At 43.8% G+C, this 141330-nt stretch overlaps 5 protein-coding genes and 1 pseudogene across 6 annotated transcripts; 1 reads left to right on the top strand and 5 right to left on the bottom strand.

The window, feature by feature from the left end:
* The first annotated feature begins 20045 nt into the window (after nt 1–20045).
* Nucleotides 20046–23822, top strand: Pcsk1n (proprotein convertase subtilisin/kexin type 1 inhibitor). Its single transcript, XM_047536519.1, has 3 exons — nt 20046–20258; nt 22596–23068; nt 23475–23822. Exons 1-3 carry the CDS (start codon nt 20145–20147, stop codon nt 23671–23673), a joined length of 786 nt encoding a protein of 261 aa, XP_047392475.1. The 5' UTR covers nt 20046–20144; the 3' UTR covers nt 23674–23822.
* A 958-nt stretch (nt 23823–24780) lies between these two features.
* Nucleotides 24781–25613, bottom strand: Eras (ES cell expressed Ras). Its single transcript, XM_053743336.1, is given in 4 exon segments — nt 24781–24938; nt 24940–25058; nt 25061–25124; nt 25126–25613. Coding segments are annotated over 4 exon segments (684 nt in total). The 5' UTR covers nt 25570–25613; the 3' UTR covers nt 24781–24881.
* A 3633-nt stretch (nt 25614–29246) lies between these two features.
* Hdac6 (histone deacetylase 6) lies at nt 29247–48242 on the bottom strand. The gene is given in 34 exon segments (XM_047536803.1): nt 29247–29807; nt 30060–30188; nt 30283–30429; nt 30573–30692; nt 30769–30975; nt 30977–31278; nt 31399–31501; nt 31503–31526; nt 31528–31574; nt 33071; nt 33116–33265; nt 34582–34774; nt 34879–34947; nt 35519–35652; nt 35930–36098; nt 36293–36421; nt 36511–36676; nt 36900–36967; nt 37057–37087; nt 37090–37162; nt 37566–37655; nt 37731–37790; nt 37884–37949; nt 38054–38180; nt 42321–42389; nt 42510–42614; nt 43534–43631; nt 43778–43874; nt 44579–44619; nt 44717–44801; nt 47423–47511; nt 47643–47771; nt 47865–47987; nt 48229–48242. Coding segments are annotated over 33 exon segments (3480 nt in total). The 5' UTR covers nt 47958–47987; nt 48229–48242; the 3' UTR covers nt 29247–29738.
* An 11779-nt stretch (nt 48243–60021) lies between these two features.
* Nucleotides 60022–67977, bottom strand: Gata1 (GATA binding protein 1). 2 transcript variants are annotated; one of them, XM_047536853.1, is made up of 6 exons: nt 67897–67977; nt 63833–64071; nt 62952–63329; nt 62700–62845; nt 61493–61618; nt 60022–60534 (listed from the first exon to the last, which is right to left on the bottom strand). In XM_047536853.1, exons 2-6 carry the CDS (start codon nt 64050–64052, stop codon nt 60163–60165), a joined length of 1242 nt encoding a protein of 413 aa, XP_047392809.1. In that variant the 5' UTR covers nt 64053–64071; nt 67897–67977; the 3' UTR covers nt 60022–60162. The 2 variants fall into 2 exon arrangements, with proteins under 2 accessions (XP_047392809.1, XP_047392810.1); XM_047536854.1 differs by lacking the exon at nt 67897–67977 and adding an exon at nt 64494–64534.
* A 10091-nt stretch (nt 67978–78068) lies between these two features.
* On the bottom strand, nt 78069–89566 carry Glod5 (glyoxalase domain containing 5). The gene is made up of 4 exons (XM_047536926.1): nt 89468–89566; nt 85133–85270; nt 80229–80384; nt 78069–79060 (listed from the first exon to the last, which is right to left on the bottom strand). Exons 1-4 carry the CDS (start codon nt 89528–89530, stop codon nt 78935–78937), a joined length of 483 nt encoding a protein of 160 aa, XP_047392882.1. The 5' UTR covers nt 89531–89566; the 3' UTR covers nt 78069–78934.
* A 20587-nt stretch (nt 89567–110153) lies between these two features.
* On the bottom strand, nt 110154–110869 carry LOC124971446 (swi5-dependent recombination DNA repair protein 1 homolog; annotated as a pseudogene).
* Between the last annotated feature and the right edge of the window lie 30461 nt (nt 110870–141330).

Below are 141330 nucleotides of genomic sequence, written 5' to 3'. Positions count from 1 at the left end.
TAGACCTGGATTTGATCTCCAGTACTGCAAATAAGTAAATAAAATAAAAAGCAGGCTATATGAAACCGTGACTGTTAGAAATCAGGTAATTTGTTACACTTTGTTACACTGGAAGTTGGTGTAGGAGTGATGGAAGAGGCACAAGGAGCCAGGCAGGAAGGTGTCACACATCTGTAATACTGGCTACCAAGGGGAGGGAGTTGAGGCAGGAGAACCATAAGTTCAAGGTCATCCTGAACAACTTAGGAAGACCCGTCTCAAAATAATAAAAAAGTGTTGGGGGTGTAGGTCAGTGGTAAAGTGGTCTTGTGTTCAGTTCCCAGGAAAGAAAAAGAGGTAGGAAATAACGAACTAAAACAAAAAAGTCATATAAAAGAACCTGGTGGCTAGTTACATGTGTGTTCATTTTGCATTCATCAGATAGTACACTTTATGTATACTATACCTCACTGAAAAGTTAAATGTGAACTTGAGCTACATATAACAACCTAGATAACTCTCAAACCTGCCAAGTTGAAGACTTGTTACATAGAATATGATTGCTTTAAATTAAAAAATAATGCAAACAAGATATACAGTTTAGGGGGCTGGGGAGATAGCTCAGTCGGTAGAGTGCTTGCCTTGCAAGCACAAGGCCCTGGGTTCGATCCCCAGCACCCAAAAAAAAAAAAAAGATATACAGTTTATAGATCCCTAATTACATAGAAAAAGAATAAGAACATGCAAAGGAATGATCAACAAACCCCAGGATTGCCCGGATGTGGTGGCGAACACCTTGTAATCCCAGGAACTCTGGAAGCTGAGATAGGAGGATCTCGAGTTCAAAGCCAGCCTCAGCAAAATCGAGATGCTAAACAACTCAGATCCTGTCTCTAAATAAAATCTAAAATAGGGTTGGGGATGTGGCTCTGTGGTCAAGTCCCCCTGAGTTCAATCCCTGGTACCCCCCAAAAAACAAAACAAAACAAACTCCCCAGGATTGCACTTATCTCAGAAAAGAGAGGGAGGAGGATGGAATTGGGTTGGGGAAACTGGTAGGCTTCAGCTGGAACTGAAATACTTTGTTTCTCAAAGAACAACAACAAAAACGAGACAAATGAGATGTAGTGCAAGGGGGGCTCACAGGTGTTCCTTATTGATCTCTTCTACAAATTCCTAGTGGTATTAAATTGAATTTATAGATGAATTAGGAGACACATTGATCCAATGTTGATTCTTCTTGCCTGGAACATGATATGTCTTATTGATCCAGGTCAACTTTTCTTCTGTAAAAATGTATAGAGCCCATACTTTATTTTGCTCAGTTTCACAATAAGTTGATGGATATGGTTACCGTGAATGACAGTATCAATTTATCACATCTTCTACTTTTAGACTTTCTAAAGGAAGGCTATTCATTTTTGTATTTTGTATTTAGTCTGGTTTTTGGTCACCTCGCTCACTTATTAAGTCTAAGAGTTCTTTAGATGAATTCTTTTGGATTTTCTAAGAATAGTGGTCCCTCAGTATCTGTGAAGGATTGACTCCAGGACCCCCCATACCAAAATCCATGTTTACTCAAGTCCCATATATAAATGGTATAGTATTTCCATGTAACCTACATGCATCCTATGTACTTCATCTCTAGATTACTCATAAAATCTAATATATTGGAAATGCTATGTAAATAATTGTTAAGCTATATTGTTTAAGGAATCATAGCAAGAAAAATATATACATTTTCCATATAGACACAGATTTTTTTCAAATATTTTCAAGCTACACAGATGAGGAACCTATAGATTTGGAAGGCAGACTGAACAAAGGTTCCGATTTTTCCTCTTGCTCATTAACACTTGTCATCTCAGTATTTTGATACTAGCCATTCTGACAGGTATGAGATGATATCTCACTGTGGTTTTTTTGCTCATTGTGGTTTTTTGATTTACATTTTCTTGCTGATTGGTGATTTTGATCATCTTCCCGTTGAGCATTAGAATGTCCTTTTTGGAGAAATGTCTACTCAAGTCCTTTGTTCTTTTTTTTTTTCTTTCTTTCTTTCTTTTTGTACTGGGTATTGAACCCAGGGGCACTCAACCACCAAGCCACATCCCCAGCACCCCCCCTTTTTTGTTGTGCTGGGGATTGAGCCCAGGGCCTTATGTATGCTAGGCAAGCAATACCAACTAAGCTATATCCCCAGCTCCTCCCAGCCCTTTTTTTGTATTTTATTTAGAGACAGGGTCTTGTTAAGTTGCTTAGGGCCTTGCTAAGTTGTGGAGCCTGTCTTTGAACTCTGGATCCTCCTACCTCAGCCTTTGGAGCTGCTGGGTGTTTTTTGTTGTTGTTGTTGTTTTTTTTTTTTTTTTTTTTCGTAGTGCTGGGGATTGAACCCAGGGCCTTGTGCTTGCAAAGCAAGCACTCTACCAACTGAGCTATCTCCCCAGCCCAGGCAAGCACTCTTGAGCCACATCACAGCCCTGTCCATTTTTTAATCAGATTTTTTGGGGGGTGCAGTTCATTTTGTTTTGTTAATTGCTATTGAGTTTGAGTTCCTTATGTAATCTGGTATTTTTGTTTTTGGAGGATTTTGTTTTGTTTTGTTTTGTTGTTTTTTTTTTGTTGTTGTTGTTGTTTTGCGGTGCTGGGGATTGAACTCATGGCCTTGTGCTTGCAAGGCAAGCACTCTACCAACTGAGCTATATCCCCAGCCCTTGGAGGATTTTTGAGACAGGGTCTCACTATGTTGTCCATGCTGGTCTCAAATTCCTGGGCTCAAGTCATCTTCTGCCTCGTCTCCCAAGTAGATGGGACAACAGGTACAAACCATCAGACCTGGTTTATACTTTGGATTTTAAACCCTTATCAAACAAATGATTTTCAAAATTTTTTCTCCCAGTCTGTAGGTTGCTGTTGATGATTTCCTTTGCTGTATAGAAACTTTTTGGTTTAATGTTGTCCCATTTGTATATTATTGCTCTTGGTGTCATAGCCAAGAAACTGTTGCCAAGACCACTGTTGAGAAACTTTCCCCCTATGTTTTCTTCTAGTAGATTTATAGTTTAAGGTCTTAAAGTTTTTTATCCATTTTGAGTTGATATTGTTCAGTGTAAAACAGGGGTCCAATTTCATCCTTTTGCATGTAGATACCCAATTTTCCCAGAACCATTTGTTGAAGACTATCTTTTTCCTTTTGTCTTATCTTGGTGCCCTCATTGGTCATTTTTATGTCAGTCTGTTTTGTGCTGTTGTAACAAAATACCAAAAACTGGGTAATTTATCTGATGAGGGCCTTCGTTTTGCATCATATCATAGTGGGAAGAGAGAGTAAAAAGGGCACTAAAGTTCTCTCTCTCTCTCTGGTACTGGAGATTGAACCCAGAGGTACTCTTACCACTGAACTACATTGTAAGCCCTGTTATTATTAAGTTGCTTAGGGCCTTGCTAAGTTGCTGAGGCTGGCCTCAAAATTTTGGTCCTCCTGCCTCACCCTCCTCAACTGCTGAGATTACAAGTGAATACCACTGAACCTGGCTCAAAATTCTCCTTTTAGCTGGGCGTCGTGGCACCCACCTATAATCCCAGTAGCTCAGGAGGTCGAGGCAGGAGTATCTCGAGTTCAAATCCAGCCTCAGCAACTTATTGAGGCTCTAAGCAACTTTGTGAGACCCTGTCTCAAAAAAAAAAATTTAAAACACCTAGGGAAGTGTCTTAGTGGTTAAGCACCCCTGGGTTTAATCCCAAGTACCAGCACCCAAAATTCTCCTTGTATACTAAACCCACTCCTGTGATAATGGCAATAGTCCATTCACTCTGCCCTTTGGCCTAATCACCTCTCATTAGGCCCTCTTATTGTCCAAGGCTGTTGGATTGGGGATTAAGTTTCCAACGTAGTGCTTCTGGGGCATATGCAAACCGTAGCATTCTGCCTCTGACCCCCAAAGTTCTTCTAACATGCAAAATACATTTTCATATCTTAATGACCCTCAAAAAATTTTTTTTTGGTTTGCTAGTGGGGATGGAACCCAGGACCTCACACACATTAAGCAGGTGCTCTACCACCAAGCTACATCCACATTTTAGCTCCCCAAACTTTAAATCATTCCAACAGCAACTCAAGAGGCAAATTTCCCTTTAGCTATGAGCCTATGGATCGAAATGTTATCTGTTTCCATAGTAAAATGGTGGGGCAAGTATAGGATAGATATTCCCATTCCAAATGAGAGCAACAGGAAAGAAGAAAGGGGAAACAGGTCCCAAGGAAACCAACGTTAAATCTGAAGACTAGGGACTGGGATTGTGGCTCAGTGGCAGAGCGCTTGCCTAGCATGCGTTAGGCACTGGGTTCCATCCTCAGCACCACATAAAAATAAACAAAATAAAGGCATTGTGTCCATCTACAACTAAAACAAAAAAAATTAAAAAAAAAAAAACTGAAGACTACAGAATAGTGGGCCATTTGTGTCCCACACCTGTAATCCCAGTGACTTGGGAGGCTGAGGCAGGATGAACTTGAGTTCAAAGCCAGTTTCAGCAACTTAGAGAGACCTTAAGGAACTCAGTGAGACCCTGTCTCAAAATTAAAAAAAAAAAAAAAAAAACAACGGGCTGGGGATGTGGCTCAGTTTTTAAGTGCCCCTGGGTTCAATCCCCACCCCCCAACCAAAAACAACAACAACAAAAAGACTACAGAATAATTCTTTTTTTTTTTTGTACGGAGGGTCAAACCCAGGGGCACTTACCCACTGAGCCTCATCCCCAGCTCTTTTTTGTATTTTGTTTAGAGACAGGGTCTCATTGAGTTGCTTAGGGCCTTGCTAAGTTGCTGAAGCTGGCTTTAAACTCATGATCCTCCTGTCTCAGCCTTCTGAGCCTCTGGGATTACAGGTGTGTGCCACCATGCCTGGCTCTACAAAATAATCTTTGAGTCTATGTGCAGCCTTCTGGACACACTGGGGCAGCACTACTCCCGTGACATTTCTGGGCCCAGTATAGGTTTGGAGTCTTCATTTTTTTTTCTTATTGGCCATGCTGAGGATCAAACGTCACATATGCTAGGCAACATGCTACCACTGAGTTATATCCCCAGGCTAGGGTGGCAGTTTTAAACCTGCAACTCTCCAAGATTGGCATTGCACACTGATGACTTCAGTTTGGGGGTCTCAGCATAACACCACTGTCAACAACTTCACTAGGTCTAGTGGGGACTCTCAGTGTTAGCTCTGACCCCACAACTTTGTTGTTGTTGTTTTTTCTCAAGATTGCTTTGGCTATTCTGTGTCTTTTGTGGCCACATTTGAATTCTAGGACTGTTTTCTCTACATTTGTAAAAATAACATTGGGGGGCGCCAGTGGTGTGGTTTAGTGGTAAAGCACTTGCCAGTATGTGAGGCCCTGGGTTTGATCCCAGCTCAGGATTTTAATAGATATGGCATTGCAACATTGAAGCTATAGATCACTTTGGATGGTATGGACATTTTAACAATAAATTTTAAGTCTTTCAATCCATGAACTCAGGATGTCTCTATTTTTCTTTCTTTCTTTTCTTTCTTTCTTTCTTTCTTTCTTTCTTTCTTTCTTTCTTTCTTTCTTTCTTCCTTTCTTCCTTTCTTCCTTTCTTCCTTTCTTCCTTTCCCTTTCCTTTCCCTTTCCTTTCCCTTTCCTTTCCCTTTCCTTTCCCTTTCCTTTCCCTTTCCCTTTCCCTTTCCCTTTCCCTTTCCCTTTCCCTTTCTTTCATTCTTGTACTGCAATTGAACACAGGGGAACTTTACTCTGGAGCTACATCCCCAGCCATTTTCTATTTTATTTCGAGGTAGGATCTCAATAAGTTGCCCAGGCTGGCCTTGAATTTGTTATTCCCTACCCTCAGGCTCCTGAGTTGCTAGGATTACAGGTATGAGCCATCGTGCCTGATTCTTTAATTTCTCTCATTAATGTTTTATCCTCCACATTTTTATTGGTGCATTATAGTTGTAGATAATATTGGGTCATTAATGTTCTGCAGGTTTTGGCATACACATTTTTCATTTCCTTGGTTGAGTTTATTCCTAAGTATTTTATCCTTTCTGATGCTATTATATATAGGATTAATTTCATAATTTTCTTTTCAGATAATTTGTTGTTAGTGCATCAAAATGTAACTGATTTTTTATGTTGATTTCATAGGATTTTTAAGGGACTTTTGTTTTTTGCAATATGGGAATTAGAAGCCAGGCCTCAAACATCCTAGGCAAGTGCTATACACTGATCTACATCTTCAGCCCCATTTTGTAGGATCTTGAAGTGTTATCTGCATTCTCATGTTCATTGCAGCATTATTCATAATAATACATGGAGGGAGAAAAACTGATGGCCATCAAAAGATGCATGAATAAAGAAAATGTGGTGTATATATAAACACAATGGAATACTATTCAACCTTTAAAAAGAATAAAGTCCAGGGCTGGTGGTGGGTCACTCCTGGCATGTGCAAGGTCCTGGGTTCTATCACCAGCACTGCAGAAAAAAAAGGAAGAAAAAGAAGGAAACCTTACAATTTGGGACAACATGGATGATCCCCACCACTGCAAAAATAAATAAATAAGAGAGGTTTTATTTTGTCTCATGATTTTTTTTTTTTTTTTGCGGTGCTGGGGATTGAACCAGGGCCTTTTGCTTGTGAGGCAAGCACTCTACCAACTGAGCTATGTCCCCAGCCCATGATATTTTTTTTTAATTTCATTTTTTTAGCACTGAGGATTGAACCCAGGGATGCTCTATCACTGGGCTACATTCCTTGTTCTTTTCATTTTTAATTTTGAGACGGGGGTCTCACTAACTGCCAAAACTGGCCTCAAACTTGCAATCTTCCTGCCTTAGCCTCCATGTAGCTGGCATTACATGAGTGTACCACTGCACTTGACTTGTCTCATGGTTGTGGAGAGCTCGGTTCATGGTCATGGTTCTGCCATTTTGGACCTATGGCAAAACAGTGCATCATGGTGGGAGCACAGGGCAGAGGAAACTGCTCACTTCACTGGTGGCCAGGAAGCAGAGAGAGACAGGAAGGTGCTGGGGTCCCAGTATCCACTTTAAGGGCATGCCCCAATGACCTAACTTCCTTTCACTAGGCCCCCAGCTGGAGGGTTGTAGTTTTATTTGTCTCTAATGATTACCCTGAATAGACAGGATAAATTGGTGTGTATCAGGTAGCAACAATTATCCTAGTGGGGCATAGTCTTGGTTGATAGTATATGTCTTGGGGCTGGGATGTAGCTGGGTGCAGAGCACTTACCTAGTATGTGTGAGGCCCTGGATTTCATCTCCAGCACCCCCCCAAAAAAAACCTCATATGTATTATTTATTACATCATGAAAAAGCTATTTTGTATCCCTCATGGAGGGCAGATGTCTTAAGTGGAAATAAACAAGAGCGGCAAAACAGTCTGGAAGGTCTGAAGAGAACAAAGTGCCCCAACATTGCAGCCCATTCCCAATAGATAAGGTCTTGTTGATGGGGTTGCAAAGAACTCAGAAGAAGCAGTTTATGAGGCCAAGGTCCAGTTTTCAGAAGATCAAGTTTCGGTAGCAATAATTTTTTGAGGGAAATGGAAGTACCAGAAGGGACTTATGGGAAAAAAGTTACTGTCTAAGGTATTTTATTTATTTCAATATTAAGTTTTGAGACGAAGCCTCACTATGTTCCCCAGTTTGTTAGAACTCCTAACCTCAAGCAGTCCTTCTGCCTCAGCCTCCCAAGTAGCTGGGACTACAGGCACAGATCATTGTGCCCAACATTTGAGGTATTTAAAAGAACAGCTATTAAGCCAGATGCAGTGGCACATGCCTGTATTCCCAACAGCTCAGGAGGCTGAGGCAGGAGGATGGAGAGTTCTAAGCCAACCTCAGCAAAAGTGAGGCACTAAGCAACTCAGTGAGACCCTGTTTCTAAATGAAATACAAAATAGTGCTGGGGATGTTGCTCAGTGGTTGAGTGCCACTGGGTTCAGTCCCTAGTATCCGCCCCCTTGAAAAGAGAACAGCTATTGTTTTTGTCACTTTCAGGTGTGTGTGTGTGTGTGTGTGTGTGTGTGTGAGAGAGAGAGAGAGGGAGAGAGAGAGAGAGAGATCCACCAAATTCAGAGCAGCCATAGTTATGCAGCCATGGTATGAGAAAACACACAAGAGATTTTTTTCCCCTTAAATGACAGAAAGAGTCAAAAATAATAGGGTGCTTGCAACTCAGGAGGCCAAGGCAGGATTGCTAGTTCCAGGCTGCACTCAGCAACTTAGTGAGACCTTGTCTCAAAAAAATAAAAAATAAAAAGAACTGGGGATGTAGCTCAGTGGTAGAGTGCCCCTGAGTTCGATCTCCAGTGCCCCCCACCAAAACAAAACAAAACAAAACAAAACCCGTAATAGGTTGAAAACTGAGATATTTCAATTGGTTCCTAGAGGTTATCAGGGTAACTAATAGTCCAACTTCATAGTGCATTAAAAGGGGACTGAAGAACCAGAACATCAATCTCTTTCTGTTTTCTGGGTAGAATCTGCCCACCCCTGCAGTTACCAGCTTCTGGAGAATTTCTATGAATCCTGTTTGAAGAGCAGATTCTTTTCCCTTTGATTATGCAGGGTGTGTTTAGGCAGGGTATTTTGGAAATGCAACTTGAAACCTGGGAGGCTTTTGGGAACATCATATGAATCTCCAGGTAAGTGTTATGTCCCATTGGCTTGTAATACTGTAGAAGCTAGGATTCGAAGGGAAATTCCAAAACCCACCGGGCGGGGCAGGGGGTTGGTCAATTTTAACATAGAAGCAATTAACTAGGGGAGGTCCCTGGTAGGGTTAAATCCTACTGCCATCCAGGCTAAGGGCAATATTCTTTGTCTCTGGAAGTTAGCAGCTTTCTTTTCTCTCTCTCTCTTTCTTTCTTTCATTCTTTCTCTCTCTCTCTCTTTTTTTTTTTTCTTCCCCAGGGATTAGGGATTGAACCCAGGGGCACTCAACCACTGAGTCACATCCCCATCCTATATTGAAGTTGCTTAGGCTGGCCTGGAACTTGTCATCCTCCTGCCTCAGCCTACCAAATGCTAGGATTACAGGAGTGAACACCCATGCAGAGCAATTTTTAGTTTTACTTTCTCTATCATCCTTTAAAAAATTGTTTATTTAAAAATGTTAAAATATACATAACAAAATGTACCATTGAAACCATTCTGAGTACACAGAACAAAAACCAAACTTAGTTCCTCCTATACTATCACGGAAGACTTATGAACAAATGTGTGTGGGATTTTCCATACACACCAAGCAAGCAAGCAAGCAATTCTGCCAGAGACAGGTGGGTGTTCTGTAAATTCAATTCCATTCTCACACTCTCTCCCTGGAGATAGGATCAGATCCTACTGGTTGTGAGCTCAGCCCCACAAGACTGCTTCCCACTTCCTATGCCAATCACAAGGTCCTGACTGTTTTACCTGAGCTTCCTGTTTTTGTTTTTGTTTTAGGGGGAGAATGGAACCCCTAGGACCTTGTGCATGCCTGGCAAGCACTTTACCATTGACTGAGGGCTACTGGCCCTATAAATCAAGGAACCCAGGATCCCCTCCTCAGGTTCAATTAATGGGCTAGAGCAATTCAGAACTCAGGGAAATACTTTACTTACGCTTACCCTTTTATTATAAAGGATATTACAAAGCACACTAAGAGCAGATGAAGAGGACTGGGGTTGTGGCTCAGTGGTAGAGCGCTTGCCTAGCACATGTGAGGCACTGGATTTGATCCTCAGCATTGCATAAAAATAAATAAATAAAATAAAGATGTTGTCCACCTTCAACTAGGAAATAATATTTAAAAAAGAACAGATGAGGAGATGGGTAGAACAAGCACCGTGCCCCACCACAGAGCATCTCAGTTTCCATGCACTCTCCAGGAGCATTATTCTCAGAAACCTCCTCTGTTCAGCTACTCAGAACATCTCTGCATCCAGTCATTTTAGGTTTTTATGAAGGTTTCATTAGATGGCAATGATTTATTAAATTATTAGCCATTGATGACTAAGTTAACCTTCATCCCCCATCCCCTTCCCAGAGGTTGGGGGTAGGGCTGAAACTCCTAATTCTCTAATCCTGCCTTGGTGTTTCCTGTTACCAGCCCCCATCCTGAAGCTACTTAGGGGATGGCCAGCCAGCAGTCAGTCATTAGCATACAAAAAGATACCTATCATTTTGAATATTCCAGGGATTTTAGGAGTTGTATGTCAGGAGATGGGACAAAGACCAAATACCAATTTTGGAAAATCACAACCATTTTGCAGTATAGAGTTCAGTAGCATGGAGCACATTTACATTGTTAGGCAACCTACACCACCATCCATCTCCAGAACTCTTTTTTAAAAAAAATAATTAATTTATTTGTGGTGGTGCTTGGGGGCAGAACCCAGGGCCTGGTGCATGCTATGCAAGAGCTTTGCCGCTGAGTTGCACCCCCAGCTTCTCAGAACTCTTTTATTTTGCAAAACAAAATCCTCCATACCCATTAAACAACTCCCCATTCCCTCCTCCCCCAACCCCAGCAAGCACCACACTACTTTGTCTCTGTGAATCTGACTACCCTGAGGACCTCATTTTGAATGCAATCCCACAGTATTTGTTCTTTTGTCCCTGGCTTATTTTCATTTAGCTTAATGTCTTCAAGGATTGTCCGTGTTGTAGCATATGTGAGATTTTCCTTCCTTTTTAAGGCTGAATAATATCCCATGGTGTGAATATAAAACATTTTGCTTATTTGCTCATATCTCACATTGGACACAGATTCCTCTACATTTTGTAAATAATCATGCTATAAAAGGGACAAACAAGGGCTGGGGTTGCAGCTCAGTGGTAGAGCACTTACCTAGCACATGCAAGGCACTGGGTTCGATCCTCAGCGCCACATAAAAATAAATCAATAAATAAAGGTATTGTGTCCATCTACAACTAAAGATTTTTTTTAAAAGGGGCATACAAATAATCTCTTCAGGGAGCCTAGGGAAATAGCTCAGTGGTAGAAGGCTTGTCTAGTATGCACAAGATCCTGGGTTCCATACCTGGCCATTAAATAAATAAATAAATAAATAAATAGATGATTTCTATTTATATATTTACATTATACTATTTATGTATTTATATTTAAACATTTATATTTATATATAAATATATGTTTATGTAAATTATATATATTTACTCTTGGGACTCAGAAAACAATACCGCAAAGACCAGTGCTTGAACTGCTTGAACTGCTGGGGCCTTTAGAACCCGTCTTCCCATCCAGGTCCCTCTGACCTTTCCAGGTTTTTACTGGAAAGTTCTGCTCCCAGGGAAGAAATAGGCTTCCTGCAAATTTCCCTTGTCTGCTTAAAGTCTGGACCCCCAAGGAAGAAAACAATTAGCTCTGGTCCCATCCCTGAGCTTCCATTCACCGAACTCATTTCACAGGAAGAGACTGAAGTCTGTCAACACACCAGTTCAGACTTTTGTCACATGCCATTGTCCTTGATTTCGATCCTATAGAGAATCATTTCGATTCTATAGAGAATCATTTACAAACCATTGTCCCTCCTTGTGGGCCAAACAGACTTTGTCCCAGGCCATTGTACGTTCTGAAAACCCATTGAAATACCCTAAAAATCATTTACAGTTCCCCTGACATTCCCTATTCCCCCTTCCCCTATAAAAAAGGGCTATAGCCATCCAAATAATTTTGATCCCTCATGTAATCAGTCTTGTGATTTTCCCCCACGCTGTGATTTTTCTCCCTTTGTGTGTTAATAAATCTGCATGCCCTTTTCTCCTAGTTGATCTTTATTTCAGTGAACCTTCACATGGTAGAGGAAATTTTCCTTCACCTTGACAATACTCAGAAGTGGAATGATGGATCATATTAGTTTTTCTTTTATAATAGGAACTACCTATCACACAATTCAAACAAGGATAGTTGAGGGAGTCTCTGGCAGGTCTGTGAAGGGGTGGAGAGCTTGCTAACACAGGTAAGCAATCACAGCGCTCTTCATTCAGGTAATTCCAGCAGGGGCGGAGGGATGGTCAGAGTGTTGCAGCAACGTGGAATGATGTGTGAAGGAAATCCAACAATATTTCATATGCTGTGCTTGGATACAGGGTCTAACTGAAAACAACGCAATAAATCTCTGATGTTTCCAATGTGATTTAGTCCATTGAACTAATACTTGTTCAGACTTTAGAAAACAAGCACATTTCTGGAATGCTGGAAACAAATATTTTTGCAGACAGTTCTTCTAGCAATGTTTGTGTTTTTGTATTATGATCAAGCTTCTTTTGTTTATTTTATATATATATTTTTGGTTCTGGGGATTGAACTCAGGGGCACCTAACCACTGAGCCACATCCCCAGCCTTTTTTATTTTTTATGTAGAGATAGGGTCTCATAAGTTGCTTAAATCCTCACCAAGTTGCTGAGCCTGTTTTGAACATGTAAACCTCCTTCATCAGCCTCTGAGCTTCTGGGATTACAGGTGTGCACCATCATGCCTAACTGAGCGAGCTTCTTTTAACACAAAAAGTTCATAGTCATTAAAATATAATTATGAAGGCTGATTTTGCTGCTCGGTGGTAGAGTGGTAGAATGTGTAGCACTTGCCTAATGTGTAAGGGACCCTAGGTTCCATCCTCAGCAGCAGCAGGAGAAGGAGGAAGAGGAAGAAGAAAGTGGGGGAGGGGGAACGGTACTCATCCGGGAAGATAACAATTTAGTCATTTTGTAGTAAAAAGACCCAAATTCTTTACTCCATTGTACATTTATTTACATTATTTATCATAATAACTTCTAGTAGAGATTATTTTTTGCAGTGCTGAGAATTGAACCAGAGACTTGTGCATGCTGGGTAAGCACTCTACTCCAGTAGAAAATTTATTAACATAATTGCATATGTAGCTAGTGATACATATAAATATAAACATACACATAAGTAACCAATCTTAAGGTTTTGACTACACTTTCAAAACAGAGCCCAGTGTGGTGGTTCACATCTGTAATCCCAATGACTCCAGAGACTGAAGCCAGAGGATTACAAAATTGCCAACCCTGGGCAGATCAGTGAGACTTTGTCTTCAAAGAAAAAAATTAAAAAGGCCGTGGGGTGTAGTTCAGTGGTAGGGCACCTGGATTCCATCCCCGGTACCACACACAACAAGTCAAGAAATCCTTAAGGTTTAAAGAGTCTAGTTTCATGCTAAAAATCTTTTTGATCTTAGAATTAAGGACTTCTCTTTTTATTTCATCATGCTTATAATGGAGGATATTATTTTAATGAACATCTCAGTGTTCACAATTTTTAAAATAAACAGGCACACATACAAACTGGTAGTTCTTTCTTTCAGACATTTCCCTCCCCCTCCTTCCCTCCCTCCCTCTCTTCCTTCCAAGGGTCTCAGACTGCTAGGGCTCAAGGGGTCCTCCTCTAGGCACCTGCTACTGCACCTGCCACTGCACCTGCCTGCAGGTGTTTTTTTGTTTGTTTGTTTGCTCAGTGCTGTGGATCAAATCCAGGGCTTGAGGCATGTTAGGCAAGAGATCTATTACTGAGAAACACCCCCAGCCTAAAGAAATTAGATAATGTTTAAAGTTTCCCAGGACAGGGAGAGATGCAGAGAAAAGAAGGAGAAAGAGCTGGCTTCAAACAAACATGAAATTATTACCATTAAAGATGAGTTATAGGGCTGGGGAGATAGCTCAGTTGGTAGAGTGCTTGCCTTGCAAGCACAAGGCCCTGGGTTCAATCCCAAGCACCGCAAAAAAAAAAAAAGATGAGTTATAGCTGGGCATGTTGATGAACACCTGTAATCCCAGTGACTCAGGAGGCTGAGGCAGGAGGATAGAGAGTTCAAACCCAGCCTCAGCAATTTAGTGAGGCGCTAAGCAGACCTTGTCTCCAATGAAATATAAAAAAGGGTTGGAGATGTGGCTCAGTGATTGAGCTCCCCTGAGTTCAATCCCCTGGTACAAGAAAAAAGAAAGGTGAGTTATATTTCCTCTGGAAGGGGATGGGAGGAATTTTAGTTGCAGGAAACAAAATTTAACTAAAAATATACAAAAGGGTTCCCATGTTTTTCTTATTGATTTCTTAAAGCACAAATCTTTTTTTTTTTTTTTTTTTTGCGGTACTGGGAATCAAACTCAGGGCCTTGTGCTTGCAAGGCAAGCACTCTACCAGCTGAGCTATCTCCCCAGCCCCATGAATCTTTTATATTCTGTTTGTTTAACCTCTTGTTATTTCAGACATGAGCACATGTCATTTTCAAGCCTAGTATATCTGTGAACTTACTGCATGAGGTCTTTCATTAAATGGAAGTCGTATTTTCATATGTTTTGGTGCATAATAGGAACAACAAACAGAAGTCATAAATTTTTTTTGCAGTATTGGGAATTGAACTGAGGGTCCTCTTGCATGCTAGGTAAGCACACTATTATTGGGTTATATTCCCAGGCCAGAAATCATAATTTGTGTGTGTGTGTGTGTGTGTTTTGTTTTGCTGAGATTTTAATAGTTTATTTCTTTTCTTCTTTTTGGTCTTTGAGATTTCCCTATTCATCCCTATTATAACATTTTGTACAATCAAAACTTAAGCACTTATCCCCAGAGTAGCAGATCTAATTTACAATATGCATAGAAATTATCTAGGGAGTTTGTTAAAATCTCCCAGCCTCAACCACTCGCTAAACGCTTGATTCTCTAGCTCCACATGGGCCTAGAGGTCTGCAATTTAAGAGGTTCCAGGAGATAATTCGTTGCAGAAAGTCTGAGCACGTACTTTGAGAAATTTTACCTAAAGAATTTGAGAGGCACCTATTGTATACCTTTGGTATACATATTCTCATATTGTGTTCTGTAATTCCTATTTCATTTTTCTGTCCCTCAGTCAACAATCGTGATAAGTTCCTTAAGGGCAGAGACAAATCTGATGTACATATACATATATATATATATATATATATATAATTATATATATATATAATTATATATATATATATATATAATTTTTTTCCCTTGGGAGGGGAGAGGGTGCGTGCTGGGGATGGAACCAGGGCTTCATGCGTGCTAAGCACATGCTTTACCACGGAGGTACACCCCAGCCCTGATGCTCATATTCGAATTCTTGAATCCTTGCACAATTACTGGTTGTTGCCTGAATGCAAGAATAAAAATAGTTGAAGTGCCAGAGGATGAACATTAACACGTTGAAGCATTTTAAGTTAACACTATAATCAGGAAAAGAAACTATTTAACCAATAGAAATCCTGTATGTCACAAAATCCTAAAATGAAGGAGTTTTGACTGTACAATATATAAATGTATATATATTGTATATGTTTATAAATACACATATACACATTATATTGTGTACTGGGATTGAACCCAGGAGTGCTTTACCCCTGATCTACATCCCCAGCCCTTTTTTTCTTTTTTTTTTTTTTTTGAGCAGGTCTTGCTAAATTGCCCAGGCTGGCCTTGAACTTGGTATCCTTCTGCCTCAGCCTCCCCAGTAGCTGCTATTAAAGGCACATGCTGCTGCACCACAGCACCCAGTGATGGTACACACTTCAATACTCATAGTAATTCCCCATTTTCTACACTCACCATAGTCAGAAATCATAAATTTTGATGTGCACATTGTCACCCACATTCTTTTGTGGTTGCTGCTTTTAAAGTTTTGTTTGAACCAGACATGGTGCCATATGCCTGTAATCCCAGCAGCTACAGACAGAGTTTGAGGCAGGAGAATGCCAAGTTCAAAATGAGCTTTGGCAACGTAGCGAGACCCTGCCTCAAAATAAAATAAAATAAAACAATGTGGGGAATGTGTCTCCGTGGTTAAGTACCAAAACAAAATTTTTTTGTTTGAGAAGTCCTTTCCCATCCCTAGATTACATAGTGTATTTTATTCTATTGATTTGTGTTTTTGTCCTTTTACCTTAAGGTCTTCAATGGACCTTCAGTTATTGTTTGTATATTATGTGAGGTAGTTTATTTCCCTCTAGTTTTCCTAACATCTACCTTTTTGACCTTGTAACTTAAAGGCAAAAATCTACCTTTTTTACTTCTCTTTTTCAGAATTGATTTAGCTCTTCAAAGACCTTTATTTTTATGTATATACTTATGTATTTGTTGACATCTAAGTCATTTACTATAAAGTTCAACCTTGTTTTTTTGTGTGTGTGTACCAGAGATTGAACCCAGGAATGCTTAAACATGGAGGAACATTCCCAGTGCTTTTCAAATTTTTTTGTTTGAGACAGGATCTCTATATGTTGCTTAGTGCCTCCCTAAGTTGCTGAGGCTGACTTTGAACCTGTGTTCCTCCTGACTCAGCCTCCAGAGTCACTGGGATTACAGACGTGTGCTATCATGCCTCAGCTAAAGTTCAACATTTAAAAAAATTTAGTTGTAGGTGGACACAATGCCTTTATTTATTTTTTCTTTTTTTTTTTTTTTTCGGTACTGGGGATCGAACTCAGGGCCTTGTGCTTGCGAGGCAAGCACTCTACCAGCTGAGCTATCTCCCCAGCCCCCCTTTATTTTATTTTATGTGGTGCTGAGGATCGAACCCAGGGCCTCACATATGCTAGGTGAGTACGCTACCACTGAGCCACAACCCCAGCCCAAGCTGCAACCCCAGCCCTCAACATTTTTTAAATATTTGTTTTTCATTGCAGATGGATATAATACCTTTATTTTATTTATTTATTTTATGTGGTGCTGAGGATCAAACCCAGTGCTCACACATGCTAGGAAAGTGCTCTACCACTGAGTCAAAACTTTAGCATTCAACATTTAAAGTATGCAATTTATGGTTTTTAGTATATTTATGAAGTTATGAAGCCTCATCAGTATCTAACCAGAACATTTTCATCATCTCAAAACAAACCTTGTGCCCATTAGCAGTTATTCTTCATTCTATTTCCCTCTCTTACCAAACCCTGGCAACCACTAATCAAGTTTCTATCTCCATGGATTAGACTATTCTGGACATTTCACATAAATAGAATCAGGCCTTGTGTGACTTTTGTGTTTGGCTTCTTTAAGCACGTTTCCAAGGTTCCTCCACGTTGTAGCATGTATTAGTACTTTATTCCCTTTTATGACCAAGTGATATTCCATTATATGGATATACCTCACTTTGTTTTGTTTCTGTTTTTGTAATACTTGGAATTGAATTCAGGGTCTTATGCACACTAGGTAAGAAATGTACTACTGAGTTATATCCCCAACCCCTTTTGCTCTTTTATTTTGAGACAGTGTCTAAATTGCCAAGACTGTCCTGAACTTGTGATCCTCCTGCCTCAGGCTTCCAATTTCCTGGAATTATAGACACATGCCACTGTGCTCAGTCTCATTTTTTTTATCCGGTAATTAATTAATGGACATTTGGGTTGCTTCCACTTTTGGATATTATTATTATTATTATTATTTTTTGGGGGGTGCTGGGGATCGAACCCAGGGCCTTGTGCTTACAAGGCAAGCACTCTACCGACTGAGCTATCTCTCCAGCCCCTGGATATTATTCATAATGATGATTTCAACATTCATGTACAAATTTTTGTGTGGACTCATATACATTTGAAAATAATTTTTTTTGACCTTAAAATACTCAGCAAGAATTTAAATTGAGCATGTATCAAAATTAATATTTATTTAGAAATAATTTAAATCTTCACCATGTGGTCAGAAACAGTGGTGTATACCTGTAGTCTGGGCTACTTGGGAAGCTGAAATGAGGATTCTTTGAGTTTGGAGCCAGCCTGGATAGCATATCAAGATCCTGTCTCAAAAGCATTTTTTTTTTTTTTTGGTACTAGGGATTGACACAGGACTGCTTAACCCCTGAGCAACATCCCCAGTCATTTTTATTTTTCATTTGAAACAAGGTCTTGCTAAGTTGCTTAGGGTCTCATTAAGTTGCTGAGGTTGGCTTTGAACTTGCAATCCCCCTGTCTCAGCCTCTAGAGTTGCTGGGATAATAGCCATGTGCCAACACACCCAACCTCAAAAATTTTTTCATAATATTTAGTAGTCTCTTCAATATCATGAAATGTGCCTTCATTTATTCAAATCATGTTTTATACATTTCTTATGTTTTAAACTTTTCTTCATAAAGGATCATTTACTAGTTTTCTTTTGCTGTATGACAATATTAACACAAACCCTAAGCTTTAAAACTACATTCTGGGCCAGGATATGGCTCAGCAGTAGAGTACTAGCATGCTGGGTGCCCTGGGTTACATTCTCAGCACCACAAATAAGCAGACAATACATACAACAAACATCTCAGTTTTGTGGTCAGGAATCAGGTGTAGTTTAGCTGGGTTTTCTGCTTAGGGTCTCACAAGCTGAAATCCAGGTGCTAACTAGGGCTCCTGTGTCATCTGAGGCTTGACTGGGGAAGGATCCACTTCAAGCTCACTCAGTTTGTTGGCAGAATTCAGTTTCTTGCGGTAATAGAACTGAGAGCTTCAGTCTCTGTAGAATTGAGGACTTTAGTCTAGCTGGATATCAGCTGGAGGCCATCTCAGCACCTAGAGGTCAGCCCTCTAGTCTTTGCTACTTAAGGTTTCCTGAAGTAACCACTTGCTTTATCAAAGCCAGCAAGGAGTATAAGTCCCCTCACAAGATGATTCTTTCAACCTTATTTTTAAACCTAATCACCAACTTGCAAGCACATACATATAGTCAGTCATGATTGGTCATGAACACATTCAACAGCAAGGGATTATGCAAAGATATGATCACCAAAAGGTGGAGAGCATGGGAGCCACCATAAGTGTTTGTCCATTATATCATTCCTAGGTGTATTATCATCAGCTCCATAAGGGGATGTGAATAAGGATTTTCACTGTGTCTGTGTTTGTGATACTGAAGACATGAAGACAGAATCAATGGATTAGATAAATGTTCAACCACATGGGTGCATCTTTTTTTTTCTTCATTTATAATTTATGCCATGTCATCATATTTTGTCTTAATTCCAAAACAAAAATATATTTATTGTTTTATCTGATTCTAACATTCATTGTAACATTTTTTTCAGACAACAAAGTATAAAGGAGAAAGTGACAAATCATTGGTTATCTCCCCACCCAGAAATGACTACTGTCAATATTATTTTTTTCCTTATGGAATACACATACGTTTTATCAAAATCTTATTTCCTTTGATGTATCTTTTCTTTTTTATTTGGTGCTGGAGATTGAACCCAGAGCCTTGCGCATGCTAACTAAGCACATGCCCCAACACTGAGCTAAACCCTCAGCCCTGATGTATCGTTTTAAGTGGCTTGAAATTCTGGAACAATATAAGGATAAAATGTATGTATGTACCTGTTTATAGAAAAACAAGCATATACTGACAGTAAATTAAGACAGAGGCAGGAGGATGTTGGAGAGCTGAAGACAGAAAAATAGCCAGATAAGGAGAGACAGATGGGAAGAAGACATTGAAGGCAGCATAAGGACAGAAAAAATTCAGGGAGCCACGGAAAGATGAAGATACTGGCAAAGAGACAAGGAGAGGATGGAAAGGAGCATTTCTTGAGATCCTACTGAATATCATTCTTATTAAACCTTGAAAGTCAATCTAATATTGTGTTTATTAGAAACACCTTTAGTGCAGGTCAGGAGCTGAGCCTTAACATGGTGAACTGAGCTTGTCCATGGTCACTTCAGCTGCATGGAACCCATCTCTTTGTAAAGGCCTGGTCCACAGGACACAACCAATAGCTGTTTACCCAATAAACAAAGTCCATCTCCCCAAGGAGGCAGAGGTGGGGGCCAGCCCCCATTTGACTCCACTGAGTAAATTTTCCCTGTCTGTCTGCTAAGTCAACAGCAAGGTCTGTTGCCCTAGCAACTGCCCTCCAACTGCCATGGCAACCGCCAGCACAGGCTCCAGCTCTCCACCTTGCCCCTTGGGCATTTCCATGGCGATGCGCGGGATACAGAGGCTGCCAGAGCCCTCAGGATGCGCGTGCGTAGAGTGGCAGGACCGGGTGGGCAGGAGGGGGCCTGGCTCCTGGGCGTGCGCAGCCGCAGAGCACCGCAGCTGTGCCCGATAGCCCAGCACTGCGCACTTGCCAGCCTGTTCGCCCGTCCGGAGCCCGGCTCGCAGGGGCAGCATGGCGGGGTCGCCACTGCTCCGCGGGCCGCGGGCCGGGGGCGTCGGCCTTTTGGTGCTGCTGCTGCTGGGCCTTCTGCTGTTGCCCCCCGCGCTTTGCGCGCGGCCGGTAAAGGTGCGACCCCAGTCCGGAGCGGGGTGGGGGTGGGGAGAAGGATGCTGCGGGCGATGGTCGGTGCCACATCCTTGCTTGAGGCAGCTCTAGGGATGTGAGGAGATCGGCACGGGTGGTCTAGGCTTCAGCTGCTGGTACACGGGAAGGCCAGGCTGACACACCATAGACCCGATTGGGTCCCTGCGTGTGCGGGTGGCGTTTTCCTGGGCTCTGACAGCAGCCGCGCCCTGCCACCCCTCCGCATAACAGGCCAGGCCTTGTGTGGTCCCGCCCTCAGAATGTGGCACTGACCATGGCATTAGGGCAAATTTTGGCAGGGTGTGCAAGTATCAGTATGTGTGCGTGAGATGCGATGACAGTGATGTGGGGGTGTTGTTATTTTTAATCTGTGAATGTGTGTCCTTTGGTTTGACAGCTTCTGAGTGTCCTGTAAAGGTGTGAGTGTATAGCGTCTGTGATGCCAGGGTTGCTTCTGTGACTTGTGTGTGTGTGTGTGTACCCGATTGTTGCTTTCTCATTGACACCGCGTGTGTATTTGTGAATCCTTATGTGTGATGGCATGGCTTATGGGCGTGGCTTTCTGTGTTCTTGAGTGTGTCTGCATGATTTTGTTATTTCAGGAGTGGGCCCTGCCTCTCGGTGTGCACATTCCATCTTGGTTCTGCTGGACTGAGTGCCTGGGATTTTGTACTCATGTTCATGAACCTGTTTCTTTCTGCTTTGTGGAGCTGTGTCATCTCTGGGAGAGGAGCCATGATGTCTCTGCTGCATTGTGCCTTTAAGGGTGGTGCATGTCCTTGCACCTATGTGGCTTGGAGAGTGTAACCACATGAGCAAATGTGGATGTGAATGTGTGCTGTACTTTACATGTGGATGTAGCAGTGTTGGGTTGCATATGTGACATTTCAAGGGTTGTCATTTCATGAGAGAGGAGGGTGAGAGACAGAGAGGACTGTAATTACTGGGGAATAATTCCCCTGGGGCTGAGGGGTGGTGGGCACCAACCAGGAGCTCTTGGAGTTGCTTCATCCTCTAGCTTTTCACTGCTATCTGCATAAGGGTGGACGATTTTTTAAATCATTATCTATTTTTATATTTAACAATATAGCTAACATATGTAGAATTGTAAAGAATAATGATAAAATAACCCATTGTATACCTACTGCACAGCTTAAGAAATACAGTATGACCAGTAATAGAAGCCCCTGTGTGTCCCTCCCCTGGTATCTTTTCTCCCTCCATAATCATTATCCTGTATTTTTTGTCCATTGATTTCCTGTCCATTTTTATTTGTAGTGCATCACATATGTATATATCTCTAAACAATCTATTGTTTAGTTTTTCCTGCTTTTGTACATCATAAAAATGGAATAAGCTGGGCACCTGCCCCCTGGTAGTCACTAGGGGTCTCTAGAAAGTCCTTGTGTGCCTGGTATTCTCAGGCAGTCTGCAGTGGGATTCTGGAACTTGCCTTTATTTTTTCTTTCTTCTTTTTCGGTGCTAGGGGGTTGAACTCAAGCCCTTGCACGTGCTAGGCAAGTGCTCTACCACTGAGCTACACCCCCAGCCCAAACTTGCCTCTGCAAAAAAAACGTTGGCTCTACTTTGGTGGTGAGATTCATTCATATCGAGGGTGTGTGGTTATAATCCACTTAATTTTATTGCTGCATAATATTATGCCCTATCATGTTTCTATATGCATTCTCAATGTCAGTGGACCATTGGGTTGTTTCCAGTTCTTTTATTTCTCTTCTCCTTCCCCTCCCCCATCTGAGGATTAAGCCCAGGGGTGCTCCACCACTGAGCAACATACCCAGACCTTTTTTAAAATCTTTTTTTTTTATTCGTTCTAATATACCCAGCCCTTTTTAAAAAAATTGAAATAGATTCTAAGTTGCCTAGCCTCCACTTTTATGCTATTACAAAGTGCAGCTGTCATCTTTCACAAGCCTATGTCCAATAGTATATGTGCAAAATAGGTCATAGGATATGCACTTCCTTTTTGACCTTGCCTAACTGCTCTTCAAATTATTTTGCCAATTTAATTCCAACTAGGAAGTATGAGACCCGGTCTCCAGCCGCCCCCAAGGCAAGTTCTGGGAATCAGGAAGGCAGCACTAGGAAAGGGACAAGCGGTCTTTGGTGGTCTTAAGTGTGTCTGGAGATATTTGGTGGGTCCCTTGTGGCCTTGGAGGTGTTTGGATATTTGGGAGGACAGGTGGCTTGGTGAATATTTAAGGGTCCCCGAACCGCCCCCCCCCCCCCCGCCGCGCCAGGTGGAAGTCCCTGGCCTGATGGAGGCTGAACAAATCTTCTCCCCACCTCATCTTCCCGCAGGAGCCCCGCAGCCTGAGTGCAGCGTCGCCGCCCATGACTGAGGCTGGCACTCCCCGCCGCTTCCGTCGGTCAGTGCCCCGAGGAGAGGCGGCGGGTGCGGTGCAGGAGCTGGCGCGGGCGCTGGCGCACCTGCTGGAAGCGGAGCGGCAGGAGCGGGCGCGGGCCGAGGCTCAGGAGGCCGAGGATCAGCAGGCGCGCGTTTTGGCGCAGCTGCTGCGCGTCTGGGGCTCTCCCCGTGCCTCAGACCCGCAACTCGGCCTGGACGACGATCCCGATGCGCCCGCCGCGCAGCTCGCCCGCGCCTGCTTCGCGCTCGCCTTGACCCTGCAGCCCTCGCAGGCCCAGCTTGTTCCTGCGCCGGCACCTGCCGCTGCATTCCGACCCCGGCCTCCAGTCTATGATGACGGCCCCACTGGCCCAGATGCTGAGGACACTGGCGATGAGACGCCTGATGTGGACCCGGAGTTACTGAGGTGCTGGCAAGGGGAGGGTCGGGATGGGCGCCTGCCTGTAGGGAGAGCGAGGACTAGGGACTGTGGGGCCGCTTCATCCGTGAAGGCGAGAACATCTAAATCCTGGGGATGGGCAAGGGTCCTGGTGTCCTAGGAGGAGAACCCGGATCCTGAGTGTGGGGCGGAGATGCCTGGCTGGAGGGATAGTGTGGTAGGTTGACTTCTGGTCCTGGGCAGTTTCTGCCAGAAGAGGGAGGCGGGAGTCATAGTTTCTGGTATGGGAGGGGAGGCCTCTTGTCTCCTGAAAGCTCTGGGCCTGGGGACCCTTGGGTGAGGAGGGATGGGGCAGTCTGAGGTTACAGGGGTCCTGCGGCCACATTAGGGGACTTGCGGACACATCCTCATTGCATTCCTCTCGGTCTTTAAGGTACTTGCTGGGGCGGATCCTCACTGGAAGCCCAGAGCCTGAATCTGCGGCTGCTGCCCCGCGCCGCCTCCGCCGAGCTGCAGACCAGGATCTGGGCCCAGAAGTGCCGCCCGAAGGTGTTCTAGGGGCACTGCTGCGTGTGAAACGCCTGGAGAACCCCCAGCCCCAGGCGCCAGCGCGCCGTCTCCTGCCACCCTGAGCTCAGCCCACATCCTGTGTCCTGGAACCCAGAAGTGCCCCAGCCACCTGGACACAGGACTCACCCTGCCAGCACGTCGAGAACAGCTTACTCCTCCAACCCTGAGATCCCCTCCCCACCCCGCCCTATAATAAACAGGATCTGAAGCAGTTTCTGTGTGACTGGCAGTTGCTAGGGGCTACCCTAGACAGGGCAGAGGGACTCTTTTTTCCTGGGTTCTCCACTTTTAGACACACTGCCTACTGAGTCCGTGCTTCTATGTACTGAGTAGGGCAGTGTATATACTGCAGTATCCAATGGGATTCTGTGACCTGTGCAGCCCTGAGAGGCTTCAGTGGGCCTATGGAGATCCAAGCAGGCTGAGGGCCTGCACTAGTATCTCCTAGGGGTCGCTCTACTTGAGGGTCCAAAGGCAGTAGCTGGTTTGTGGTTACAGTCCTAGCACTGGCTATTTCCTCTTGCCCTGAAAATCAGCATTTTGTGTCCAAATATCACCTACTGCATAAGACCTCCTTGATCTCCCTGTCACTGGCTACCTTCACATATCTTTATAGCCTTCCACTACCTTGCCAGTGCCTTGTTTGCCTTTAAATCCCTTGTACCCAAAGCAGGGCCTGGCACACAGAGGGCTCCCCCAAATTTCTTTTTCCTTTTTTTTGGTACCAGGGATTGAACCCAGCAGTACTTAACCGGTGAGCCACATCCCCAGCCCCTTTTCTATTTCACTTAGAGACAGGGTCTCACTGAATTGCTTTATGGCCTCCCTACGTTGCTGAGGCTGGGTTTGAACTCACAATCCTCTTGTCTCGGCCTCCCAAGTTGCTGGGATAACAGGTGTGCACCACTGCACCCAGGCTGCCCCAAATTTCTTGAATGAAAGAATTCCCATAATTCAAATATCATTCTACCCAGTCTCACTCCCACCCACATAACTCTTGGCATGGAGGCAGCTTTGAAACCTGAGAACACTTTAATTTTGCACAAAAATCTCAATTTGACATAACATAGCCAACATTAGACACCCTCATGTTGCCAAAAAAAAAAAAAAAAAAAAAAAACCCTCACCAAATGCAAGTTAAAAGAAAAGTGTGGTCCATCTATGCCCATTACACCAACAGTGTCCATGATACTAGTTGCTAGGGGTGTCTCATATCAAGGGAATCATCACGCTGGCCTATGGGAGGAGCCATCTTTGTAGACCAATATTTTCAGGCCACAGAGCAGCCACAGCTGCACATGGCCTTCTGGTGCCGGGACCCTCTCCCCACTTGACACTGCCATGGCCTCCTGGACTCTCTGGATCTCTTGGATGAGCAGGGAAAAGGCTTCCTCCACACCTTGCCGTGTCTTGGCTGAGGTCTCCACAATGGGGCCCCCCAGCTTTGGGCCAGGGCGACAGCAGCAGCATGAGCATCTCCAGTGGTGGTCACAAGGTCACACTTGTTGCCCACCCAGGACCAGGGGCTGGGTGTGGCGAGGGCCCCGAGTGGCCCACATCTGCTGCAGCTGGGTCAGAGATGAAGGATCATCGAGAGCGAAGACACCTAGCACACCATCACCAACAGCCAAGCACTGGTCACGCAGGGCCCTGTGAGTTTCCTGCCCTGCAGTGTCTAGCACATTCAGAATATAGCCCCCACGGTCCAGGGCCACCTCCTTCCAGTAGGAATCTTGGATGGTGGGGTCGTGATCCTCCACAAAGCACTGGTGGGTCATCTGGATGGTCAATGCACTCTTGCCCACGCCACTTGCACCCACCACCACCGCCTTGTACCTCAGGCAGCCGCTTGCCAGCACCTTGCAGTGTGCCCAAGCCTCATGGTTCTGCTTTGAGGAGCTGGGACTCCATGTGCCCAGGCCCAGGTCAAGGACATCAGGCTTTTTTGGCAGCTCCATGCCCCCAAAACAGGTACCTCAGGCAAGAGAGAACAGTAGGCTCTGCCAAGTTGGAAGAGAAAAAGACAACAGGGGATTGGTCAGGGGAGAACATTATGGGGCAAGGGGACAGCTGGGTGTCACTGAATCAACATTTGTAGTGCCTACTATGTGCTGATTGCTTCCTAATATGCATACATTATTTATGTTGGTTCCCTCTTTTTCTCCTCACAGAGAAACTCTGTGAAGGGTTTTTCCTTTTCTTTTGGTGGTGCTCCGGCCCAAACTCATGGCTTCAGCTACAACTGGGTTAACTCCTCAGCTCCAAAGCAGAATTTTCCAAACAGCTGTACTGAGATAATCTACATCCTATGAAGTTCCCCCAGTAAAAATATACAATTCAATGGATTTATCATATTCACAGAGTTGTGTGAATTTTAGAACATTTTTGTTACCCAGAAAGAATTCCCATATCCATTAACAGTCCCTCCCATTGCAGAAGAAGGGCAGGATTTTGTTTATTTTGAGTACCACTGAACACCATCCTGGGTGCAGTGCCTGTCAGACAGTTGTCTGCTCTGAATATTCCCACCCTCAAGGGGTTTATGTTCTAAAAGGGCATTATTATCTAAAAGAGAATAAACCAAATAAATGAGGGAAACATGTAGTTCCGCTAACCATTTTCCTTAGAATTTAGTCTTTTTTAAAACATCTTTTAGATGTTTATTTTTACTCACTTATTCATATGCCGTGCTGAGACTCAAACCCAGTGCCTCAAACAAGTGCTCTACCACTGAGCCACAACCCCAGCCCCAGAATTTAGTCTTATTCTACGTTGCTGTGTATAATTTCACACTATTGTCTGGCAACCGACAATAAGATAAATAAGTAAAATATATTTGAGTAGTAGGCAGTCCCCAGGCTGAAGGTGCTTGGTTAATGTTAGGCATTTTTATTATTATTCAATCCCATTGACTAACTAAAGAATCTTCCTGTATGTGAGGCATTGTGAAAAAGCACAGAACAAAAACAACCTAACTCCCTGCCTTGGGAGCTTTAGACTCTGGCTGTGAGAGGTAATAAACATGATAAATAAGGAAACTGTCTTGCATATTAGAGGAGGATAGGCACACAGCAGGTGCTCAATTTGTGTTCGCTATTAATAGCAAATCACCATTAACTCATTCAATACACCTCCACTTCCGTTTGGGAAGCTCCCTCAATGAGTGCACCGTGATGGCTATTACCACAATTTTCTCTGAAAATCCGGGCAGGGTGGTAGTTTGGGGACAGATGCCTCCCACTTTTCCATGGGTGTTTCAGTGGAGATTGGGATTTGGAGGTTGGGATGGGGGAGGGATGCGGTGCGCAGGGAAAATGGTCGCTTGGAAATGCTTGCCAGAAAGGGAGGGGGAGCAGGATGAGAAAAACAAGCAGAAAACGGAACTTTGGGGGTTCACACTGGGAAAAGAAAGAGGGAGAAAACCTGTGAGGATAGACCAACGGGAGGGACGCGGACAGCAGCAGTGAGAAGGCCGGAGATGGTGCAGGTGGGGAGGAGAGGTCGGGTTTTGGTGCATTCTTGAGATGGACCTGACTTTCTTAAGAGATTAAAAGGCAGGGGATCAGGCAAGGGTGTCTCCCAAGATTAGGGCCTGAGAGGCTGGAAATCTGAGGGTGCCAAAACCAGAGGTAGGGGAAGGGTGAGAAGAGCTTCTTGGCGATAGAGCTGGCGGCTATGGTACTGACCCAAAGTGCAGCAGACACTCCCGAGAGCTCAAGAGGCAGGCTGAGCCCAGAAGCGTTCACACTCATCTAGTCTTTGCTACACCTGGGGAGGACGAGATTAGGGTCACTCTACCCGCCAAATCGATGAGTTACAGCAAGCTCTGAGAAGCGAAGGGACAGGGACTGACCCTAGGTCACACAGACCCAGAAGAGGTGCTACAGAAGGGGGTTTCAGCCTTCGGCTCAAGTAACAGAGCCCCTTGCTGGGGGGGAGTGCTATTGGAGTGTCTCCAAAGGGTCCTTGAGACGCTTGGGCCCCCCGCTTTGAGTGGCTTGGACCAGCCTCCTGGCCTCGCCTTGCTGCCCAAGGAGGGTGAGCGGAGGGGCTGCGCGTACATGGTGAGGGAGACTGCTGGGGTACCAGGACCCCCTTGCAGGATTAGCCTGGACTACTCGCCCAACCACGCACTTTCCTTGTCGGAATGAGGTGAGGCGCAATACCCTGAGCGGGAAGGGGTGACCCTAAAACTTTTTTCCTCCGCTTCTCGACTTTGGGTTCAGCTTGGACGGTGGCGCCCAGGTGCTCCTTTACTTCCCATCCAGAGAAGAGGCTCCGCTTCCCCTTGCAACGCCAGAACCTGCACCCAGCGCGGTGAGCAAGAGGCTCACTCCCCCAGGAAAAAGAACCGCGGACCGGGAAGAGTCCTCTTGAATCTGGCGATGGAAGACACCCCAGGCCTGAGAGAGGCTGTGGGCGGGGGGCAACGGACGGTCCACTCACCTGTGTCCTGGAGAAGCGGTGCGCACCGAAGCAGCGTGTGGCTCTGACAGGACGGTCTGGGGGATAGGCTCCCTGACCCCCTGCGGCGAAGGGGCGGGGGCAATGGGCATGCGCAGCCGCCCTCCCTTGCCCCCTCCCACCGGCCCGCAACCCCTGCGCCGCCCCCACCACCCGGCCACTGCCCGGGTCACGCTAGGGGCACCTGACACGTGGGCGCGAAGGCGGTTCTCTAGGGGTGCGCTGCGGGTGGCTGGGCCTCCCCGCGGTCCCCCCCCGCCCCCCGCATCCGCCGCGCCTCTCCCTGGTATAGCCTGCGTTTGGGACGAGTCTGCGTGTGCAGGGGAATACCGGGTTTGACCCGGAAGGCGAGATTTTGAGTACTTCTTTAGGGCTAGGGACCCTGTGCTGCAGCTTTTTGGTAGCTCTGGAGCAGGTTGGGTCCTTCCCCAGAGGGAAAGATTTGTAGGGAAGGGGTTATTCTGCTGTCTGGGCAGAAATAACCGGATTTGAAGTGGTGTGCAAGTTACAAATTTCCCAGACTCCCTTGCAGCTATGGCAATCATAAGACACCAGTTCTGAGCAATGACATTTATGGAGGGGTTTGGGGGTAGGGCATCCATTAATATCTTACAAGGGGGCCGGCCAAGTCGCTTGCCCTTGCCCTTGCCCTTTCCTCTTCTTTTTGAGTAGGTGGGCCTCTGGTGGTCATCTTGGGATCAGATGATGACCAAAACAATTCTCCCCTCAGGTCAATGACTACCATATCCAAGTTAAACATGAGCCCATCCCCACACCCACCAATTTAGGCCAGTGAGAGAGATGGGGAAATTGGGACCTGGTCAAGATACATCCTGAGTTTTCCTTTCTTCTCAAACGAACTTATGGCTGGGACTGGCTGTGAGGCCCCTATTTCTGAGGCAGGTGCCCATTTTCTCATGTATTCTACTATTTAATTTCCAGTGGAGCCAGTCAAGTGTTTATTTTTTGGGGGGGGCACTGGGGATTTAACCCAGGGGCACTTACCACTGAGCTACATCCCCAGAGGTTTTTTTAAATTTTGTCTTGTTTTGTTTGAGACAGGGTCTAAGTTGCTTAGGGCCTTGCTAATTTGCTGAGGCTGGCCTTGAACTTGCCATCCTCCTGTCTCAGCCTCTAGAGTCACTGGGATTACAGGTGTGCACCACAGCACCTGGTTATTTTAATAAGATTTTCTGGGGGCAATGAATGGGCAAGGGGTTGCCCTTATGAAGACTCACTCCCTCATTCCTTCATGACCATCAACCTTGCCGACTAGGGATGTGGAGTTCTCAACGTACTCAAAGTTAAAAGGCTTTCTCCAGATTTTGTAATAATTTGCACTTTATTAAATATGCAATCCTGCCATAATGCTGCTCCCCCCCAAATGTTATCCTTGTGATTTCAGCTCTCTTGGAGCTGCTGAGCTGCCCCTCCCTCCTTCTGGGTGTAGAGTAGTGGTGCCACCTCAAGCAGGCAGTGGGCAGGGGCAGGTCCATGACTGATCACAGTCCTCTTAAAAGTATTTAATACATTTAAATAAGCACCTTGGGCAACTGTCAAAGGATATTCAGGGGTGTGGCAGAGGGGAAGTCACCCTCCTGGACTGCAAAGAAACTAAGGCTTGGGCCTCAGAAGGTAGCGAAGAGGGAGCACATCTGGGATTTTATTGTGGGTGGGGCATGTTCTCCCCAAACCTTATATGATGGATGATGTTCTTCACATCTAGACGAGCCTGAGGAGGAGGCAAGAACAGGGTAGGTGAGAGGAGTGAGGACAGCTCTGCCTTAGCCAGGAGGTTGCCCCACTCCAGCCCTCAACCACCCCCACCCCAGACTATCTATCTCACAGCCCCCACATCACAATAAATAATCATGGGGCAGCCTTTGGTAGCATCTGCGTTCTCCCCTTACCCAATCACAGAAGGAGTATGTGGGTGGGTGGGGGGTGAGTGTTGGGGGCGGTAAAGGGTCTTCCCAGGGCCTACCTGGTGGTGGACATAGGCCTGACAGGGGTAACACCAGGCAGACAGGTCAGTGTAGCTGAGGACCAGTGGGTGTCCAGAGGCTTCATGGTGTTGGACCATATGAGCGTTGACAAAGCGGCTGCAGTAGACCTAAAGTTGGAGAGTAAGTGTCAGGTGGGGCTCAGCACCTACATGCAGTTTGCTCCAGGGTCAACCCACCCAATTCCCTTCCTCTGCTCCATACCTGATAGCAAGACAGACACACCCAGTTCTCCTCGAGTGTTCCACAGTTCTCACAAGGCTGGTTTATATTCAGGCCTGCTACAGGAGTGGGGCATACTGCCACCAAATGGGGACACCAGGACAGTGGTGTCACAGCATAATATATGGCCTAGGGTGAGTGGGTGAAATTGAGTAAGTTAGGGACCCCATCTCCCATTTTATGTTTCTATATAACATGCATGAATGTTATATAGACCAGGAGGCATGAACGGGCAAGAAGATGTCACAATCCCAGCCTCTGCCTGAAATTACCTGGTCCATATCAGTAAGATCCTCAGATCCCTGTGTCAGCTTTGAGTTATCCACATCATGACCTCCAGCCGCCTCTCCTAGTAGGCTCACCTCTTCTGCAGTCTGAGCTTCTGGAGTTTTCTGGACACACAGAAGGAAATAAATTTATCTGAGAGACCCAATTCTTACCCCTTCTCTTTGGGTTTGGTGACCTTACCTGAGCTTCAGGGCCTAGTTCCAAGGTTTTGAGATTCCCCATTAGCTGGTTTGAGGGCAGCTTTGCTATGGCTACCTGCACAGGTGAGCCTGATGGGGTCTTGTTTCTGCACACGAGGCTAGAAGATTTTGGATTGGCTTAGCTTCCTCCCTTGGCCTCTTTAGCAGTGGTCTGGTCCAGCGTGTCTTTCCCCACAGCTGCCTTTGAGGGTGGCCCAGTCCTTTGTGGCAGCCCCCACAGTCTCTTCTGAGGTGGCCTGGTCTGTTGTGGCTCCCCCAATGACTGTGTCTGAGGACTGGTCCTGAGTGAGAGCCACCTTAGCTGTCTCTGATTTAGTCTGGCTTGAAGTGGACTCTTCCACAGACAATGCTGCGGTAGCCTTCCTCTTGCTTTCTTCTAGAACTTTCCCTTCGGGGGCTGTCATTCCCTTAGCAGATCCAGAATTGGCTGGTTGGGGCATCTTCTTGGTAATAGACTTAGACTTGTAGGATCCCTCCTTTTCTTCTACCTCTGGAAACCATGGAATAAGATCCTTGAGTGTGGGGTGCTATCCCCTTCCTGCCACTAATTCCTGCCCCCTGCCCCTTCTTTCCCTGAGTTCCCTCCTTGTAATTCCCTGGGTTCACTCACTCATGACCCGCAAACTGCGCCAATATTTCTGATGGACTTGGATGGTTTCAGAGATGGAGGCCAGGGCTGCTGACTGTGGAGGCCGCGACAGGGTCAGAAGGGGCAGTGGGATCACCAAGGAGAGAGTGGGGTACAAGCAGCCATAGACTCTGAGATGGATGTCAGGTTGTAGCCACCTTTGTTAAGGTAAAGGGGAAAAAAAAGTACAGTGGGGGATCTTCAGGGGATTTGGAGGATTAGATGCCCTGCTTCCCCAATTCCTCTTCCTCTCCACTCCACGGCCCTGCAAGTCTGGAGTGGAGGGTGGTACCAGGAACAAATGTGAGTGTGAGTTACATCTGTAAGATGGGCAGCACTCACTATGAGGTGGTTGTTGTGGGAGGGTAAAAAATGCTGTCAATTGCAAGATAATAATAGTGATAACCAGCAATACTGATACTGATAATTGCAATAATAATAGCTGACATTTATTAAATGCATGCTGTGTGCACCACACCCTATTTTAAATATTTCATGCAGATTAACACACTTAATTCTCACAACCACAGGTGCTCAATCTACAGGGACCTGCCTTCATGTCATACAGAAATCTGTCTTTGCACTGTCCAGGAACCCCTGGTCCTCACACCATATAAACCTCTGACCTGACCTTTACAAGATGCCTGCCTGTTGTGAACCCATATAAAAAGGCCTGTCCTGACATACTTTAGAAATGACTGGTCTTACTCTCTACATGATCCCCTATCATGAATTTTTCCACACTGTATAGGAACCTCAGCCTCTACTCTTTTATAGATAAGGAAGCTCAGAGTGGTTAGATGACTTGTCTGAGGTCACAATGGCTGAAGAGTCAGTGTTGGGGTTTGAACTTGAGACATCTGACAAACAGTCCATGTTCTCAACCACTACCCTGCCCTGCCCATAAGCAGTCCTGGGCGTATTGTATTGTAAGTGGGGACTTTTTGCAAGCCAGCGAATTTCTCTTACCATATACCAGACACTCTTCCATCCATGATTAGCCATGCCCACCTTACAGATAATGAAACTGAAGCATGAAGGCAGAGGCACTGGATCATTTACAAAATGTGAATTTACTTTGTTCCAGGAACTAGTTAGAAACCACTCAGATGATGGTAAAAGCACAGACCCGCGAGCCAGGCTGCCTGGGTTTAAACCTGAACTCTGCCATTACTAAATGTGACCACTACCTGCTGGTGCCTCAGTTCCTCTGATCTTTTATTTGTGGTACTGGGGGTTGAATCTGGGGCCTCATATATGCTAGGCAAGTACTGAGCTACATCCCCGGCCCCACTTAAAAAATATTTTGAGATAGGTTCTTCCTAAGTTGCCAAGGCTGGCCTTAAACTTGCAAAACTCCTGCCTCAGCCTCCTGGGTTGCTGGGACTATACCCATGCACAAGTATACCCAGCTCAGTTCCCTTGAACTCAAGAGAGGGAAACAATGAGGTAAGCAGACCATACACCATAAGGCTGCTTTGTCAAGTAAAGAAAAATATAAAGTACTGAGAAGAGAGCTTTGTACATAGTAAGTGCTCAATTAAAGCTGTTAACACTGTTGTTATTGTTATTATTAATTCCTAGTGTGTGCCAACAATTCCAGGTGAGACACTCAAAAGACTTTAGGAAAATTGCCCTGAGTAGTGCAGCCAACCCTTCCAAATTGCCCCCACCATGGGAAGGATTGAAAAAGAGTTACCTCCAGGATAAGGATAATACGGCCGTTAGCAAGGCCCATCAGTAGGTGGGTGAGGTGGGCATAACCCTCAGGTGACACCTGGCAGCCCCCCAGTGGGTCCCCTCGTGCAGCATCAAAGCCAGCTGAGACCAGCACCAGTTCTGGGTTAAACTGAGGCAGGGAGAGAAGAGACACAAGAGTGTGAGGGGAAGGGCTTTGGTGGGCAGTAAATGATGGAGACAAAGACAAGTGAAGACATGGAGATGCAAGTCAGAGAGGTGGAAACTCTGGGCCTGGAGACTAGAAGGCCTGGTTTCAGAGACCTGAAAATAAAGAGCACAAGAGAGGGAAATACAAGAAACAGAAACTCAGAACTAGGAAAAAGAGAGACACAGTCACAGACTGCCAAAGACATAGACGCGCCAGACAGAGATTCAGGGATATTAAGAATGGACAGAAGGGGACATGAGAGAGTCATGAGACAGACATGAGTCACACACACAAGGAGATTGAGATGTCAAGAGATGGTGACATGAGAAGTGGAGAGATAGAGACATGTCCTCACACACATGCACCCAGGGTCAAACACGTACACAACACAGATTTTATACACAGTGCCACAGAGAGGCAAACACACTTTTGTCACAGAATATGTAATAGCGCAAGCATCACACACAATCACAAGTCCCAGATGGACAGAACTGTACATCTGCACTAGTCCACACACATACTCAGTTTTTCAGAAGGAACAGTTATCCATAGCTATAGCCACCTTTGTAGTTACAATCATACCCATGCCCTATGCCATTATCACCCAGGCACAATGTTCACACACACAGCTGTACCCACAGGAGGTAGTCACTTGCATACACAGTCACATGCATTCACAGGATGGTTCCTGCCATCCATGCACAGTCACACACAGGGAAGGCAGACACACCTACACCACTCCCAACCAGGGAAACACACACAAACAGCCCAGGCAGACAGACACAGAGATGGTGGTTCCACACAGCCTCCCACATCCAGAGTCTCATGAGTCTGTCAAGACATAGTAGCATCCAGTGACATACAGTATCACACCTATCACACAGAGAAAAGGGGATGACAATAACCACCAGCCCTCCACTGCACACACAGTTCCACAGAGCATTAGTCACAATCACCCTCACATCCAGATAGGCAATCATGATGGCAGAAAAATAGGACACAGATCTAGCCAGGCCACACAGACCACCACTGCACATCCAAAAGGTCATCCCAAGCAAAGCCAAGGCAGTCACTGACAAACGTGTCACAAAGAGAGGGCAGTCAAGTGTACAGTCAGACACACAAGGCCATCCCAGCCACCCCTGCCCTAATGACCATCAGTATAGGCACCCACAGGTTTTCTCACGATCAATCACCAGGCAGTCAGACACACAAACCGAGGAGGCAGGTACCTGCTGCCACCCTCACAGGTTTGTGACATATATCTTAAGCCTTACCTCATAGGCAATGGGAAGCACCAGACGATGCCAGGCAGCCAGGTAGTCAGCGTCACCCATGCGGGGCCCATTCCAGGCCACATTGACAGTGAAGCCCGCGCCTGCAGCCCGGCCTATCTGGCTGCTGGCGCCTTCATTCCCCATGGGGAAGAAGGTGCCGTGGTCATAGCGGTGCAGGGACACGTATAGTACACTGCCAGGGATGGGGTTTGGAGGGGGCCATGGCTGGTTAGGGGCCCCAAGCATGGCTCAGTCCCCTCCCTGATCACACCCTTGCCCCTAGCCCCAACCCCTCACCTGGGATCATCCTCAAATATGTGCTGAGTCCCATTACCATGATGGATGTCCCAGTCCACAATAAGAATCCTAGGGAGAGAATAGCTCCTCAATAACTGGGACATTTGATCCCTGAGGAGGGTAAGAGCTAGATCCCTGGGAGCTGTAGAGAAACTTGTTCCTGCGTGGCAGGACCCTGGGTCTCTTGGGAAAGTGCTTGGCATCAATAAGGATGAAAGCCCAACTCTGGGTCCAATAAGGACTTTCTGTGGGCCTGAGAAAGTGCCCTGGCTGTTCTGGGGAAAGTGCTGGGAACTGGGTTCAGGCCTCAGTGGCTAGGTCTTATGTGATGACCCTGGCCTTTGGGGTACTGGGGGTTTGGGTCTGGGTTCTAACTGTTAGGGGTCAGAAACACTGGAACAGGACCCTGGATTTTGGTTTATAAGTCATGGGTGCCATGATCTGGGGGTCCTAATAGGGCAAATACTGAGAGGCTACCTCTTGGTCCTTTTCTGGGGAGGTATTGGGCAAGTGGACCCTTGATTGTTTCTGGGAAACTCATGGGGCCTGTGCTGCTGACCTGCTGAGTAAGCACTGGGTTGTGAGTGGGGTCTACGTCCCTACAAGGATCAGGATTTGGAGGTCTCTAGGGAGCCCTTACCGCAGGGCACGTCTACTGATGGCCTGGGCGTGACGAGCAGCCACTGCCACAGAATTGAAAAAGCAGAAACCACAGGCGGCGTCCTGCTCAGCATGGTGTCCTGGGGGTCGTACCACAGCAATGCCATTCAAAACCTGGGAGGAGAAGTGAGTAGTAAGATGGACCCCTGACCCTCACTCACATTGCTCTCCCCTTTCTTCTCTTCCCTCTCTCTTGTCCCCTCACCAATTCACCAACTGCAAGGGGTCCCCACTCCTGGAATGCCCCTCCCAGTGAGAAGGGACCTCCCCATTACCCATTTCCAAGGGCCTTGCTCAACTCCCTCAGAACCTCCTTAAGTGGCAAGTATCCCTCTCCATTCTGCTAGGACTTCCTCTCCCCAGTCTAGGGCCCATCCTGAAGTGGACACACCTCTCCCGAGAGCACAGCCTCCACCAGGCAACAGACAGCACCCGTGGCAAGCTGTGCGCAGAAAAAGGTGCTGGGGCAGATGTAGATGGAGTCAAAGTTGGCACCCTCACGGTGAAGGTCCCGGGTTTTCATCTTCTCCGTGGCCCGGAGACGTTCCACGTACTCAGAACTGGAGGCACAGAAAGGAGTCCCCAGGAGATAGTGAAGTGGCTTTGTCCCCTTCCTGGGCCTCACCCTGGAAACAAGACTTGGGGCCCTCTGAGTCCACAGCAGCTCCACACATCATGGAGGGGAGCTCTAGGCTCTATCTCCCAGAGCCCATCCATAGCCCCTGTAGCCCACCCACACCCACCATGGCCAGACCTGTGGCAGGTAAGCAGCTCAGTTTTGGTGGCAGGACGCACTGGCAGAACGAGGCAGCGTCCCGCAAGGCCCAGTTCCTCTAGGTGGCACATAATCCTCAAGATGCGCTGGGGTGTCTCAGGGTGATGGCTAGAGGTAGGGGGAAAACCAAAGATAGGGGCTTAGTGCCTGGTAGGGAGTGACCCCCACCCATTTATCCCAGCCCTCTGACTGCATACTTGTCCCATAGGTTACAGTGAGTCATCATTCTTTGGTCATAGACCAATCCGGTGCGATCCTGTAGCACTGGCCATGTCAGAATAGGCAGCACAGGCTCCCAGGGTCCCTCCTCTTCATTCTCCTCCATATTTTCCTCTTCCATGTTCTCCTCCTCCACGGTCTCAGCTACAAAGGGAGGTCATGTTCAACCTACTCCCCCAATCTGGCTTCCCCCTTATACCTTGGAACACAGGTAGCCCAAACATAAAAAGGGGTGGAGGTGTGAAACCTGAGCCTACTGTGAGAGAGGCCCTGACTCTCCCCCACCAAGGTTGCCCAGGAGAGTCAGAGGGGGTTATGTAAGACAGTACATGCCCAACCCCCACCAAGTCCACACCCAGTTTCCTACCTGATCTCACAAGGACCTCCCAGAAGGGCTCAAGGGCTTCCAGAGTACAGGAGAGTGAAGTCTGGGCACTGAGGGCAGGGGATGGGTAAATGGGATGAAATGGCCACAGGAGGACAGTGAGAAGCCCCCTTCTCCCCTGTCCTCCACCTGGACTCACCTTGGGCAGGGGGCACCAGGAGATTCCAGCATGGGCATGGGTCTCCCAGAAGGGTGTGGAGCGATGCACTAACTCCCTCAGCCAGGGAGCGGAGGTTTGTAGCCACCTGGGGTGAGGGATGAACAATAATGGTAACAATAACAATACTAGGGTACATACTGAATGTCAAACAACAAAGTAATTACAGGGTGAACTCATTTAATTCACTGGACAATGACATGAAGTGACTGCCATTATCATTTTGCCTATCTGACATATAGAAAACAGAGACACAAAGAAGTCAAGTGACCCACGCAAGGTTGTCCAGTTAGGCCGGGAATTGCTGATGGACTTAAAAGCTCTTTTCTTTTATTGTTTTTTATTTTACTTTTTGGTGGTGTTAGGGATTGAACCCAGGGCCTTGTACGTGCTAGGCAAGTGCTCTACCACTAATTTGTACCTCTAGCCTGAAGGCTTTATTCTTAAACTCTCCAGGATCCACAGGTTAAGAGACAAGGTGAGTCACTCACCTCCAGAGACAGGATCAGCTTGCCTCCGGCCAGACCCATGAGTAGGTGGGTTAACTGAGCAAACCCTGCTGGAGTAGCGGCCATCTCACCCTGGGGGGATGCAGAGGATCAGCCTGGCTGTGTAGCCCCATTTGACCACCTATCACCCCAGGGAGCCTGCCTTACCTTGGGGTCCCCTTGGAGGGCATCAAATCCAGCTGCCACCAGGACCAGCTGAGGCTGGAACTGAGGGGGCAAAAGACTACATGAAGCCACCTGCCTTCATAGGCAATCCTTCAATGTTGTCTCTCACCCCAACATTTCCCAGACTCCCCGAACCTCAAAGGCAACTGGCAGCAGAATGTGTAGGAAAGCAGCAATGTAGTCAGCATCCCGCATCCCCACCTGCAGACACAGAGGTGTGATGGGGGTTAGTCAGTCACCTGCACCAAGATGGTGGAAGGGCAGGGCTTGGCCTCATTTGGGACAGAGTGTGGTCAGACACTAACCTGGTTCCAAGGTACATTGATGGTGTATCCTTGGCCTTGACCAAAACCTGTGGTGGACCAGTTAGAGGCCTTAAGGTGGGGCCAGAACCGACCCTGCTCATAGCGATGGATGGAGAAGTAGAGGACACTGAGGGCAGAGGGGAAAAGAGGTGAGGGATTATCTAGCATGCTTGAGGCTCTGGGTCCCATCCCCAGTACCACAAAAGGTAAGGGAGCTAGAGAGGGTCAATTCTCAGACACTTTCAACCCACTTACCCATTGTTTTCCTGTTCAACCACTCGTTCATTTTCTCCTTCATTAATTTCTCAATTCTTTTATCCAATCTTCCATTAATTTAACCTTCCACTCGGTCCCAGTTTATTCATCTTCCCATTCATTAATTCTTCCATTTATTTACCCATTACCTCACTCACTCATTCATTTGTCTACTAGTGGAACCTCTCTATCAGCAAGTATCACTGGCCCCTCAAGGCCCACCCAATTCTAGACTCAGGTCTAAGATCCCAAGAGCCACCTCCTGACCCTTTGGAAGACTCTAGATCATGTCCCCATGACCAAGGTAGGAACAACTTTATGACATTGGAGGCCCACTGGGGCCATGGCCTCTTAGCTGAAGGGAGCCAGTTAAGGCTGATAACACCCTCAGGCTAGGCTGGGGAGTCTAGTGATTCTCCTCAATGAAGTGGGAGGCCCAGGGGCCAGGAGTAAGGAGGGGTAGAACATGGTTCTGTGTGTAAAGCTGGAGTGGGGGGTGCTGACTAGGACTGCCATAAGGCCAATTCCTCCTCCACAATGTCTTACAGGCTACTTTTATTATTTCTTAAGTGAGAAAGTGAGTACACATAGGGGTGAGATGTACTGAAACAAAAAACAGATAGTGAAAAGACATGATGTCCAGGTTCCAACTCAAAGAACATGATGTACTGGGTCTGACTGAAAAGACATGATGTACAAATTCTCACAGAAATTATGATAGGGGGTCTGGGGTTGTAGCTCAGTGGTAGAGTGCTTATCTAGCATGTGTGAGGCATTGAGTTTGATCCGCAGCACCCACATTAAGAAAATAAAGTGCAGGTATTGTGTCCATCTACAAATTTTAAAAAAATTATATAATAAAAAAGAAAAAAAAAGAAATTTTGATGTGGGGGTTGCTGAATTCTGACTGGGGAAAACAAAATGATCATGCTATCACCCATCTGTCTACCCTGCCCATCTATCACTTTATCCACCCCCTGCCTTGTTCCAGAAAGAATCTAAGGCAGCCATCACCTCCACTGTTTTTATAGAAATACAAGAAAAGGTGGTAAACAAAGAATCTAGGCAAACTTAAAGAGTCACACCTTCATAAATGTTAAAGTATATGTGAAATATAATGTAACCGATATAAAAAGATTTTTTTGGTGGCAGTATTGGGTATTTACTCAGAGGTGCTTAACCACTGAGCTACACCCCCAGCACAGAAGGGAATTTTAAAATTAGTTCAAATAGCTTCAAGTGAAGTGGTAGACTGATAGCACAAGTTTACCTCCTTGACTTCCTGACACCCTAGCCAAAAGATGGTAAAGGAATATTTGTATATTTTATTTAGGGGATCAAACCCAGGGCCTTGTACATGCTAAGTATGTGCTTTACCACTGAGTCACACCCCTCATTCAGTAAAGGAATTTTAAAACAAGCACCAACCTAGGAGGACAGAATGGAAAAAGGAATGTCAGAAAATACGAGACTCCAACAAATTTCTGGAACGTGGATTTTGAGATGCTGGGGGTCCCAGAGGTCCCTCTCCCACACTGAGAAAGGAGTTTTTGGGGGACACAATATGACCTAAATTATCCCTTCTGCAAAAAAAAATCAAATGTAGATCCAGGCCAATGCAGACAAAATCAATTCTGAATAGCCAAGTCACTGAATGACAAATTCATCAAACTTGTTTCTGATTGGTTTTAAGTTTACCTGTTTGCCTTGTCTCCATCAAAGCATTTTAAGGACTGTCCAATTTGTTTCCCTGCTGCTGTAGTAAAGATTGAAAGATGAGGAATAAGGAGAGCAAAGGGCATGGACTGATTTTTTTTCACTTACACATTCTTATTCATAAGGAAGAATGTATTGAAATGTTCACATCTATGCATATAGTCAACAAGGTATTCAAAAAATAACACACCTACAGTCTGTGATGCATTTATTTTTATTTTTATTTTTTGATGCTGGGAATTGAAACCAGGACTATGAATATGCTAGGCACACGTTCTACCACTGAACTAAAGCTCTAGCCTCTTTGATGTATTTAAGACAAAAAGAATGTTTAATGATATTTAAGAGTTCTCATTAATTTTGCAGGCATGATTGTGAAGTAATGCTTTTTCTTTTCTTTTGGCAGTACTGGGGATGGAACCTGCTTGCTGGGTAAGTAGTCTATCATAGAGATACAGCCAATAATGCTTTAAAAAGCACCCTTATGTTTTAAAGATGCAGTCTGGAATTTTTGCAGAAGAAAAAGTGGTATCTGGGATTAGCTCCAAAATAAATAGGAGGAAGGCAATGGGTACAGACATGAATAAACAAGGCTGACCAATGAGTTGATAAATGTTGAAGCATTCATTTCAAGAAGACATAATGAACAAAATAAAGAACATAGGAAGAAGTTAACAAGGATAAAACAAAAATTAATGAAGAATTTAAAACAACTAACAATAGAGATGATGAAAAAGACAAAAGCTAGATTAGAAAAGATAAGTAAAATAGACTTATCTTTGGCAAGTTTGAGGGAAAAGAGATGCTATCCAGAAGAGGCTCTCTTATTTCTGGAATTTGGCAAGATCCCATCTAATGTGTGGATCTTTTTCCATAGTCCCTAAATTTGAGACCTGTCAATAGACATTCTGTGTCCCCATTCTGGGGAAAATGCTTTTTAGCAAAGCAGATCTACAAACATCACAGCAGAGTAATCCCATGATGGCCCATACAACAGTCCTTTAAATTTTAGTTAGCCAAATAAGGATCATGTTTGAGGAAAATAACCAGTATGAAAGAGAAGGACCAAGAAAAAAATAGCTTCAGAATAAAGGACAAAATTCAGAACATAAAGTATCTAATCAGTACTTTATAAAAACAAGATCAGAAATTAGAGGGCATAGAAACAGGGAGGAAGAAAGTACTTGGGGAGATTAAAAGAATGTCTACATACATTAATTAATTCAACAAAAGGACTTGTGAATAAATTTGAGGAAATCTCCTAAGAAAGCAAAATGAAAAAGAGACAGAAAACATAAGTTTTAAAAGGTCTAACAAAAGGAGACAGAAAACATAAGTTTTAAAAGGTCTAACATCTGACTAGTAGAAGTCCTAAAAAGGGAGAACAGACAAAATGAAGTAGAAATTATCAAAGACCTAACTGAAGAAAACTTCCAAGGACTGAAGAAAGACATGAGTCTTTAGATATAAAATGTGAACCCACTTCTAAATAGGACAAAGGAGCCAGGGTGAAAGTTCAGAACAGAGGGGATAAAGAGAAGAACCTAAAAGCTATAGAAAGGAAATTAGATTGCTTGGAAAGGAATGAAAAGATACCTGTCAGCAACAGCGAATGCTGGAAAACAATAAAGCAATGTCTATAGAACAAACAACCTAGATCAGACAAAGCGCCACAGGAACTGAGGATGTATGGGGGGAGCAGATTCTAAGTAGTTGGTGAGACAGAAGACTAGATAAAACAACTACTACTCAGTAATGTCCCCTACTGACAAGGACTTACTCATTAATCACTTTCTGCAGGAAGGGTAAGCTGGGTACCCTTTGGTGTGTACCCTTATGCTAGATAAGCACTGTACTACTGAGATACACCCCTAGCCCCAGCTACACCCCAGTCCTTCTTTTAGTATTTTTTAACAAATACCTTATAGTATTGTCATAATCAGAAAATAATTAAATTGCAATTTGAAGTTCACTCCAGCTCAAGGGTAAATTGATGAATAAAACCTCCAAATATTTGTGAGTCAAATTCTGTCTCTCCCACATCATTGCTGTGTGACCTCTTAACCTGAAAGGTTCAATCTCACCAAACTGTTAAATGGGAATTCAACAGTTTCTGCCTCAGAGTGAAACTAGGAGACAGCAGGCAGACACTCAGGGAGCAGCACAGATTCTGGTTCCAGGTGGACCCAAAGAATGTGAATGTTTTCCCTCACTCCCAGTCCCTCATGCTGGGCCTGGAAGGGTATGGGTTGGGATGGCTATGAATCTAACACCTACAATGGGACTTGTGGTGTACCTGGGGTCCTGGTCGAAGGTGAACTGTGTTCCTTGACCATGGTGTACATCCCAATCCACGATAAGGACCCTGTGAGTGTAAAAGAAGGGAGGCTCTGTACAAGGGGATCAAGGGGAATCTGGAGGAAGAGCCCAGACCAGGGTACTCCACCCCATGCTACCCCCATAAAACCTGTCCTCTGCCACTGACCTCTGAATGTGGTGCTTCTTTTGAGCATAGCGGGCAGCCACAGCCACATGGTTGAACATGCAATATCCATCCATAAGACTGTGCTGGGCATGGTGTCCAGGAGGCCTGGGAAGGACAGGGAACGTCAGATTGGAGGTCCTCTGTAGAGATGGACCCTCCCCTGGACCACCAACTCCTCCAGTGGTCATGTTGCAGATCTGCCAGGAACTGAGTAACTGGGTTCCTCAAACCCTTACTCCTGCCCCAATCTTCTACTGTTTCTCCAAAGGAGATTTAAAATGTTCATTAAAATTATCTAGGTATACGTTCTCATAACCAGTCACTCTTCTGTGAGAACTTAGCCCACAGCCTATATAAGAAATAATATGTTTACAAATGTATCCCATATTTGCTGTGGTGTATGTATGAAGAAGCAAATGTTTGGGGAGAACCAAAATGCCCAGTGATAGAGGAGTTGTTATGGTGCATTTGTACCACGGTATCTACTGAGGTCTAAGTTACATATTGATAGGGAAAACTTTCCAGGGCATATAAGTAAAAAATGCATGGTCCAGATGGGAGTGTGTCACTGCTAGTGGTTAAAAAAAAGGTGAGGGAGGACAAAGGATCTGTCTACTGCATCTCGTCAATTCTGAGATGAATAGATGTTCTGTGATTTTCCACGCCAACAATAGAATAAAAAATGCTCCTTATTAAGTTCTGATATGTCACTGTTAGATGAATAGAGTTCAAGATGTTCCAGATATGAAAAAAATGTGCACCTTAGAATCAACAGAATTTGATGCTAATCCCTTAAATAATCTTATCTATAGGAGGGCACAAGAGTCATTAGTTATAAAGACTACCTTCAAGTAGAGCAAGTCATATGTCTGTGTGACAAGGGTGGGAGAGGGACTTTTTATTGAACCCATTTGGCACCTTTTGACTTTTAGAGCACATAAAGATAGTACACAGGCCAAAACGTTTTTCATTTGGGGGAAGGACTTTTCAAAAATGTAAGACATCAAGTGCTGAAAGGCCCTACCTGATAACAGCCATGCCATTCCGAATCTCAGCCCCCAGGACCGCATCCACCAGCCTGAGGACAGAGCCTGAGGCTAGGCAGGCACAGGTGTATGAATTCTGTAGACAGTGGGGAGACAAACAGGGAGTGAGAGAGAGGGAGAGCAGCCATATCCACTTAGCTGCTTTTGCCAGGGTGCAGTGGGCATGGGGACAGGGGATTCCAGGATTACTGGGATCCCTGACCTCACAATTCTCATCCATACCGGATGCAGATAAACTGAGTCATAGGTATCTGCTAGTACACGGAGTTCTCCCTCATTCATGTACTGGGTCGTCTCCATCAGATCAATGTATTCTAGGCTGAGAACACAGGTGGGAGATGAGATTAAGGGCCCTATCCTCTCTTCAGCTGAGAACCCTTCATATACCAGACCTCTAGTCAAATCGGACCTCCCCCAAATGTCAAATCTGAGGGAACAGCCAGGATATAAGACATATTCCTTGTTTTTCTCCTAGCCACATCATTTCTAGTAATCTCCTTTTCTCCCCTGCTCTAGCCACTCTAAATCTTACTTCCAGACTTTTGGCCAGCCTGTTCCAGCTGTCTGTTCCTCCCTTTCTTGCCCTCTTCTTCATCAGATTCACTCCTTTTCTCCTCTCAGAGCTCAGCTTAAATACCCACTCCGCCAAGCTAGCTTTCTGTGAACCATACCACACCAGGCCACTTACTCTGGGTTTCCGCAATCCTCTGGGGGAACCCTCTGCTCACTTTGCCCACATATCCACTATCTGTTTACATAACCAGGTAATAATAACAACTATAGCTCATCATGGACTGATGATGTGTCATGCTACATTCTAAGCACTTAACATATATCAAGCCCTTCTAGGGAACTTATGTTTACTAGCCCATTATAGGTGATGACACTGATTCAGGGAGGATCTGGGACTTGCCCAAGGCTGGCAACAGAGTTCATATATTCCTTCCTAGGGCATTTAGCTTGCCCTCGTTAGTCCAGGGAGCCTCCTCCCCAGCCCCACCAGGATCCCAAGCTTTCTTTCACCTGTGAACCAACATCAGCTCTTCCTTTTCTGCGAACCGGGCCTGAGAAGACATGAGGAATAAAGGGCTAAGGCACAGGCTGTGCCCAGGTCCTATCAGTTCCCTTTCCTCTACCCACAGTGCCAGTTGGGGGACTCACCTGAAAGGACACACAGCGATCCAGGAGGCCCTCCTGGATCAGCTGCTCCTTAATGGCATGTAGCCGCTCAGGGCCTTCTGGGAAACTGAGGAGACAGAGATGCAGTTATATACACCAACATGGGGACACTGAGGAGTACCATGTCTGATCTTTTTTTTTTTTTTTTTTTTTTTTGTGGTGCTGGGGATTGAACCCAGGGCCTTGTGCTTGCAAGGCAGGCAGTCTAGCAACTGAGCTATATCCCCAGGCCCCATGTCTGCTCTTGTCACATTTCTGCATCTACCTTTCCACAGCTGTCACCCCCACAACGGCATCTGCCCTGCCTCCTATCACCTCCAGAGTGAGACTGTCTCTCCACCACCATTGCTGTCACCATAAACTCCAGCCTGGGCTGTCACATCATCACCTCACTGGTCTCCCCGCTTTGGCCCTCACTCCTCAAACAGTCCTTGTTGCCCACATCAGCTAGTGTTTAAAATCCTAATCAGAGCTGGGTGCGGTGGTGGCACATGCCTGTAATCTCAGCAGCTCAGGTGGCTGAAGCAGGAGGGTCGAGAGTTCAAAACTAGCCTCAACAAACTTAGCAAGGCCCTGAGCACTTCAGTGAGGTCCTGTCTTTAAATAAAATATAAAAAAGGACTGGGGATGTGGCTCAGTGGTTAAGTGGTTAAGTACCCCTAGGTTCAATCTCTGGTACCAAAAAAAAAAAAAAATCCAAACTAATCAGAGTTGGGAATAGTGGCAGGTGCCTATATTCCCAGTGACTTAAGAGGCTAAGGCAGGAGGATTGCCAAGTTTGAGACCAGGCTCAACAAATTAGTGATATCCTGTCTCAAAAAATAAAAATGGCCAATAGAATACTCCTGGGTTCAATTCTAAATATCACCATAAATAAATGCATAAATCCTAATCAGATTATGTCCACCAACTACTCAAAGCCCTTTCATGACTCCCATCCTATTCCCAGTAAAAGCCCAAATTTTCCCCATCCATGCCCAAAAGGCCCTAAACTATCTGCCCATTATCACCTTTCTGACTCCATCTCCCACTCATAGCCCCTTCCTCATTTTGCTTCACTTGGACTGGTTGCACCATTCTCAACTGAGTCATGTACCCTTCAGCCAATCTCTGGGACTTGACTGTAGCTGTCTTCCCTGCCTAGAACACTGTTCTCCCAGATGGCTTCAGGGCTCACTCTCATTCCCTTATGATCCCCACTCAAATCTCAGTGAGGCATTCCTTGACTATCCTATTTAAAATGGAAGCATCCCCTCCACTGTATTTTCTACTGCTCTCTCTCCAGCCTTAGTGCTTCTCCACAGCACTGCTCTCTCCAACACACTCATCCATTCACATCCTGTTTGTCTATTTGTCTTTCCTCCTCCCCAGAATGCAGGGGGTCTTTGTTTGTTTACTGCACTACTTCTAACTCCTCAACAGATGGTAAATATGTATTCCACAATTTAGGTCTTTTGGCATCATGAGTTAGTCTTAGGTCAGAATAGGGGAGGCAGTTATTCAACTGGTAAACACGGGAGTATAATAATTAACAATTGGCAGGGGCTAGGAAAATATCTAAGATCAGGTGTGGGGGAGGGTAGTGGCTAGGGAAAGCCCTTTCTGAGAGAGTCTCATTGAGATGTAAACTTTGAAAAAGGGACTGACCAAGGGTAAAGACCAGAGGCAAGAGGGTGCCCGGCATGTTAGAAAAACAGCCAGGGGGGAGACTGGTGTATGTGAACTGAAGTGAAGTGAAGTGAAGCAAAGCGAATGAGGGGGAGGACTGGCCAATGAGGTCACAAAGGTAATGTGGCGCTACATCACGCGGAACCTTAAGAGGCCAGGATGAGGAATTCAGACTACCTTGAGAACAATGTTCTGCCCTTGAAGGTTATTTATTTATTTATTTATTTTTGTTTTTTGGTACCAGGGATTGAACCCAGGGGTGCTTAACCACTGAGCAACATCACCAGCCATTTTTTATATGTTATTTTGAGTCAGGGTCTCATTAAGTTACTTAGGGCCTCACCAAGTTGCCAAGGCTGGTGAACTCTGGATCCTTCTGCCTCAGCCTCCTGGACCCTTGGGATTACAGGAACCCTTGGGATTAAAGGCGAGTGCCACCACACCTGGCCCTTGAAGTATTTTAAGAAAGGGAATGTGATCTCATACATATTTTTAGGTTGCTGTGTGGAGGCTGGAAGCAGGGATCCAGTACAGATAAGTCAGATATTGAATATATTTTGAACACAGAGATGTTTCTTTTGAAGAGTGAATGAGCAGTTTAATCCTATTTCAGCACAAATGTCCCTTCCTCAAGGAAGGCTTTTGGGAACCCTTGGATGCTAGTCCAGTGTCCACTATTAAACACTCCTGAATCTCCTAGACTTATTACATCATTAAGACCTCCTACATTTGTCAGCTGTTTAAGGATCCTGCCCTCCTATTCACTTATCAACTCCCTGACAAGGGAGTATTCTATCTTCTTTGACACATTTTTATCACCATCTCCTGGAACACAGTACTCTCTCATAAATGTATGTTGGTTAAATGAGAAAAACACTTTCAAGAATAAGCCCCACATCCCTAAATTATCTGCTTCCAGTATCCAGGTTGGTGTAAGCAAGGATTCATTCTTGCTAAGGGGGAGGGTCTAAGTGTGTGTATTTGTGTAGTTGGGGGACAGTCTGTAGGATCCAGCCTCACCTGTCATCCCAGAGGCAGTGGAAATCATTGAGCTGCTCATCAAACACCAAGCCGGTGCCAATCTGTGCCTTGGACTCAGGGTTCAGATCCTGCAGGGAAAAAGAGAGACACAGATCCATTCAAGGCCTGAATCAGAGGGAACATCCCATATTGTCCAAGGTGGGGAATCTCAGGGTTTTGATTGTCACAGGAGGCCAAATCACAGCCAGGCCCCTCTCACCAGTCCTTGAAGCCCCACAATTAGGTCTTCTTCGGTTGCTTGGCTCAGCTTCTTCATTTTGCCTTTCTTCTTTACCTCCGCTAGATTTGGGCTTGAGCGAGGTACAGCACCCTTCTTAACACTCCGCTTCTACCAATAAGAGAGAAGGGTCAGAGTCCAGACTCTGGGGCTTTGGCTGGCTTACCCTCCCTCCCCCTCATCAAGGCAGGTCTGGGGCCTCACCGAGATGACGCTGGAGTCCTGAAGGGGCGACTGTGGGTTATGCCTGCTCCTTCTCTGCCTGGTTATGGTGGAATCCTGCCCAGTGGAGGTCATTGTTGGGGAGCCTTGTCCCCTGACACGGTTCTGGAGGGGCGGAGTTGGCTGTGAGGGAGCTGGAGCGCCTCTAAGGCCCCCGCATCCCACCCCCTTTCAGGTCCCACCCCCTATACTAGACTCCATCCCTTACGCTGTCCCATTCCCCACTGCCTTGTAAACCCCGCCTCTCTGAAGGCCCTTTCCATCCACTGAGGTGTCCATTCCATCTGGTCCCACCCGTTCCACGGGACTCCACCCCTTTCACACGATTCTCTTTCTTCAGTCTTACCTTTTCACTGAGCAATTAACCCCCAGGCTCAGTCCGTTCTGGGGCCTGCACTTTTCCAGCCAATCACCGCTCCTTCCACTGTACTAAGCCTCATTCCCAGGTCCTTTCATTCCTCTAAGCCTCACCCTTCCTCTAAGACTGCATCCCTTCTTCATAAACCTGCCCTTTCCGGCCTATCTCCCAGGAACTCGCCCACCCTTTCACTCAGCCAGACCCAGCCCTGGCCTCGACTCCACCCTTAACGATTCATTTAACTCCTCCCCTTATCGGGGTACCTTCCTCTCCATCAGATCCCGCCCCTATAGCGTTTCAACAAGCCCCGCTCCTCAGGGGACTGTCCCCTTCCTTCTGCCCGACCCCACCTCCTGCCCACACCGAATCCCTAACGTTTCCCATCAGCCAGTCCCGAGACGCCTCCCGCCAGCCTCCACCCTCTTCCCTCCTCAGCTATTGACGCCAGCCAATCCTTCTGGCTCCACTCACTGAACGCAGCCCCTTTCTCAAACTCCGCCCTCCGCTCACGCCGCCAAATTCCCGGCGACCCGTGGGGCCGCGGGCGCCGGATCCTTTTTTTTCCATTGGGTTAGGTCTTTCTGCTGCCCTCCCAAATCCCGCCCAGAGCCGGGGTTGCGTCTCGTGAGCCGGCCACACCTCTCGCGAGCTCACAAAATGAAGTACAGCGTCTTTTGGAACGACACGAGTCGCTTTGCGCCTGCGTGAAGTGCACATCAGGGGTTCGAAACCGAGCTCTCACTCTAACGCCCCCTCCCCCAGCTGCCATCCATTGTCGTCCTGGTTGCTCTGGCCGCCATCCCTGCATCCCTGTCCGGTCTCCCTAGGTGCCCTTCAGTCCCGCGCCAAGTGTGTCGTGCGGTGATTCCAGAGCAAGCAAGGAAATAAGGACATTAGGAAAAGGGGCGTCTTCCCAGGGTTTCCTGCGTGGCACATGGTGATGACAACGAGCGGGCGGACTGGTGGCTGGGCTGACAGCCAGGTTGACACAGGACGGTACCTGGTGGCAGACAGAATGACAGTTGTGATGATGATAAATATGAGAATATTCTGACTTAATATTCGCTTACAGTGGTACACAAGAAGCACTCCCCGAATGTTAGCCGCGACTTTCTGCCGTGAAAATGGGTGGTGGGTGGAAGGAGTCTTAGTGGGGCCAAGTAACAGCAATACTAGCAAGTATTATGTGGCAGGCGTTGTTGAAAGCCACAGTTCTGTGAGTTAGTTCCCAGTGCTAAGGCTGCTTAACAGATAAGGAAACTGAGGTTATGGGACTTAGAGTCATGTGACTTTGGGCAAGTTACTGAAGAGCCCTGTACCCAGTTTCCTCATCTGGAAAATTGTGATAATATTAGTATCCACTGAACAGGACCAGTATGGACTTGGGAACAGGTGTTTCTTATGGGTGGCAGCTCTCCCTACCTACCCCCTCCATAGAGTAACCACTGCTTTCAAGCTGTAGTAGAAAGCATGTGTGTATGAAGAGTAAAGGGGGAGTTGTCCCCTGTGCTTACCCTCCAACTTCCACCCTAATGTCTAAATTAATCAGCCCTGCAGGAGGCCGGTTTGTCCTCCTAATCTCCCCCTCTCATTCTCCACAATTTCCTACCAGGCTGTAGGCTGGGGCTGAAGAGATAAGCTGTCTGGGGTTCAGCATCACTAAATAACAAACAGATTGACAGCTCCACTGCCCAGTAGCCAGGCCCACTGACCCTCTTGAAAACATCAGTTCTAGCCTCCTTTTCTTTCCACTCTTCCTGACTTTTGTCTTGGTACAAGAGGGTCACACACCTAAGACTTTTAAATCCCTAGACACACCAAAGAAAACATGATGCACACTGAGGAACATTCTGGGATTGTGATGCCTGCGAAGGAATAGACTAAGGAATCTTGTAATGGGTCAAGGAACATTTTCATGTACAATAAGAAGAGAGGTTCCCATCGGGCATGGTGGTGTATTTCTGTAATCCCAGTTGCTCAGGAGGCTGAGGCAGGAGGATCTCGAGTTCAGAGCCAGCTTCAGTACAACTGAGGTGCTAAGCAACACAGTGAGACCCTGTCTCTAAATAAATAATATAAAATAGGGCTGGGGATGTGGCTCAGTGGTAGAGTACCCTTGAGTTCAATCCCTGGTAGAAGGAAGAGAGGTTCCTGTAGGCGTCAGCAAACTTTTTCTTTATGACAGGCCAGTTGGTAAATAATTTAGGCTTTGTAAGCCACCTATAGTCTCAATGGCATCTCTCTCTCTCCCCCTCCTATCTCTACCTCTCTTTATCTCTCTCTCCCTGTCCCTCTTTCTTATTTCCCAAGACAGATTTCACAGTGTTGCCTAAGCTAGTCTTGAACTCCTGGGCTCAAGTAATCAGGAATCCCTCCTACACATGTAGCTAGGGCTACTGGCACTCACCACCATGCCCAGCTGTTCTTTTCTTTCACTTTTTAACAACCCTTTAAATGTAAAACAGATCTCACTCTGGCTTTGTAGAGTTTCAGTCTTTGATCTCCTTTATCTGACTGGAATTTTTTTATAGAATTAAGGCAAGAGTTCCATTTTTCCTGAGGAGAGGTATTCTATTTGTGTAGGTGTGTAAAGACAGGGATTTATGGACAGGGTCAATTCTGCTGTCCCTCTACTGAATCAAGCAAATGTTCCTGGATAGAGTGAGAACAGGAAATCTTGTAGTGTTATTTCCTGAATCAAGCAGGGGTTTGTTATATAGGACAAGGCTGCAGTTTCTAGAGAGCTCTAACCTATAGGTTCCTATGCAAGTTGAGTATGAGGCTTCTTAAACTGCATTATAACAGCTGTCTACCAGGTTAGTCCAGGTGTTTCTATACAGGTACAGAGTTTGTGTTCACAGAGACATTAAGATCAGGTGTTCAAGCAGGGTGCCATGGCACACTCCTGTAATCCCAGCCGTTCAGGAGGCTGTGACAGGAGGATTGCGAGTTCATAGCAAGCCGCAGCAAAAGCGAGGCACTAAGCAACTCCGTGAGACCCTGTCTCTAAATAAAAAGAAAAAAAAAATAGGACTGGGAATGCGACTCAGTGGTTAAGTGCTCCTGGGTTCAATCCCTGGTACCAAAAACAAAACAAAAAGATCAGGTGTTCACCCAGGCACTGTGGCACATGCCTGTAATTCCAGTGACTTGGGAGGCCTGAGGCAGGAGGATTGCGAGTTCAAAGCCAGCCTCAGCAACTTAGTGAAACCCTAAGCAATTTAGTGAGACCCTGTCTCAAAATAAAAAATAAAAAGCGTTGGGGATGTGGCTCAGAGTTTAAGCACCCCTGAGTTCACTCCCTAGTAGCAAAACAAAAACCAAAAAAAACCCCAAAAGATTAGGTGATCAAGCCTGGCATGCTGGCCAGTATCTCAGTGGCTCAGGAGGCTGAGGCAGGAGTATTACAAGTTCAAAGCCAGCCTCAGCAACTTAGCGAGGCCCTAAGTAACTCGGTAAGACCCTGTCTCTAGATAAAATAGAAAAGAGGGCTGGGGATGTGCTCAGTGGTTGAGCACCCCTGGATTCACTCCCCAGTACCAAAAAAGAAACAAAAAACAAAAAAACCTCTATCACATCTACATGCAAGGGAATGTCTGGGGGTATAGCTCAGTGGTGGAGAACTTGCCTGGCAAGTGCAAGGCCCTGGATTCCATTACTAGCACCACAAAACAAAACAGGTTCCCCTATAGTGTAGGTGATTTTATTCACTGGTTCATTCCTTGGATTCCTCTAAAGACACAAATGGGAGGTTCCTGTTAAGTTTAAGGACTGGTTTCTTTACCAGTTCAAGGCACAGTTCCCTGCTGGGAGTCAGAGGGGAGTCCTGTGCAGAGTTAGAACTGTGGTTCCTTTAGAGATTCAGGTTAGTGTTTCTTCTGTTGGGTCAGGACAGTGGTTCCTGTACAGGGTGAAAGAAGGACTGCTAGGGCAAGATCAGGGCAAGGACTATTACAGAGAATCCTATCATCATTTCCTGTTCAGGATCAGGAAACTATTTCTAGATAGTAAAGGTAGGAGTCCCTATAAAAAGTCAGATCAGAGATTCCTATAAAGGATTTCTGTTGAGGTTCAGGAAAGTCTTTATAAAGAGAGTCAGCTTAGAGGTCCTGGTACAGTAGGAGGGTCAGGCTTCCTGTAAACGGTCAGGGCAGGGAAGACACATGCAGCCTCAGCCCATGGCAATCATGCAGTGGGCAGGGGTCCCATGTCAGGGGAAGCCATAGGTGCCTATGTATTGTTAGGGTAACTGGTGTAAATATTCATGAGAGACCCATCTCTGAGTTCAAGCAATGGTTTATTGACAGAGAGAGTCTGCCAGGCTGCTCCTCTGCAAGGCACAGAAGTCTGTAGGAAAAAACTTCTTGACTATATAGTCATGTACAATAGAGTAGTTAAAAAATAACCTGTCTGACCCTGTGATTGTTATTTGGTGTCTTTGCTGTGGTTTCGGTAGTTAGGGACGCTTGGGGTGGGCCTACTGGGAAGATCATGACTGGGTTGGCAGGTGCTGATTTTCAAAATGGAGTTACTTTGGCCTGAGGACCTAACATTCCAGCCTTTTGTCTTATAATGATAAGAGGCATCTTTTTTTTCTGACTTCTTCGAACTGAATGGGGGTGAAGAAGGGTTGAGGCTGGAACTTCGGGGAGAGGCTATATTGGCTCATAAAGAGCTGGTTTACAGTCTGATTAGTGAGTGCCTTTACTCGATCTTGTAAAAAATTTTTCAGGCAATTTACCAGAGAAGTTCCTATTAAAAGCAGTATGATGAGTGTAAGGAGAGAGCCCATCAGTGGGAGCAGCCAACAGAGAGTCTGGCCCAAAAGGTTCCAGGAAGATGACTGCTGCTGTTCCTGGCGCCATTTCTTGATGTTCTCCCAGAGGTCAGTTATCTTTCCTTGGACTATTTGGGATTTGTTGGTGAAGTAAAAGCATTCCTCTCCTGAAAAGACACAAGGGCCTCCCTTCTCTGCTGTTAGTAAGTCAATGGTTCTCCTATTTTGGAGAACTACATTGGCTAAGGAGGTGACTTGAATTTGAAGAGACTCCAGGGAATCTGCCACCCGTTCAATGTCTTCATTCAATTCTTGGGAGAGTTTATGGTAAAGACGAGTGGCTGTACCTATTTTTGCCACACCCATGCCATCTGTTGCCAATTTTCATGATCCAATGAGGACTGGGAAAAGGATTGCTCTTTTGCATCTGGGATTCTGAAGTGGAGTCCAGGAGGGGGAGGAAAGGGTTAATTCGACCTTCTCCTCAGCGTATATGCTTCTATCGGTTGTGAGGAGGACAGGGAGGCATAAGGTGGGAATAGGGGGTGTCAGGCAGTGAAGAATGGAGCTTCCACAGAGGAAGAAGATGCCAGGTTGGCTCTGGAGTGACTGAGTGACATTGTAAGTTGTATTGCATAGGGAACTGTTGGGTAGCATGGTGGAATAGAGACATAGGGTTGGGGAGGGTAAAGTAGGAGACATTGGAATAAAGTGGTCCTGAGGAATTACAGGAGGAAGCGATGAAGAGAGAGGTTAGATTGGAAGTTCATGGAGAAACGATAGGGTTTGCTATCAATGAGCTGTGGGTAAGAGAGATGCAGAGCCAGCAGTCAGAAGTATAGGATGGGTTAGAATTGTTGAGGAGTTGTAAGGTTGTGTTGAGAAATGTGAGCATAGGGGGTCTAGGTGTGGATTTAGTACTGTTTGTGATGATTTGAGCTATGTTGCATTTTGGCTTGTCACTGGTTGGATATAGGCCTTAATCATTTTAATTATTCCTGCTGAATCTCTTCCCTGCCCATCTATACAAACCCCAACCTTGACAGTAGAGTCCCAAAGTGGGTTTTGAGGATGAGGGATGGTATGTTGTATGGGGTTACATTGGGTACTTTTCTAGTTGGCGGGAGACAGAGTTTGAGGAAGTAACTTCCTGTGATAGCTGTGTGAACATGACGGGAAGACCAATAGGGACAATAATCCTCGTCAGGGATACTTTTGCAAGCTGGCGTTTGTTTGCGTTTGAAGCACATGTACTTGTGTTGGGAGGCATATTCTTGTTCCCAATCAAGGGAGTAGCACCCGGTGATGAAATTTCGTGGCACGGTGATTGTGCAGACATCAAATTGGAGAATGAGAGGAGTGTTGAATGTGCCATCCCAGCAGGTGGAGTTAAGAAGAGTTGGTGTGCCCTAGGTTTGGTGAACCTGGAATTGCCAATAGCCTAATATTTTAGAGTGCATAGGAGAGAAAAACAGAATAGAAGTAAGGAAGAGAAATAAGAGATTTCTCTGGAAAGAAGTTGAAGAGGGTGACTTGTAGGTAGAGAGATGAAATCCATGGCTGAAATTGGGGCAGGACTGCAGAGGAGGAAATCATCCACATATTGTATAAGAAGACGGGATAACAGGGAAAGAGAAGAGAGATTCTTAGTGAGTGGTTGGCAAAAGAAATGGGGACTGCCTTGAAATCCCTGGGGGAGGACGGTTCAGTTGAACTGTTGGGAATGATGAGTATCTAGGTCAGTCCTTGTAGAGGCAAAGATATCTTGTGAATCAGGATGTATGGGAGTAAAGAAAAAGGCATCTTTAATATCTGTTATGATGGGTTTTAGCCCTCTAGTCAGGGAGATTGGTTATTGAGGATGACATGGGAAAGAGGAGGGGTCCTTCAGGGATATGCAGATGGGTGTATGGTGAGTTGCGATAGCTGGATGAATCAAATCCCAAACTTGAGGGTGGACTAGGTGTGGGGGCAGAGGGGGTGGAGGAGAGGTGGGTTACTTGGGGTCAAAGAAAGAAGCAATGTGGTATATGTAGAAAGGAAAACAGGGAATTGGCAAGAAGAGAAGGGAGAGAGATCTGTAGCCACTAGGTGGGTTGTTCCATATTGGGACTTATGGAAGGGAAATGAGGGGTGAGGAAAACTTGAAATTTTGAGGGGAAGTCTCTTCCCGTTAAGGGAGTGGGGCAATGAGGTATAATTAAAAAGGAAGGGGTGAAAGGAGTCCCCTTGATGCTGCATTGTTATCTGTGGGTTGGAAGTTATTCCCTCTACCCCAACTACAGAGGGTTTGGAAGGCTGAGTTGGTTTCCCAAATTCAGGCAAAGCTGAAAAAGTTGCTCCCATATCAAAGAGGGAAGAGATTGGCCTACCTTCAACAGTTACCCTGGACTCCTGGTGGGTGATGGTCATCAGGGAGGAGGGTCCTGGGCACTTTCAATCCTCAGAAGCCAGCCCTATGCGGTTAGTTAGGGAGGAGGAAGAGGGAAGGTTTGGACCCTCACCTCATTGGGTAAAGGGACAGTCAACTCCCCAGTGTCTGTTCCTTTTGCCTTTAGGGCAAGGGCCAGGTGGCAGTCGGGGATTAAGGCGCCCAGGGGCCCAGTTTGCACTTGAAGCAATCTTCAAGTGCCTTGTAGTGCCCTTCATCGGAAGCTGTACCCTTGGGTTTGCTGGGCAGGGACTGTGCCAAAAGTTGAAATTTGGCTTTGTCTCTTTTATCTGTTTTTTGTTGTTCTTCTCTATAACTAAAAACCTTAAAGGAAGCATTAAGAATGGTTGATTGGGGCATTTGGGGACCTTCCTCTAACCTTTTAAGATTTATTTTTTTCCGAATGTCTGGGGCAGACTGGGAGGTAAGATGAGTCATAAGGATGGCAGTGCCATCTGGGGATTGTGGGTCTACTTTAGTATAGTGTTGAAGAGCCTCTGTAAAACAGAAATTGTGCTGGATTCTCATTAAGTTATATGTGTCTCATCTGCATGTACTTGGTCAGTGGCCCAAATCCTCTGTCTTTCCTCCCGGAGGAAGGTGGAAGAGAGAATGATATAGATATCACTTCATGTCAGATTGTGGCACTGGGTGTTATTGGAATTCTTTAGTATAGGAGTTGGGATCAGTAGAGTAAGAACCTAAACGTTTCTCAATCTGGGAGAGGTCAGTGTGTAAGAAGGGAATGTGAACACACACAATGCCTTTGGCACCAGCTACCTCTGCAATGGTAAGGGGGGTACTGCTGGAGCAAAGAGGTGGGGCCCACAAGAGTGGGAATGAGGAAAAGAGAAAGAGGGAGAAGGAGAGGCGGGAGTGGGGGATGTGCTGTTGAGATCAAGAGAAGGGGAAGGAAGGGGGTTGAAGGATGGGACTGGACAGGGAAGATGGGTCCCTATTTAGCAAAGGTGTGTCCTAGGAAGGTGATGAAGGTGTGGCTGGACAAGCAGACAAAGAAGCATAAGGTGGAGGTCGAGAAAGTGAAGAGTGATCTGTGGGTCAAAAGAGGGAAAGTTGTTAGGATTGGGAGGTGAAAGGGTTAAAGGAGAGCAACAAGGAGGACCTGTGCAGGGGAGCAGGATTGGCACAAAAAGGGGCGAGAGTGAAGAAAAGAGAAGCCTTCAACATAAGGAATCTCTACCCTCTTGCCGCTACAGTGACAGAAGCTATAAATCCTGTATGATGATGGGATTGAAAGTCCTATTCTCTGGCCAAGAGGACTCATTATCTAACTTATATTGGGGTCAGACTGTGTTGCAATAGAAAATGAGCTTGTGAGGTTTGAGACCTGGAGTTAAATGGAGAGGCCAAAGGTTTTTGAGGAGACAGCTGAGGGTATGGGGGTTGCAGAGAATTTTAGATTGGGCAGAGCCCAAGACTAAGAGCTCTCAGGAACCTGGAGAAGGGAAACAGGAGAGGAAGGAGTGTTCCCACACCTCTCTGATTTCCCACGTAGGAGCAGACCATCAGTGAGGGTTGTCACCGTCCCTGACAGGTCTGCAACCAAAGCCGAGGGGGACCCTAACCCAGTGCTGAGGTTTTCAGAGAGAGAGAAAGTGTGTGTGTGTGTGTGTGTGTGTGTGTGTGTGTGTGTGTGTGTTCAAGACCACCATAAAAGAGCTCTGAGAACTCAGTAGACAGAAGGCTGTCCAGAGTTGAATTCTGTGGTGGGCGAGGAGGTCAGCAACGGCAAGAGGCGGAAATGCCCTATCGTGGATATTGGCCAGGGAAGAGTGGGCACGGTCAGGGCAGCTAGGATACCCATGAAGGGAGAGCCAGCAGGCAATAATCATGGATCCCCTCCCGGGATTCAGTTCCAGAATATTAGGACAGCTGGTGCAAATATCCACAAGAGACCCATCTCTGAGTTCAAGCAATGGTTTATTGACAGAGAGAGTTTGCCAGGCTGCCCCTCTGCAAGGCACAGCAGCCTGTAAGAAAAAACTTCTTAACTATATAGTCATGTACGATGGTAGTTAAAAAAAACAACCTGTCTGACCCTGTGATTGTTATTTGGTGTTGTGTTGTGGTTTCCGTAGTTAGGGACTCTTTTGGGGTGGGCCTACCGGGAAGGTCATACCTGGGTTGGCAGGTGCTGATTTTCAAAATGGAGTTTCTTTGGCCTGAGGACCTAACATATAGGACAGATTGGGGTTCGTAGTAGAGGATTAGCACAGATATTCCTGCCATGTGGACCAGGAGAGGGTTTTCTTACACATTCCTGAGGGAGGTTCACATTTCAAGTTGGATCCTGAGTTCTTGCAGACACCACAGGGTAAAATGTAAGATCTAGGATTGTTGTGCAGGATGATGTCAGGGTTCATTGCCAACAGTGAAGGCAAGGGCTTCCACACACAGTTACAGTTCCTGTAGGAACTTCTCTAGAGAAAGTCTCAGGACTGTGATTCAGAAGTCAGTTTATTGGGAGTGAGGTGTATCTAAGATGCTTCCTGGAGGGAAGGGCTGCAGCCCAGCCCAGAGGTCCCGATAGGACTCCTAAGAGAGATTGGTACTCATATAGAGAGCCAGGGTGGTGCAGAGACTTCCACACAGTGTGTTTTCCACGATTTCTTACTGGGCTTAGGCAGAGGTGCCTCTATTGGGGGAAGATAGGGTTCTCCTCTACAAGGTGGGGACTGGTGTTCCTGTCTAGATCAGGGTGGGTTTTCTGTCAATAGAGGTATGGTTCCTTTACAGTTTTTGAAAGAGCTCCCATACCAGGCTAGAGTAGCTGTTCCTATAAGGGATGAGGCCAGGGGACCCTGAGCAGAGTGGGACTAGCACCTTTTCAGCATCAGTTCTGAGTGGAGTTGCTGCTGGTCAAGATGAGGACAGGGCTCCTGCAGTGTGTGAGAGCTGTGCTTTGGTTGGTGGCCTAGAAGGCAACTTTTACAGGGTCAGGGCCATTCTGTAGTCCCTGCAAGGTACACAGACTACTGTGATTCTGCAGTGGGCTACTCAGTGGCAATGGTGTGGCATCTAGCTGATGGTGGTGTTCCCCGGAGGATAGCTGTTTCTCCATAATGTGCTTGGGATCTGTGGACCCCTGCAACTCTCATCTCTGGGGCTCTAGGGGAGAAACTGGGAGAAGTAGCTCAATTGCAGGTAAGAAACACTTAGTGGAGGTGGGGTCAGTGAGCCACTCCATCTGGATTCTACTCCTTAAACTTGGTATGGTCAGGACAATGTACTTATCAGTCATTTCTCAGCCTCACTTTTTCATTAGTAAAATGAGTACGATATTCTTTCCTCAGGGTATTTTTCTTCAGATAAATGAACTAAAGGTACCCAAACTTCCCAGCCTGTTGACTGACCCATGGTGAGCACCCAGGAAATGGTGCTGCTTGCCATGGGCAGTGGCTAGGTGGGAAAGAGGCTGAGACAGACTGTGGGACAGACTGCCTGGCTCAGCCCCTTGCTAAGCTGTTGGCCTCAAGAGAGCCACTTTACCTACATGCCTTAGGATGTCCCCCAACTCAGAGTATGCACCTACTTAAGTTTTAAGATTGAAGGACAGATGTCACTTGAGCGGGCCTCTCACCCAGGTGAGTAGGAAGGAGTGTTGGAGAGGGAGTTGGCACTGTGTGGAGCTCCTCACCTACAGGATCTAAATAGCACCTCCAAAAACTATTTTGTTCTCCTAATCTCACTCCTCATTCTCTTCCATTTCCTCCAGGGCTACAGCCAGAGCTGGACTGAGACAGATAAGAGGTGACTGACAGGGAAGCTGAGGGACTACTCCAGGCTCTAGTACTGGCCTTCTGACCTTGGCAGCTACCGTTTGGCTCCACCCCTCTCCCCCCTTTCCTGTCCTGAAGGCTGGGTGTTTTGTTCCTCAGAAGAGGGTCCCTAATTTACACCATGGTAAATTATGCCCATGGATAACTCCACAAATATATACAGAGCTGCTCATATTGTCAGCCACTCAGAGACACTGTTCCATGGCACATGTGTGTGCACACTCATGTACACCCACACTCAAGCACAGAGACTGGCAGAGAAATAATGCTATTGTCAAACCCCAAAAGACATTCAGACATATGTACCCTCCCAGTCACATGCTGTCCACATGCCATCATATGCAGTTCGAGCTCAACAGTCCAAAGATATCTGTTGGTCAGATTCTGTGCCCGGCATGTGTGCTGCCACACTGTCTCAAAGGTCAGAGTCATGCACAACCATACTACCACAACCCCACACACTTCCACATGCTGTTATTATCACCCGTTGTCACACATGCCATCTCACACCATCTCATCCTACAGTTAGCTGGTCTCATGTTATCTTCCCAAGACAGATGGGACCACGCAGATGCTGTCCACGAAGTCTCATATATACTGTTACATTTGTACATTATAACTTTCAGTTATAACTTTCAGCCACCTCACCCAGCCTCACATAGTCATATATGACAGCTGGACCCTGGCATCAGAGAACCACAGACTCTCCTACATACCCCACCTACCACTGCCATTTATGCACAAAGAGACTCACACCTCCAATTTCAGGACTTTGGTGGTTTTATTTTACAAAAACTTTGAAAATCCAGGCAGGAGATGACTGGGTCCCAGAGGGTTGGGTTGTATAGACTGCTGGATACAACGGGAGGGAACCACCACCCCACCCCTGCTCCCTGAAGCCATGCTCTGTGCCCTCAAGAGCTGAGTGGAGCCACCACAGTGGTGCTGGTGGTGGGAGGCACAGGGCCTGTGGGGAAGGATCCTGTGGGTGAGCCCAGCAGGGGTCCAGGGAAAGGCATGAGGTGGCTAACAGGCCCTGACAGCACCACAGGGCCCAGGCCTTGGTAGAGATGGGCAGTACCTGGAGGACCCAGTGTCAAACCTGAGGCTACCTCTCCACAATTCCCACTACCACTGCTACCAGCCACCACCATGAAGCCACCAGCTGGTCCTTCAGCTGCTCCTGTTCCTCCCAGACTTGACCCCCGCTTCTTTTTCCCTTTTCCAGATGCCTTGCGGTTCCGAGTCTGAATACCATCCTTCCGCATGGTCAGTGGTCGGTTCACCTGTCAAAAAGGGAGGTAACAGGGATTTTTCAGCTCCAGTCAGTGTCTGGGCTATGGATGTCCTCTCCACCCAGCTTTTTATTTTATATTTTTTTTGGTACTGAGAATTACTTAAACACTGAGTCAGATCCCCAGCCCCTTTTATTTTTATTTTGAGACAGGGTCTTGCTAAATTGCTTATGGCCTCACTAAATTGCCGAGGCAGCGCTCGAACTTGTGATCCTCCTTCCCCCACCCTCCTGATCTGCTGGGATTACAGGCATGTGCCACCGTTTCCGGCTCTACCCAGCTTCTTTAAGAATAGGCAGTTGTAGCCTAGCATGGTGGCATATACCTATCTATAATCCCAGTGACTCTGGAGGCTGAGGCAGGAGGATCATGAGTCCAAAGCCAGACTCAGCAAATTAGCAAGGTACCATTTAGTGAGACCCTGTCTCAAAATAAAAATGTGCTGGGTATATGGCTCAGTGGTAAAGTGTCCCTGGGTTCAATCCCCAGTACCAAAAAAAGAAAAAAGAAAAAGAAAAAGTAAATCTGTTCAAGGACTAGGGAAGTGTGGCCCTGGGCTGGCAGATATATCATCCTAAGGAATCCTGAGGTCGTGAGGCTCTTGAGCTTGGGCAGAGCCTTCAGTCCTGATGGGAGCTACCCAAGGCCTAGGACAGGGGCGGGCAAGTTAGCTGAAGACGGGAGGAAAGAGGCAGAAGATCGAGGAGGGGGTGAAAGGGAGGGAGGAGAGCAAAGGAGGGAATGGAGAAGGCTAAAAGAAAAGAGAAGAGGGAAGAAAGAAACAAAGGGCAAGGAGGCAAAAGTGAGGGGAAGGCAGAGGAAGAAGGAAGAGAGAGTAGGTGGTGCTCTGAGGGTAAAGAGTGCTCAGTGTAGAAGGGGACTGATTGAAGAGGGGAAGCATGGTGTGAGGTTGGGGGAATAGGAGAGGCTCTGAGAGGCATGGTGTCACCTGGTGTAGCTTGTAGTAAAGGCCACAGGCATTGCACACAGGGTCTCCGCTGGCATTTCTCCGCCACAGTGTCGTGGTTGTTGTCTGGCAGTTGGTGCACTGAGTACCTGCCCGTTTACTGACAATCTGGAGGACAAAAGAACATGAGATCAGTGCCCTGGAGAGGTAGGAGAGGGCATCAGGGAGTCAGGCATGGTGGCACACACCTATAATCCCAGCTACTCAGGAGGTTAAGGCAAGGAAAATTGAAAATTCAAGCCTAGCCTGGGCAACTTAGTGAGACCCTGTCTCAAAATACAATACAAAGAAGAGCTGGGGCTATAACTCAGTGGTACAGCACCCCTGGGTTCAATCCCCAGTACTACCTGAAAAAAAGAGAGAGAGAGGAGATCAGGTGGGAATGGTAGTGCATGCTTATAATCCCAGTGACCAGGGAGGCAGAGGTAGGAGGATTGCTAGTTCAAGGCCAACCTCGGCAACTTGGCATGATCCTGGCTCAAAGTAAGTAAAAAGGGTTGGGATGTAGCTCAGTGGTAAAGCACCACTGACTTCAATCCCCAATGCTGGAAAAAAAAGTATCAGGGTCTCACAGGGTCTCTCAGGAAGATTAAAGACATGGGGGTCAGACTGAGGCAGGGATTCCTGTTCAGGATAGATCATTTTTGTTTTGTATTCTGTAATGAACTACATTAATGTTTCTTAACTTTGGTTACATATCAGAATCATTGGGGGAGTTAAACAAATCCTGTGGTGGAGGGCTGTAGCTCGGCGGTAGAGCACTTGCCTATGCTGGGTTCCATCCTTAACACCGCACACATGCAAAAGTAATCCTGATGCCCGGGTAGCACCCCAGTTCTATTAAATCACATAGGAGGAAGGAACCCAGGACAGGGGTTCTGCTTGAAGCCCCTATGTGTAGGTTGAGGATGAGAGGCCCTGTACAGAGCTGAATCCCTGTATAGGAAGAGCCAGAAGTTTCCATATGAGAAAAGGATAGAGGGGTTCCTATATAGGAAAAGGGCAAGGACTTTATACAGTGTTAGTACAGTGGTCCTATTTAGGATGGCAGGCAGTAGTTTCCTGTACATCTGAAGACATGGGTTCCCCCATGATGAGAGGATGTGGGTTCTTGTCCCAGGTGGGAACAAGTTCTTGCACAGGTGAGAGCAGCAGTGCCTGTAGCGGTGAGGTGGGCCTGCATTCTTACCAGGCGCTTCTTGGGCCGAATGAGAGGCCTGTTCTGCCCATTCATCTTGTGATAAAGGCCGCAAGCGTTGCACAGGTAGTGGCCTGTCCTGTCCCTCCGCCACAGTGGAGTGGCTGTTGCTCCGCAGTTCACACACTCCCTGGCCTCTGGGGACAGCGAACAGAGGGGAAGAGAGAGCCAGGCTCAGTTTAAGTTCACCTTGGGCCACCCCCAACCCACCTCAACCTCCCAGTCCCTTTATGAGACCCTCACCACAAGGGGGTAGAGGAAGGCTTCCACGAAGCTTGGGGGAAGAATAAGCTGCTGAATTGAGGGGGCTCCCAGTGGGAGAAAAGAAGGGACCAGAAAAGTCAGGACCCCCATAAGCACTACTGGAGACAGGGAGAGATGAAGGCAGGGCAGGCCCCAGGGTCAAGAGGTCAGGACTCAGCCGCTCTGTCTTCAAGGTCTCCAGGAAACTGGTGTTGCTCTTCCCATCCGGATCTTCCGGGGCCTGGGGAGGGGAGTCCTCACGACTGGGGCACACGGTTGAGGCAGGATAGAGCCCCGTCTTGCCATAGGCCCAGCCAGCATAGGGTGAACCCCCTGAGATCCCCTCCATACAGTTGAGCAGTGGGTACACCTGAAAGACTGTTAGGGGATGGGGAAGGAAAGGAAGGAAGAAAGAAGAGGAGAGATCTAAGGTCACCCCACTTTTCAGGATGCAGTGGTGTCCAACAGTCCCAAAATGATGTCCAGGTTTCCAGTCTTTCCACAGGCTACCAAAACAATTGCCAGCCATTGGGTGATTCTTGAGACCCACTGGTCTACACAGCAACAGGAGTAACCTCCAACCATTACCAAATGAGCTTTGAAGACTAGCATTGGGATTTGAGTCCCATGGACCACTTGACAACTAGGGCAGTCATCACATTCTTCCAACCTTGCTTCTCAAAATGGCTGTCCCAATGTGGCAAGTTGAGGAACATTGGGATTCCCAGGACTAACTAGGGAGAGGGTTCAGCACATTCAAAGACAAAGTGCCCAGTCATTATTAAGATGACTTCTCAGTGGGATTCTGACCTAACTAAGGAGCTCCATGGCAACCCCAACAGCATCTATCCAATGACAAGACAGCTACCCAAAGGAGTTACCTGGAGAGTGTCTGTAGGCCTCAGCGTCCCTGTAGTAGGCCAGTGTAGTAGCTGCAGCAGTGGCTGTGCTTGGGGCAGTGGAGGAAGCTGCTGCATCCAAGCCCTCAGGCCCAGAGGGGAAGAAGACCCCTGACTCTGGTGTCGAGGACACCAAGGCAGGATCCACAAACTGAGGCAGGGGTTCTGAGGTCCCCAGGGCCCCCAGGCCAGGGAATTCCATGGGGCCTCTGGGGTTTAACCTGTGAGGACAGAAAGGGTCCTCAGACAGAAATACATCTCCCCTCTCTTGATTCCATGTGCTCCTCTTCCCTCCTTTCCTCCTCCTCAATCTCCATATTCTTCCTTTCCACCTCCCGATTCCCCTCCTTCTCTTCTTCCTCCTCCTCTTTTCCCACACTTTCATCTCTCTTGTCTTCCACTCCTTCCTCACTTCTCATCCTCCCCTCCTTTCATCTTCTTTCCCATTCTCTTCTTGCTTCATTTCTTCTCTCCTCCCTCTCTTCTCACCTGCTCCCTTGTCTTCCTTCTCCTCTTCCTCCTCTTCACCTCCTCATCTCTCTCCTTCCTTTCCCCTTCCATCTCATCTTTCCCCATTCTCAACTCTTTTTTCTTCTCTTCTTTCCCCTTCTCTTTCTACCCCTTGCTAATTCTCTTCCTTTACCTTTTTCCTCTCCATGTTCTGTTCCTACTTGCTTTCTTCCTTTTCTCTCCCTTGTCTTTTCTTCTCTCCTCTCCTTTTTCATAACCCTACCTCTCTTCCCCTTTCTACATCTCCTCCTGCACTCCTTTTTCTTCCCCTTCTCCTCTCCTCCCTGCTTCTTCCCTCTTCCCGCTCCTTCCCTTTTTCTTTATCCTTCTTTTCCTCTTCCTCCTTCAATCTTCTCTCCCTCCTCTCCTCTTTCCTCATCTCCTTCTCTACTTTTTCTTATTCCCTCTGCCCCCATCCTTCCTCCTCTCCTATTTTATAAAAGTTAGGGTGGGATGGAATGCATAGCCAGGGGTCCCTTGAAACCCTTGGTCACTTCCCTCAGGACCTTGGGGTTCATCCTTCTGTGTGCCCCAACTTTGTTCCTATCTGTTGCATCTCACCCTCTAACTTTCTCAGAAACCCCATGGTTTCCGGCTTCACTCCCCCTCCCCCACCTCTGTTGGGTCTGCAGGCAGAGGGCCCCCTTAGTTCCTCCCTGCTCCATGGGGGGGTCAGTACCCCACACTGCTTATCTCTGCCATCCCCGCCCAACTTTTGAAATCACCCTAAGGCCACTGGCTTCCTCTGAGAAGGGTGTCAGGTGGGAGGTGTTCCCTCTCCCATACCCTCTCCCCTGGAGAGGCTCACTACAGTTCTGCTTTCAGGCACCTTCAAGTCCCACTATTACCAGGTCTCAGTTTCCCCATATGCTATATTGGAGCTGGTACAGACTGAGATAAGACCCAGGAGATGGGCTTTGACTCCATTTTGTCTTGTGTTTCTGTCTCTAGCTCTCTGCCTCCCTGCGTCTCTTCCCCCCTTAACTTTCTATGCTTCTATGATACACCCTGCCCTCTCAGTGTGCTTTTATGAATGTCTAACGTTTTCCCTCCCGTTTTCTATCCTTACAGGTCTCTGATTGTCTCTTTACATCTTTGTTGTCTCTTTCTCTCTCTCAGCTCTCCCTCTTTGTATGTTACTCTTGCTGTCTCCCTCTTCACTCATATCTCTCTTGAATGTCTCTGCATCTCTCCAGTTCTGTTTCTAGTTCTGTGTCTCCCACTGTCTCTTCCCCCTATTTTGCTCTTGGAGCCCTCTGACCTTTTTTCCATGCCTCTTTTCCTATTCCCATAACCCTAAGCATATTTTGCCACATGCAGCCCAGGACAAGGGTTTAGGAAACCTGCCCTTGGCCCTACCTGCTCATTTTCCTCTCTGTAGGGTGGAGTGATGGAGATGGAATGGAAGGCCATCTTCAAACTCTCCCCCTACCCCTGTCTAAATGACCCATTGTGTAGATAGGCTAAGCACTAAAATGAGCCCTTGAGTGTGTCCACCACCACCACCTCCTCTGCCCCAGGGTTCACATCATCTCTCCCTGGATAAAGTATTTGCTTCCCCATCTCACCCTCCATCTCTTTCCTCTCGTCTCTCATTCTTTGTCTCTTTCTTGTCACAATGCTATTTCTGGGTCCCTTTCTCCTCTCTACATTTCTGCTCCTGGTACTCCCTCTTTCTCCTGCCTTCACTCTGTCCCATGATCCACCTCTAATCTCTCTGCCCAAGTAGATTTCTGACTCCTAAACCCTCTTTGTTCCAACAAAACCCTTAGACTCCCCAAATTCTGTCTCTGTCTTACTATTTCTTTGACTCTGTCTCTTTGTCTGTTTCTCCATTATCTTGCTTCATGTCTCTCTTGTCTCTTAAACTTTTTCTCTATCTTGGTGTCTCCTTCTCTCCAGGTCCTTCTGTTTCTCCTTCCCTTCTCTCTCTATCTCACTGTGTCGTTTTCCCTCTCTGTCACCACTCTTCCCTCATCTCCACATCTTCACCGCCATAATTTCCCTTCAGGCCCACTGTGCCTCCTGCACCTTGTACCTTGGTGGGTCCAGGGCTGCCCACTCGTCCCCTAGCAAGGGCTGGCCCCCCCACCCCAGTTATCACTCTCCGGACCGAGATAAAGTTTATCTCGAGGCTGGGGGATATGAAAGCTCCTTATCAGCAGCCCCACTAGAGTAAGTGTTGCCCCAACAGCAGCAGCAGCAGGCAGCAACCGGGCACCCTCAGCTCTCCCTCGGCCCCAGCCCCTCACCCCAGGTAACATCCCTATCCAGCCCTCAAGGGAGGGTCTCACAGGACTGATGGGAGCAGAGATAGGTTCCAAGGTGAGGGGAAGATATGGCAGTTGAAAAGTCGGAGGTGACTTGTGAGAGGCAGCTATGGGGTTGAGGAGTCAGAGAAATCTGAGTGGTAACCAGGGAGTTTGGGGGAAGCAAATATGGGATATGAGGAGAGAGACAAGCTTGGAAGTTCAGACATATTTTGGGTTCAGATATATGCTGGGAAAACAGAGATGAGGTTGGGAAATCAGATGAAGTTTGAGGATAAAAACTGAAAAGTTCAAGATGTAGTTTACAGGGGTGAGATGGATTTTGAGAATCACAGAAAAATTTGAGGAGTCTAAGGGTTTTGTTGGAATGGAGAGAGAGTTTAGGAGTCAGAAATCGACTTAGGCAGATAGATTAGAGATGGATCATGGGAGCCCCAGGAAGATTTTGAGAAGCAAAGATAGAACTGAGGTAGAGAAAGTTTGGGGCCAGAGAGATTCGGGGAGTGGAAACCTGTTTTAGGGCTGGGGTAGAGTTTAGGGAAGGCAAGCATGAAGACTTATACAGCAGAAGAGATTTGGGGGGAGTAGATTTAGTATTTGGAGTAACTAAGGTATTCTGATGAGCAGGCAGGGGTTTGGGAGAGAGATAATGATTTGGGGAGATCAGGGAAAGTCACAGGGAACAAATATGAGGTTTGAGAATCAGAGATGAGGATAAGAGGATAAAGCTAGGGTTTGGCGATTAGAGACAGGTTTGGGAGGCTGGAGAGAATTGGGGGCAGAGACAAGGATGTTATAGAGCAGATAAGGGTTTATAAGCAGAAATAGCCTGGAGGAGCAAAGGTGAGGTTTGGGGGGAGGATTCAGGGAGACAGACAACTTTGGGTGACTGGAAGTCAGATCTGGGACAGAGATAGAACTTGGGGGGGATGAAGGCAGGTCTTGGGGGACAGAGTTACTGTTTAGGGGAGGCAGATCTGGGGTTATGAGCAGCAAAATTAAGGACTGAGGGGGACAGATATCTTGGAAAGAGTAAATGGAAGTCAAGGTAGAGAGAGGTAGGGTTTGGGGTAGATCTGGAGTAGAGACAGGGTTGGGAAGACAGAAATGGGTCTGAATTGCTGTGAAGGGACTCAGGGGTGGCCACTACTCTAGAGACAAGCAGTGGGTAAGGGAACCTGCAGTAGGCTAGGAGAGGAGCTGTGAGGTTAGGGGCAGCAGGCTGGGGTTTGCCCTGCTGGGGGTTCTTTGGGGGCTGAGACTGACCTGGGCGGGTTGGTGCGGAAGGTTCAGCCACCTTGGGGATGTGGCGAGCTCAGTGTGATCCCAAGGGGTGTCCTGGCTGGCCTTGGCCTTTGAGGTTCCCTCCCGCCCTCCCTCTGTCTCTTCTCCCTCCTCCCTCCTCCCCAGGGAGTGGCTGGTGCCCCAGTGGGTGGGGCAGTTCAGGGGAGGGGGCGTGCCCCCTGCTCATGTGGCATGTCTTGGGCACTGGGGGCCCTCATCCATCGTACCTGCCCACCCTATGTATTCTTGGACCCCATTCAACTTGGGCTACTATGGACTTCAGTGTCCGACCAAGTGACGTGGGCTAAAACCAAGATAAATAAAAAACAAACGAGATGGTTTCATGACTCCACTGGGTTTTTCAGTGAGGAAAGTCCCTACTGTGTGCTTGGCCAGATGTGGGCTGGACCCCATGTATGTGAGCCCTCCTGGTTGCAGGGAAGAGGAGGGATGTGACTGTACCCATTTTGCAGGTGAGAAGAATGAGGCTCAGAAAGCTTTGGTAAGATTGGAGCCAGAGCCTATGGAATAACTTGATGACCGAGGCTGTGGCGCTAGGACAGGGCTGGCGGGAGGCAAGGGCACACTCACTCAGCGCCTGGGGCTTACGCCAGCTCTGGCCTGCCCTGGAGCAGCAGATAAGTCTTATCAGATGGAGGCGACTGTGGCTGTTGGTGCAGCAGTAACAGGCTGTCTTGGGGTTGGGGGGGGGGGCACTCCCAGAGACAGTGGCCTTAACTTCTTGCCCGCCATACTGCCTTGGAGGCGGGAAACTGAAGTGACATCCAGGGTTGGTTCCCTGTGAGTCCTCCAGTAATGGGAGAGGGTGGGTAAGGGAAGGGATAGAGATGGGGAGACATAGAAGTAGAGAGACAGAGAGAGGAACAGAGATAAACAGAGAGAAATGGAAACCAGGAGACAGAGTGACGGAGATAAATAGAAAGAGGAAGAGACAGAGAGGTGGAAGAAGGCAGAGAGAGGGCACAGAAAGAAAGGGAGACGAAGAGGGAGAGACATTCAGAGAGAGCCGGAGACAGTTAAATACAGATATATAGAGAGAGGCAAAGAATGAATGAAAGGCAGGGGTAGACAGAAGGTAAACTCAAAAACCTGAAAATGATAGAGACCAAGGATACAGGTAGAGAAACAGAGAAGAAGGACAAAGACGGTGAGAGGGGCACAGAGACAGAGTCTGAGACCCCAGGTGGCAGTCCGGGTAAGCCCTGCTGGGGCATGTGGAACAGGGGGATGTGGAATGATGTGGATCTATGTGGCTCCACCCTTAGCCTGCTTCTAGGGACACCTAGTAGGTCAACTGGCCCTTGCAATCCATTCCCCACCTTCCTGCCCTGCTCCACCTCCCTCAAGTATTACCAATGACATCCACAGTGACTCACATCGACAGATCCATGTATTAAATTCTCCATATTAAATAATCTGACACACATAGTAGGTGTTCAACTCTGGAGGATAGAGAACTCTCCTAGACACCCATTCTACAGGTAGGAAGACTGAGGTCCACAGAGAGTAGAGGGCAAGGATGGAGCCCTGGGTCAGTTGGGTCTGCTTCCCTCCCTGGGCCAGTGCTGGTCCACCAGCCCACTCCAGAGAGAGTTGACCATTCTCATCTTACCTCCCTGAGTTTGTGTCCTTACATGGAGGTTTGAGGAGAAAAGAAGGCCATAGTTTCTCACTTGTTGAACTGCTGTGTGATGCCTCTGTGCAAGCCCTTACTGAGGACAGTAAGGAGGAAAACAAGGACAAAGAACACCTACGATGAGGTGTCAGAATGTGGACACCAGAGCCAGCCCACCCTCCCTCTAAGAGTCCTGAGCCACTGGTTGGTCTGGTGATGGTGGTAGTGGTGGGAACTTGGACCAGTTACCATTCTCTCTGGGGCTCATTCCTTGTGCATTAAATGGGGGTAAGATGCTCCAGGCTGAGGTGACTTAACAATTCACGTTAAGTGGTTTTAACTTACTTAAACCCCAAATCTCAATAAGTGTTAAATATTCTTATTTACTTATTGAGTACTCATTTGAATATTAAATTTCTTATCTTTTTTTTTTTTTTTGGTACCAGGGATGGAACTCAGAGGTGCTTAACCACTGAGCCACATCCCCAGTCCTTTTTAATATTTTATTTGGTGACAGAGTCTCACTGAGTTGCTTAGCACCTCACTTTTGCTGAGGCTGGCTTTGAACTCTCAATCCTCCTGCCTCAGCTTCTCAAGCTGCTGGGATTACAGGCTGGTACCACCACACCCAGCTGAATATGAAATCTTAATGTAAAAAAATAAAGTTTACTTTAAATGACTTAAAACATGTTCTTATTTACTTATTGAGAACATACTGTATGCAAGGAATACTACTAGGTCCTTTCTAACCATTTCTAATTTACATTGTTACTAATTCTAGTTCTAATGTTAATATCATGCTGACACCAATAGTAACATGTTAGTAATAGTATTCCAATAGTAATATCAATTCTAATATTGATTCTAATACTAATGTCAATAGTAACAGTACTGGGCTGGGGTTGTGGCTCGGTGGTAGAGTGCTTGTCTAGCCATGCATAAGGCACTGGGTTCGATTCTCAGCCCTGCATATAAATAAATAAAGGTCCATTGATAACTAAAAAAATTTAAAGAAATAGTAACAGTACTAACCTAATATTAATTCTTATCTAATGGTAATATTGTTATTAACACTAATTCTAAAACTAATTATAATTCATTTTAAGAATAATAACAATGATAGCACTAATTCTGATACTAATATTTTACTCGCAGGAGTAGAATAACAGGAGTAGTTTTAATCGCTGACACAAGCACTATGCTAAACGCTTTCCAGGCGTAATTTTGCCCCAGTCTCATCAGGTCCTCGTGGTGTGAACGTGTATAACTGTCCCTTTCTTCCAGACTGGAATTAGATGCACAGAAATGAGGCTTTTGTCCTCGGCTGGAGGTTCTTTTTTTTTTTTTTTTTTTTTTTTTTGGTGGTGCTGGGGATCGAACCCAGGGCCTTGTGCTTGCAAGGCAAGCACTCTACTGACTGAGCTATCTCCCCAGCCCCGGCTGGAGGTTCTTGTCTCAACTTTCAGACCAACTTGCTGCCTGATTCCTGGGCAAGCCCCTCTCTAAACTTCAGTTGCTTCACCTGGAGAATGGATATAATCGCAGATCCTCACCCACTATGTTGAATGTAACCCCTTGGGTCATGGCCTGCCCCACTACCCTGCCATAAATCCTGTGCTCTGCAAATGGCAATTCTCATCATCGTTATTGTTAGATATAAAAGTTGCAAGGTTGGGGGCAAGGTAGGGTCATGTGTCCTCATTGGGAAGTTCAGGCAGGAGGCATGTGTAAGACAAGGGTTTGAGGCTGCACTCACACCACTTTTTTTTTCATTCCTGGATAGGACAAAGGGCTCAGGAAAGGAAGTAAAGGGTGGGGAGTGGGGTGGCTCTGAGACCAGGCCTCACCCCATTCCCTCCCCCCATCCCCGTGGAGGGGGCACAGGCCCAGAAGTCTGCGGGCAACAGTTCAACCAGCAGGGAGGCAGCTGGGAGCGGGCAGATAAGGGAATCAGCAAGGGCCAGGCCAGGCTTTGGGGAGCCAAGGGCGGGGGCGGGGGTGGGTGTCCGGGTCACCATGTGCTCTTTGTCAGACTTCCATTTCAGACTGGCTCCAGTGTCTTCTCTTCCTAGCAGACTTCACTGACTGGTTCCCTCCCTCCTGGAATCTTTTGGGATTCTAGAGCTCCTGAGTGGTCCAAGTCCATGGCATTTGAATATTTATATCCCTTAGAACTGGAGTCCACCAGGGGAGCCTGCGTCTCCTTAATATCATGGACGTTGAGAGAGACATCAACCAAAGTCTGGCTAATGTTTCATAGTTTGACCTCAGAACCAAACTGTTGATCACTTTTTTAAGAATTATTTTTAATTGAGGCATAATAATTGTACATATGTGTGGGATAGAGCATTATAATTTGATACATGTACACAATGTGGAATGATCCAATCAGAGTAATTGGCATTTCCATCTTCTTAAACATGTATAATAGCTAAAATAGTTGATCTCAATACCAGATGCTAGGGAGGCTGAGGCAGGAGGATTCCAAGTTTAATGACAGCCTAAGCAACTTAGTGAGATTCCATCTCAAAAAAAATTGTAAAATGGCTGGGCATGTAGCTCAGTGGTAGAGGGCCCTGGGTTCAATACCCAGAACCATGCACACACACATGCACACACACACACATGTAAAGGAGGGGCTGAGAAAGGTAGGGGTAGGGAGATAAATGTCAGATAATGGGTACCAAAACTCTGTTAGGATGAATAAACTCTAGTGTTCTATAGCATAGTAGGATGACTATAATTTACAATAATTGACACACACATGTGTGTGTGTGTGTGTAATTATTGACACAGGAAAATGACCTGTTACAAAACAAGCTGGTTACAAATAGTAGGTAGAGAATGACTTCAGTTTTGACAAAAAATGAAAAAGTATAAATATACATACAAAAAACTAAAAGGGCTGGGGATGTAGCTCAGTGGTAGAGCACCTGCCTTCCATACCATGTTCCAGGTCCTGGGTTCAATCCCCAGCACCATAATACAACAGAACAAAAATCCCTGGAAGGTTATACACCCACCTATCAACGTATTACTTCTGTTCGGTGATTAGATATTCTTCCCTTTGCTTTTGTGTATTTTTTGAAATATAAGTTTTCCTGAAGCAAACAAACAAAAAGGTACTGAAGAGAGAAACAGTTATTAAATACCAGGAGTTAGGAATCCAAGAAGGCAATTCAGGTGCCCAACAGTTAAAGTCTGAAACACAAAAGAGGTTCAGTCGGGGTGACTGGCGTTGTTCTTTTCCTATTGGAATGCTTTTTACAGGACTGTTTCCTCCATATTTGATTTTTTCTGTTTAATTGCATTTCATGGAACTCTGTGCTAGCAACTTTCGTTTTGAGCTACTCCCAAATCTAACTAGTTTGTAGTTGTATACCACACAAAACACACTAGAAATTAAATATTCTTACAAGAAAAAACTCATCTGACCAAGTCACTGACTGATGTTTTTTATGTCCTCTGTTCATTTTCAATTTGCATTGCAAATTCGATATTTTTTTGTTTCATGGATCTACAAGGGGTAATGTTTTAAAATGTGGATCAGATCCAGGACCTCACCCAAATTAGACAAACACTTTACCACCGAACTATACCCCAGCCCTTTTAAATCTTATTTTGACACAGTGTCTCACTAAATTTCCCAGACTGACCTCCAGGATCTTGTGATCCTCTGGCCTCAACCTCCTGAACAGTTGGAATTACAGGCATGCACAAAGAAACCAACATTAATGTATGCTGAGCATAGTCTCATGATTGGGCTTTAAGTGTGTTGATAGTTAGCCTTTACTTCTAAGTACTTTGCAGAGTTGGAAGGACTTTACCAAACTCCAAACCACTTTGTAATAAATCTAAATGAGAAGTCTCACCATTCTTTGTCTTCTTCTTCTCCTTTTTTTTTCTTTTTTGCCTTGCTTGCTTTGTTTTGCGAGAGGAGTCTCACTATGTTGCCAAGGCTGCCCTTGAACTCCTGAGCTCAAGCAATCCTCCTGCCTCAGACTCTGCAGTAGCAAGGACTAGAGGCACAGTGGGACTCCATGCCTCCATTCCTTATTTTTAAAGAATTTTTACTAAATTATTACATGGAGAACAGCAGAATATTACACTTAGCTAGATATGGTGGCACACATCTGTAATCCTTGCCACTCAGGAGGCTAAGGCAGGAGGATCACAAATTTGAGGCCAGCTGGGCAACTTAGACTCTGTGTCAAAATAAAATGAAAAAGGGCTGGGATGTAGTTCAGTGGTAGAATATTTTTATCACATGTAGTGAAGCTCTGGGTTCCATCCCCAGCACCTCTCCCACAAACAGACAAACAAACAAACAAAAAAACCCTGTCATCAGAAAGAGGTCTATCACTTTCCTTGTTAACTAAATTACCTATATCTTGCTGCAACTAGGTTGCTGCGTGTGAGTTTTGTTTTGTTTTGTTTTTGGTACCAGGTATCGAGCCCAGGGGCACTGAACCACTGAGCCACATCCCCAGCCCTTTTTTGTATTTTATTTTGAGACACGGTCTCACTGAGTTGCTTGGGGCTTTACTAAGTTGCTGAGGCTGGCCTTGGACTTGTGATCCTCCTGCCTCAGCCTCCTGAGCCACTGGGTGCCACCATGCCCAGGTTGCAACTATGTTTCCATCTCCATTTTTGGAATGCTTCTTTTGGAGTCCTTCTTAAAACAGCACAACTATTTTTTTGAGATATTGGAATTGAACCCAGGACCTGGGCCATGCTAGGCAAGCGCTCTACTACTACACCACAATCCCACTATATTTTTTTTCATAATTTTATGCATATTTGTGGGTTTCAAATGTTTTTATTAGTGTTTATATTTATACATGATAGTGGGGTTCTTTTTAACATATTCATAAATGCATATAACAAAGTTTGCTCCATTTCAATTCCTAGTACTTCCTCATTCCTTCCTCTCCATCCTGCTGATCCTCCTCCTCTACTCTATTAATCATCCTCCCCCTATATATTTTTTATTTACCGTAGATCTGTCCTGTCTCTTCACAATTTTCTCAATTTCCACAAGCTATAAATTTAGCTCAGGCAATATAGAACCTAAGAATAAGATTATGCTCAATCCTATAATATCTCTTATTAATTTATTTTGGTACCAGGGATCGAACCCAGGGGCACTTAACCACTGAGCCACATCCCCAGCACTTTTTTGATTTTTTTTGAATTCAGAGGCAGGATCTCACTAGTTTGTTTAGGGCCTAATTTGCCGAGCTGACTTGAAACTTGTGATCCTCCTGCCTCAGACTCCCTGGGATCATAGGTGCTCTCTGCCAAGTCCATATTAGGATTAAATTTTGTATGATCTTGTATCATACAAAATCTTGAATCCTGCAGCCTTGCTGGGCTTAAATACTAATGGAGTTCTACTGGTTTTGTGGTACATTCCTTAAGATTTTCTAAGTACAAAATCATGTCCTCTGCAAATAGAGATAGTTTTATTTCTTCTTTTCTAATCTGAATGTCTTTGATTTTTCTTGCCTAATTGCCCTGGCTAGAACCTCCAGTTCAATGTTGAATAGAAGTGGTGAGCAGGAACCTCCTTGTGCTGTTCCTGATCTTCAGGGGAAGGTTCCAGTCTTTCATCATTGAGTGTGATGTTAGCTGTGGGTTTTTTGTAGATACACTTTATCATGTTGAGGAAGTTCTCTTCTATTTCTGGTTTGTTGAATGTGTTTATATCATGAAGGGTTTTTTGTCATGTGCTGTTTGTCCTTTATTCTATTAATATGGTGACCCAACCTTGCTTTTATGGGATAAGTTCCATTTGATGATGGTGTATGATCTTTTCTATATGCTACTGGATTCTATTTATTTGTAATTGTTGAGGATTTTACATCTATATTCAAAAGAAATACTAGTCTATAGTTTAATATTTATGTCTTTGATTTTCTAATCAGAATAATGTTGGCCTCTTAAGCTCATTCTATTTTATTGCTAAGTAATAGTTCATTGACTTATTATACCAGAGTTCATTTAATCCATTTTTTATAGTTTGTATCTGGAGTGTCCCCCAAAGTTAAAAGGAACAAACTTTTGTTTTTGGTACCAGGGATTGAACCTAGGGGTGTTTAACCACTGAGCCACATCCCCACCCCTTTTTTATATTTTAATTAGAGACAGGGTCTCATTGAGTTACTTAGGGTCTTGCAAAGTTGCAGAGACTGGCTTTGAACTCATGATCCTCCTGCCTCAGCCTCCCAAGCTGCTGGGATTACATGCATGCACCACTGCACCAGGCCTAAAAGCAACCAAGCTTTTTTTTTTAAATATTTTTTTAGTTGTCAATGGATTTTTAAAATTTTATTTTTATGTGGTGCTGAGTATCAAACCCAGGATTCACACATGCCAGGCAAGTGCTCTACCACTGAGCCACAACTCCAGCCCCCACAACCAAACTTTGAACACCTGGGAGTATTTGAAGGTTGTGGAATCTTTAGGAGGTGAGGCCTAGTGGTCATTGGGGGCCTGCCCTTGAAGGGGATATTGGGACCCTGGCCCCTTCCTCTCTGTCTTTTGCTTCCCAGCAATCATGAGGTGAACAATCTTCTTCTACCACATGCTTCTGCCATAATGTACTATGCTGCCACAGACCCAAAGCAACCAGGACAAGTGACCATGGTCTGAAACTGTGATCCACAATAAATCTTTCCTCCTTTTAATACCTGATTTATCTCAGGTATTTATTACAGTGATGGAAAGCTGACTAACAGTACTCATCTCTACCCATCTAGCCATCTGTTTCTCCACCCATCCATTCATCAATCGGACCCATCTGCCCATTCTCCCCTTCCTCCCTCTCTTCTCTTGCCCTTTCTTCCTTCTTGCTTCCTTCCATAAATTATCTATTTCTAGGCTTTTAATTTCTGGATCCAAGGCAAGCTGTCTTTTAAAATTGGATGGGAAACTTGCTACAGATTTTGGCAAAGTCCTTTATATATCAAAGCTCCCATTCTCCCACTTCCTTTCTTAACATCATTTTTGGGGTTCCCTTGGGGTTCACTCATAGGGTCCAGATGGAGAGTATTTAGAAACCAGAGTTCACAAGATTGGGGGCCTCTTTACTTCAAGAGACTCTCATACATGTTCTTTTATCCATCACATATTCACTCAGGAATCCATCTGTACACTTCCTCTTCCTCCTTGCCTGAACCGCATCTTGTTTTGAACCTCTAAATGTCCTCAGGCTTTTCTAGCTGACATTGTGCTTGATGAACTCATCCAGTCCCTATCTGCAAAATACTGCCAGAATCTAACCACCTTTGTTTTCACCTTCTCTGCCACCTTTGTGGCAGTGGCCTCCTCCTTTGGGGCACCCCCGTCTCTGCCCTTCCCTGACAGTCCAGTTTTATGCAGCAGCAGCAGGAGTCTGTTAAACCTGGATCAGATAACTTCCCTCTGCTCATGACCCTCCTGCGGCTCCACTCACTCACAATAAAAGCCAAACTCCTCACGTTGGTCCATGAGACCCTACTCCTTATTCCTCCCACTGTACCCCTTTCTAGCTGTTTCTCACATGCACACACTATATACATTCCTGCCTCAGGGCCTTTGTACTGCCTGTTCAGACTCGAGCATTCTTCCTCCTACTACCTGTGTGGCTTATCCCTCAAGTTTTCAGGTCTATGCTCAAATACCTTTTCAGTCAGGCTTTCCTGGACAGTCCCATTAAACATTATAAACTGCTCCAGCAATGTTTATCAGCATTCCCTCTTTTCTGTGTTTTCTTTTAGAGCTAGAGAAACAAACCCAGGACCTTGTATGTGCTCGACATTCACTCTACCACTGAACTATACTGCTAACCTCCATGTTTTCTTTTTCTCCAAAGTACCAGTCTCTGATATATTTAATATTTTAGTTATTTTTCCTCTTTCTTTTTAATTAACTAATAATGTCTTAGAAATTGACAGAATAATTATATATATATTAATGAGGTATGGTGTGACATTTCACAACATGTATACAATGTGTAATGATCAGATTAGGGCAATTGGCATGTCTAGAGCCCCAGACATATATTATTTCTTTATGTTGAGAACATTCAAAATCCCCTCTACTAGCTATTTTGAAACATTCAATTAATTGTTGCCAAACATAGTTATCTTACTGTGCTACAGAAACTTAGAAGTTATTCCTCTTATATAACTGCACCCCTATACCCAGTAACCATCCTTTCTCTATTTCTCCCTTCTCAACACCTTATTTTTTGGGGGGGATACTGGGTATTGAATGAACTCAGGGGCACTCAACCACTAGCCACATCCCCAGCCCTATTTTATATTTTATTAGAGACAGGGTCTCACTGAATTGCTTTGGGCCTCACTAGGTTGCTGGGGCTGGCTTTGAACTCACACCTCATGCCTCAGCCTCCTGAGCTACTGACATTACAGGCATGTACCACCACACCTGGCTGCCAACACCTTTTATTTAAACAATATTTTTTTAGTTTTTGATGAACCTTTATTTATTTATTTATATGTGTTGTGAGAATCGAACCCAGTGCCTCACACATGCTAGACAAGTGCTCTACCACTGAGTCACAACCCTAGCCCCCAACACCCTTTTAATTTTACTTATTTTTTATCTTTCCCACTAGAGTGGCAGTGCTACAAGCATAGATATACTTATCCTTTTTGTTCAACACCATCTCTCCAATGCCTAGGACAGGGCCCACAACACAGTAGGTGCTCAATATATGTGTTTTAGTTGACTGATTGAGTGAAATGTGTGGCAGTGGTAGGGGGGACAGAAACAGAAGAAACTTGACCTTATCCCATATACTCAGCAGCTAAGCCTCAATAAGGGAGAAAGTGCTAGAAGCCCTGGGAATGAGACCAGAGAAGGCTCTGCAGGAGGAGGTGGCATTATCTGGGCTGGTCCTGGAAGAGTCCATAGGAATTGTACAGATCCTGAGGTTCATTGAGGCCCATAGGGTGAAGGGAAATGAGAAGCTGGAGGAATGAGGCAAGTCAGATAAGGAGGAAGGATGGAGCACAGACAAGTAGAAACCCATCAGAGGTGTTGAATCCCTGGAAGATGAGCTGGATTTGGTCACAACCAGTCATGGACCTCTAAAGAGTTCAGAGGACTCATATCCTAGACAAGCCCCAGGTGAAGTGCTGAGACAAAAAGAACAAAGAGGTCACTATGGTGGATTATCCGTTTTTTGGCACAGCTTGAATGGAGATCATCCAGACATGTAGGTTGGTCTCAAACCTATCTCACATGCCCTCAACAGGATGTGTGAACTGTTGAAGTCCTCAGTCCATGAAGGTCTCTGGGCCTGGGCAAGGGTTTTCAGGAAGGAAGGGAGAGGGTGACACTGACAGGAACAGAAGGGCTGAGGACCAGGCTCACTCATGAGGAGACATAGTTGGACACCTCAATTAGATTTCTGTCTGGGTCTCGGAAGTAGATGGACATAATAGGCCCCTTTGCTCCTGTTCTGGGGACTGGACCCTCCTCAATAGGGACATCACAAGCCTAAAGTGGGAAGAGAAGACAACAGTCATATGTCATAGTCAATGTGTGAAACCAAAATTCAATTCCTAATACTACCTCAGAAGCATCTAGAACACCTCAGTATCTTTCTGATCTCATTTCCTGCCAATCTCCACTCATTAAACCTGTCAAGCTATATGACCTTGGGCAGAGTAACTAATTACCTGTATGCTAGTTTTCTCATCTGTAAAATGGGGATAATAATAGTATCTATTATGGCTGGGAGTGGTGGCACATGTCTGTAATTTCGGCAACTCAGGAGGCTGAGGCAGGAGTAACATAAGTTTGAGGCCAACCTGGGCAACTTATTGAGACCATGTCTCAAAGTAAAAAGAAAAGAAGAAAAGAAAAACAACTGAGGGTATAGTTCAGTGGTAAAGTACCTACCCCTGGGTTCAATCCCAAGTACCAAAATAAAAAAAAAGTATCTAGTATGATGTACTAAGTAACAGAGCCAGAATTCAAACTAGGCAGTCTGAGCCAGTGTCTCCTCTCCTCTCCCTCTCCTCTCCTCTCCCCTCCCCTCTTCTCTCCTCTTCTCTCTCTCTCTCTCTCTCTCTCTCTCTCTCTCTCTCTCTCTCTCTCTCTCAGTGTTGGGGATGGAAGTCAGGGCCTCCTGTGGGCTAGGCAAATGTCTTGCCACTGTGCCACACCCCCAGCCCTATAGCTGTTGGCTTTTATAGTTACTTTCCCTTTATATCTATATATAATGAATGCTTCATATAGTTGGTAGAACATTTTCTTTTTATATAAATGTGTTTATGTAAAATAACTCAGATATATATATCTTTAAATTTTTTAGTTGTCTATGGACACAATACCTTCATTTTATTTATTTTTATGTGGTGCTGAGGATCGAACCCAGTGCCTCACACATGCTAGGCAAGCACTCCATCACTGAGCTACAACCCCAGTCCCATATATATATATATTTTTTTTCAACAATGGTAATATGAAGTTTCATTTTTAAGCCCATCTGGTTACATGAAACAATGATGTCAATCAAAATGAGTGGGTGATTGTGTAGAGGTATTAGGTGGATATGATGAAACTGGTCATGTTTGAGGTTTGAAGAAGACCTCCCTGCATCAAGCTTCTATTTTCATGGCATCTGCAGTGGTTTTCTCAAAAAGAATGAAGGCCCACTCACCTTGAGGTGCTGGATCATCTCCTCCAAAGGCACCTCTGTGATCAGACATAAGTCCAGGGAGCCTGGAACTGGATGAGCAGCTTTGGGTTCAAATTCCTTTCCCACCTCATGGAGGTTAAATTTCTGGTCTCCAAAACACAATGCTTTCCGGTCTCCCTATTTGAAGGAGAGAAAACAAACTAAAACTAAAGTTCCCAATCTGGTGTAGTGGCACACACCTGTAATCCCAGCTATTCAGGAGGCTGAGGCAGGAGGACCACAGGTTTGAGGCCAGCCTTAGCAACTTAGTGAGACCCTGCCTCAAAGTAAAAAATAATAAAGGACTGGGGATGTAGTTCAGTTATAGAGCCCTTGCCTAGCATGTGGGGGTTCAATCCCCAGCACCAAGAAAGAAAATGAAAAAAGAATGAAAGAAAGAAAACTAAACCTTCAAGATGAGTGGGGACTAAAGTCCCACCCTCACCCCAAGGAAGTTTAAAAGAAAGTAAAATAGGGCTAACTAAACAACATCCCCTTACACCATCCCAGTCTCATCCCTAGAGGCAACTGCTAATATGCATGCATATTTTTTGTGTTTGTTTCTTCTGAAATTATTTCCATATATCTAAGTAATATGTTTATACCACCCATGGCAGAAATAGCAGTTTGTCTACCCAATACACATTCCCATCTTTTTTTCTGTACTGGGTATTGAACCTAGAGCCTGGCACATGCTAGGCAAGAGTTGTACCAATGATCTACATCCCCAGCCCTTTCTAATTTTTTTATTTTTAGACAGGGTCTCACTAAGTTACTGAGGGTTTCCCTAAATTGCTGAGGCTAGCCTCAAACTTGTGATCCTCCTGCCTCAGCCTCTGAGTCTCTGGGATTAGAAAAATGAGTCACCACACTTGGCACCAGCCCTTCTTATTGTTGAGACAGGATCTCATTAAGTTTCCCAGGCTAAAATCAAACTTGGAATCCTCCTCCTAAGCTTTTCGAGTAGCTAGGATTAAGGGCAGGTGAGTTTTCTTTTTTTAAGAAAGAGTCAGGGTCTCATTCTGTTGTCCAGGCTAGCCCTGAATTCCTGGGCTCAAGTGATCCTTCTCAAGGATCCAGTCTCCCAAGTTGTCCTCCTTTTTTTTTTTTTTTTCAATAAACAAAATCCAAATTCTAATAAAATCAGTGTGTGCTGGGTTTCAAAACAAACAAACAAACAAACAAACCCTACATTTCCCAGCATTCCTTGCTGGATGAGAGGTCATCATGTAAGGGAGACCATGTTAGCTAGACTGGGTCATGAGATGGTTGTGGGTGGGGCTTCTGGGAACCTTCCTGCCCCATTGAGCTGGCACTTTTGTGCCCGTTCATTTCCTCCTTCCCAGCCACTGCCCAAGCTCTGACTGCCTGCCCCTGACTGCTTGTTCAATGAAAGAAAAAGTAAACTTTCAAATTTAACCTTAAGTTAGTTGAGTTTTCTCCTATGCACCTCCAAACAAAATTCCTAACCAATGCTCTAATATATATTATATATAACCAATGCACTAATATATATTATATATTAGATATAATATTATGTTATATACAATATTATATATCTTATATATTATATATATATTTATATATATTTGTGTTTTTTTTTTTTTTTTTTTGGTACCAGGGATCAAACCCAGAGGCACTTAACCACTGAACTGAAGCCCCAGCCCTTTTTATTTATTTTATTTTATTTTTTATTTTTGTATTTTGAGATAGGGTCTTGCTAAGTTGCTTAAGACCTCACTAAAATGCAGAGGCTGGCTTTGAACTTGCAATCCTCCTGCTTCAGTTTCTTGAGAACTACTATTTCTTGATTTAGTGACTTTAGATATTTCCTATCATTTCTCTGCTATGATAAATGATAATTTAGCTCATATGCATTACTATCCCTCCCAAAATAATTCTATCATGATTTTTAATTTCTCTTTTGATTTCTTTATATATATATATATATATATATATAATTTTATTTTTAGTTGTAGATGGACACAATACCTTTATTTAATTAATTAATTTATTTATTTATATGTGGTGCTGAGGATCGAACCCAGTGCCTCACATGTGCTAGGCAAGCACTCTACCACTGAGCCACAACCCCAGCCCTCCTTTATAATTTTTAAATAACCCAGTTGTCTGATTTGGTATTATTTTTTGTAGTGCTAAGGATTATGTTTATTTTTCGATAGATAACCCACATCACTCTACAGTCTTCTTCATGTCTCCTTCCTCTCTTGTACCTTCTCAGCATCTGCCATTTCTCTTTCTTTTTTATCATTATGTTTGATCCCACATACATTCTATCAGAAAATGACTATATTTCACTTTTACAACTGAACGATAATTCATCCCAGTACACAATTCTAAGTCGAGGTCATTTTCCCACAGCCTTTTAAATATGTTGCTTCATTTTCTTCCCTGAATTGGGTGTTGCTGATAAGAGGTCTGATGTTATTCCATTTTTCATTCTTTGGTCATTTTCCACTCCTGAAACTTGTAGGATTTTATTGACCCTAGATGTTCTGAAATTTCACTCCAATGTGTTTTGAGTACAGGGAGTTGAGGCATAATATATGCCATTGTCATCACTGGCCCATGCAAAGCCCATCTCATTTAATTAATGCATTTTTTCTCCATTCTCTATTCCTGTCTCTTCTTTATTTATTTCTGACTGTGTTTTGGTATGAGTGTCCTGTCTCTACTTTAGGCAATAATTATAAAGGTGTTTGATGTACATCCTTTCATTTCCATAAGTTATTGTAAGAAGTGCATTACCATTGGACTGGGGATGTGGTTCCACACCTTGCCTGAAAAAATGTGTATTATTGTTTTGTGTGGGTATTATAAATGGTACCATGCTGTAAGGCCTTATTCTATTTCTACATTTTGCACTCAGCATTTATTTTGTGTGTGGTACCAGGAAACGAGCCCAGAGCCTTGAACTTGCTAGGTGAGCACCGTACCACTGAGCTACATCCACAGCCCAGCATGATATATAGATGCAAATATATTTTTTGTGGTATTGAAACTTGAACCCAAGGCCTTACAGTTGTTAGGTGAGTCCTCTACCACTGAGCTACATTGCAAGCCCTTTTATTTATCTATTTATGTATTTTAAATATTTTTTTAGTTGTTGATAGACCTTCATTTTATTTATTTATTTATTTATTTATATGTGGTGCTGAGAATCAAACCCAGTGCTTCACACATGCTAGGCCAGTTCTCTGCCACTGGGCCACAACCCCAGCCCCTTATTTATTTTTTATTTTGAGACAGGGTCTCACTCAGTTGCTGAACTTGTGATCCTCCTGTCTCAGTCTCCTGAGTTGCTGGGATTACAGGTGTGCACCATATTGCCCAGTTCTTTATAACTGCATGATATTTCCTTATCTGGACATACCTCAGTTTATCCATTCACCTGCTGAAGCCTTTATCTGCATTTACCACTTCTAAAGTTTTCACACATTCTCAGGATCATATTCATCTCTAGAAACCTCCATTTCCCCCTTCAATCTCTTGTTCTTGAACCTTTCTTTGTTCTGTTCAGAACAGGACTGATGGTTTTCTAAGTATCTTTCTGGGATCTTCCTCTTGGGAACCACCATAACTTGATTTCCATGTCTTCCTTATTCCCAACTTAATCACTCATTTTGTTTGTTTTTCTGTGCTGAGGATGGAGCTCAGGGCCCTGTGAGTGCTAGGCAAGAGCTCTACCACTGAGTCCCACCACTGAGCCCCAGGCTCCTAATGGGCAGATTTTCTGAGACATTTTATGTCTAAGAATGCTTTATTCTATACTTTGGTTAACAGTTTGGTTGGACATAGAATTCCAGGATTGAATAATTTTCCCCAGAATCTTTTTAAAAAAATTTTTAATAGGAGTAAACAACCCTACATTTTTTTTCAGTTGTAGATGGACACAGTACCTTTATTTTTTCAATTTAGTTATATGTGGTGCTGAGGATTGATCCCAGTACCTCACACATGCTAGGCAAGCACTCTACCACTGAGCCACAACCACAGCCCCTTTCCCAGAATCTTTAAGGTGTCTTCCTTTTATTATCTTCTGGTCTCTGGTATGACTCAGGAAATTGGATATTTGAATGTTTCTTTTTCCTTTTTAGATGAATTACTTTTTAATCTCTTACAACGCTCTTAGGATCTACATTTTTGCAATTTGACGTTCTACAATTCTATCAAGATGTATCTAATGTTGATGTGCTGGATACTTACTTAACACTTTGTATATAAAGACCGCAATGTTCTCTTGCATTATTCTTTGTTCTTTTCTTTCTCTTTCTCTTTCCTTTTCCTTTACTATTATTTTCTTTTTCTTTTTCTTTTTTTGGTAACAGAGGTACTTAACCATAGATCCACATCATCAGTTTTTAATTTCTTTTCTTTCTTTCTTTTTTTTTTTTTTTTGAGACAGGGTCTTGCTAAGTTGCTGAGGCTGGCTTTGAACTTTTTATCCTCCTGCCTTAGCCTCCCCAGTAGATGGAATTACAGGCGTGCACCCAGGCCAGCACATTATTTGCTCCACTTTTAAAAAATCAGTTCATTATAATTATACATAAATCATACCTTATTTATATGATAATTTCCTCCCCTATTTTTTTCTCCATTTTCTGGAAATTCCCCTATTCAAACTTTAGAGTTTCCTCCATTGATCCTTTTATCTTTGCTTAATATTTCCTGTGATTTTGTTTTTGAAGTTAAGCTAAATTTTACCCCCTCCTTTTTTTGTGGTGCTGGGGATGGAACCCAGAGTCTTGCACATGGTGGGCAAACATTCTACCTCTTAGCTACACCCCCAGCCCTTAAATTGTGTGTTAAAGTGTAATCATTAAAGTTTAATCCACCTGCAATTTGACGTTTGGGAAAATGGCTACCTTGAAAGTGATGACCTCCATGCCCAAGATCTTGGAATAGAACATGGTGGTATCTTCGATGCTCTTCACTGTCATCACAATGTGGTCAAGTCTATGGATAAGACACTGGGAAGGGATCTGTCTGCTGTCCTTCCATGACTAAAAGGTAAAAAAATGTGAGGTGAAATCACAATGCCTCTGAACACTCCCATGTTTCCTTCTCTTTCCCCCATCACTTTCAACCCAATTTCTAAGGGAAAATCCTAAAGGAAAATGTCAGTAGAGTCTTATTTCCCATGCATGGATTATAAGGGTCTGTCTGTCATACCCAGTCTTCATTCTTTCCTTTATTTATTTTTTATTTTTGTAGTTGTAGGTAGACAGTGTGCCTTTATTTTATTTATTTATGTGCGGTGCTGAGGATCAAACCCAGTGCCTCACACATGCTAGGCAAGTGCTCTACCACAACCCTAGCCCCTTCACTCTTTTCTTGTTCTCTTTCTCTTTCCAGATGAACATAAGGGCAAATTAGGGGAGGAGACTAAAGCCAAACTCTCCCTTGTTTTTCCCCAAGTTGGAATTCATCTTTTTTCCAAGAAATGACAACACACAAAAGAGGTCCGACACTGAGTACAAGCCATCCATTGGCAATTTTTCCTAGCCACCTCCTTTCCCACTCTGCAGCTGTGATCACAGAAGGCAGGACAAGAAGGGTGCCTCTCAGATGAGATAAAACTTTCTGATCATGCGTATTTATAGAGCCAGTGCCCAGGCCCACTTCTTTCCCTCTCCACTTCTCTCCAGATCCTTCTCTTGACTTGCATTCTTTAGTAAATTTGTTTAATTACATTACATCTACTATAGGATTATAATGTGCCTGTGGTCTGGCAATACAAGTAATATAGTGTTTAAAAGAACAGACTTAGAGTCTGAAGTGTAGGTCAGTGGTAGAACACTTGCCAAGCATGCTAGGCCCTGGGTTCAATCCCTAGTACCACACACACACACACACACACACACACACACACACACACAAGAAAAGAAAAAAAGAAAAAGAAAGAAAGGAAAATAATCCACCTTTATTACCATAACCCCCAATCTCTACAGTTTCATTCATCGCTTTTTTTTCCATGCTGGGGATGGAACCTAGGGACTTGTTTATATTAGGCAAGTGCTATATACTGAGTTACTTCTCCAGCCCCATACATTGCTCTTGAACTCCAAGTCTTTGCCTATTCCTCATAAGGATCATCCTTGTACCTTTAGCCTTGAGACATTTGCACATACTAATATCTGTCTTCCTACCTATAATATGAGTAGGGGCTTTGTTCCCATTGTTTCCCAAATAGTTCAATGTTTCTTCAATGAATGAATATCTACTACAACAATGATTTCCAGTTCTTTTTTAAGTATTTTTTTAGTCATTGATGGACCTTTACTTTATTTATTTATTTATTTATTTATTTATTTATTTATTTATATGTGGTGCTGAGAATCGAACTCAGTGTCTCACACTTGCTAGGCAAGTGCTCTACCACTGAGCCACAACCCCAGCCCTATTTCCAGTTCTTGATACAAAACCTGACTGATATTCTTTCTTTTCTCTTCCCTTCTTTTTTTATTCAATTCCATTTCATTCTCTTCCATTCCATTCTGTTCTATCGGATTCGATTCGGTTCCTTTCAATTCTACTTGACACTATTTTATTGTGTTCCATTCCACCGTGTTTAATTCCATTCAAACCAGTACATTTGAAACAATTGATTTCACTGAGCCCCAGCTAAAACATCCTGTGCAGTTCTATTTCATAAGTGGAGGAGGCATTAGCAAAGTTGCTGAGTTCTTCTTTCCTCATAAATACAGAGGATCCATATGAACACAGAAGCAGTGCAAGAAGTAAGTGACTGACATTTGGACTCCATTGAAAATAAAGTTACATTTTCAAAAAGTCTTATTAAACCTTCAGTGTCTGTAGAATCTTTTAGAGTGTCCCATTTACTTTTTTGATATGGATAATTCATATTTCTCAAACAGATTCAAACAAAAATTACTAATATGTTCAAAGAACCAACTTTCAACTTTCTATCAATTTTTTTCTAGTGTATCAATTTTTTTCTAGTTTGCTTTCTACTTCACCAGATTCTGCTCTTATCTTTAGGCTTTCCTTCCTTCTTCCTCAGGGTTCAATGTGCTGTTCGTTTTCCAGCCAGGAGTGATAGGGGAATGCAGGTCATTCACTTCAACTTTTCTACTTTTCTGATCTCTGTGTTTAGAGTTATAGGTTTCACCCCTAAATACTGATTTACCTTCATCCCCCATATTTTGATAGTCTATGGGAATAAAATCTACCAATTTCTCACATTATTCAGTACCCTGCTGGCTCAGATTCACTCTCCAGATCCTACTTGGTAGACTCAGAGCTCCAGCCTTGGAAATTTAAGAAGGAGCAGGAAGAAAGCCAGTGTAGCCTAGAATCCTAGAGTGAGTGAGAGATGAGCCGCAGGAGGAGGCAGGGGTCAGATTATGTGCAGGCTCCGAGGTGAGGCGATGGAGCTTGCTTTTTTAAAATACATTATTTTTGTGGTTGTAGATGAACAGAATGCCTTTGTTTTATTTTTATGTGGTGCTAAGGATGGAACCCAGTGCCTCACATGTGCTAGGCAAGTGCTCTACCACTGAGCCGCAACTCCAGCCTTGGAACTTGCTTTTATAAAAAGACAATGAAGACTGAGGGTGTAACTCACTGGAAAGTTTGCCTAGTATGTGTGAGACCCTGGGTTCTATCCTCAGGACCAAAAACCAAATCAGAACAAAGGAACAAACAGAAAAACAGAAGATCAAGACATGGTAATCTTATAAGGTGTACTGTGTGCTGACCCCTGTTTTAAACAATTATCAAAAAGAATATGGGAGGGCTGGCATTGTGGTTTAGTGGTATAGCACTTGCGTAGCATGTGTGAAGCCCTGGGTTTGATTCTCAGCACCCCATAGAAATAAATAAAACAAAGGTCCATTAACAACTAAAAAAAACCCCAAAAAACAAAACAAAACAACAACAACAAAATAAAACAAGAATATGGGATTTGGGTGGCAGTGGCACACACTGTAATCCCAGCAGTTTGGGAGACTGAGGCAGGAGGATCAAGAATTCAAAGCCAGCCTCAGCAACTTAGCAAGGCCCTAAATAACTCAGTGAGACCCTGTCTCAAAATGAAAAATAAAAAGGGCTGGAGATGTGGCTCAGTGGTCAAGAGCCCCTGGGTTCAATTCCCAGTACCCCCCCTCCAAAAAAAAAAAGTAAAATAAAATAAAAGAAAGAATATGGGTCAGGACTGGTGGAACACACCTATAAACCCTGAGACTTAGGAGGACGAGGCAGGAGGATGGCAAGTTCAAAGCCAACCTCAGCAACTTAGCGAGGCCATGTCTCAAAATAAAAAGGAATGGAGATGTAGCTCAGTACCCCTGGGTTCAATTCCTAATACCAAAAAAAAAAAAAAAAAAAAAATACAGAGGGAGGCAGAGATATAGTTCAGTGGTAGAGCACTTGCCTAATATGTGTAAGACCCTAAGTTCCATCCCTAGTACTCAAATAAAAAGAATTTGGGAACGGGGATATGGCTCAGTGACAAAGCACTTGTGTTACCTGTGTGAGGTCCTGGATTCCATTCCCAGTACTGGAAAGGAAGAAAGGAAAGAAAGAAAGAAAAGAAAGAAAGAAAGAAAGAAAGAAAGAAAGAAAGAAAGAAAGAAAGAAAGAAAGAAAGAGAAAAGTAGAATCCATTTTACTTCTCACAACAGCTCTATAAATAGGTATAGTAAAAATGCTCAGACTACAATGCCCTCCCTTTTATTCTCCTCCACAGGAAAGGATTTTTCTCTTCCTTAGAGTCTTGCAGTCTTCTTCAATGTCCTCTTCAGGCTGTTAGAGGTCTTCGAATCTTCTAGCAAACCTCAAGGTCATTGCTTTGTTCCCTTGTCCTTCCTGATATGGCTCTATCATAACAGTCTGGGACACCCTCCATGAGTCACCTTTGGGTTTCTCCACCTATCGTTGACACTGACTTGGCTTCCCCTGAGCCACCCAGATGGAGCAGCCAACCCTCTACCTTTCTGTCTTGCAGACATGTCTCTTGGATCCTCTGTGGGTTGGAGCAGGGCCTTTCCATGGGCCTCTGCTGCCCTCTGCTTGTCTTTGAAAGAGGAAGCAAGAGAAAAGGATGGGGAAATGGAGGATGGGACAGCAGGGGAGGTCACAGAGAAAAGAAGCAGATGAGCAGACCCAGGCTGGGAGATCCCCAGCCTGCCTGAATGTCAACAGCCATGCCCTAGGACCCCAGAGCCCACCACATTCACCTGATTTTCTGAAGTTCTGCTCCACATCCTGGCTGGCAGTCTGGAGGGCAGACAGCTCAGCATGGCAGGGTAGGCGTTCCTGCCCTGGCACCTCCAAGACAACCCTCTGGCTCAGTGCCCAGAGATCAAGGAGCAAGAATGGGAGGGTGCAGACTAAGGACTGACCATTGGTTAGGACAGAAGTAGGTGGTGCCAGTACAAAGACTCTGACATAAAACTTAGGGTCTTGAGGGGTTGGAGGTATAGCTCAGTGGTAGAACATGTGCTTCATGAGGCCCTGCGTTCCATGCCCACTACGGCAAAACAAAACAAGAAACTGCAAAGCCTTGAAAGCAAAACCAACCTTTAAGTTGTGTGTGTGTGAGGGGTTCCTTCTCGATAACATAGAAAAACCACTCATCCAAAAGTGTTGAGGGAACCAGGTCTGGGGTTGTATGCCTGTAATCCCAGGGATTCTGGAGGCTGAGACAGGTAGATTGCAAGTTCAAGGCCCACCTCAGCAACTTAATGAGGTCCTCAGCAACTTAGTGAGAACTTATATCAAAATAATAATAAAAAGGACTGTGGATGTGACTCAGTGGTTAAGCACCCCTGGGTTCAATTCCTGTTACAAAAAAAAAAAAAAATCGAGGGGACCACCAGTATTCTCAGGTGGGAATATTGTCTATTTAGGAGTGTATCTCCAGAGGGCTGTACTTCTGATCTGTGTGTAATCCTGTGCCCAGCATGTGGAGTTATGAACTGTCTGAGTTAGGGTATGGCCACTCTATTTTGGGTTTGTGTCTGAATCAGATTTCTTTTCTCTGGGATGGCGTTGTGGCTCAGTGGTAGAGTGCTTGCCTAGCATGTGTGAGGCACTGGGTTCAATCCTCAGCACCACATAAAATAAATAAGTAAAATAAAGGTATTATGTCATTTACAACAAAACTTTTTTTTTTTTGGCGGTGCTGGGGATTGAACCCAGGGCCGTGTGCTTGCAAGGCAAGCACTCTACCAACTGAGCTATCTCCCCAGCCCCCACAACAAAATTTTTTAAAAGATTTCTTTTTAAAACTTTTTAAAATGTTGATGGACCTTAATTTATCCATTTATTTATAGGTGGTGCTGAGAATCGAACCCAGTGCCTCACATGCTAGATAAGTGCTTTACCACTGAGCCACAACCCTAGCCCCTCTTTCTTTCTTTCTTTTCTTTTTTTTCTTTTTTTTTTTTTTTTTTTTTTCGAGACAGGTCTTATTTTGTGTTGCCCAGACTGACCCTGAACTCCTGGGTAAGTCAGCCTCCCAAGCTGTTGGTATGATAGGTACAAGACACCAAATCCAGCTTCTGAGGCAAGATTTCTAAGCTATTCAGAGTTCTGGGGTTGGGGATGTAGCTCAGTGATAGCGTGCTTGCCTAGTATGCTCAACCTTAAATTCCATGCCAGCACTGCAAAACAAAACAAAACAAAAAACAGAGTTCTGTGCTCCAGGTTGTGATGTTTATGAATTCTGTTGGGGCATGAGCTCTGGGGTTTTCCATTCACCATCCATACCCAACTCTCACCCCACCCTCCTCCTTTACTGCTGAGAGCCAGAGAACATTCCCTTGGCCCAATGCCATTCTCCTCACTCTGAGCTGAGTATTCTTGGCTCTTGTAGGTTACCTGTCTGGTTCCTGGGACAGGTGAGTTTGAGATTCTTCCTCCTAGACACATCCTGGTTACCCCTCACCAATGCAAATGTTCCACACACTGTGGATATTGTCTTTCTTTTTCTGTTATCTGTGCATTATAATTGTACACAATAGTTGGATTCATTTCAATATAATCATACATGTGTGGAGTTTAATTTACTCTGTTTCAGTCCCCAGTGCCTCCCTTCCCCTCCCCAAACTCCCTCCCCCTATTCCCCTTCTTCTACTCTACTGGTTTAATTGTACTATTTGTATATTTTAAATTGGTGCTTTACAGATATATAGGTGGAATAAACTGTGGTAAATTTATACCTGTGCAGAGCGTAATTTTGTCAATTCATTCTGCATTTCCTCCCCTTTCCAGTCCCTCCCCCCACCTCCTCAATCTCCTTCTTCTCCACTGATATTCTTTCTGTCTTTATGATATCCAACCCCCACTTTTTCCCCCTTCCTTTGCTCTAGCTTCTGCATATGAGACAGAACATTAAGCATGTGATTTTCCTTTAAAAAGATTTGCACACATATACCAGTGAATACAGGTTTGTATAAAAGATTTGAACAGCACATCAGTACCTAGACTATGCAGGTCATCCCTGCCCCCACTCCCCCAAAATAACCACTGGGGTCAGCTTCTGGTGTTTATTTTTAGATATTTTCCTACATAGCATTTGTATGTGCCCTCACACACACACATGGTCACCACCCCCTATCCCGTTCTTCTTCACTTAAGAGAGTGTCCTGTGAAAGGTACACAGTCCCATAACACCCAGGTCCAGTTTATTCTGTATCACATCTGGAGGGTGCTCTATGGCACACCATCATTCATTTCACTCTACAATGATCATTGGCTATACATGGACATTTAGAATATTTTCCCACTCATGTTTCTCTTCAGGTTTGGCCTTTTATAAGGTTTCCCCCACCATTTTTGTACATGATTATGTGTGATTGTGTCGAGTGTTAGAGGTACAAGTGGAATTGTTGTGGGGTATTAGTCAGGATTCTCCAGAAAACAGAATCAGTAGGGGAAAGAGAAACAATATATAACTTACTACAAGGAATTGGCTCTTGCCATTATGGGAGCTGAGAAGTACCACAATCTGCCATCTTGCAGACAAGCTGGAGGCCAACGAGAGCTGGTGGTGTAGTTCTGAGAACCAGAGGGCTGATGGATAGGCCCTTTTTGAGTGCTGAAGACACTTCTCAGCTCCACAGTCAAGCAGCAAGCAAATTCCTCCTCCCTCCACCTTTTGTTCTATTCAGACTCTCAAAGGATTGGAAGATGCCTTCTCACAATGGGAGAGCAATCTGCAGCCTACTAATGCATATGAAAAGCTCATTCAGAAATAGCCTAGCAGATACACTCAGAAATAAAGTTTAATCAGGGAACCCCATGTCTCAGTCAATTGGAAACACGAAACTAACCATCAAAATTCACCTCTTGTCCACTTGGCATTCATATGCATCTCATTGAGCCATACTTAATCTCCAAATGAAAACAATAAAAAGGTCATCATCATTCCACCTAACATGATCCAACTATCCTGCATACAACTGAAAATGCATAAGCTGCATAAGCCTTTCCCCAGAAGAGGAGGTAAAGTCCTTGAGCAATATTTACTCTTCCTTAATATCCCACAATTTAAATACTGCGATGCAAACTTAACAAGACTTAGATAAAGTCAACATATCTTACGTTACACACTAAGGGAATAAGAGAGGTAAGAAATAAAAGATATTTGCTATATACGCACAAACATTCACAAAAAAAAAATAAGGAGGAAATGTTCATGACAGTAACAGTCCTTGGTTCTGTAATTGGTCCTTAGCTAGTAATCATAACTACCTCCTTCCACTACTCAGTTTGCATTTCTTTTCTTTTCTTTCTTTTTTTAAATCATTTTTTCACTGGGGATTGAAACCAGGAGCTCTTTACCACTGAGCTATATCCCAAGTCCTTTTTATTTATTTTATTTTTATTTATTTTTTTTTTTGTGGTGCTGAGGATTGAAATCAGGGCCTTGTACTTGAGAGGTAAGCACTCTACTAACTGAGCTATATCCCCAGTCCTTCCTTTTTATTTTTGTTTCGCCTTTTTTTTTTTTTTTTTTTTGGGTACTGGGGATTGAACCCAGGAATGCTCTACCACCTAGCTACATCCCCAGTCCATCACTCTTTATTTTTTATTTTGAGACAGGGTCTCACTAAGTTGCTGAAGCTGACCTTGAACTTAAGATCCTCCTGTCTCAGCCTCTGGAGTGGCTGGGATTATAGGCATGCCACTGCACCCAGCCCAGCCTGTATTCCTTTTCTCCCCAGCAGGCACCTCAACTGGTTATGGTTCTTTCCCCTGTAGGGAAACTCAAATCTTCATCCCCAAAGGGTCTGTACCATTCATACTCCTGACTACATTGGGTCTTTATAATTTTCCTTTAACCTTAGTCACAGACACAAGAATATTAAGAGCTGCCCAAGAGACCTCAAATCTTCCAGACATACTCTTCCTCACCTCCACTGCGGAGTAGCAGTCCAAATCACCTTGGTGTCAGAATCGGTCAGTCAACCCAACCAACACTGTAACCCGCTCCTTACCTGCTGACTCAGAGGCATGAGGAGACCAAAGTGGCCTGTTGGAAGTCTGAAATTCCAGTTCAATGGGACCCCTGTTGTATCTCTGTTGCAGGATTCTTCCTTCTGGAACTAAGCCCTCTGGGCCAGCAGAATATAGAGTAGCAGCAACAGGAAACAAAAATTGCACTTAGTGGGTCACTAGACTTAATGGTAAGTGGTATCACTTCCATTTCCACTCCTTGATTCTTGGATTCATAAATCCTCACTATAGGAGAACAGTACCACATACTAGATACTAATTCAGGGCATATACAACCTGCTGGAGAACATTGTTCCAGCCATTCAAGATATTGTATCCTAGCTGGCACAGTAATTGAGTCTTCTAAAGGACATTCCACAGTCCTGTCAGGCCAATTGCTCTAGGATGACTGGGAACTTGGTAAGACCAGTGAATTCCATGAACATGGACCCATTGCAACACCTCATCTGCTGTAGAGTGAATTCCCTGATTGTAAACAATGCCATGTGGAACAGCATGGGAATGGCTGAGGCATACTGTAAGTCCACAGATGGGAATTTCAACAGGAGCATAGGGAAGTCCAATCTGTACCCAGAGTATCTGTTCCAGTAAGAACAGAACACTGTCCCTTCTACAATGGAAGCTGTCCAATAGAATCAACCTGCCACCAGGGAGCTGGTTGATCATCCTGGGGAATGGAGTCACATCAAGGACTTGGTGTTGGTCTCTTCTGTTGGCAGAATGGGTACTCAACAGTGGTCACAGCTGGGTCAGTCTTGGAGAGTGGAAGTCCATGTTTCTGAGCCTGGGCACATATGTGTGCATGTGCATGTGAATGTGTTTGCAAATGGTTGGGAAGAAGGAGATGGGAATGGGATGGTCCACTGAGGAAAATGAAGGGAAATAGGAATAGAAGACCACACAACAGTGTTGGAGAGAGCTAGGGACAAAATGATCCACTGAATTCAGGCATGAACAGCCCCTCAGAGGTCACACCCATGGAGATTGCGTGGAAGTGGTGGTGATAAGGGATCTAGTGGTTTGGGAATCTACCGTTGAGCAATTTTTTGAGACAGGGTCTCGCTAAATTGCTGAGGCTGCCCTTGGAATTGAGATCCTCCTGCCTCAGGCTCCTGAGTGGTTAGGATTATAGGCATACCACTTGGATTGTACAGGCTGTTGTATGGACACACCCTTTTAGACAGGGCTGTGGGCAGACCTGGAGTCATACAGAGAGGGGTGTGAATACTCCTGAGATTACACAGATAGGGTTGTGTACTGCTGTTATAACAGACTTGAGTGTGGACACCATATGAAGCAGCATATACCTCAGTGTGAACAGTCTTGGGTTACTCAGATGAGCATCTGGATCTTCCAAAAGTCACATGCACTGGGAAGTAGAGACTCCTGAAATTACACGCACTGGAGAATGCACATTTCTGGGGTCATGCAGAGTGGGAAGCAGATGCTTCTAGAGGCAGATTTCTAGGGTTGAATTCTAGGGTGTAACCACTCTTATAGTCAAAGTGGGATGTGGGCAGTCTTGGGGTATATACATTCCCAGGGTTAGATTTATTGCAAAACACTTTTGGGGTCACAGAGTGGAAAGTGAACCCTCCTGAGTCACCCAGACTGGCTAGTGGTGCTCCTTAGGGCACACACACTTGAATGGTTGGTAATATAGACACCCTGGGTTCATACAGATTGGAGTGTTGAGACCCCTGTTATGTGTCAGATTCGAATATAGACATACTTGATATGAGATAAACTGAGAGGTGACACTCCTGGGCTCAGAAAGCCCAAGATGTGAACAATAAAAGGTCACACAGAGTACTGGTAGACAGAACTGGGTCACAAAGATGGGGATGGGACATCCATGGAGTCACTCAGACTGTAGTGTGGAAAAGGTTATAGTCACATATGCAGGATATGAACACTCTAAGGGCCACCCACACTGAAGAGTAGACACATGTAGCATTACACAGAGGGTTTGGGACACTCATAATGTTAAACACACTGGGCAGTGGCTACTCCTAAGTTCATACACTGTGGACTGGCACTCCTGGTATCACACAGATTGGGGTAGGGACACTCCTGGGGTAACAGAAACTGAGGTGGGACCAGTTCTGTGGTGTGTTATGGACACTCTTGTGATTTCAATGTTAAGGGTATGGACATACCTGTGGTCAAAGAGAATGAGCTGGGTGTGGTGGCATTTGATTCTAATCCTAGAGACTCAGGAGACTGAAGCAGGAGGATTGCAAGTTCAGGGTCAGCTTTAGCATCTTAGTGAGACCCTTATAAATTTAGTGAAAACCTGTTCAAAATTAAAAAAAAATAACAAGGGCTGGGAATGTAACTCAGTGGTAAAGTGCCCCTGAGATCTATCCCTGAAATAAATAAATAAATAAATAAATAAATAAATAGAGGAGAGAGAGAGAGAAAGAGAGAGGATGATCGGGGACCCTCGAGTTCAGAGGTGGGGATACTTCCATGTTCACATGGAAATTCTTGAATGCTTCTCAGCATACATACCTGGGAGGGAACACTACTGAAGTCACAGTGGTTGTAGTGTGGGTGTTCCATGCATTATATACACTAGGATGTGAATTCTGGAGCCACACAGAATGGGGCCTAATAAATGGGGTAAAGCCCTGGGCAGAGTATGCTCCTGGGTCACACGGAAAGGGAGGAACTTTCAAGGGGTCCCACACACTGGGGAGTCAACACTCCTGGAGCCACATACATAGGGGTTTGAACATGCACAGATCATACACATGGAGATGTGGACCTTCCTGGTGTCACACAGTCTGAAGTGTGGTAACTTCTGGTGTCTGTCACACAGCTTTGGGGGCAGGCACTCCTGGGGTCACACATACTGGTATGTGTCACAACTGTGGTCACACAAATTAGGTTTTGGACACTGTTCCAGTGTTCTACACACTGGGATGGGGACACTTTTAGCATCACACATGGGGTGTGCACACTCCTAGTGTCACACAGATGGACATGTAGACACTCCTGGGGTTATATAGTCTGTGGGGTGGATAGCTGTGCTGTCACCCAGAGTAAGGAGATGACACTCTTTGAGTCATACACAATAGGGAAGAATGATGCTGGTGACATACAATGGGAGATTACTGAAGGAGGGAGAGTGTGTTACAGGGACAAGTGACTGTCCTCAAAAGTCAAGCTTTGCCTGCTTCTTGCCTACCCAGAAATTCCATTCCCCACTGTCCCTTGCCCCTGTGTGTGGAACTTGACCTACAATGATGTATGTCCTTAAAGAGGAAAAATAGCAATTCCGCCCCCCCTCGCTTTTTTTCATTACTGGTGATTAAACCCAGGGCCTCAAGCATGCTAGGCAAGCACTCTGCTACTGAACCACATCCCCAACCATTTTTAATTTTTATTACATCTACCATTTAAAAAGAGTGTGGATGGAGTAGTAAAAAGGAAGGGAACGGGGGTGATGTCCATAGGGGAAGCAGTGGAAAGTATCTGTCATAGAACCTCAGGTCAGGAGACATAGTGAGCTGAGTTCTAGCCTTTTTGTTCTGCATTGAACTGCTGTGTGGCTTGGGTTCTGTCCCTTGCCCTCTGTGGACCAGAGTTTCCTTTATTTTTTAGGGTTCCCTTTTCTGTACCAGAAAGAGTTGAGATCTCAGTGATCTCAAAAGATATATGCATTGGTGGCCATGTGGCTTTGACCTGGACCTGGGGGTTGGTGGAATTTATGGCATGGTGGAAAAGGCCCACTGAGCCTTTAATAGGGAAGGTCCAGAGGCAATTTGGCTTGTGTTTTCCCCTACCTATCCAGGACAAGGATTTCTCCTCCCTGGAGAATCAAAGTCATTTTTATTGTCCTAGAAGAAGTCACTCTGAGTATGCACCAGGGACTCTGGGACAGAGCAGGATCCCATTTCTGGACCTTAAATAGTGGTTTCCAGCCTCAGGTCTGTTGCTGGTGTCATGCTGAGTGACCTTGAACAGATCCCTGGCCCTCTCTGTGTCTCAGTTTCTCAGTTGGTCAGTGAAGGAATAAGACAAGATGCTCTCTGCTAAACTTCATAGCCCTAAACTGGTAAGTGGTCTCAAAAAGGATGGAAGATAAAGGTAAAGTTGGCATTTTGGGGCTGTGGGAGCCCCATGAAGGCAAGTGACAGGGGGAATCTGTCTTTACCAGGGAAGCTGGAGCTGGCTTCAGAGCTCACACCCTGATAGACTCACTCAGAGGCCCCACACCTTACCTGCCTTGGAGCCTAGGAAAGAGTGATCTTCCACCTTCCCTGTCCGTTGTTTTACTGCTACCTACTTGCAGAGTACAGAATCAACTTCGCTCTTCCAGTCCTGGGGCCATGGGGTTCGTTTCTATGTCATTCCTGCACAAAAACCCGAAGTTATGTGGATAGCCTGTCTCTCTGTACCCCTCCCTCTCTCCCAGCTTCCCTTTCTTCCTTTACTATTATTATTATTATTATTATTATTATTATTATTATTATTATTTTGAGACAGGTTCTCACTATTCAGGCTGATTTTGAACTCCTGGGCTCAAATGATCTTCCTGACTTAGTCTCCTGAGTAGCCACTGCTCACAGCTTCCTTTATATTATTTATTATATTTATATGATTTATTATTGTAATTTATTGAACACCTACTGTGTCTCTATCTTGGTGCCAAATGCCACACAAAAATATCAGAAAATATATTCTCTCACAGTTCCACAGGCCAGCAGTCCAAAGGCAAGGTGTCGACAGGGCTGTACTCCCACAGGCTCGAGTGTAAAATCCATTCCCTGCCTCTTCCAGTTTCCAGTGGCTGTCAGCCTCCTTGGCTTGTGGCCTCATTATTCCAATCTCTGCCTTCATGGCCACATCAGCTCCTCCTGTGTGTGTGCGTGTTCTAGTCTTCCGTCTGTAAAACCTCCCTCTGCTTCCATTTTATAAGAACACTTGTGGGGTCTGGGTGTATGGCTCAGTGGTAGAGTGCTTGCCTAGCTTGTGTAGGCCCTGGGATCCATCTCCAATACCAAAACAAACAAATAAACAAAATGCTTATGATCACATTTAGTGCCCAGCAAGATGACCTCTTCATCTCCAGATTCTTAAGTGACCCTGCCTGCAGTCTTTTTCTTTTTGCCATGAAAGATCACATTCATAGTTTCAAGAGTTAGGAGTGTGTGTGTGTGTGTGTGTGTGTGTGTGTGTGTGTGTGTTGCTGGGACCTAAGTGACCAGCCTCCCTTCCCAGGAAGAAGAGCAGTCTTTGAACCAGAGTTTACTATCAACACAAGTCAACATGGGGTGATGGTAAGAACCTGTTCTCTAAGTGGGGCACAGTGGTGTATGCCTGTAATCTCAGCTACTCCAGAGACTGAGGCAGAAGATTGCAAGTTCAAGGCCAGCCCTGGCAACTTAGTTAGATCCTGTCTCAAAATAAAAAATAAAAAGGCTAGAGATAGAGATGTAGCTCAATAGCAGAGTGCCCTTGGGTTTAATCCCCAATACTGCAACACAAACAAACAAATAAGAATCTGGCCTCTAGGTTCAGGGGCTTGGACTGGAATCATAACCCTGTTACTTACTGGCTGTTTGACCTTCAGTAAGTTTCACTTGGGCTCTCTGAAGTGCCCTGTGTCCTTCACTCAACAAAGGTGCAGGTGCATGTGCTTTGCAAAAGGTAACCATGACAAGCACAAAAAATGTCCCACCAGCCTCTTGGCCATAAGAACCTGGGGCTTCCAGCCCGGTGCCTGCCAGATTGAATCCCATCTCCTCTTTTGTGAGTTCATCTATTGTCTTAATTATTGGCCAAGCTTGTTTGAGTTGCTGGTTCAGACAAAAGCATCTTCTCTGATAAAAGTTTTAGATAACATTTTTTAACTTAGAGAATCATGAACTTTTATTTTTTTCACTGCTGGTTGTTTGTTTTTTGTTGGTACCGGGGATTGAATTCAGTGGACACCACCACTGAGCCACGTCCTTGCCGTATTTTGTATTTTATTTAGAGAAAGGGTCTCACTGAGTTGCTTAGGGCCTCACTTTTGCTGAGGCTGGTTTTGAACTCTCAGTCCTCCTGCCTCAGCCTCCTGAGTCGCTGGGATTACAGGTGTGTGCCACTGTGCCCAGTTGTAGTGCTGGTTGGAACTCGGGGCCTTGGGCATATTAGGCAAGTGCTCCACCACTGAGTTACACAGCCAGCCCAACAGAGAGAATTATACGAAGTTTGAACATAGAGGATGTTGTGTGGAAAACCTTCCGGCGGGGTTAGCAGTCTCCATGATAGGTACAGCAATGCCCCCAACCCCAGAACCTATGAATATGTTATGTTTTGTGGCAAGGGGGATTTAATATTACACATGGAATTAAATTGCTAATCAGTTGACCTTAAAATAGAGAGGTTATGCTGGAACATCTGGCAGGTTTGATGTAATCACAAAGTTCCTTAAAATAAAGGACCAGGCATGGTGGCACATGCCTGTAATCCTAGCAACTGAGGCAGAAGGACAGCAAGTTGCCAAATCTGGGCAATTTAGCCAGAGTCTATCTCAAAATAAAATTTGAAAAAGGGAGGCTAGAGTGTAGCTCAGTGGAAGAGTGCTTGCCTAGCATGCTCCAGGTCCTGGGTTCAATCCCCAGCACCACACACACACACACACACACACACACACACACACACATACACACACAGACACACACACACACACACACACACACACACACACACATACACAAAGTTAAAGATGCATAAAGGCAGACAAGATACAACATAAGAAGAGCTTAACTGCAGTTCCTAGCTTTGATGGTAGGGGAAGGGGTCATGAGTCAAGGAGTGGAGGGAGGAATCTCTTAAATCTGAAAAAGGCCAAGAGACTGATTCTCTCTCAGACCTGTTAGAAGGGAACATAGCCCAGTGTTGGATTTCTGACCTCCAGAATGGTGTGATAGGAAATTCATGTTGTTTTAGGTCACTAAGTTTGGTAATTTGTTACAGCAGCAATAGGAAACTGACACAATGTCCATTTGTTTTTCTTCTCTTAATCCCTTTGAAGAAAAACTTAACATCTTTTACTTAAGCTAACATAGTATGTACAGTCAGTATGGTCATTTCTCTAAATTGCTTTTGTTTCTGTTTCTGTTTCTCTGACCTTCAGTCCAACAGGGGTCTCAGCTTCTATCTGTGTCTATGCAGACAGAGTGGCATGACTGGTGGCTGTTTCTTGGAAGTGGAATTTAGAGTGATTTTTTTTTCCCTGCAGTGCTGGGAATCAAACCCAAGGCCTCACATATACTAGGCAAACATTCTACTACTGAGGTACATCCCCAGTCATAGAGTGACATTTTTTTAAGTTTTCATCTTTTTGTTTTTTTCTGCATTTTTCATAATGAACAGACATTATTAACTCTCTCTCTCTCTCTTTTTTTTTTTTTTACCAAATAATAAGGTCATGGCTATGCATTTACATTGCCAAAGCCTGTACTGATTCCCATGGTAGCCATTTATTGGACATCCTGTCCATTTTTGGTGAGGTCTCCCCAGAGACCTACAGCCCAGAGCCAACCACCCTCTCCTATTCCTCCATCTTGGGTACATAGAAGAATTCATATCTGGATATTATGGATTGAACCGTGTCCCCCTCAAAAGCATATGTTGACAACCTAAACTCCAATATATTAGAATATGACTGTATTTGGAGAAAGGGCCTTTGAAGAGGTAGTTGTGTAAAAACAAAGCTGGTAGATCAGGCTTTACTGCAATCTATCATATCCTAATTACAACTTCTGTGTGTTGTTTCTTTCATTTTTAAATATATATATATATATATATATATATATATATATATATATATAATTTTTTTTAGTTGTAGGTGGACACCACAATACCTTTATTTTATTTTTATATGGTGCTGAGGATTGAACCCAATGCCTCACGCATTCCAGGTGAGCACTCTGCCACTGAGCCACAACCCCAGCTCCCTTTCTTTCTTTACTTACTCACTCACTTACTTATTTATTTATCTTTGCAGTGCTAAGAATGGAATCCAGGACCTTGTGCCTGCTAGGGAAGCACTCTACCACTGAGCTACATCCCCAGAATAGACAAATTTTCAAATGTGTTATATTCTGAGAGAGATAATTTAATTCCTCAGAAATATTTTATTTTCACTGTTGTGTGAGCCTTCCAACAAAACTGTGACCCTCTGAAAATTCACAATAGTCTTTATGAGTCCCCATTGGACTGAAGGAAAAAGAGGCTTATGGGGTACACATGACTTAGTCAAAAATTCACAGCTAAAATATGAACCTCCAGACTCCATGCCTGAACATGGCATAGAAGCACTGAGATCAGGAAGATCTGGGAAAGAGGCCAGGGCATTCATCTTCCTATCTAGGACATAGTCCATCACATCAGTTTTCTTCTGGAAACATCGCATTTGAGTTTGGCCCTGATCTCTAAGATGACCCCATCCTATGATTCATAGAGCCTTTTATAAGTAACAAAAGGCACAGTAGACATTAGTTTAAATGTTGCTAATGTTGCCTGGTTACAGTGAGTGGCGTAGGCTTGAAATTTCAGCTACTCAGGAAGCTGAGGCAGAGGATCACAAATTTGAGAGCAACCTCAGCAACTAAGCAAGACCTTTGGCAACTTTGGGAGAACTTGTCTCAAAAAAAAAAAAAAAGACTGGGGGTGTAGCTCAGTGGTTAAGTGCCCCTGGGTTCAATCCCCAGTACCTAAATAAATAAATAAATTTAACTTAAAAAGGATAGGCATTGGCTCGGTGGCAGAATGTTTGTCTAGCATGTTCAAGGTCCAAGAAAAAAAATGCTAATGTTAGTTTCACAAACTGAAACCAAACTGAATCAATCCTGCTTCTCTACATCAATTCAAACATTTTGCAGGCAGGAAGATTTTTAAGTTAGTTGACATACAATATTTGTACATAATTATATGGTTCAATGTGATATTACATACATGTATATAATGTGTAATGGACAAATCAGGGAAATCAGCACTTATCTGAAACATTTATAATCTGTTTATGGTGAGAAGGTTTTTTTTTTTTCCTTTTTGCAGTACTAGGGATGGAACCCAGGGGCACTCTACCACTGAGCTACATGACATGCCCTTTTAAACTTTGAGATAGGTCTTGGCAGATGTTCCAGGCTGGTCTGGAACTTGCTATACTCCTGCCTCAGCCTCCTGAGTCTCTGAGGTTATGAGTGTGTACCACCATGCCTGACATTAAGAGATTTAAAAAAAATTTAGGGCTGGGGGTATAGCTCAGTGATAGAGTACTTGTGTGCATGAGGACCTGGGTTCAACTCCCACTACTGAAGAACTAATATTTTATTTTTTAAAATCAATTAGTTAATTTTCCTGGTACCAGGGATGAACTCAGGGACGCTTAACCACTGAGCCACATTCCTAGCTCTTTTTTTACATTTTATTTAGTGACAGGGTCTCACTGAGTTGCTTAAGGTCTCACTAAGTTGCTGAGGCTGGCTTTGAACTTGTGAACCTCTTGCCTCAGCCTCTTGAGCCACTGGGATTAGAGGCATGCACCAGCACACCCAGCTGATACTGTATTTTCAATAACATGCATTGTTCACTGAGGTACTATTCACAAGAGGTAATACATAGAATCAATCCAGGTGATCAACAATAGATAAATGAATCAAAAAGTGTGTATGGAGTATTACTCAACCTTAAAGAATGGAATCCTGTCCTTTACAAAATGGATGTGTTGCGGAAAACAGACTGGTCCAGAAGTAGCAAGCAGCACTCAGAGAGGAGAACTCTTATTTTATGCTGATGGGCCCAGAGGAAAACAAAAACTCCAAATTCTGAACCCTGATTCACAGTTTCTCACAATATTTATAAATCATTTGATGTCATCTTATACCCATCCTATCATTGGGTCTTTTTTCTCTTTTGAAAAAAAAATTCCTCATCTACATGGCTAAAGGCCTTTTGCAGGGTCTCTATCATAAAGCATGCTCACAGAACAGATAATAAGAAATGGCTCTTTTCACAGGCATCTGTTAACATATCAAGAGGGAGTAGTCAGACTCTTAGGGCAGTTATTTACAATCCAAAAGGTAGGGAACCATGGTTAATTAGGCTTCCTGGACAAAGGCTGAGAGAAGGGAGTAGAACTAACCCCTTCCCCGGACACTGGTTTCTTACCATAAGGTTTTTGTAAATTCATTTCACAACCAGGTCTGGTTTTGCCATCACACATGGAATTGGACAACATTGTGTTAAGTGAAATAAGTGAGATATGAGAAACAAAAACAAGCACTGGATGCTCTCTCACACATTGAGGCTGGATTTGATTAACAGATGTTTTATTTAGATATTCCTATTATGGCCCAGTTTTTCCTTTCCTTTCTCTTCATTTTTGGAACTGGGGATTCAACCCAGGGGCACTCTACCAGTGAGACATCCTCAATCCTTTTTTTTTTTTTAATTTTGTTTTGAGACAAGGCCTTACTAAGTTGCTTAGAGCCTTGCTAAATTGCTGAGTCTGGTCTCAAACTTCCAATCCTCCTGACTCAACTTCCCAAGTCACTGGGATTACAGGTGTGTGCCACCTTGCCCAGCTATGACTCAGTTTTTTTTTAATGTTTATACATAAGTTTAGTCGATGATGAATCTTTATTTATTTTTTTAATATTTGGTGTTGAAACTCGAACCCAGGGCCTCACACATGCTAGGCAAGTGCTCTACCACTGAGCCACAGCCCAGCCCCTATGACTCAGTTTTTCAATGAGGATTTAAACTACCAATACTATCATTAAGAGTTACATTTATGTTTAGAAAATATTCACTAAATCATACCCAGGCTGTACAGGGGGGTTGGGGACATGCATGGCCCTGGGCATCAGGGAGGTATGAGTGGCTTGTGAGGGCAGATCCCTTGGAGAAGGGATCCAGGACTTGCCTGCAAGCCATTGCTCCATGTAGAGCATGAAGAATGTGGGGTGATGTGCCAACTCCCTAGTTGGTGTCTGAGAAATATGTAGCCACATTTTGAAACAGACTGAAATTAAAGATAACCTCCTGATAACCTTTACTGCATCCCATAAATCTTCACACTGAAAGTAGAGGTTGAAGGACTCCCCTTACCCTCCCCTGTCCCCGGGACCCTGGACCCCCTGCCTGGCTGGCGCCAAGGAAGCTAAGAGTGAAACTTTCCCCCGCCCCACCTGTCTAGCACAGCTAACTAAATCTTCATATGTATATTCCTGTCTTTTGTCTCTTCTCTTTTGAAAGCTCTCCTCTCCCCAGAGCCTCAAGAAGCTGGACATTTTTAAACAAAATTTCTTCTATTTTGCTTCACTGTGTTTTAAGTAAGACCGATTTTCCTGCCAATTTGTCTTTGAATATGTGTGGAATAACCAGCAGTGTGGCCTAACCTTTTCTCCTGAGGGATAGTAGTACCACCCAGTAACAATCTCTCCCTGACCTTTCTAAGTTTGCAGAGAGCCCATTTGGCAGGAAAAGGTGAAATAAAGAAAGAGGTGGAAATGGAGTCAGGGAAATGAAAATGGAGTCGGCCCCAGCATGTCTCAAACTCGAATGTCTGCAGAAACCTGTTTTTTCATAATGGAGGCCTACTTGGGAGAGGGCACAGACCAGCATGGGGACTGCATGATGTATCTAGAGGGGCTGCCATACCAGCTCTAGCCTACTGTTATTGTCCAGGTAGTCAGATCTTCCAATGTCTCAACAAGAGCCAGACACTAAAATTTATTAGAGAATCTTAAAGTTTTAAATGTTGCCCACTAATTAAATATTTTTAAAAATTCTTTGTAGCCAACAGACAAGTGGGCAAAAGATTGGAACAGGCAAACTGCAGAAGGGGACGTCCAAAAGTCCAGGCAACATAGGAGAGATGTTCAACTTCATTCCTCAACAGGAAAAAGAAGTCAAAGCACAAGGGGAACAGCAAATACCACATTGGTAATTTTTTAAAAAATCTAAGCCCAGAGGCTGGGGATATAGCTCATTGGTAGGGTGTTTGCCTAGCATGCACAAGGGCCTAGTTCCATGCTCAGCAGCAACACACACACACATACACACACACACACACACACACACACACACACACACACAAATTTAAGCCCAGCACTATGGAGTTCACCTGTAGTTCCAGCTACTGGAGAGGTGAGGAAGAAGGATGCTTTAGTCCAGGAGACTTGGGCCTGCCTGGGCCCTTGTCTCAAATAAAATGTAAAATGTGTGTTTAAAATGATACAACTGATTTGGTAAATCATTTGGAATGATTTAATAAAGTCTAAAGAACTGCATTCCCGGTGTCTTAGTCCATTATTTCTGTTGTTAATAATATAATACCACAGACTAGGTAATTATAAAGAAAAGAGCTTATTTAGGCTCATGGTTCTGGTCCCCCATCAAGGGGTTGCACCTGGTGATGGCCTTCTTGGTGGAGGGTTCTGAGGTGGGTAGGGCAGGACATTATATGGTGAGAGACAGAGGTAAGTGACCGGTACATAAGAGATCACATGATTAGCAAGGAAGAAAAAGACTAGGCAGGACCCTGGCTCGCTCTTTTTTTTTTTTTCTGGTGCTAGGAATGGAGATGGATCCCAGGGTCTTGCTCATGCTAGGCAAGTCCTATTCCACCTACCTACACGCCTCATCCTTACTCTTATAACAACACACTGTCATGGGAAATAATTCAGTCATGGGGACCTAACCCACTCCCTGAGACCAGCATTAATCCTTTCATAAGAGCAATCATGAAAAATCACCTTCTGCAAGGCCCTATTTCTTAAAGATCTCACTACCTTTCAATACCATTTTATGAGGGACAAAATTTTCAACACATGAACCTTTAGGGGACAAATCATATCCAAATCATAGCACCTGTCGATGTAGAAATTCCACTCTAAGAGAACAAAGAAGCAAATTGTGCAATAGTTACCGATGTAGAACAGAAGAGGCTGGACACCCGAGAAATTTTCAGGAAGCAGGTTTATTGGCTGAGGGTCCAGAGGGGCTATCACCTAAAATTTCTCTGGACCTGGAGTCTCAAAATTCTTTGAACTTTATACCCAGTGGGAGGAGGGGTTTGAAGGTTTACATGGCAATTGCTTTTTGTCTCCCCCCTTTTTTTAGATTAGTCAGAGATTTTACAAGTTTTATCACAAAGGCAAAAGTAACATCATCAAGTCTGCGGCCAAACAGTTTTTGCAAGACTGAGCAAATGTAGTCCTCACAAAAAATAGGAAGTTCTACCCCACATTGAGTTTTTTGCAGAAATTTTTGCTGATATACTTTTATAAAGCTTTCTGAGAAGAAGAGGAACTTATATGTTACAAATATAGTGGGGGTTACAGCTCAATAATGGTAAGAGTCTTCTGGATGGGGGTCTCTGGTTTGCTTCACTACTAAATGGCAATAGGAATGAATAGCTACATACAATGTATATGCATCTCATAGACATAATGTTGAGAAAAGGAGCAAGACAAAAGGTACATAATATATGAGTTCACTCATATACTGAATATAACTCACAGTTATATATTGTTCAAAACAGGCACTGCTGGGGATTTGGGAGTGTAGCTTAGTGGTAGAGCGCTTGCCTAGCGTGTGTGAGGTCCTGGGTTCCATGCATACATTTTTATATATGTATACATATATACATATATATGTATTTATACACACACACACACACACACACACACACACATATATATATATATATAGAGAGAGAGAGAATGGGTATATAAAAATAAAATTAAAAATTTACTCTGATCCCTCACAGAGGAACTTTGCTGATATCTCTGCTCTATTTCTTGATCTGACAGGTGGTTTTGTTGGTGTTTGCCTTATACTATAGTATATGAAACACATTTTTGTGTTGCTGGGGATTGAACTGAAGGTCTAACACATGCTAGGCAAGCGCTCTACCACTGAGCTACATCCCCAGCCCCAAAGCACACTCTTTTTGTACTAGGTATAGAACCCAGGGGTGTTTTACCACTGAGTTACATCCCTGCCCTTTTAAAAATTTGAGACAGGGTCTCCCTAAATTGCCAAGGCTGGCCTCAAACTTGCCATTTCCTTCCTTAGTCTATGGAGTTGCTGGGATTACAGGCATCCACCATGGTACATGGCTCCACTTTTATGTGTGTATGGTGTCTGGATCCAAGTTAAGGTTATCAGGTATTCTGTACTGACTTTGTAAGGATAACCTCCAAGCACTTTGTTTAACTCTTCTTAAGAAATTACAAAATTTTTTCCAATTGCAGCTAATCTCCTGCTACAGATTCACATAAATAGCAACACTGCTGAAAATCATACCTCCCTGAATAAAGATTTGGACAATTCCTATGATCTCTCCTATTGGTTGGTCAAGTGAAGACCAAAAGGGTTGATTGAGGATTTAAAATAATTATTTTATTTTACTTTATTTAAGTTTTGGGATGGTGAGACTCAAACCCAGGGTCCTGTGCATGCTAGGCAGGTGCTCTACCACTGAGCTCTGTCCCCAGTCTTAAAATATTTATTTTTCATATTGAAGAAGGGAAAAGACTGTTTTGTGACCAAAATCCCAACTTTTGAACAAGTAACTACCATTAACTAGCAATAACTTCGGATTCATACACATGCTCTGAAAAATCAATCAATAATAGCTTTACGCCAGTCACTACACTTCTAAGAGTTAGCAAATCAATCATAGCCCCAAGCTTCAGAAAGTCAATAGATAAGTGAGTAACAGATTTGAATAGACTCATTAAAGAAGAGGATGCCCAAAAGTCCAATAAATATGAAAGATGTTCAATCTCATAATTCATGGGGGGAAAACATAAAATTACAACTAGGTACATCACAATGATGGTTATTTTAATGTGTCAACTTGAGTGGGTTAAGGGATACATAGATAGCTGAGAAAGCATTACTGTATTTCTGGGAGTGTCTGTGAGGGTGTTTCCAGAAAAGATTAGCACTTGAACCAGTAGACTGAATAAAGATAAGAAGATCCACCCTTATCAATGTGGGAAGGCACTATTCCATCTGTTGCAGGGCCACCTAAATAGAGCAAAACAGTAGAGGACTGGTGAATTATTTTTCTCTATTCTGGAGCTGGGATATCTATCTTCTGCTTTGGGCCATAGAAGTTTCTGGTTCCTGGGCTTTTGGGCTGGAAGTTACACCAGTCCCCCTCTCCCTCTGTTCTCAGGTCTTCAGAATGGGAATGGGAATTACATTATTGGCTCCCTGGTTCCCCAGCTTGCAGAGAATAGATTATGGGACTTCTTAGCCTCTTCAATTGCATGAACCAGTTACGATGAGTCCCCTCTTATCTCTAACTACCTACCTACATCATATATCCATCTTTTTTTTTTTTTTTTGCGGTGCTGGGGATCGAACCCTGGGCCCTGTGCTTGCAAGGCGAGCACTTTACCGACTGAGCTATCTCCCCAACCCCACATATCTATCTTAATGGTTCTGTTTCTCTGAGAACACAGCTAATACAATCACATAACATTGGATTGGTAAACTTTTTATCTTTTATTTTTGGTACTAGGAATTGAACCTAGGGTCACTTAACTACTGATCCACATCCCCACCCATTTTAAATTTATTTATTTATTTATTTATGTATTTATTTTGGACATAAAAAGTTTAATAACCCTATTAGATCAGCAGATGAAAAAATATGGCAAATGAATGGAAACAAGATTCATAAACCTAGAGAGGGAAAGGCACTTTTAAACCACCAACATGTAGAATGAATTGGACATAACTTTCCTATGTTCATATATGAATACACAACTAGTTTAACTCCACATCATGTTCAACTACAAGAATGGGATCTAATTACAATAAGTTATACTCCATATATGTATATGTCAAAATACACTGTACTGTCACGAATATCTAAAAAGAAAAAATTAAAAAACAAAAAACCACCCATCAACACTACCACCAGAAGCATCATGATTCCCCAGCCACATTTAGCTGCTACTGCCTGCCTTTCCACCCCCCACCCCCCACCCCCCAAAGCAGTAGTGATTGATGGAGGCTGGCTGGTAGGCACTAGAATAACACAAGTCCTCAGGGGTTCCCATCTAGATGGAACTATTTTTTAACACTGAAAATAAAACTTTCTGCTACAAAAAGCAAAAGATATACTAAAACTGGGTTCCAGAACTATCCAAATTTCTCTTAAATGACTTTAATTTTATTTTTTAATGTCAAGTTTTCTTTACCAAATCTATCCAAAACACTAAATTTTAGAACTTAAAATTTATGAGTGCCCTAAACTGATGTCAAGACACCTTCCTCTAAGCCCTAATTTGCATATCCCCCCTTTAAAATGTGCAAGTATCTTGTCATTGAGTTGTCATTCTCAAAGATATTTCTCAAGAAAAAAATTATGAATTAAACACCTGTAAATTCTTCACGTCTATTATAATGCAGCAATTGATCATCCAGCCCATAGTGGTCTATCAATTGAGTAAGGCTTAGTTTCTTATTCTCTTCCGACACAAGTGACTGAAGCTCATAAAGCAACAGCTGGCTACAGTTTCTCCACTTCGATATTAACAACTCTGAGACAGGTTATTCTTTGACCTATACATTTTGACTAGTTTTAGCCTCCGAAGCAGCTCTTCTTTGTCCTGAACCTGCTTCATCAATTCTGCTTTTTCTTCGTTTAACTCTTGTTTAGGATTCTCAATCACAAAATCAAGTGACTCAGATTTACATGCATTGATATTCTTGGTATTTTTCGAATGTGCATTTTCTTCAGATTCACTGCCTTTGTTTTTAGAACTCTCTTGAGATTCCAATGTGTTTTCTTCTTTTGAAGATGCTGGTTTCTCTGAAACAGTCTGATCATTTTCTTCCTTCTGTACTTTAAGAAGTTTTATCACACTGCAACAGGAATTAAATGACAATCTTGTTTTCTTTAATTTGTCTTTAAGTGTTGCACTCCTAGGTTGTTTTGGTGAACTATCCGTATGGGGAGATGGTGGATCCACACAGGCCTGTGGAGTAGTAGGTTGGATCACAGACGACTCTGATAGACTTTGCACGGTGGAAGTGAGATCCTGATTTACTTCCGAGGCGCAGCTCCCAGGCGCCCCCTCCGCCATCCCTGTCCACTTCGCCAGCGGGCAGGAAACGCACGCCGTAAACCAACCCTGCCCCGGGGCGGGGCGGGGCGGGGCGGCCTTAAATTTATTTTGAGACAGGGTCTCACTAAGTTGCTTAGGGTCTTGCTAAGTTGCTGAGTCTGGCCTTGAACTTGTGATCCTCCTGACTCAGTCTCCTGAACCACTGGGATTACAGGTGTGGCCCACTGTTCCTGACTGGTAAACTTTATAAAAATGTATAATTTTCACACACAGATACTAAGTCTAAAACTCACAATTTTATCATAATTTCAATAATATAATAAATAAGAAATGTAATGCCTTTGTCCTGGTAGGGATTACTTTTTCCTCCAGTGCTGGGGAATGAACTTTGTGCCTCGTGCATGCTTTTCCTCCAGCCCCAGGATTACTTTTTTTATTTCTCTCTTGCTCTCTATTTCTTTTTGCTATTGAACCTTGAAGCCTGATGTGCTTTACCACTGAATCCACCTCCCCAGCCCTTTTTTTATTTTTTATTTTAAGACTGGGTCTTGCTAAGTTGTTGAGGTTGGCCTTCAAATTGCATTCTTCCTGCCTCAGGCTCCCAAGTTGCTGGGATTACAGGCATGGGCCACTGTGCCCAGCTAGGATTACTTTCTTAATGGTGATGTCCCTCACTTATTTGGGGTCTATGTCCAGATTTACTTATGGGAATGTGTCACGAGTTATGACATCTTTGTTCTCTGGTGGGACTGTATCTCTGGGTGTGTGATCTCTGAAATATTTTAGAGGTCTGCATCTAGTGTATAAAGTCTATGAGGTGTTGGGTATCTAGGTTCAGAGTTATGGTTTCATTTTGTCTGAGTGTGCTTGTTTTCCTAGCTCATGTGAATTCAGAGTTACATGATGGAAGGTTTTTGAGTAATTTTGGTTGTTTCCAATTGCGAAGTTCCTGATCTTCTTGGTGGACTCAGTTCTAGAGAGTATTATGTCTAATTTATTCAGGGCGTTTCCAGGCAGCAAGGTCCCTGAGTTTTATCAGTGTCTCTTCTCCAAGGTGTGAGGTGTCTGTGTTCTTTTCTTTTTTTTTTTCTTCTGGAACTGGGGATTAAACCCAGGGGTGCTTAGCCACTGAGCCATATCATCAGCTCGTATTATTATTTTTTTTTTAAATTTGAGACATGGTCTCATGAAGTTGCTTAGGGTCTCACTAAGTTGCTGAGGTTGGCTTTGAACTTGTGATCCTCCTGTCTCAGCCTCCTGAGTCACTGGGATTACAGGTACGTGACACCATGTCTGGTGAGTGTCTGTGTTCTTGAGTATAAAATCTCTGGGGGGGTTGCTTTTAGGTTCTGAAGTCTGATCTATTTATGAGTCTGTGTGCTGGCTTGTGAGTTCTCTAAAATGGTTCTGTGTGTGTGTGGTATGGGGGGGAGGGGTGGTCCAGGATTTTCCATGTGCCAGGGAAGTTCTTTACCACTGAACCACATCTCTAGCTCTCTAAAATGTTGTTCCATTTTTCAATTTTAATTTAATTTAATGTAATTTTTTTTGGTACTGGGGATTGAACCCAATGGCACTTTACCACTGAGCAACATCCCCATCCCTTATAATTTATTTTTATTTTTTTGAGACAGGGTCTCCGTAAACTGCTGAGGGTCTCACTAAGTTGCTGCAGCTGGCCTCAAACTTGTGATCCTCCTGCCTCAGCCTCCCAATTTGCTGGGATTACAGGTGCGAACCATTGCACCCAGCCCTATACAATATTTTGAACTCTAAGTCCAAGATATGTGGTCTCTATGTTGTGAGATCTGCATCCCAGGTTTAGTGGTGTCTGTAATGTATGAGGCCCTCTGTTACAGGCTGTTAAGTCTCAGAGCTGTTTTGGAACCTTCCTATGACGGTTTGAGGTTTCTTTGATTTTTTTGAATGTCTGTGTTCCTGGGGGCATTATGGAAGTTTGGGCTCTTTGAGCTGTTTAAATGTTAAGATCTCAGAATACTTTGCAGGGCTGGTTCTCATATTATGAGGTCTTTAAGCACTTTTCCCAATTGCTTTCCCCCCATTAGCAGCATGTCTTTTAGGCAGAACCTCTATCCAGTACAGGTGTCACCTTCATTCTGTTTGTGTCCAGGCCTCTGAATTGTTTGGGGGACTGTCAAGTATATGAGGTACGTTCAGATTTTCTACCTGTATCCCAGTTGCTGAGGTCTCTGAGCTGTTTTTAAGGTCTATGTCTAAGGTATGAGGTATGTGAGTTGTTTGGAGTCAGTATCCCAGTGTGGAAGTTCCCTGAGGTGTCAAGGACTCTGTGTCCCTGAGTATGAGGTTTCTGAGACTTTGGCAGGAGTTTGTTACCAGAGGATGAAGTATATGAAATGTTTGGTTATCTGTTTCATTATGTGAGTTATCTGAAGTTTTTGCCAATTTTTGGCCAGAGTATGAGGTCTCTATGCTGTTTTGTGGTCTGTGTCCACAGTGTGAGATCCCTGAACCATTTTTTTTTTTTTGCGGTGCTGGGGATCGAACCCAGGGCCTTGTGCTTGCAAGGCAAGCACTCGACCGACTGAGCTATCTCCCCAGCCCCCCCCCAACCATTTTTGATTCTGTGACATGGTGTGAGGTCTAAGAGTTCTCTCATGCTCCCTGTGCAATTATGTGAAGTTCCTGAGCCATCTGCAGTATGTTTACAGAGGTGAGGTGTTATTCATTTGCACATTCAACTGGAACTTTATGATATAAAATGAATCATCTTTATCCTCCCCCCCAACTTGTTGACCATTCCTCCCATTCTTTACAGTACCTTGCACATGCTAGGCAAGACCAAGCACAGTTCTGTGCATGCGTGTGACTATTTCCTTAGAACACATTTAGAAGGGGAATTGCCAGGCCAAAGGAGACATTATTCAACGAACCTCCTTTTGAGCACCTGCACACAGTAGGGGCGCTGGGGAGACACTGGGTAACTAAGAAGTTCACATATCCCTTCTCTGGCAATGCTGACATTCCACAGGGGGCAGGTGTCAGATTTTTTTATTTTGATAAATGCTGCCACACAAATGCACACTTCCATCAGTAGACTCTGGGGCTCTGAGGCAAGGGGTTGGAATTCTGGGTCTTTTCTCTTTAAGAACAACATGGTCTGGGGATGGAACAGTCCATGGAGGAATGCGGGGGACAGGAGTTAACGTGGATGGAGGCTGAGGCAGGAGGATCATGAGTTCAAAGCCGGCCTCAGCAACTAAGCGAGGCCCTAAGCGACTCAGTGAGATCCTGGCTCTAAATGAAATATTTTTAAAAAGGGATGGGGGATGGGGATGTGGCTTACTGGTTGAGTGCCCCTGGGTTCAATCCCCTGTACCAAAAAATTAATAAATAAACGTGGGCAGGGGTGAGGAAGACGTAAAGGAGTCTATTAGTTGCGTTGAGGTGAACTGAAAACTGAATGATTTTACCACACTGACATGGCACAGCCATTTCTAGGTCAGATACACAAGGAAAGCATGGGTGGGAATAGTCTTTTTAAAAAATAAATAATGATTGTTTAACCATTATTAGTTACTTTTACTTTTAGTTAAGAACCTGGAATTTATCAGGCACTCAATAATCGCTAGTGCTGTTCCTCTAAGGAATGGAGTCTTAAAGATGAGCCAGTGCAGCTCGGGGACACACTACCGTGAGACACGGAAATGGAACAGTCCACTCTGGGAGGTACCACAGGAGAGGGGTCACGTATTTTGGAAGATACCATTGTATGCATTGTATGTGTGGAGACATGAAAGGGATCCATATCCCCTCAATGAATCGACCCCAAAACTGAGGAGAAAATGGCGCTGTGTTGACCCATCCCGGTCCCAAACAAACCTCACCTTCGACCTAAAGCTTCAACCGGACTGACAGCGGCTACCGCCTTCGTCTTAACTACCCCTCCCACCATCTGCCCTGGGTTGGCTCTACAGATTTTAATCAAACGTGCGGTTGGGGGAAACGGAAGGGCGCAGAGAGATGATTGGCTCCAGGAGGAGTAAGGCGGGATCATATCTCTTCCTGAACTTCAATTGGTAACCGCGAGATTCTTACCCAAGCTCTTCCAGGGTACCGAGGTTTCCCGGAATTACTTATGGGAAGCTTCCTCCGGCTCCGTTGCTTCCATTGGCTGTTGGTTCCGCGCAGGCGTCTGGCACCTGGGTTGGTGTTCAGATTGCTGAGGCAGGACTTTGGTTATTGGAGGCCGTAGGTTCGAATCCCGACTTGCACACCTGTAAAAGAAGCTGGCATTATTGACTTGTACTCAAGGGCTATTCTCTTCTATTCTTTTTTAATGTTTATGTCTATTTTATTTTTTTGTGGTACTGGGGATTGTACCCAGGGGCGCTCTACCACTACTGATCTACACCCCCAGCCCTTTTTATGTTTTGTTTTGAGACAGGGGTCTCACTAAGTTGCCCAAGCTAGCCTCGGACTCGTGATCCTACTGTAATCCCAGCTGGGATTACAGTTCTTCTTCTAATTCTCCTTAAAAAAAAAAAAAAAAGCAATGCTTATTGTATCTTATTATATTGATTTTAGGATCCATTCACTTTTCACAGCATTAAGAAGAACTCTTCTCCCCAGCACCGAAAAAAAAAAAAAAGAAGAAGAAGAAGAAGAAGAACTCTTCTCCAGGGACCCTGGCATCTGTTTTTAGGCTACCCATAAGTCTGAGTCCAGCAGATAAGGTTCAAGGTGATTTCATGCTTCTCCTCTGGGCCAGCCCCTCTCCCCCAGGAGAGGAGGATGTGTAGGCTTCTTGTCCCACTCCGAAGCAGGCCAGTCTATGGTGTGTGGAGATGGGTGGAGGTGTGTAGAGAGAGGAGGAGTGTGGTGATTGGGTGGGCCATAGATGCCTTTTGTGTGTGTGTGTGTGTGTGTGTGTGTGCTACTGGGGATTCAACCCAGGGGCACTTTACCACTGAGCTGTATCCCCAACCCTTTTTATATTTTATTTTGAGAAAGGGTCACACTAAGTTTCTTAGGGACTTGCTTAGTTGCCTAGGCTAGCCTCAAACTTTCGATCCTCCTGCCTCAGCCTCCCAGGTCACTGGGGTTATATGCGTGCACTACTGCTTCTGGCTCCAGCCCTTTTTAAACTAATTAATTTGTTAGTTAATTAATTTATTTTTGAGATAGGATCTTGCTAAATTGCCAAGGATGGCCTCAAACTTGAAATCCTCCTGCTTCAGCTTCCTGAGTAGCTGCGATTACAGGCCTGCACCACTGGACCTGGCTATAACTACATTGTTTATTCCCCCAGGCACTGGGGATCAAACCCAGGACCTTGTCCATGCCAGGCAAGCACTCTATCACTGAGCTACAACCCCAGCCCAACTTTTTTTTCCAGTACTGAAGATGGAACCCAGGGGCATTTAATCACTAAACCATATCTGCAGCCTTTTAAAATTTTTATTTAAAGACAGGGTCTCATTGAGTTGCTTAGGACCTTGCTAAATTGCTGAGGCTGGCTTTAAACTTGTGATCCTTCTGCCTCAGCCTCCCTAGCTGCTGGGATTATATAGGCATGTGCCATCACCACCACCACCAGCAGCTCAACTTTTTAATGAAGGGGTTTCTGGCATCAGGCAGGGGAGGTGTTTTGCTGAGTGTAGGTAAGTAAGAGGAAAAGAAAATAAGTAAGGAAAGTGGTTCTCAAGTCAGCTCATTATAAGGTAGTTGTATGGCTATGTGAAATTTGGTGGACTTAGTCTAGGATGTAAATCCTTAGACTTGTTCTGGAATCCCACTTCTGGATATAACATCTGTAAACAGGCTGGGAAGTTTGTTAGCTGTTTGGAGATCCTGTGTCTCAGAATTTTAGTTGTTTGAGAAGTTTGTGGACCTCTGTTCTAGGATGTGAAATTTCTAAGCCATTTGGGGCTTTGCCCCAAGATGCGCAAACTTATTTTTTTCTTAAAATTCATTTTCATTTTTGTTTTATTGACATGTTTATGAATTATAGAGATGCTTAACATGGTTATCTGTGTTGCTTTCAAAATTTATTTAAGTTTTATAAATTATATTTTATGACCTGTGATCATTTTTCCTTTTTCAGTTTTTTAAAAATTTTGGACTGGGGATATAGCTCAATGATAGAGTACTTGCTTAGCATATATAAGGCCCTGAGTTCAATCAGTACCATGAAAAAAATCAATTTTTGAGAATTTTAAAATCATTTTAAAGAAAGATTACAAAAAGAGAGTATGAAGAATTGGTGTATACCCTTCACCCTGTATCCCATAATGTTAAGAACTTACAAAATTACAGTACAATTTTAAATCCAGGAAATGGATAATACTATTGTGTATGAGCTCTTGTTCATCTATTTGGTGTCTGTGTCCAGTATGTGAAATATCTGAACTTTTGGATCAGAGGCCTCTTCTTTATTTTTATTTTTTTAGTTGTAGGTGGACCCAATACCTTTATTTTTTTATTTATTTTTATGTGGTGCTGAGCATCTGAACCCAGTGCCTCACACTTGCTAGGGAAGCACTCTACCACTGAGCCACAACTCCAGCCCCCTCAGAGATCTCTTGATTCACAAAATGTCCCATGATGTGATGTCTACAAGCATTTAATGTATGTTTTTGTTTCATTTTTTTTAATTTTTAGTTTTATTTTTTGCAGTGTTGGGGATGGAACCCAGGGTGTTGTGCATGCTTGGCAAGTGCTCTACCACTGAGCTACAACCCTAGTCCTAGTGTATTTTTAAAAATATTTTTTAGGTGTAGATGGACCTGGTACCTTTGTTTCATTTATTTATTTATTTTTACGTGGTGCTGAGGATCGAATCCAGTGCCTTGTGTGCTAGGCAAGCACTTTACCACTGAGCCACAACCCCAACCCTAGTGTATGTTTTTTTTTTTTTTTGTGATGCTGGGGATTGAACCCAGGTCCTTGTGCTTGTGAGACAAGCACTCTGCCAACTGAGCTATATCCCCAGCCCATAGTGTATGTTTTTTGATGCTAAATCTTTCCATTTTCTTCAGTAATTTTTGTCTCAGAGTAGGATGCCTTTGACCTATTGGAGGCCTCTTCTGGGCTTATTTTCTCTGAGTTGCTGATGTTTCTGCATTTAGGTTGAGGTCTTTGAGTATTTGGGGGGACTATATTCAAAGCTGATGTACTTTCAGCAAGATTCTGTTGGCCTCTATGAGAAATTATTAGGTCAGTAAACACTTAGGTTCTGTGTGTAGGGCAGGGTTTCTCCATTTAAGGACTACTGACATTTTGGACCCCAATATTCTTTTGTTATGGAGGGCTATTCTGTGCATTGTAGGATATTGTATTCATTTGCTCAGGCTGCTCTAACAAAATATAGTTGGAGGTGGGGGGACTTAAACAATAGAAATGTATTGTCTTACAGTTCTGGGAGCTGGAAGTACAAAATCAAGGTGTTGGCCGGGCTAGTTCCTTAGGCAGACTGAGAAAGAGAATCTATTCCAGGCCTTTCTCTTTGCTTCTGGTGGTTTTCTGGAAATCCATGGCATTCCGTGGCCTTCAGGAGTATCACCGCCATCTCTGCCTTCCTCTTCATATGGTATTCTCCCTGTGTGTGTTTAAACTTACCTTTTGAATAAAGACACCAGTCACACTGGACTACTCCAGTGTGGTAGTCTTTTTAAAAAATTATAATTAACATATTAATTGTACAAATTAGTGGTATTCACTGTGATGTTTCCACACATGTATACAGCATGCATTGATCATGCATGACTTCATCAAAAAGAACTGACTATCCACGAAGACTCTATTTCCAAGTAAGGGGACATTCTGAGATGGTGACAATTAAGACTTACATATGCATTTTTAGGGGACACACTTCTACCCATAGCATGTTTAGCATGAGAAAAAAAGGAAAGAAGGGAGGGAAGGAGTAGTCTGTGACATCAAAAAGCTGGCATGGCACTAGTAGCCTGGCCTTGTCATTCTCTTAGCCATAAATAATCTCACAGAATACTTGCCTTAGAAAAGACTACTCTGAAGCCATGATAAAATGAAACAAACAAAACCTCCTTTATTTATTTTGGTAGTAGGGATTGGACCCAGGGACACTTTACCATTGACCTACTCCCTAACCCTTTTTACTTTTGGTTTTGACACAGGGCCTCACCAAGTTGCTATGACCTCACTAAGTTGTCCAGGTTAGCCTCAAACCTGCATCCTCCTACCTCAGCCTCTCAAGTTGCTAGGATTACAGACACACACCACCACACTTGGCTTCCAAAGATCCTTTATAATGTTGTCTAAGCATAGACACAAACAAGGACATTGTGTCACCCACAGGATACCAAACACTACCCCTCCCTCAGTTAAAACAAGTGACTGCTGCTTCTTTGGCAGTTGGAGTTCTAGCCTCACTCTAGTCTTCCCCCTCCCTGTAGATTTAAAAAAAATTATTGTAGATGGACACAATACCTTTATTTTATTTATTTTTATGCAGTGCTATGAATCAAACCCAGTACCTCACACATGCTAGGCAAGCACTGTACCACTGAGCTACAACCCCAGGCCTCCCTAAAGATATTTACTAACATGCCTGCTATGGTTGAATATGGTTTGTCTCCTGGAGTCCTCATCCCCAGTGTGATATTTAAGAGGTTTTCTAGGGAAAATTAATCAGATCATGGAGGTGCCACCCTTGGAAGGGATTAATGCAAGTCTGTGGCCTGAATTAGTTCCCTCAAGATGGTTTTTATAGAGCTGGTGGTATAGCTCAGTGGTGGAGCACTTGTCTAGTCTACACAGGATCCTGAGTTCCATCCCCAGTACTGCAAAAGAGAGAGAGAGAGAGAAAGACCCAGTCATAAAATTGGCCTCATTTTATGACATCATCCAACCTAGGGTGAGCCCCTGTTTTCTTAGACCCCCTCCCTAAACTGTTACACCAAAGTTTAGATCCTGTAATCAGTTCTAACACAGTTTTACTGTGCCATCTCATGGTTCCCCATGGTGTACATCCTTCTTGGCTCTAATGAGTGATAATGAATAATAACATGTTCAACTACAGGTGTGTTCTTGGGGGATCTTTGGCTAAAGGGGAGTGACAAGCAACACCCTTGGTTTCTACCCACTAGATGGCATTAGCATTCCCCCCGCCATATTTGTGATATCCAAAATATCCCTGAGGGGGCAAAAAATTGTCTCTGGTGAGAATCACTGGTCTAGGGTACCAAGGGCTAGAACAGTTTAAGGGATATTGTCTGACGTTTGTGTACTCTGAGAGGTATTTGAGTCTTAGTGTTTGGGGTCTCTGGTCTGTCTCAGGGATTCTCTCCCACAGTTTGAAAGCTCTTTGGGATACTGTACCAGGAGTGAGTGAAATCCAAACATAAAGTCCATGTGGTACATCCCACCCATCCATGATCCGTGCCAGTTTAGAAAGACAGAAGTGGGAATTGTGTGATTTTATTTTATTTTTGTGTGTGAACTCTTCTACATTAGGATTGGGGTTTACAGCCATCCAGATTCTCTTGTCTAAACCATGAAGTATTGGTGACCTGCCTCCTTCAGAACCTCAGTCTCACCCTCTGTTCTGAAGGTCACGGTCTCTAATGAAACCATTTGTGGAGACTGTGTTATAGAGCAGCATTTATTCAGCAATTGTTGACACCAACCATGGAGCAAAACCCCTGTCTCAGAATGCACACTGCTCAAATGTTAGTATCCATCTCCCCTCAGGCCTATTCATACCTATAATAATCCAGTGCATGTAGGTTTTGGAGCCTGGTAGAGCTCATTTCAAAGCCTGCAACTCCAGAGGCCTTGACTTGAACTGCAGACAATACTGGTCAGTGTCAGTAAGATAATATACAGTCCACACACCGATGCCCCCAGCAGGATGCTATCACCATGCTGTTTGGACCTTTCAGCCACCAGAATCATGAGTCAAATAGACCTCTATTCTACAATTTTCTCGGCCTTTGTTATTTTATTATAGCAATATGGAATGGACTGAGGGAGCTCCCTTGATTTGAGCCCCTTCTCCCTATTCACACACCCCTTTGAAAGCAGAATTTGGGGGTGGGGGACGGGAGGCAAGTGATCCAAGTAAATTCCATCTCTTGGAGCATCCAGGTAGCCAAACACATGGAGAATCCTGGAGTATGGCATGGCCAGAGAGGGCAAGAAACTCTGTGCCCCTTCCTCCATACCTTGCCCTATGCATCTTTTCTGTCTGGTAGTCATAAGTATTCTTTATAATATCCTTTATAATAAACCATAAATGTCTTGGCACAGTGGCCTGTGCCTGTACACTCAGCTATTCAGGAGGCTGAGGTCAGAGGATTGCTTGAGCCCAGGAGTTTGAAACCAGACAGTTTGAAATTCTGTCTCCAAGAAAATCCAATATTTATTCTTTTTTTTTTTTTTTTTTTTTTTTGCTCTCATCATTTCTTTTTTTTATTTTTTTTTTATTTTTTTTTATTTATTTTTTTACGTTTACATAGGGTAATGATGTTTCTTTTTTTTCCCTTCCCCCCACCCCTCCCACCCTTTTCCCTTTATACAGTCCTTCTTTCCTTCATTCTTACCACTCTCCTTAGCCTAACTCTAAACCTAACCCTAAACCTAATGCTAACCCCTCCCACCCCCATTATATGTCCTCATCCGCTTATCAGCGAGATCATTCGTCCTTTAGTTTTTTGAGATTGGCTTATCTCACTTAGCATGATATTCTCCAATTTCGACCATTTGCCTACAAATGCCATAATTTTATCATTCTTCATTGCGGAGTAATATTCCATTGTATAAATATGCCACAGTTTCTTTATCCATTGATCAACTGAAGGGCATCTAGGTTGGTTCCACAATCTGGCTATGGTGAATTGAGCAGCAATGAACATTGATGTGGCTGTATCTCTGTAGTATGCTGATTTTAAGTCCTTTGGGTATAGACCAAGGAGTGGGATAGCTGGGTCAAATGGTGTTTCCATTCCAAGCTTTCTGAGGAATCTCCACACTGCTTTCCAGAGTGGCTGCACTAATTTGCAACCCCACCAGCAATGTATGAGTGTTCCTTTTTCACCACATCCTCGCCAACACCTATTGTTGCTTGTGTTCTTGATAATCGCCATTCTAATTGGGGTGAGATGAAATCTTAGGGTAGTTTTGATTTGCATTTCTCTTATTACTAGGGATGTTGAACATTTTTTCATATATCTGTTGATTACTTGTACATCTTCTTCTGTGAAGTGTCTGTTCATTTCCTTAGCCCATTTGTTGATTGGATTATTTGTATTCTTCGTGTAGAGTTTTTTGAGTTCTTTATAGATTCTGGAAATTAGTGCTCTATCTGAGGTATGGTTGGCAAAAATATTCTCCCACTCTGTAGGCTCTCTCTTCACATTTCTGATAGTTTCCTTTGCTGAGAGAAAGCTTTTTAGTTTGAATCTATCCCAGTTGTTTATTCTTGCTTTTATTTCTTGTGCTATGGGAGTCCTGTTAAGGAAGTCTGATCCTAAGCCAACAAGTTGAAGATTTGTACCTACTTTTTCTTCTATAAGATGCAGGGTCTCTGGTCTGATTCCGAGGTCCTTGATCCATTTTGAGTTGAGTTTTGTGTAGGGTGAGAGATAGGGGTTTAATTTCATTCTATTGCATATGGTTTTCCAGTTTTCCCAGCACCATTTGTTGAAGAGGCTATCTTTTCTCCATTGCATATTGTTGGAACCTTTGTCTAGTATGAGAAAATTGTATTTATTTGGGTTTGTGTCCATGTCCTCTATTCTGTACCATTGATCTACCTGTCTATTTGGTACCAATACCATGCCGTTTTTGTTACTATTGCTTTGTAGTAGAGTTGAAGATCTGGTATTGCAATACCCCCTGCTTCGCTCTTGCTACTGAGGATTGCTTTAGCTATTCTAGGTTTTTATTCTTCCAGATGAATTTCATAATTGCTTGCTCTATTTCTGCAAGGTACATCATTGGGATTTTAATTGGAATTGCATTGAATCTGTATAGCACTTTAGGTAGTATAGCCATTTTGACGATATTAATTCTGCCTATCCAGGAACATGGGAGATCTTTCCATCTTCTAAGGTTTTCTTGAATTTCTTTCTTTAGTGTTCTGTAGTTCTCATTGTAGAGGTCTTTCACCTCTTTTGTGAGATTGATTCCCAAGTATTTTATTTTTTTTGATGCTATTGTGAATGGGGTAGTTTTCCTAATTTCTCTTTCTGAAGATTCATCACTTATGTATAAAAATGCATTGGATTTATGAGCATTGATCTTGTAACCTGCTACTTTACTGAATTCACTTATGAGTTCTAAAAGTTTTCTGGTGGAATTTCCAGGTTCCTCTAAATATATAATCATGTCATCAGCGAACAGGGATAGTTTGAGTTCTTCTTTTCCTATTCGTATCCCTTTAATTTCTTTGGTTTGTCTGATTGCTCTGGCTAGAGTCTCAAGGACGATGTTGAATAGAAGTGGTGAAAGAGGGCATCCCTGCCTTGTTCCAGTTTTTAGGGGGAACGCTTTCAGTTTTTCACCATTTAGAATGATATTAGCCATGGGCTTAGCGTAGATTGCCTTTATAATGTTTAGGAATGTTCCCACTACCCCAATTTTTTCTAGTGTTTTGAGCATGAAGGGATGCTGTATTTTATCGAATGCTTTTTCTGCATCTATTGAAATAATCATGTGATTCTTAACTTTAAGTCTGTTGATATGGTGAATGACATTTATTGATTTCCGAATGTTGAACCAACCTTGCATCCCTGGGATAAAACCCACTTGATCGTGGTGCACTATCTTTTTAATATATATTTGTATGCGATTTGCTAAAATTTTGTTGAGAATTTTTGCATCGATGTTCATTAAGGATATTGGTCTGAAATTTTCCTTCCTCGATGTGTCTCTGTCTGGTTTAGGTATCAGGGTGATATTGGCTTCATAGAACGAGTTTGGGAGGGTTCCCTCCTCTTCTATTTCATGGAATAGTTTGAGGAGTATTGGAATGAGCTCTTCTTTAAAGGTTTTGTAGAACTCGGCTGAGAACCCATCTGGTCCTGGACTTTTCTTTGTTGGTAGGCTTTTGATGACCTCTTCTATTTCATTGCTTGAAATTGGTTTATTTAGGTTGTGTATGTCCTCCTTGTTCAGTTTAGGTAATTCATATGTCTCTAGAAATTTGTTGATGTCTTCGAGGTTTTCTGTTTTGTTGGAGTATAGATTTTCGAAATAGCTTCTAATTATGTTTTGTATTTCACTCGTGTCTGTTGTGATGTTTCCTTGTTCGTTCCGAATTTTAGTAATTTGAGTTTTCTCCCTCTTTCTCTTTGTTAGTGTGGCTAAGGGTTTATCAATTTTATTTATTTTTTCAAAGAACCAACTATTTATTTTGTTAATTTTTCCAATTGTTTCTTTTGTTTCGATTTCGTTGATTTCGGCTCTGATTTTAACTATTTCCTGTCTTCTACTACTTTTGGTATTGGTCTGCTCTTCTTTTTCTAGCGCTTTGAGCTGTAGTGTTAAGTCGTTTATTTGTTGATTTCTACTTCTTTTTTTGAATGCACCCCATGAAATAAATCTTCTTCTAAGTACTGCTTTCATAGTGTCCCAGAGATTTTGATATGATGTGTCTTTGTTCTCGTTTACTTCTAAGAATTTTTTTATTTCCCTCCTGATGTCTTCTGTTATCCATTCATCATATAATAGTGTATTATTTAGTCTCCAAGTATTGGAGAAGTTTCTGTTTTTTATTCTGTCATTTATTTCTAATTTCAATCCATTATGATCTGATAGAGTACAAGGTAGTATCTCTATCTTCTTGTATTTGCTAACAGTAGCTTTGTGGCATAAAATATGGTCTATTTTAGAGAAGGATCCATGTGCTGTTGAGAAGAAAGTGTATTCGTTCTTTGTTGGATGGTATATTCTATATATGTCCGTTAAGTCTAAATTGCTGATTGTGTTGTTGAGATCTATAGTTTCTTTATTCAATTTTTGTTTGGAAGATCTATCCAGTGGTGAGAGAGGTGTGTTAAAATCGCCTAGTATGATTGTGTTGTGGTCTATTTGATTTCTGTAATTGAGAAGGATTTGTTTGACGTACGTGGATGAGCCAATGTTCGGGGCATAGATATTTATGATTGTTATGTCTTGCTGATTTATGCTTCCCTTAAGCAGCATGTAATGTCCTTCTTTATCCCTTCTGACTAGTTTTGGTTTGAAGTCCACATTATCTGAGATGAGGATGGATACTCCAGCTTTTTTGCTGTGTCCGTGTGCATGGTATGTTTTTCCCCATCCTTTCACCTTTAGTCTATGGGTGTCTCTTTCTATGAGGTGAGTCTCTTGCAGGCAGCATATTGTTGGATTTTTCTTTTTAATCCAATCTGCCAGTCTGTGTCTTTTGATTGATGAATTCAGGCCATTAACATTCAGGGTTATTATTGTGATATGATTTGTATTCCCAGTCAATTGACTCATATTTGTTTTTGGCATGATTTGGTTTCTCCTTTATTTGGCTATTCCTTTAGGCTAGCGCCTCCTGTTGCTGATTTGCATCGTTGTTTTTCATCTCTTCCTCATGGAATATTTTGCTGAGAATGTTCTGTAATGCTGGCTTTCTTTTTGTAAATTCCTTTAGCTTTTGTTTATCATGGAAGGATCTTATTTCATCGTCAAATTTGAAGGTAAGTTTTGCAGGGTATAAGATTCTTGGTTGGCATCCATTTTCTTTCAGGGCTTGGTAAATGTTGTTCCAGGCCCTTCTGGCTTTTAGGGTCTGGATTGAAAAATCTGCTGATATTCTTATTGGTTTCCCTCTGAATGTAATTTGATTCTTTTCTCTCGCGGCCTTTAATATTCTGTCTTTATTTTGTATGTTAGGTATTTTCATAATAATGTGCCTTGGTGTGGGTCTGTTGTAATTTTGTATGTTTGGAGTTCTATAAGCCTCTTGTATTTGGTTTTCCATTTCATTCTTCAGATTTGGGAAATTTTCTGATATTATTTCATTGAATAGGTTGTTCATTCCTTTGGTTTGTTTCTCTAAGCCTTCCTCAATCCCAATAATTCTTAAATTTGGCCTTTTCATGATATCCCATAATTCTTGTAGATTCTGTTCATGATTTCTTACCATCTTTTCTGTTTGGCCAACTTTGCTTTCAAGATTAAATAATTTGTCTTCAATGTCTGAGGTTCTGTCTTCCAGGTGCTCCATTCTATTGGTTATGCTTTCTATGGAGTTTTTAACTTGGTTTATTGTTTCCTTCATTTCAAGTATTTCAGTTTGGTTTTTTTTTCAGTATCTCTAACTCTTTATTGAAATGATCTCTTGCTTCCCGTATTTGGTCTTTAACTGTTGATTGGTGCGATCATTTAATGCCTGCATTTGCTCTTTCATCTCCTCCTTCAATGCCTGCATTTGCTCTTTCATCTCCTCATTTGCTTCCCTGATCGTTTTAATTACGTACATTCTGAACTCCCTTTCTGACATTTCTTCTGCTGTGCTGTCATTGGGTTTTATTGATGTAGTATCTAGGTTTGTTTGGGACATTTTCTTCCCTTGTTTTCTCATATTGGTCAGTTGTCAGTGGGACCCTGAGATATTGCAGTTTTCCGCTATTGGCTTATAGTGTCCCGGTAGATTTCCAGTGTATCACCTCCCAGCCTTCAGTAGCCTGATGTCTTGGAGGAATCTGATAAAGCAGCGTATCCGAAGAAAACTGCCCCTAGCCCCCTACTGGTTCCACGATTTGGAACTGGCTCTGTGCTGAAATGCTCTCACTGTGGGCCTGCACCGTGCAGCTGGCCGTGTGGGAGGAGCCCACTGCCGGAGTGTGGAAGGCTACCTTGGGAAGACTCTAGCTGCCCTGCCCGGCTCCAATAAGCCACCTCTATCTGGGCCTGCCCCCCGGGCCGAGCTTTACCCAGTGGGCAGACTCACCCGTGGCTCTATTTCAGTCCCAGTCTCTCAATGCCTCCCCTTCTTAACTCCTGGGTTCTGGAGTGACGGGGGTGCAGTCTCCCTCTAGGCCGCCATCTTGGATCGCCCTGAGAAGAGAGCCTGCAGCCGGAGTGGGCAGAGCCGCCTGAAGAGGTGTCTGGCTGCCCTGCCCTGATCCCAGAGGCTGTTTGCGGATCGAGGCTCTCCGTTGGTTCGGGGGCTTGTGGCTGGTTCTATGTAGAAAGTCTCTCACTGGGCGGTCAGCTCCGAGAGGCTAGCCTTGAACGGCACCTCCCACCGCAGGGGTCCAGACTACTTGAGGAAGTCTCTGGCTGCCCTGTCTGGACCCTGAATCTGCTTGCGTGCCAGAGTACGCTGAGCTGCACTGGCTCCGGGACTCGGAGCTTGTTCTGGTCAGAAAGGCTCTCACCAGCGGGCCAGTTCCGTTCCAATATTTATTCTTAAAAAATTGTCACACTGGCCAGGGGAAAGTGTGAGAGCGTCTCAGTTGGAATAGAGGAACAATGTGTATAGACGGCAATCTCAATAATGTGTTGAACTCAAGAAAGTATGTCCAGAATTGTGTGTTGTTCTGTATATATCCACTATTTTACTTCAGCTGTTATCTTGAGAATATACACCATTAACAGCATCATCAGGCCAGGATGCATAGTGACAGAAAACAGTTGTTCCTCTTCTGAAGACTGAATCTGGTTATAAAACAGACAGGCTTCAGGCTATGGGTGTAGGTCAGTGGTAGAGCACTGGCTTAGCATGTGTGAGGACCTGGGTGTGATCCCCAGCACTGCAACAGAGGGGGATGGGGAGATAGGCGCATATATATATATATATATATATATATATATATATATATATATATATATATGTTGTAGAGAAAGGTTTTGTGGGGGAGAGTGCAGGACCTCAGTGGGGCAGAGTTTTCAGAGTCCAGATTGCTGACCATTGCACCATAAAGAAGTCTTCAGAGAAAGGTAAAAATAGTTTGGCCAGGCATGATGATACACACCTGTACTCCAGCTACTTGAAAGGCTGAGGGAGGCTGAGACAGGAGATATGTGAGTTTGAGGCCAGCCTGAGCAACTTAGACCCTGTCTCAAAAATTTAAAAAAAGTCTTTGGACACAACAAAATTCAAACTTGCCAAACTTGTGGGATATAGCAAAGCAGTGCTTCCAAAGAGAGAAATTTTAAAGGCTTTGGCCTTGCCCTTTTTTTCTTTTCTTTTTTTTGGCAGTGCTGGGGATTTGAACCTAGGGCCTCGTGCTTGCAAGGCAAGCACTCTACCAACTGAGCTATATCCCCAGCTTGGCCTTGCCCTCTCTCAGATGACTGACTTGAGGGGAAGTTGGCGCCATGTTTTAAGGACACCTCGACACTCAATAGCTTTGAGGATGAGGCAGCACTGAGGCATCCCAACCAAAAGCCAGTGCCACCTTGCCACCTGCAGGAGTGATCCAACATGGATGTGGTGCACCTGGCCCCAGTCAAGCCTTCAAATGACTGCAGCCTGAGTATCCAAAGCCAGAACTGCCCAGCCTAGTCACTCCTGAATTTTTCACTCCCAAGAACTGTGAGAAAATGAATGTTTACTATTTTGAGAAGGTCAATTTGGGGTAATTTGTGATGCAGTAATGGATAACTTATAAATGATGTTTCTGACCTCTTCAAGGGGCTGTTAAGGGTTTGAAATTTGGACTTTTTCAAGAATTTTACTCCTGCTGTGATGGCTGGGTTTGGGAGGCATTCTGGATTTCACCTTTTTAAATCTCTGATCCTTGTGCATTCTCTCTCTAGGCTTTTAGGTCTCTGAATTATTAGGGGATCTATGTTTCAAAGTGTGGGGATTCTGGGCTGTTTTTCTGTTCATGGCCATAATGTGATGGTAACTGTTTGTTATCCTTAATTCCAGTGTGTGATGTCTCTAAGATACTTGGTGCTTTGGACCTGGATTTGAAGCTTCTGAGCTCTTTGGCAGTCTGTTTTCTGGATGTGAGATCACTGAGGTGTGTGGGAGTTTGTGTCTCAGGTTTCGCATCCATGAACTCTTCGGAACACTGTGTACTGGTTTTATCTGTTCTCTGAGTTATATGGATTTTTTAATCACAAGAAGAGACATCACCAAGGTAACTGGAATCTGCATCCAGTACAGTAGATATCAGAGCAATTTGGAACACTGCGTTCCTGGATACAATGTCTCTGATGCATTTTAAGATGTGTGTCCAGATATTGATATTTCTATTTGAGGAAAGAGGGAATCTGTGTCCTAGAGTCTCAGCTCTCTGAACTGTTTATGAATGTATATCCCGATATGTGTTTGGGGGGCTGTCCATGGGTATCCCTGACATGATTATAGTTGTATGTTACAGTATATGATATCTTTGTTTATGGGCTTGTGTGTCATCTTATGGGTTGACTAAACTCTGTGTGGTGTGTGTGTGTGTGTGTGTGTGTGTTTCCAAGGTCATTTAGTCTCTGATCTATTTAGGTCTGTATGTCTCAGAAAAAAAGATAACTGACTCATTTATAGATATATATTCCAAGCTGGGAATTCTTGGATCTGTTACAGGGTATACATGAGGTTTCTGCGCTGTTTGTGAGAGTATGCTCCAAAATGTGAGGTCTCTGATTATCCTTCATTGTATGTCCTGGGATGTGAGGTCTTTCTTCATGTGTATAAGTCAGGAGTGTGAGATCTCCAAACTGTTTTATGTCCCTGGATGTTAGATCTCTGATCTATTTGTGGGTATATGTCCCAAGGTGTCAGGCTTCTAAGCCCTGTGGGTTATACTCCTTGGGGCTATATATATATATATATTTTTTTTTTTTTTTTGCGGTGCTTGGGTTTGAACCCAGGGCCTTGTGCTTGTGGGGCAGGCACTCTACCAACTGAGCTATCTCCCCAGCCCACCTTGGGGCTATATTTCTGATCTTTGGAGGTTGTATTATCTAGGTATGTGAATACTCTGATCTGTTTGTTGTATGTGTGTTTCATAACATGATGAGTATTCTGTCCAAGGGTGTATGTCTCAGGGTATAAGGTTTCTTCTCTCTGGCTGTGGGTATATGTCTCTAGGTGTGAGTTCTCTGAAATATTTGTGGTTGCACTTCTCAGGATGTGAATTCCCTGAACTCTTACTTAATGTATGTCCCAGAATGTGAGGTCTCAGGTTTATTCCTGGCTGTCCCTATATATGTCCCAGTATATGAGGTATCTTTTCATGGATGTTTATCAAGGGTATGAGGTCTTTGGTATTTTTGTGGTTTATAGGTCCCAGGATATGAAGTCTCTGACCTGTTTGGGGGTAGATTTTACAGAGTGAGTTCTTAAGTCTGTATGACCACATGACCTCAGATTGAGGTCTTTGATCTCTTCTGGTTCATGTGTCCCATGGTGTGAGATCCTTGAGCTCTTGGTTGGTATATATAAGAAGTGAGTTCTCTAATCTCTTTGGTGGTATATTTCTCAGAATGTAAGGTCTCAGATCCTTTTGTTGATGTATACTACTATGTGAATCTGTCTTCACTGGTTCATATCAAGGTCAGGTTGTGGGTATGTTTCCCAGGGTATTAGGTCTCTGATCTGTTTCTGAATGTGTGTCCCAGAGTGAGATATCTTATCTGTTTTTCTATACATTCCTCTCTACGTAAGGTCTCTGATCTGTTTCTGGATATACTGAGAACTTGAGGTCTTCCTTCTCTTTCCATAAAGGTTATAATCCTTAGTGTATGGAACATTGCTGAAGTGAACCAAACAACTCCCATTTTGCTTTCTGACCCCATTTTGTGAAACTTATGAAAAACATGTTGTTTGCTGTGATAGATCAAAACAAAATGTGTGTGTAGCGTTAAGATAAGTAAAGTCACGAGCAGTGACGCACACAGTGACTATGCAGTCACTGAGAAAAACATTTGGCAGTTTGTTTACACCAAATTTACATTAGTTTCAATGGTAAAACTGGTAAAAATATTTACTAGATGAATTTGCAGAATTCAGGACTTGAAAAACAAATTAGGTAATGTGTGAACTTGTTTTGATGTGACTATATAAACTGCAGACTGATCAGGAGCGAGCGGGCACTACTCCACCGACAGAGTCTGTCACTATGTCCCGCTGACAAGTGATAAGATAGTGCTCCCCAGCTCGAGGCCCCTGGTCGCTGCATGCTGTTACTCCGATGACTGATTGCCATTTGCTGTGAACCAAGCATCAATAAAACCTCATCTGAGGACCAACGACCGGCTACGTGAGTGTTATCTTATTCCTACCCGGTTCCCGATCCAGTACAGGCCGCAAGTGTTACGACGTGCTCGTGACACTTAGGTATACTGACTATGTTATGTTTGTGACTTTATGTCTCAGAATTTTAGGTTTTTGGGTTGTTCCTGTAAGTTTGTCCCAGGATATGAGTTCTTTGACCTGTTGGTGGATGTATATCCCAGGATTTGAGGTGAAGATCTCTAATCTGATCTATTTGTGGATATGTTTAATAGAATGAGAGATCTCTGATACGTTTGTGGGTGTGTGCCGCAGAGTGTGAGGTCACTGTTATGGTTTGGATGTAAGGTATCCCCCAAAAGCTCACATGTGAGACAATGCAGGAAGATTCAGAGGAGAAATGATTTGGTTAAGTGGTAGGATGTGACTGGAGGAGATTGGAATTGGGGCGTGGCTTTTGGGTATATACTTCATACCTGGAGAGTGGAGATTCTCTCTGCTTCCTAGTGATGCAAGCTGCTTCCCTCTGCCATGCTCTTCCTCCATGATGTTCTGTCTTACCTGGAGCCCCAAGGAATGGAGCCAACCTTCTATGGACTAAGACCTCTGAAACTGTGAACCCTCAAATAAACCTTTCCTCCTTTCAGTTGTTCTGATCATATCATTTAGTCACAGCAGTGAAATAGCTGACTAAAACAGAAATTGGTACCAAGAAGTGGGATCCTGACCATGTGTTTCAGAAGATTTTGGAGTTTCCTGGAATTGGTGGGAGGAATTTTAAGATGCTTAGCAGTACAAGCTGGAAATGCTTTATATTGTTGTAAGTGGAGATTAATGGCCGATTCTGGTGGGAGCTCGGAAGACCAGAATCTCAATAGGACCATGGTCAGTGAAGACAGGGCTCAAGAGGATTTAGAAAAGGAGAATTCTATTGGAATTTGGAGTAGAGGCCATTCATGTTATGGTCTGGCGGAGAAGTTGTCTGCATTTTGCCCATGTCCAGAGACTTTCTATGAGGTTTATTTTAGAAACAATGGACTTCTTAATCTGGCAGAAGAAATGTCTAGGCAGTATAGCATTCAGGAAGTGGCATGGATATTGCTGGTAGCTTTTAGCCAAATTTATTGTGATAGTCAGGAGCAGAAAGCAGAGCAAAAAGATTTTAAAAAGGTCAACTTGAAAGGCAGAAGTAAAACCAGGGCTAAGGAATTTTCAACTGTTAAAGACATTAGGGCCATTAAAGGAATGCTAAAGACTATGCCTAGAGACAATGAGAACAATGTCTTGAGGGCATCTTGGAGCTGGCAAGGCCACACCCATCTCAAACTCAAGGGTATAAAGGTGAAAATTCTCTTGAGAAGAGACCAGTGGGGCACCCTTCTTACACAAGGAGGCCTAGGAAGTTTATTCAACATGCTCAGCCACCTTGAACCTCAGAGGCTGCTGCAGATCCTGGAGGCTTGGCTACTGTTCAGGATGGCGGCAGACCTTGGTGTGAACCACATGGTACTAGCTCTGCAGGAATGCAGGATGCTGGAGTTAGGGGGTCATGGAGGCTTCCACCAAGGTTTCAGAGGAAGGCCTGGTAGGCCAGGCAAAGTACAGCAGGATCAGAGTCCCCGTAGGCACCCCCTGAGAAGTCAAAGTGTGAAGATGTAAGGAGGAAGCTGAAGCTTCAGTGGAGACACCCCAAGATTAAGAAATGCTAGTAATGGGGCTGGGGAGATAGCTCAGTTGGTAGAGTGCTTGCCTTGCAAGCACAAGGCCCTGGGTTCGATCTCCAGCACCGCAAAAAAAAAAAAAAAAAAAAAAAAAGAAATGCTAGTAATGTCGAACATTGTCCCAGGAAAGCTGCAGGAATTGAGCAAAGACAAGCCAACAGATAGGCCACAGGGGCGGAGCTACACATGCTGTTTGGAGAGAACATCAAGATGCCATGTGCCTCAGATGCTAGACTTGGAGCTACAGGACTTTTTTGCCCAGCTGAATTTTGGTCTCATTTTGGTCCTATCCCTTCTTTCTATGCCCCAAATTTTGTAAATGGAAATGTTTACTCAGCACCTTTATATGTTGAACATTTGTAAATTGCTTTTAATTTTATAGGAGCTCACAATGTGAGATTGCCTGAGCCTTAGAGAAGACCATGGAGCAATCTTGGTACTATTGAGACTATAGGGACTCTTGAAAATGGACTAAATATATTTTGCATTGTCAGATGAGTGTGAGCTTTTGGGGGCCAGGGGTGGAAGATTATGGTTTGGATGTGAGGTATCCCCCAAAAGTTCACATGTGACACAATGCAAGAAGGTTCAGAGGAGAAATGACTGGGGTTGTAAGAGCCTTAACCCAATCAGTGAATTAATCCCTAATGAGATTAATTGAAATGGTAGGGTGTGACTGGAGGAGATTGGAATTGGGGCATGGCTTTTGGGTATATACTTCATACCTGGAGAGTGAAGACTCTTTCTGCTTCCTGATGATGCAAGCTGCTTGCCTCTGCCATGCTCTTCCTCCATGATGTTCTGTCTTACCTGGAGCCCCAAGGAATGGAGCCAACCTTCTATGGACTAAGACCTCTGAAACTATGAGTCCTCAGGTAAACCTTTCTTCCTTTATAATTATTCTGGTCAGATCAATTAGTCACAGCAGTGAAATAGTTGATCAGTGTTAATCAGTGATCTTCTCGTGCAGGTATGTCCCAGGATTTAAGGTCTGATAATGCTTGTCACTATAATTACCAGTGTGTGAAATGTCTTTCTTGGGTATATGACAAGAATAGAAGTTATCTGATATGGTTGTGATTGTATGAACCTGGGTGTAAGGTCTCTTATTAAGGAGGTATGTGTCTCAGTATGTGAAGTCTATATTTGGTATGTGCCCTACAAAATGTGAAGGATCTCTTAGGGTGCATATATATTTAGAGTGTAAGGTTTGTGACTTTCTTTTTTTTTTTTTTTTTTTTTTTGCGGTACTGGGGATCGAACCCAGTGCCTTATGCTTTGGAGGCAAGCACTCTACCAGCTGAGCTATCTCCCCAGCCCTTGTGACTTTCTTGTGGTTGTATATTTCTTGGTATAAAGTCTCTGTTCATTGCTACATGTTTTAGTGTATTATTTTTGTGAATTTCTTCAAGGATGTGAGTTCTCTTATCTGTTTTATGGAAGTCATAAACTTTGTTTGGTGTTGACTGTCCTACCATGTGAGGTTTCTGAGCTCTTTGTTAATTTATGTCCCAGGGAATAAGGGTTGTGATGGGTTTGGGGATGTATATCCCAGGCTTTCAGGTCTCTGATCTTTTTTGGGTTAGATTACAGAATATGACATGTCTTAACTATTTTTTTTTCTTTTTGCATTGCTCAAATCAAACCTAGGGCCTCACACGTGCTAAGCAAGCACTCTATTTCTGAGTTTCATCTCCAGCCCTAGCTGAACTCTTTTGTGTGTGTGTGTGTGTGTGTGTGTGTGTGTGGTGCAGGGGATTGAACCCAGGGCCTTGTGAATGTGAGGCAAGCACTCTACCAACCAAGCTATATCCCCAGTCTTATCTAAACTCCAGGATTGGAGTAGTCTCATCATCTTGTGGGTATATATTCTAAGATGTTAAATATCTTTAATTATTCTGGGTATATTTTTCAGGATTTGAAGTATCTAACATGTTGTGGATCCTTGCTGCAGGATAAATCACATTTTGTAAGATTTCTTAAAAATGTCTTTTGGAGCCCAGCACGGGAGTACAGACCTGTAGTCACAGTTACTCTGGAGGTTGAGGCAGGAGGACTGCAAGTTCAAGGCCAGTTTGGGTAACTTAGTGAGACCCTATCTCAAATAAAACATAAAAAGGGCTGGGGATGTGACTCAGTGCCCCCTGGGTTCAATCCCCAGTACCAAAAATCAATAAATAAATTAAATAAAGAGGGCTGGAGATGTAATTCAGTGGTAGGGCACTTGCCTAGCACGTGTGAAGTTCTGGGTTCCATCTCTAGCACTGCAAATAAAACAAAACAAAGCACAATTCTTTTGCTGACTTGTGGGTATGAAGTTTGTTCTGTTTGTGGGTATATGTTCCAATTTGTGAAGTCCCAGAGCTGTTTGTGTGTATATGTCTTAGAATGTGGGTGTGTCTGATCTTGTTAGGTGTGTGTCTCAAGGTTGGAAATCTCTGATTACTTTCTAGATATATAACCCAGGATGGGGTCTGTGAGCTGTTTGTGGTGTCCCCAAATATGTCTAAATTTTAGGCCTCTGAGATTTCTGGAGGTGTGTGTTTTGTGATGGAAAGTATCTAATGGTTTGTGTCTATATTTCTGTGCTATCCTGATTTTGGGCCCCCTAAAGATGTCCCTGTACTAATGTGGGAGCTGAATATATGACTTTACATGTTAAAAGAATACTTTGTTGATGTGGTTAAATAAAACATCTTGAGATGTGGAGATTTTCTAAAATTTTCTAGGTAGGTCCAATATAATCACAAAAATTTTTATTTTTATTTTTTATAATGGTACTAGGGTTTGAACCCAGGGCTTGGCACTTGCTAGGCAAACCACACCCTCAGCCATTTAAAAAAAAACTTTTTTTGGTAACGAGGATTGAACTCAGGGGCATTCAACCACTGAGCCACTTCCCCAGCCCTATTTTTTTGTATTTTCTTTGGAGACAGTGTCTCACTAAGTTGCTTAGGGCCTCACTAAGTTGCTGAGGCTGACTTTGAACTCACAATCCTCCTACCCTGGCCTCCCAAACCACTTGGGATTACAGGTGTGTGCCACCACACCTGGTTTGCACCATATTTTATTTATTTATTTATTTATTGTGGTGCTGGAGATTGAACCCAGGGCCTTGTGCATGCAAGGCAAGCACTCTACAGCTGAGCTATATCCCCAACCCTATGATATTTTATTTATCCATTCATCTGTGATGGGCATCTAAGGCTGATGCCATATGTTGGCTATTGTGAATAGTGCTAGAGTGAACTTGGGTATGTAGGTATCTCTTTTGTATGCTTACTTCATTTCCTCTGGTTGTATACCCAGGAGTGGGATAGCTTAATCATATGGTTGTTCTGTTTTTGGCTTCTTAAGGAACCATTATATTGTTTTCCATGTACTAATTTACATTCCCATCAACAGTATATAAAGGTCCCTTTCCTCTACATCCTTGCTAGCATTTTTGTTTGTTTGTTTGTTTGGTTTTTTAAAAAAAATTTTAAGATATTGATATTTATTTATTCATTTATTTGTATATGCTGCTGAGAATTGAACCCAGTGCCTTACACATGCTAGGTGAGTGCTCTACCACTGAGCCACAACCCTAGCCCATATTTGTTTGTGTTTGATACTGGGGATTGAACCCAGGGATGCTTTACCACTGAGCCATATCCCAAGCTCTTTTTATTTATTTATTTATTTTTATTTTGAGACAGGGTCTCACTGAATTGTTCAGGGTCTCACTAAGTGGCTGAAGCTGGCCATGAACTTGTGATTCTCATGTCTCAACCTCCCAAGATACTGGGATTGTAGGTGTGTGCCACTGTGCCTGGCTTGCTTGTTTGATAATAGACATTCTGACTGGAATAAGATGGAATCTCAGTGTACTTTTTTTGTCGGGGGGGTACCAGGGTTTGATCTCAGGGGCCTGAGTTGCTTAGCAGAGGCTGGCTTTGAACTTGCGATCCTCCCGTCTCAGCCTCCAGAGCCACTGGGATTACAGGCATGCAGGACTGTGCCGGACCTCAGTATACTTTTGATTTGCATTTCCCTCATGACTAAAGATTTTGAACATTTTTTCATATATTTATGCACCATTTATATTTCTTCTTTTGAAATGGTATGTCATTTTTGATTGAATTACTTGTTCTTTTGTTATTAATTTTTTGAGTTTTTATATGTCCTGGATATGAATCCTCTCTCAGATAAATAGCTTGCAAAGATTTTCTCCCATTCTGTGGATTGTCTCTTCACTCTGTTAATTATTTCCTTTGCTATACAGAGGCTTTTTAATTTGATGTAATCCCATTTGTAAATTCTTGCTTTTGTTTTCTAAGTTATTGGAATCCTATCCAGGAAATTTTTGCCTGTGTTAGTACCTGGAAGTATTGTCCCTATTTATCCTCTAGGAGTTTCAGGTCTTACATTAGTTGTCTTTGATCCACTTTGAGTTTATTTTTGCACAGGGTGAGATAGGGGTATAGTTTCAGTCTTCTACATGTGGATTTCCAGTTTTCCCAGCACCATTTGTTCAAGAGGCTGTCTTTTCTACAATGTATGTTTTTGGCACCTCTGTTGAGAATCAGCTATGGAGGCAGAGGTTTATTTCTGGGTCCTCTATTCTTGTCCATTGGTTCATGTCCATTTGGTACCATGGCTTTGTAGCATATTTTGAAATCAGGTATTGTGATGCCTCCAGCATTGCTCTTTTTGCTTAGGATTGCTTTGGTCATTCAGGGTCTTTCATGGTTCCATATAAATTTTAGGATTGTTTTTTCTAGAATGACATTCTCATGGGTACTGCATTGCATCTGTAGATTGCTTTCAGTAGTATAGTCATTTTAGTAATATTCATTCTCTGACTCCATGAACATGGGAGTTCTTTATATCTTCTAGTGTATTCAATTTCTTTCTTCAGTGTCTTACAATTTTCATTGTAGAGGTCTTTTGCCTCCTTGGTTAGCTTTACTCCTAGGTATTTTTTGAGGCTATTGTGAATGGGATTGTTTTCCTGATTTCTTTCTCAGCAAGTTCATTATATATAAGAAAAGCTGCTGTTTAGCTAGGTGCAGTGGTGCATGCTTGTAATCCCAGCGCTGCTCAGGAGACTGAGGCAGGAGGATTGTGAGTTTGAAGCCAGCCTCAGCAACTTAGCGAGGCCCTAAGCAACTTAATGAGACCCTATCTGTAAATTTTTAAAAAATATATTAAGAAAGGGCTGGGGACGTGGTTCAGTGCTTAAGTGCCCCTGTGTTCAATTCCCAGTACCACCCCTCCATCCCCCCCCCCCCCCCCCCCCCCCCCCGCCCAAAAAAAAAGAAGAAGAGCTCTTGTTTTTGTATGTTGATTTTGGATCCTGCTGCTTTGCTGAATTTGTTTATCTCTTCCCAGAGTCTTTTGGTGGAGTCTTTTTTTTTTTTTTTGTGGTACTGGGAATTGAAGCCAGTGCCACTTTACCATGGAGCTACATTACAGTCCTTTTTATTTGAGACAGGGTCTTGCAAATTTGCTGGGGCTAGCTTGGGAGTTAGAATCCTTCTGCCTCAGCCTTCCATGTTGCTGGAATTACCAGTATGCCCCCCGCCACACCTGACTGTTGGAGTCTTTAGAGCTAGGTATAGAATCATATAATCTGCAAGGAAGGATAACTTGATTTATTCCTTTCCTATTTATATCCCCTTTCTTCCTTTCTCTTGACTAATTTCTCTGGCTAAAATTTCAGGTACTGTATTGAATAAGAGTGGTGAGAGTGGATACACTTTTTCTTAATTTCATGAGGAAATGCTTTCAGTTTTTCCCCATCATTATGATGTTGGCTATGGGTTTGTTGAATATAGCCTTTATTATATTGAGTATGATCCTTCTATACCTAATTTATTCAGGAATTTTATCATGAAGTAATGTTTAATTTTGTCAAGGGCTTAGTTTGCATCTATTGAAATGATCATGTGATTTTCATTCTTGATTCTATTTATTTTTTTTAGATTTATTTTGGTACTCAGGATTGAACCCAGGAGTACTTTACCAAGAAGCTACATCCCCAACCCTTTTTAAAATTTTTTTAAAATAAATCTTTATATTTAATATTTTTTAGTTGTAGGTAGATACCTTTATTTTTATTTATTTATCTTTATGTTGTGCTGAGGATCGAACCCAGCACCTCACTACCACTGAACCACAACCCCAGCAACTCTGACCCTTTTAAATGTTTTTTTTTTTTTTTTGAGATAGGGTCTCACTAAATTGCTAAGGCTGGACTTGGAACTTGCAATCCTCCTGCCCCAGCCTCCTGAGTTACTGGGATTACAGACCTGCAGCCACCACACACAGCTATCATTTTCTTTTATTGATGTATTCTTATCAGGTTTTGGTAGCAGGGTAATACTAGCTGCATAGACTGATTTTTGTAATTTGTTCTAATTACTTATACATGACAGTAGACTGCATTTTGACATGTCATACATAAATGGAGTATAACTTCTCATTCGTCTGATTGTACGTGATGTAGGGTTACACAGGTCATGTAATCATATATGCACATAGAATGATAATGTCTGATTCATTCTACTATCATTCCTACTACCATGCCTCCTCCCCTCCCTGTACTCCCCTCTGTTTAGTCCAAAATACCACCATTGTCTCCCCGCCTTATTGTGAATTAGCATCTGCATATCAGAGAAGACATTCCACCTTTGGTTTTGGGGATTGGGATTTATTTCGTTTAGCATAATATGCTCCAGTTCCATCCATTTACCAGGAAATGCCATAATTTTATTCTATAAGCTGACTTTTAAAGTGTTCCTTCCCTTTCTATTTTATAGAATAGTTTGAGGAGAATTGTTATTAGTTCTTTTTTAAAAGTTAGCATTGAATCCATCCAGTCCTGAATTTTTCTTTGCTGGGAGACTTTTTAGTACTGCTTGAATATCACTGCTTGTTATTGTATTTTAGGTTTTTTTTTTAATCCTCTACATTCAATTTTGGTAGGTCATGTATATTCAGAAATTTGTCCATTTCTTCTAGATTTTCTGATTTGTAGGCATATGGCTTAAAAAATATTCTCTAATGATCTTCTGATTTCAGTGGTATCTGTTGTAATATCTCCCTTTTCATTTCTAATTTCATTTATTTTAGCTTTCCCTCTCTTTCGGTTAGTTTAGCTAAGGGTTTGTTGATTTTGTTTATCTTTTCAAAGAACCAAATCTTTATTTCATTGATCTTTTGTATTGTTCTTTTAGTCCCTATTTCATTTATTTCTGCTCTAATTTTTATTACTTCTTTCCTTCTACAGATTGGGGTTTTGTTTGTTCTTGTTTTTCTAAGACCTTGAGATGCATCATTAGCTTATTTATTTGAGGTATCTCCTTGCTCTCTCTCTCTTTCTCTCTTCTATTTTTTTTTTTTTTTTTTTTTGCGGTACTGGGGATCGAACTCAGGGCCTTGTGCTTGCAAGGCAAGCACTCTACCAGCTGAGCTATCTCCCCAGCCCTCTGTTCTATTTTTTGACAGCATCCTGGGGATTGATCCCAGGAAAGATCTATCATTGAGCTACATCCCCAGCCTTTCTTTTTTTCTTTCTTTTGGAGACAGGCTCTTGCTAAGTTACTAAGACTGACCTGGAACTTGTGGTCCTCCTACCTCAACCTCCCAAGACCATCATTCCTGGCTCTGTTCTTTTAATGTAGGAACTCAGCTATAAACTTCCTTCTTGGTACTGCTTTTTCTGTATCCTACAGGTTTTGGTATGTTGTGTTTCCATTTTCATTTGACTTAGGGATTTTAAAATTTCTCCCTGATTTTTTTCAATGACACACTATTTGTTCAAAAGTATTTTGCTCATTCTCCACGTGTTTATATACATGTCTTTTTTTGGCAGGTGTGAGTACTGGGTCCAGGGGCGCTTTACCATTTACTTATATTCCCAACCATTTTTTATTTTTTATTTTATTTTTCTCCATATCTGAGCCACCAGGGATTTGAACCACGGCCCTTGCACATGCTAGGTGAGCTATTTCTTTAGCTCCTATTTTTTATTTTGAGACAGGGTCTCACTAAGTTGCTTAGAGCCTTGTAATTTGCTGAGGTTGGCCTTGAACTTGCAATCCTCCTGCCTCAGCCTCCTGAGTCATTGGGATTACAGTCAGATACTGCTGCACTTGGCTTGTTTATAATATAATTTCTGTAGTTTTACTTACTGTTGATTTCTAGCTTCATTCCATTATGATCTGATAATATGCAAGAAATTATTTCAGTGTTTTTGATTTTTCAAGACTTGCTTTATGGCCTAAGATATGACCTATTTTGGGAAAAGTTTCATGTTCTGATAAAAGAATGTGTTTTCTGCAGCTGTGGGATAGATTGTCCAATTGCTAAGCACTATAACCTGTGGTTATGCCAATTTACATGGTAAAAGGGGATTTTGCAGTTGTGATTAAACTAAAATAACCCATGTGCATTGGCACATTCCTGTTATCCCAGCAACTAGGGAGGCTGAGGCAGGAGGATCACAAGTTCAAAGTCAACCTGAGCAATTTAGCAGACCCTGTCTCAAAATAGAACATAAAAATAAGGACTGGCAATGTAGCTCAGTGGTAGAGTGCCCCAATAACACA

The sequence above is a fragment of the Sciurus carolinensis genome, chromosome X (genome assembly GCF_902686445.1).
Source record: "Sciurus carolinensis chromosome X, mSciCar1.2, whole genome shotgun sequence".
NCBI lineage: Eukaryota > Metazoa > Chordata > Mammalia > Rodentia > Sciuridae > Sciurus > Sciurus carolinensis.
Note: the sequence above shows the minus strand (reverse complement) of the source record. Positions and strands in the feature narration are given on the sequence as shown.

Excerpts from the sequence above, each read along its gene's own strand:
- Pcsk1n (XM_047536519.1), top strand. The coding sequence starts at position 20,145 with ATGGCGGGGTCGCCACTGCTCCGCGGGCCGCGGGCCGGGGGCGTCGGC. Across the intron at positions 20,259-22,595 it reads TTTGCGCGCGGCCGGTAAAG|GAGCCCCGCAGCCTGAGTGC; the intron begins GTGCGACCCCAG and ends ATCTTCCCGCAG. Across the intron at positions 23,069-23,474 it reads GTGGACCCGGAGTTACTGAG|GTACTTGCTGGGGCGGATCC; the intron begins GTGCTGGCAAGG and ends TCGGTCTTTAAG.
- Gata1 (XM_047536853.1), bottom strand. The coding sequence starts at position 64,052 with ATGGAATTCCCTGGCCTGGGGGCCCTGGGGACCTCAGAACCCCTGCCT. Across the intron at positions 63,330-63,832 it reads GGCCTACAGACACTCTCCAG|TCTTTCAGGTGTACCCACTG; the intron begins GTAACTCCTTTG and ends ATCCCCTAACAG. Across the intron at positions 60,535-61,492 it reads TTTACTACAAGCTACACCAG|GTGAACCGACCACTGACCAT; the intron begins GTGACACCATGC and ends CCTTTTTGACAG.
- Glod5 (XM_047536926.1), bottom strand. The coding sequence starts at position 89,530 with ATGCTGAGCTGTCTGCCCTCCAGACTGCCAGCCAGGATGTGGAGCAGA. Across the intron at positions 85,271-89,467 it reads GCAGAACTTCAGAAAATCAG|TCATGGAAGGACAGCAGACA; the intron begins GTGAATGTGGTG and ends TTTACCTTTTAG. Across the intron at positions 80,385-85,132 it reads TGGAGGTCATCACTTTCAAG|GGAGACCGGAAAGCATTGTG; the intron begins GTAGCCATTTTC and ends TCCTTCAAATAG.